This window comes from Emydura macquarii, unplaced genomic scaffold (genome assembly GCF_026122565.2).
Source record: "Emydura macquarii macquarii isolate MOO-44397 ecotype Brisbane River unplaced genomic scaffold, CSIRO-AGI_Emac_v2 contig_1253, whole genome shotgun sequence".
NCBI classification, from domain to species: domain Eukaryota; kingdom Metazoa; phylum Chordata; order Testudines; family Chelidae; genus Emydura; species Emydura macquarii.
This window is the reverse complement of record NW_027131390.1, coordinates 24,280,618-24,424,796: the sequence shown is the minus strand read 5'-3', so window position 1 is coordinate 24,424,796 and position 144,179 is coordinate 24,280,618. Positions and strand designations below refer to the sequence as shown.

The window sequence follows — 144,179 nt, the reverse complement described above, 5'->3', positions numbered from 1 at the left end:
GAATATGGACATGGACAGGGAGCGTTGCAGAGCAATGCAAGAGGTGCTGCAAATCATGTGCAACCAGGCAGACATGCTCCGGCGGCTTGTGGAGCTTCAGGAGGAGCGGAGGCCGGACAGATTCCACTGCAGCCCCTCCATAACGCTCCTCCGCTTAGGCTTTGCGGCCCTACGCCTCCGCTACTCCCCAAGAGGTCTCGGAGGAGAATGTCCAGGCTGCAGTACGTGATGCTCTCCACCCCGGTGGAGGCGAGCAGAAAGCAGCGGCGGCCCCGCTGACAGCTGGCCTGCAAGAAACCATGCTACTGCTTGAGACTGTGAATGAACACTACTCCCCACCTCCTGCCCCCACGACTTGAATGTTCATAAATAAAAGTTTGCATCATTTCAACACGTTTCTTTATTAATTCATATCTTGTTTGGGAGGGATTTGGAGAGTACTGATATTGATGATGGGGGGGGATGTTGAGCAAAGGCAAATAACATACAAGAACAGAAATCAGTCTTGCATCTCATTGCAGAACCTGGTTTTCAATGCTTCCCTAATGCAAAGCGCTCTGCGGTTAGGTCTCAGCGTATTGCTGGCATCTGGCTGCTCATAATTGGCGGCTAGTCTTTCTTCCTTCACAGCACAAACCTGGGGGAACCTCTCCCCCTTTGCTTCACACACATTATGAAGAACACAGCATGCAGATATCAGTGATGGGAGGTTCTTTTCACTCATATCCGGCCTAGTGAGCAGACTCCTCCATCTGGCCTTTAAATGCCCAAAGGCACATTCAACAACCATCTGCAAGTGCTTAACCTGTTATTAAAAAACTCCTTGTCACTGTCAAGATGCCCGGTGTACAGCTTCATTAGCCAAGGGAGCAAGGGGTAAACAGGATCCCCCAGGATCACTAATGGCATTTCCACATTCCCGATGTGAATTTTTTGGTCAGGGAAGAAAGTTCCCACCTGCATGTTAGAGAACAGCCCTGAATTCCAAAATATGCATCCGCCATGCACCTTCCCAGACCACCTCACATAGATGTCGGTGAAACGACCCCTGTGATCCACAAGGCCCTGAAGGACCATGGAAAAGTACCTTTTGCAGTTTATGTACTTGGTTGCTAGGTGGGCAGGCACTAAGATAGGGATGTGCGTCCCATCAATGGCCCCCCTGCAGTTTGGGAACCCCATCACGGCAAACCCGTCCACTATGTCCTGCACATTTCCCAAAGTCACTAGCCTTCATAGCAGAAGTCTATTGATAGCTCTGCACGCTTGAATCATGGCAGCGCCCACTGTAGATTTATCAACTCCAAATTGATTCCCAACCGAGCGGTAACTGTCGGGGGTTGCCAGCTTCCAGAGAGTGATAGCGACTCTCTCCCACTGTCAAGGCTTGTCTCAAGTGTGTATTCATGCGCTTCAGGGACGGGGACAGCTCCAAGCAAAGTTCAAGGAAAGTGGCCTTTCGTATACGAAAGTTTTGCAGCCACTGGTCATCATCCCACAGCTGCATAACGATGCGATCCCACCAGTCTGTGCTTGTTTCCCGGGACCAGAATTGGCACTCCACGGACTTCAGATGATGCATTACAGCCTGCAGCAATCGGGAATTGTTCCACTCGATGTCTTGTAGCAAGGCAGCCTCGCAGTTGCCTGTGCTTCGACTTCTTGCTCTACTTCAAAAATACTCAATGATAAGCCACAATGTATTTGTGACACTCACAATAACAGTGCAGAGTTGAGCTGGCTCCATGTCTCCACAGCAATGGTGAGCACGCGGCATAAACAAACGGCGTGAAAATCAGTTTCCTGTTTATTTGGGGGAAGAAGGAAGGGGGAAGGAGCGTTGCACCATGGGACGATGAAATTCACCCCAACAGCCACCACGGCTAGTTGCACGGTGGGATAGCAACCACGAGCCCGGCGCAAAGAGCATGGTGTGTACACGCTCCAGCGACTTCTAAAAATCGGCGGGTGAAAGTCAACTTTAAGTAAGTCAACTTCACTCTGCAGTGTAGACATACCCTTAGACAAGGCTCTATGTCAAACCCAGAAGAGCAAGGAAATTCCTAAATTAGGCTACCCCCTCTTTCCTTAACTCTTTATTGAGCCTAGTATAACAAATTGTTCAGAGATTCCTGCAGCACCTGGATGAAAATAACATTACTCAGGTAATCTCTGCTTTGAAGCTTCCTTTTGCTGGATTAAACCAAAGGTGAGTTTCATAGGGTAATTTATTATAGTTGATGTCATAGCAGAGTATATTCATACTACCACATAAAAGAAAGCAGTTATTATGGTTGAAACCTTGCCTCCATTCAAGTCAATGGAAAAACTCCCATTATTTCAATGGGGCCAGGATTTCACCCTTTGTTACACTATATGGCATGCCTGTGCTGGAAACAGCATATAGCATTCATTTAGACAATTCTTAACTGGCTGTAAGTAATGCTAAGGGTCTGTTTTCATTTTATGCAAGTGTAGGATCATGTATATGCCACTCCTGCAGCATATCTCCTATAATTTTCATATATCTAGAACTCACTTGTCTGAGCTGCCTTTTAGATCGTAGTCTAACTGCTTTTATATTATCCAACTACAGCGTGATGTTCTATGAAAGGACAATTTTCATTTATAAACACAATGGGCTGATAGCTTTCTTTGTTTTTTCATTCCCCCCGCTCCCGATAGTTGTAATTACTACCGTGGCAAGGCAGAAAACTTTATCGTTAGGATCTCTGTAAAGACAACAGCATTTAAGCTTTTGTAATGTCAATCACCACCACCTCTTTAGTCAATGTTTTATAGCCAGGGAAGGATCCCAGCAATTGATAATAATGTAGCCATGGTAACATTTATTTCATCATTTACATTTATTTACGGTGCCTCACTTATACTCTAGGTTTATATAAAAAGAGGCTTCTTTAATATAGTAACGAAGCAGGGTGCCCAAACAAGGGCTATAACCAATGGATCTTAATAATGAGAGAGATTGCCCAAAACTTCACAACTCCAAATAATATTACCCCGACCAAGCTCCACAATTAATCACCTCTTTCCCCAGAAAAGGCCAGGGAAAGGTAACGTCCTGAAGTTCATCAGATATGTTAATGGAGAAGAATGTTAAGTTTAGGAATACAGATCACCATGGCCCTGATCCAGTTCCTGTTAAAGTCAGTGGAAACCCATCCGTCCATTTATTTCAACAGGCTTTGGATCAGGCTCCAAGTTATTATTTTAAAATATCTGCTACCTAATAAATGTTTAACAGATATACAGAGTCAGATTCCCAATGAGGAGTGCCTGTTTAAATGGCACAAGTTCTGTTCTTTAAGGGGAACCATTTATCTGAAACTGGTGGGATTACACACTCACTCACTACCTTCCTAGGGTGACCGGATAGCAAGCATAAAAAATCAGGACAGGGCTGGGGGGGAAAAAGGCATCTATATAAGAAAAAGCCCCAAAAATTGGATTGTCCCTGTAAAATCGGGACATCTGGTCACCCCATACCTACCTACCCTATACCTACCTGTTGTGATGTCAACAAAAAACTTGGCAATGGCTAGACAGCTGGTGTGATGTGGCCTATACATACCTTGCTGATCAGCACTGACACATGATGTTTTTATGCTTCCCCTGTCTGTTTGTTGCACCTACCTTTCGTCGCTTTTCTTATACTTGGATTGTAAGCTTATCAGGGCAGGGAACATCTTTCTTCTGTGTTTATACAGCACCTAGCACAATGGAGTCCTGGTCCGTGGCTGGGACCCTTAAGTGCTGCTGTAATACAAGTAATAAATAATCATAATAAATAATGGCACAACAAGCAAAAAAATGCCAATAAGAAAATGTCAAATACCTCGCATATTGTTGAAGGTGATGTGTTTACTGGCAAGAGCATGGAATGTGTGGGGAAGTGGGATCACTTTCCTTTCCTCCTTCTAGGTCAGACGATAGGCATAGGAATTTCCCAGGCAATACTTACTTGTGTTACGCACTTTATCATGAAGGACTTCCTTTCTTTTAAATGAAGTTCATAAGGTTGGAAATAACAGAAAAATCCTCAGACAGCTTTGGCGTGTTTTTTTTTCCTTACTGTCCATTTGTTCTGTTGCAAGATTCAGCCAGTGTCTTTTGTATTACATAAAGCCTCTTGCTTGACATCTAGAAGTAGCATGACTTTTTAGGCACCTTGTACACTATGTATTTTTGGCCATGAACTAGTTTTCTGCTACACCAAGAAGATACATCAATTGGCTATGCAGTACTTTATTTTTTTAAAAGAACTCCCTATTGACCTGAATTTATGAGATGGATGGGTGGGTGGATGAACACTTCAGTATCTATTACAGCTTCAAGGTATTGTATAAACGTTAAGTAATGAATCCTCCTGGGGAGCATCCCCTCCGTGCTAGCTGTGGCATAGAGCCGACATGGCTTCACTTCTGTTTCCCTCTTACTCCCAACAATAGTCCTGCAACAGGCCTACCCTCCCACCAGAAAGCCCTCTCTAGTAGCAGCCTTTAATTCTAAGAGCATAAAACAAAATGGTCTCCCACCTCTCTTGAGCTACCATTCCACTGCACTCACTCGTAGTGCACTGACCTTCCAGAGTTTCTTCCTGGAGGTCCAGCTCTTACCCAGACCACTAATCTTTAGTGCTTCTTTCCCAGAGTCTTTCCCCCACATCTGGTTCTCCCTAGACTCAGTCCTTATTCCCAGTCTATGTCCAGGCTGCCTACCTGGGGGTTAGCCTCTTCCCAGGCATGACACAGGGACCTGCTACCTTTTCCCTTCAGGCCAGTCACAGGACCCAACTTGTCTCCACAACCGAGCTCTCCCAGTCCTTTATGGAAATCACCCAACTCTTCTCCAGCTGTGTCCAATAATTGAAATGAGCCACCTGATCCACAGCCGATCAGCATCAGCTGGGGATTGGGTGTCTGATCATCACAAGCCAGGCTGAACTTAACTCATCTCAAAGGGCCAGCCAGCCTGTGACAGACCCATTTGAGCTAAATGAGTAAGTATTATCCTCAATTTACAGATGGAGAATATGAGACAGGGTGGGATTTTCTAAAGCACCTGTCTTAGGAGCACAAGGCCCATGGACGTTCACTATAGAGGCTGAAATGGAATTTCAGTGGGACTTGTGCTTCTAAATCACTTAGGCACTTTTGAAACTCCCACCCTAAACGACTTGCCCAGTGCAGGGAATCAGTAACAGAGCCAGGATGAGAACCGAGGAGCTCCTGTTTTCACTGCCACACTGATTCCTCTAAACCACACTCTATGCTCCTTTTATAGGTCCTGTCTTGGCTGATGATAACCTGGCCTCTGTTAGCAACACCTTTGTCGCTGCTCAGCTGGACTATAGCAATGTAATGCACCTGGGCATAAAGCCTTCAACACTTAGGAAACTCCAACTACTACAGAAGGCTGCAGTGCGTCTCCTCAGCAACATAGGCTACCATGAACACATCATACCTGTCCCCTGCTCTCCACGTGGGTTTCCCATAAAATTTTGAATCAAGGTCAAAGTCCCAGGCCTGGCTCCACAAAGCTACTGAGGCACTAACCCTGAGACTGCTTTTAAATGGCACTGCGGATCCACAAAACTGCTGCTCGGCTGCTGCCTATCCCCATAGGCACCTAAACTCACTTGGTACCTAAGTTTTTGCAATAATAGCTCCCCAGGTGCCTACATTTCTGCATCTCAGGTGCTGAGAGGGAGGTTGCAGTGTTCATGCTATCTCCTGCCTAAGCCCCCAAGAGCAATTCCATGAACCAGGGAAGACAGACATTCATCTCCCTATCTCATGTGTAGGGCCCAATCTAGTAGGCATTCTTAGGGGCCACCTAACTCCACACAAAACAGGAGCCAGCCCTCCCTTTTAACCCAGTGGTTAGTGCACTCACCCAGGGTGCAGAAAACCACCAGTTTAAGTTCCCTTTCTGCCTGATGAGGTGTTCAACGGTGGTTTTTGTAGGTCACCCCAACATCTTGTGCATCTCCTTTTCTATTAACTTTTGTTTTTCTTAATGTTTTTACCCCTACCTACAGTTATTCTAATCCCACTCAGTATTGCTGTTTCCATTACTGTCTATGAACTACATTGTCCCCGTACAAGAAAACTTACAATAAGTGGCAGTGAAGAGACAAACCACCTCTTCATGGAAGTGCTGTGCCTCAATGAAAATTATAAATATATATCAACACATTTTAAAAAAGATCTCTCTGCCCCAACCCCAGGCCCTGCCAAAACAAGGAATTCCACTGCACATGCTTCTAGAGAACAAACACTTGACAACTACATAGTTGAGTTGCTCAATGTGAAACTGGAAGGCACTCAGATACTATGGTGAGGAGCACAGTGTAAGAACCTATATAGAACAGAACAATCTCGTATATATTGCTCTTTATTAAGGCTTAATAATGTTACATGTCCTCAGCCTGGCCTCGAATTAATTGCAGGGGCAAAAATGCAAAGATTCCCTCTGATAGTGCAAGACTTCTCAAGCTTGATTTTTAAAGGAACCTCAGCCTAACCTCCAGTTTTGTGCCCACAATTAACTGTGGATACACACCCCAGTATGTAGACAGCCAGCTACCTGATTTGCACCCGCAGTTGGGTAGCTAGATGTCTGAATAATAGCATTTATGCCTGTAATTACAGGAGGCTGGAAGCTCAGTTTTACACAGCATCAAGCCCTTCTTGGTGTAAAACAGGACTGGAAATGGAAGCACTGTACTGAAATACCATGAGAAAAACTACCTTTAACCCAACCCAAACCAGACAGCATTGGAAATTTTGGTGTACTAGTAGCTAGAAAAACACATTTTTCATAAATCCTGTATTCAGTCCTCAACTTCATTTATGCTGGATGGATCACATCCTGCTGGCTTTTGTCAAGCAACTAAGCCCAGTGGATTTGACTGTTTGTGAAATTTTGAAAATAATCTATGCTAGCTGGGATACTTAGAAGCAACCATTTTTATAAGGATTTTGCTACATATATCAATGTCTAAAAGCTGTCTGTCTTTATATTTATTTAGTGAACCACCAGGTTTCTAAAGAAGCCAATGAAAATTGTCTACAGGCTTGTTTACGGAAACATTTAGTTCGCGGCAAGCTGGGTTCTGATTTGTCCCCGCACTAACCTGCCATGGACTGTCTGTGTGTACCTTGCTGACATGCATTAGCAGATCATTAATGGAAATATTAATGGATGTCAGCAGGGTGCACATGTACAATTAGTCCATGGCAGGCTAGTGTCAGGTAAATTCACACCCCAGCTTGAAGTGAACTAAATGTTTGCATAGACAAGCTCTAAGAGTCTGCTTCCATTCCTACTGAAGTCAGTGGGAGTCTTTTCCTTGATTTTAATGGGGTTGGATCAGGGATTCAATGACCATTTAGATTTAGATTGTAAATCAGGATGGAACTAAAAATGTATTTGCCTGATACATTTAAAAATTAAAATCAAACAAATGTTACGCTACCGACAGTAATTGCACCATACTTGTTTTTACAACCCATGGGATAAACTATACACATTTTAAAAATTGTATAAATATATATTTTGACAGACGGCAGTACAATTTCCCTTAGAGCTACTGCAGGAGAGCAAATGAACAATGTGTGTTTTACCACCTCCATGATAAAGGACATTTTTCATGCATAAAGCTCAAAGCACTTTACAAAGATGGGATAGTGTCAGGGCTCCTCTACATGGCAATTTAGTGCATGGCAAGCTGGGGCATAAGTTTACAGTGCACTGACCTGCAGAATACTAAGTGGACCCTGCTGTTGCACACTAAGAGGTCGGTAGTGCACTTTGATCTGCTGCTATGGAACTTTTCATGTGTGCCAGGCTAACATTATATAGATTTACACCCCAGCTTGCCATGCACTAAATTGCTATATATCCTTGCCCTTATATGTAGAAAATAAAGGTCCTGTATTTTGGATCACATGACCATCAAACTTTGGGAAAGCTTGAATTCAGATCCGAACTCTGTGACTGGCCCCTTTCTCTAGAATTGGCCAAATCAGAATCTTCATCCAAATAGTCCTGAACTTTGGCAAGATTCAGATCTGGATCTGATCTTCGTAACTTGGGCGAAGCTCTGATTTGTAAGGGAAATGTTGAAGATTTGCAGGTGACTGAGAAGTTACTACAGCAAGGTTCATTTGCAAGTAGTGAGCCCAATGGTGTTCAGTGTATGGTAGCTCAGTGCATGGTTGTAAGTGTAACAATATATTTTGGAAATCTGTTTCTGATGGCAAACTCCTAGTTCCCGTTGTTTTAAGATCCATTAATTGATGTTAAGCGCCAACTCTCCTGGACATAACAGGAGACTGTGAGTGGATGGGTATGATGCTTGGCGGGAGGCAATGAAGTCTTTCACACGAAAAGCAAGTAGGGAAAGCAACTGTTTATCAGTAAGAATGTGACAGTGAGATTAGGATCACAGAAGAACAGGCTTAGACTGCAACATATTCTACAGGAATTGCTTATGTTTATGTACAGGAGTTGTAGCATCACTAGAATTACTTACAGGCACACAATATCCAGGCAGGTTGGGTGCCCTGCCCTCACCTGAGTATCTGGGGCATCCAGTTTTTTCATTTGCACTCCCTCACTAACATTAGAACTTCACCTGCAGAGATCAAGTGGCTTATTAGCAGAGTTCTTGGGCCAATAACTAGTCTCCACGGGACTTCTTTGCTATTTATCCAGCAGCCTTTCTCAAACTTGTAATCTGGGAGCAGTTTCCAGTGATTTTTTAACTATATCTAATAAAAATCACTCTCCCTCCGACTCTCTCCATCTCCTGTCCCATTCATTCTGGGTCCTGTCTGGGTTCTGTCAGTGATCACAGCACTTTCTGGTTTCCTGATTTCTTTCCTGGCTTCTTTCAGTATTTCTCCTCCTTCTTATTGGAAAATGTTTATTTAGTCATCTGTTCCCCATCAGCCTTTTTGGCCTCTGAGGCATAACACTCAGTTAATTATTTTAGTAATCTCTAACGTTTTTGTCAATATATTACCCAAGCCAAGTTTTGGAGGCCTGTGTTTCCTGGGCCTCATTAATTTTGTGCTCTAAATAGTTTTTGTAGTTCATCCCATATTGTACAATGTTTCCTTTATCATTTTGCTTTTCTTCATATTTTTATCCCAATCTATAATGATCCTAATTCCAATCAGTAGTTGGATTTCTGTTACTTTCTGTGAACTACATTATCCCAACAGAAGAAAGCTCACAGTAAGAGGTAGTGCAGCAACACTTCACCTCAGCATGAAAGTACTGTGCCTCAATGAGACATGCTAGAAGAGTGAACTAGCATCCGCAGTTATACTAGCTTGTATGCTCAGGACAGTGCAAGAATGGCCATTGTACTTGGCCCTTGCCTGTGTGTACAACAGGTGAGAGACTCTTTACTCAACCATCACTTGCCCACCTATATAAGGGCTAGTAAAAACCTTGCCCTATATTTTTTCCTTCTGGGGCCCTGAACCCCAGGCTTTATTATAATTTTCACTAATACTCTTTCCTACCAGTTTCTCCATTTGCTTATATGGGAGGGGGAGGAGGGCAGTTTCAAAATTTTTTGCTGGCGATGCACAATTGCCTGTATGCTTGCCCTGTCTCCTCGCAGACTGATTTACATTAGGGCTGATTGAAAAATTTCCACCTTGAACTTGTTTTTGACAGAAAATTGGGTTTTCAATTTTTTCCCCCCCAGAAAGTATCTGCTTTCCTAAAACAAATTCAGGTTTTTTTCAGTTGAAAATTTCCTGGAAAGTACCCTCTCTATTTTGTGCCTAGTTCTAGTTTATGGTCTCTCAGCCAATACTCTGGTGAGCATATTGTTCAGATGTAGGGCACCCCACCCATATGAAATTAATCTATTTCATAAAGAGTCTCAGTGCCACAGAAACTGGAAAATCCTCTACCTGCATCTTTTTTTTAGTCAGGTTCCTTATCTGCCATTGTGCTTTTTGGCCATGAGGATATATAGTGCTGATATTACTCTTAAATTTCTGATCCCACCTTATTGCCCTCAATAGGTCTGTCTGATGGAAGTGAAATTAGAGAATTTCTCTAATTTATTTCTAAATTCCACAAGCCTACAGCAGTTTCCCTCTCAGTCTAATGAGAAAAAAAAAGCACTGCAGAGTATCCTTCTCTGTTAAACTAGAGATTGGGCTAATAATGCCAACGTCTATTTTCTCACTGTGGTGGAGGGTGCCCAGAGTGTGGTGCAACATTTGGGGATGTGCTTGTGCAAAAGGCTAAATAAGATAATAATGGGATATTTGTGGTTTACATACCTAGACCTCAGAATTTTAGATGTTTTTTGAAAGATAACACCTCCTTATGATAAATGTCAACAGCAACATTCAAAAAAGAATACGTATAAAGGTAACCCACCTTGGTATAGGATCAGATCTTGTTCTTGAGTGAGGTAGTGGAGTTCCATTGGAGGGGGGACAGTATCTCAAATAATTAGACTTGCCACTCTAGAGTTGAAGGCATTCACTTGTCTTTCTCTAGCTAGCCAAGCAATGGTACAGTCTTATGACCTTATACTGCAATGTCCTTTGGGAGAGAAAAAATCGAGAAATACAAATGTTATTTTAAACATTTTCATTTCTTACTTAACTGTATAGCTATGCCACTGACCTTAGGTGCCTACATTTGAAAACATCAGTGGCTTATGTACAGACCCCATCAAATGTCATGTTATCTCCTTTGCAGTTGCAACTGGACATTAATAAGAGCTAATATTTGTAGAGTCAAAAGCAATGAGTGTGCTACTGCATATTGTATGTGTAACAACGGTGATCAAATGTCTGAAGGCAAGACAGAAAATAACCGAGTTAAATAAGAGCTACACTGAACTGCACATAGTGAAGAGGAGTCTCCATTAAACTGCACTCACAAAACACTCTAGCAGGATAACAAGGATAACACAATTGCTTGTCCCAATTTAGATATTTCCAGTAATCACTAAATTCTAAAAATCCCTTATAACATTTTCATATGGAACATACCTAGTTTTATCATGATATTCTCACATATCAAACAGGTAGCCTCTGTAACATCCAGTTGTCTGTGGCACAGGGACTAATCTGTATGGATACTTTCTGTGCATGTCTTTTGATTTCTGAAGTCAAGTTTCCTGCCAATATATTTTGCTTACAAGCCCTCTTCCCTTAAACAAATACAAGAAGCTAAGAACAGCCATACTGTGTCAGACCAATGGTCCATCTAACCCAATATCTTGTCAGTGACAGGGGCCAATGCCAGGTGCTTCAAAGGGAATGAACAGAACAGGGCAAGTTCGAGTGATCCTTCCCCTGTTGTCCAGTCCCAGCTTCTGGCAGTTGGAGACTCCCAGAGCACAGGGTTGTGTCCCTGATCATGTTGGTTAATATCCACTAATGGACTAATACATCCAAGAATTTATCTAATTCTTTTTTTAACCCAGTTATACTTTTGGCCTTCATAAGGTCCCATGGCAACTAGTTCCACAGGTTGACTGCATTGTGTGAAGAAGTACTTCTTCGTGTTTGTTTCAAACTTGCTGCCTATTAATTTCTTCGGATGACTCAAAACAAACACACAAAGCACACAGGTGAAAACAAAAAGCAGCATTAGAGAAGTTTTCTTATTAAAGTCTGAAAAAATATAAAGGGAAGTTTACAATTTCATACTATAATCCTCAAATTTGCATCACCAATAAAGGATTGATATCAACTACAGGCACTAAATATAGGTTCGAACCTAACCTTAAATCCTAACATGAATTGCAGGGCAGTTCAAATTCAGAGATGAGCTTCACTGCTAGTCCCCTCTAAATAATGGGCTTAGTCAAAACCTATAAGCTAAATATCTCTGAGCTTTGTGGCCTGGGTTTAACTCTAAGACACCCGTCAGTCATGTTTCTTCCACTATATCATATTCCAAACCTATATCTCTTGCCCATACACTGATAGCGTTTTACACCCACCTTACTCAGGTGTCAATGACCAGCAAAGGAAGTATGGGAGAAAGAGGACAGCAAAAAAGACTGTGGAGGCCTGAGGATACAATGGGACGGTCCTGTCAAGAGAGGTATGAAGAGAAAAGGACTTGAACTGGGCACGGTACTCATGGCTGGGTGGCACCCCCCTTTGGGCAGTTCTGGGGATTAGTTCTGCCCGGCCAATGCCCCTTTCCAGCAGTTGCGCTCCATCCCTCTCTGTCTGTCTCTCAGTCTTTAGCCCCTCTCTTACGCTGAGAGCTGCTGCTTCCTCTTGTGACTCGGCCCTCCTGCCAAGTCACTAAGTGGTTTCCCCTTCCAAGTCTCTCTGGACAAGCAGACACGCCCACTGCCCTGACCCCGTTACACCTGCCGTGACTCAGGCAGTCTGTTATTGCCTCTGGCAGTACCACTGGGCAGCGGTTGGTAGGGGACCCCAGTCCACGCTCTACTCTGGGTTCCAGTCCAGTCCAGTGTCCTTTATCAAGCAGTCAAGGTCTGCAGCTTCCCTAACCTTACTGCTCTCGTGTATGGATTACTTCCTATGGTGCTTCCACTCTTCCTAGTCAGACCCCTCTCTCCTAGTATCTACTAGGTCTCAGGGGTTCCTGTTCCTCCTTCCCCCTCCCTTCCCTCAGAGAGGGTGACTGTCATTCTTCACTTTGCAGCCTTTCTCCAGTGCCAGTCTCTTGAGTTTATATAAGACCCGCCTGCTCCTCACAGGTAAGCATACTTCCAATTAGCGACATCCTCATAATCTAAATCTCTCCCATTTGCTGCTTAATCGGTTGATTGGGCCTGCCCTGCCTGGCTTAATTCAACCTCTCAGGGACAGCGCAGGGAGCCCACACCCCTATAAACTCCAAGGCCTATGAGCCCACATCATGGACTGGAAGAAGTGGCGAAGAATTGTGGGCACCTCTGTACCTGTATAAATGGGAAAAGGAGTTGAGAAGTGAAGTCGCACAGGCTGTTGATGAGTGCAAGGCATGGTGCAAGGCAGTGGAGAGTCAGGCCCTGAAGGGATTTGATGTCATAGCAGAGATCATGTGAGGTGAGGGCCAAAGAAGCACATTTTCTCTCTCTTTTTTTCTTTTTCACAATTATAATTGTACATGTATTTAGCACTAAAAGAGGAAGCTGTAATTTCTCACCTGAGATTCAGTGATTTAACCTCCCTCCCTCACTCATCACTGTTCGCCCGGAATGTAATGAAAAGGCAGAACAAAGAAAGGGGCGAGGGTGGCAATATTCTGTTCCCTTTAGCTTTTGATGTCAGACTCTTAAGGTTTCCTACATGGGGGCGGAAAATGCTGTGCTGCTGCTCAGTGCTGTTAGATGGGGCTAGTACGCCTTAGCTAACGTTTTTATTGGTTAAACAGGGTGCGCAAGTAGAGCCCTCTGAATTAGGGTACTGAAGAAGTAGCGTGCTTAACAATACGCTGCTTTATGACACTGCTGGGAGAAGAAATGCAGCGATTTGGCAGACTCTCTCATTGATGCCATGTGACTAACAGATGCTATTGTCACTGTGGCAAGGAAGCCAAGGAAATGTTGAGCCAGTGGAGTCAGTTAGCTGTTGCTTGGAATTTGGTTAAAGCTTAGACTTACTCTTACGTAAGAGCACGCTGAACGTGTCTGGGCATGCTCAGAAAGGAAAATAGTCAGTCAGTGCAAAGGGGCTGCATAATTCTTTGCCTCACAGCCATATATACATGGAACTATAAGCGATAGCCTGTAGAATAGAAAGGTACCGGCTACCTGTTTGTGAGGTCATGCCTGGCAAAGGGGCTGTACTGATTACCTGTCTTTTACTATCCAAGCAAGTGATGATTATAGAGGTTTGCGTAGCTAATCAGTGTGAGAACAGTCAGCAAATCAGGGGAGTGGTAATAAAACGTTAAATGTTCCCTCTGCCTAATTTTCATTGTGTGCATTTTGAATTTAATTCGCTGTACTGTAACAAGTGTAAAGAACCATTACCTTTCCTGTAGGGTTTCCTTCCATGTAGGAGACAGGAATCTCAGTGATTTGCATAGGGGAGACTCCTTCTCATTTTTTCGTCAGGTCTGTGTAGTTTGCTCCCTGGCCACATGTCAGAAACAGGGGAGGGAAGGAGTCAACCTCCAAAACCAGCAGAGCATAGAGGTTCTGCTGGGGCCAATTATATGGCTCCCCCCCATTTCCTCTCCAATCCTTGGTAACAGGACTCTTGGAGGAGCCTGGGGCTCCCCAAAAAGCAAACAGTTGCTGCCCTCTCACTGTCCCTATCAGTGGAATTTCCACATCTCAGAGGGAAAAAGAGAGTTAGGCCCCGATTCAGCAAAACATTTACACACAGACTAAATTTTAAGTATGGAGGTCAGTGGGGCTACTCATGTGCTTAAGGTTAGACACGAGTGTAAGTGCCTTGATGAACTGAAGCAATATTGCTGAGTTGTCTCTATCTTAGATCCTGATATGGCCCCTATTACCATATCTTAGTGACTCTCAGTCTTTAATGTATTATCCTCACAGCACCCCTGAGAGATAGGGAAGTGTTGTTATCCCCATTTTACAGATGGGGAACTGAGGCAAAACAAACTAAGTGACTTGCCCAGGTTACAAAGAAAGTTTATAGCAGAGCAGCAGAACTGGTGCTAGCCCATTGGGGGCCTTAAACAGGAATATTCCCACACACACACTAAAAGAGGCAAGTTCTTATAATAAAAAGCAAACAGGAGGGCTCCTTGAGTTGCTCGGGGTCCTAAGCAATTGCTTCGTTTGCTTATGCCTAGTGCCAGCTCTGCAGAGCGGGAAAGCTGGGTTTCCCAAATCCCAGGCTAGCACTCTAACCACTAGACCATGCTTCTCTGTAGTTAGCACTAATTTCTTGTTGGGCCAGAGGGAGGCTCCCAGTTTCAACCTCTCCCACACAGTGGAAGTGAATCCCCATCTCTTGGAGGAACTTCTGAGAGATCAGGGAAGGGGTATTGCCAGAGACAGATTCCACTGGGTTTTCATCTCTTCTGCCTGCAGTGGAGGAGGGGATAATTTGATAAATAGTGATTAGGTACATTTATAGTGAATTATTACTGCAAAAAGCATTTCACCAGAGCAGCTGGTGAAGGTCACCTTACATTTCTGTTCCCAATGAGGGGTTTTGCTGTGAAAGTAGAATTTTTACTTTTTCAGTCTTGCTATTACAACAAAAAGTGAATAAGCCTGCACTGCTAGGATCACATTGGGAAAACCAAACAGCAGAAGCTCGAATAAGCAAATCTCAACAGTGCTGGTAGAACTGCCATGTCAGAGGGAAGTTTTTCTCTGACAGAATTCGTGAGGGGAGCCATAGCTACTGCAGCATTGGCTTGGAGTGGAAGAGCGTAGCTATGAGGTTGCTGATGTAAACCTAAGGGAGAGCTATGCTAAAAAAGCTGCATACAGTCTCTGTGCCTGCTTGCTCCTAATTGCAGTTGGGCCAGACCTAGAACCACCAATCAACTTATCTACCCCCAAAACTTTCAAAAAATGGGAACCGGATCTCAACTGCCCCTAGGTTTTGTTTCTGCACATAAGAGGAGTCCCTTTTAAAATCATCCTGGAAGGCCTTAGTTTGCCAAGGGACTTACATCTTTCAGTATATTGGCTTCCTGGCACAAGGCAGCTGGCTCTCTCCCTCACTAATACTGGACGTTCACTGGTCAATATATAAAGCAAATGTACATGTATTTCAATGTTTAAAGGGTTCCTTCTGCCCACAAAGAGACCTTCCACTTCCCTGAAGAAGCCTCATCATCCCCTGGTTCATCACTCATCTCAAACCCCCATTCTTCCCCTTCCCAACCCTTCATCCTTCAGGTCCACAACCACCATCCTTCCAGAGCTAGAGGGCTCCCTTCGAAGTCTGTAATTAGCTGGAACGGTTACCACTTAGGAATTGCAGACATTTCTTATCTCCAGGGGGTGAGTGGCTGCCTCCAACATAACTCCAACCTCTGCTGGCTTTGCAAGGACTAAGGAAAATGGTCACTTTTCCCATGGCAGTGTCACAAAACCAGACCACTGGGCTAGTCCAATGTTTTGCTTTTCATCTCTGACAGATTATTTAAAAAACAAATAAAATAAAACCCATGGCATCGACTACCTTGTTTGTAATGCAGAAAAGTGCTGGCACATAGCCAAAATACAGAAGACTTTAGGATCCTCAATCTCCTAAGGCTCGCAATGTTATCATATAAATACATCCTATAAAATGAGTAAATATATATTTATATATATATAAACCCACATTTACTACTTAGCAGTGACTGTTTTCTCTGATTAGCATGCTTATATTTAATGACTTATTTGAAAACAAAATAAACCCTATGTGTATCTATGTATAAATCATCCATACACTCTGTTTACATCACACACCTGTTCTGTGTGAATGTGTATATCTAGCTCTATCATCTATATCTCCTTGTGCGTTCTATGCCATTTAACCACAAACATCTGACTTTTAATTTTATGCATTTACTATCCCTTCTTCAGTCTATATTTCTTTGTAATGTTTTTTGTGTACTACAATCCCTCTCTCTCCATCCCTCAATAATGTAATAACAGTACACAAAAGCCTCAGTACTAAATGTTACAATACCAGGAAATATGGAATGAAAAGAATATATTAATGCATAATGTAAACGGTGGCAGATTTTTGGTTAGATGGGCATATCATGCATGATTTCTCTTTCAGTCAGTGAAATTGCCTGCACAGATAAACAGTGGAAGACATAGAAGCTTAAGTTGTTACCCAATTAGAGTATTTTAATCTCCATTTCACTTAAATCAAGAATTGCACTATATAACTGCAAGCTCAAGTTCATTTTAGTGATCACTTGCACCAGAAACCTTATGAGTTTCATCAAAAGCTTGGATGATTTTAGGGTCTCGGTTTTTATTCATTACAGCATTGGCTGACAGAACCCATTACATCATCCATTTGGAACAGAAATTCTCTGCAGCTGCTTGTGTTGTGTGATGGGTTTTGTTTAAAAAATAAGACAGATTTTTGTTTCTTTCTTTCAGGGCAATTTTCCTTTAAATTGCTGAAAACTGTGCTAAAAGGCTTAAAGAAGTGAAAAAGAAAAGGGCAGCACACAGCAGTTTTATCCATTCATTTTTTTTTTTTTTTTTAATTTCCCTTCCAAAAAGACCTAGGGGGGGAAAATAGCCCCATTACCCTGCATATCCAGCGAATCTAGTGAAGCATGAAAAGCAAAGCACTGTGTCATGGCAATGGCAGATGGCACAAAGAAAGTAGGGAGGGGTCAAACTCGGAAATATTTGTTCATTTCTGACCTCAGAATGGACCATGGTATTAATTGGTTGAGTAGCAGAGAGTAATTAAACTAGAGGTAAGGAAAACTATTACTTTTCCTCAATGAGCAGAGGCACCGCACTATCAGTTTTTACAGAGAAAAGCCACAGAGGACTGGAGCACCAGTGTCTCACATCCTGTTTCCTTCCTTTGAATATCTCCGGCTTTGTGCTCATGAAGCAGAGGGTTTTTTTTCGTGTGCCAGGCAGTCCAAATGCTTTTCATAGCACCTGGCTGATAGAGCTACCCATTTAATTCTGAGATCTCTTTTTAATTACAACCAAGAACTCCCGCCCTCTCGGGGAACAACAAACAGAACCAAAAAAAAAGACATTTTGTTGTTCTATAAATAAATACAAGCTCTACATTATGAAACAACACAGATTAATGCAAGGGAATTGTGATGACATGAAGACAGGCAGTATCTGTATTCTACAGCTATGACATTAAAACATGTTATGACTAATATTTTTTACAGTTCTAAATCATTTAGCATTGCTAGAGTATTTAGCTTTTTAAGGTATTTGCTTAAGTCAGTTTTACCCTATTTGCTCCCCACATCCTTTCCTGATGATCAGGCAGTCCCACTTTTGGGGTCCAATTCCCCGTTTTTGATAGGAAGCTGAATGATTTCAACTGAATTGTTTTGGTTACCTTTGAAGCGAATGGAGACCACACACAAAAAATAAATTTATAAATAGAAAGAAAAATGCTCATCTACTTCTTAGACGCAATTAATTCCTTAATATTTGGAGTTTACTGCTGTTATTTATTTATTAATTATTATTACAATAGACCTCATGGTCTTCAGTCAGAATTGCTAGGCACTGTATTAATATTTCTGATGACATGAGGCACATCCTCAGCTGGTGTGAAGTGTCTGATGACAATTGACAGCAGCTGAGGGCCTGCCCCCTAGGCCCTGCCCCTAAGAACTTTTCATATATTAAGCAGACATGCACCTCACAGTTGGTCTCCAGCAGATTGAAAAGTTATAACAGTGATTAATCCAGCCAGGAAAATCAACGTATACCTCAGCTCAAACAACTGTACCAACAGCAGGCTCACAGACTGTGCTGGTGGGCTGGTTACAGCTGTACCATACCTGATCCTGTCTACTGGAACCTACTGCAGCTGATAGCCTGACTGGGACCTTGCTCCTTTGTTGTGTTTAACCTGGCAATAGCTTTCCTTTCTTTGGACAAAGAGAAATTAAGCAAAAATCTTCAATGTTTTCCTGTGGCTGAGCAGTATGGGTGTTTCTGTGATAACACATATTGCTTCTGCCTTCCCTAGAGATTACATTTACCCTCTCTACAATGCCTCTAAGCTCTCACAAGTCAAAGCCAGCGGCTCAACTTCATTTCTGAATCTGGGTCTTTCATATCAGGGCACAACATCTTGCAGAGAAGGCATCCATCCAGCTTTTTTATTAAATGAACCATATCTCTTATAAAAAAAGATGAATTGGTCAAATAAACCCATAATTCACATATGTCACGAGTTCAGTGCTAAAATGTGTAATGCACAGAAAGGTGTTACCATGAAATTTATATTATTAATATAATAATGTAAAAAACTGTTATAAAAATGCTAAGGTTGCAAAGTCAAGCACTCAGAAGTAAAGAAATGCCAGAATTAAGGTTCCCTGCACAAGCTTAAACTCCCTTGTGCATATGCATTATGATAGGCTTTAATTACATCATCACATGATATTTTTTCTACTGGACCCCTGCCTCATTCAGGGCACAGCATGGATGGTGCTCACTTAGAAGGCAGCTAGTCAACATTTTGTTTTCTCCTTGTTGTTCAATGTGGGGCCCTAGGCCTTATTTACTACACACTGCTCCAGCCCTGCTGTGAATACAGAATTATTAATTTCCTCGTGGTCTTTTGTACAGTGTTCATCTCTGTAGTATGCATGCTTCGCAAACATCAATGAATTTATCTTCAAAACACCTCTGTGCGGTGAGTGGGTTTTATTCCCCTTTTACAGATGGGGAACTGAGGAACAGAGAGATTAATGTCAAAGATGTCCACTCACTTCAGGTGGACAATTTGAGATGCCTAGGACATGAAAGGCAGGGGGTCCTTTGGAAAAATTAATATGGGGTCATGTAATTAAAGACTGTATAGTAATGCATACATACAAGGGGGCTGAACTAAGGTTGCAAAGGCAGACTTAGTTCTGGCATCTTCTAACTTTTGAGTCCATAACTTTGCAGCCTTAATAATATTCTTTGTGTGTACTTGTATAATTTCCTGGTTTTTTTAAACCAAACTGAAATCACAGAAATTCCATCATGTGGGAATCATAATGGTGTTCCTTTGTTCTTGATGTGGTGCATCCTCCTGACCCATGGCTTAATTTCTTATTTGAATTAATTGTATGTTTTGTAGAAAGATTTTTGCCCCACAGGGTTTTCTGTGAAGGGCTGTGTGCACTTTGGAAGTATAAGTGTCTACTTTAGTCAAATAATTAATGGGCCAAATTTTACTCAAAACCTACTCAGGCAAATTTTCTTCTCCATCACACCAGTGCTACTACATTACAAACTAAAGCAGTAGCAAAAAGAGTGGGGTTGCACTGGTATAACTGAAGAATTTTGCCCACATGGATCTTTGCCTGAGTAGATAGTCTTGATCCTATTTTTCCCCATATATTATTTACAGGGTTAAATATCTCAGCATTATTAAAGTATTTAGTATTCAGTGTAACTACATTAGCTGTGATCCCCCATTAATACCAAACTAAGAAGCTCTGCTGGTTTGAAATATAGCTGCTTTTTTTTTTATTCTATTCTATATAAGTTTGATTGCATAGCACTTTGTTACTTGAGAGGTAGGCTAGATAGGTGACTTTAAGACTCACCCACTACCAACTCACACTTTGAAAATGTATTCATTGTGTATATACTGCTGCTTATGAGTTAAGGCACCTGTATGTGTGTTATGCATGCATAGCATGTAGTCAGTATCAGTGGACTGTGCAGAAGATGTTAGATAGCTTTACAACTTCCTTCTGCTGAAACATTTTGAAGTTGGCTATCAACACCACAAAGGAACTTTTTACCTTGGCTGTCCTATCTTGAGATATGAGAACTGCCAGGCTTGCCTTAAAAAAAAAACAAAAAAACAGGACCAATTGTGGAATTTCCCATTTATTCCATTGCTAATAAAAAAAGTGAGATTGTCATAAAGCATATGGCAACTCCACAGCTGGATTATATTATGCTAAACAATAGTGTAGGCTCCTGAGTGCTCTGCTACTTTGGTCTAATTCCAGTTGTTGGGTTTAGTGCAAAGGTAGCTGGATGGTGTTAGTGGCCTGTGATATAAAAGAGGTCACACTGGATGGTCTGGTGGTCCTTCCTGAGCTTAAACTTGACTCTAAACTTCACTCATGGACAGCGGGTAGAATTCGTGAAGAAGAGTTGTGCCAAGTAACTTTGTGGCTTCCTTTGAAGAACTGTCTTGCTACTGCTTTCTCTTTGGATCTGGAAGAGACGTGTAATAAGACTGAATTAATAATGTTAATATTTATATTCTAGGGGCCCAGGGCCCCTATGGTATCTGAGATCCAATTTCAGTCTTTAGGGCAGATGTTTGGTGTCTGCATAGAAGGGAGACCTATAGAATGTTACCTTATGTGCGTGAAGTCAGATGAATGCAGGAGGAAAAGATGAGATAAGCTATTTGCATCTTGTAACACAATGGCTGTAAGAAATTGGCTCTATGTGCATGTGTGAAAGAGAGAGACAGAGACACAATCTCCTTCTGTTGTTCTAGCATCACTTCAGCTTTACCAGTGCCAGCAACACTGGGAGTGTTAGACCCAGCTGATAGTGTTTTTGCCATTAGGTAACGTGCTACATATTTCCCTCCTGTTCAGACACTTGCAGCTTGAAATTGGATTCTAGCTATTTCCCCAACCTAAATACATCCCTGGCATGGAGTAAATTCTCCCCCATCCTCATCTAAGCAGACACCACCCACCAGTTATTCCCATCCACCTCACTTCCCACTTCTGTTCTTTGTAAGCAGCCACAGTTTAGCCCCCAAGGGTGCCCTGCCTTCAATTCTGTCCTCCTACAAGGCTCACAAGTGGCTGTGACTATTAGCTGGGATAACAGACCTGCTTTTGGGCCCATTGCAGCAGAATCTCAGCTTTCATTTTAAAAAATGAAGGGGAAGGGGATAGGGAAAGTTCCTAGCCCTTTTCCTTCTAAAAAGTAGCTTTAAAAATGTAAACTAATCTCTAGGGGTGAGAGGATGCAGCCGCTGGGCTATCTGTCTGCAGCGGAAGGCTGGGTGAACACCCTGAAGAGCCTCTATCCCACATTTTTAATACAATATAGTTCAGCCAAAATCACTTGATCTCACTGACCCGCTCTACAGTCCTGAGGCTGGGCCTGTGCCTAGTGCTGTGGTAATGGTGGACAGGAATGGTGTGGGTGGGGAGGGGAAATATGGCAACAAGTTGTTTCATAGGTCCCCTCCCAAAATGCTAGAGCCATGTCTGCTTGTTAAAAATGTCAGTCCTCGGCGGCTGGGACTCAGCAACTGCTTCCATACCATGAGTGTGTCCACCCCTGACAACAGTGCTGCAAAAGAAAATCTTTTCCTGAGTCCCCCACCAGCACCCTTACACGCGAAAGCCTGGAGCCCTGTTCCCCCCCCCCATTCCCAATTCCCCACTACCTTCCAAGGAAGGTTTACTCCCTCACGGGACCCCCACACCACCTCAGGGAGACTCACCCACCCCTCAGCCCTACACTCAGTACTGCCAACCCCACATGTTCGAAAACCATGAGTCAAATCCGCAAAAAATCATAACTTTGACTTAAACATCACTAAATGTTAGAAAAACATGCCAGCTTCTTTGTTTGCCCTCTGGTTTCCAAGCCCTTGGGGTGCACATTGGTCATGTTTTCAAGTTTTTCTCCTCTCTCATGAAGAATAGAAACTTACTGTTTTAAAATGAAAGCTGAGATGCTCAACTAAAATCAGCTGACTCCAGGAGCTGGGGCTTTAACACCAAAAATTATAAGAACCATGATAAAATTCTGAGAATTGGTCACATTGCACACCCACCTGACACCACCATTACCAGTGCATGCTCACATTCTGCTGCCCCCATCACTGTAGATATGAGGAACAGCTCCCAGATAGGGAAGCCACAGACACAAGTGCCATGGGTGATGGGAAAGGAGATATACACTTATATAGAATATAGAGTTAAAAGGATTGATGGATTTGGGTGCAAGAGAGGATTTATTTTTGGAGTGTGTGTGGAGGGGGGGGAACACATGGAATTAGGGCTGGAGGTGGGGAAAGGAAAGTATTGAATTGGAAGATGTCTTGGGAGAAAAGAGCATTTTACTATTTTCACCAGGGAACTGCTGACTGAGGAAGTTATATGTTGAGAGGGTCCCCCTCCCCTCCCTTTTTTTTTAAATAACACACTGCCAAAAAAAAAAAAGTAAGAAGGTCTAGACTTACACAACTGCATCTCTTACTGCTGGAAGTTGCTGCTGGGCATTGCAGCTGTTGAACTAGAATGACTGTGTACTTTATGATGAAACAGACACCCTAGACTGTCTCATAAGAATAAAAAAAACCCTTGCTTCTCTGCCCACGAGCCTTCAACACTTATTTATGCCTCTGGTTGGCATTTTGTAGCCACCAAACCCCAAGTGATTGGCTTTTACCACAGTGATTGTCCTGTTGCTTGGCTTAAACCAGAGCTGGCTCTGACTCCCAACGCCTGCAGTGCATTGTATGCATGTCTCTATCTTACTCATTTACTAAAGGATGAATCCAGTAAATTTCAGCATATCCTAGAGCATCCTTCAGCCTATCAGAATGCTCAGGAAATCAAACCCACACAGATCTCTGCCTTCCATCTGGAATACCCAGCAACTTTTGTTTAAAGAATGAATTGACTCAAATGAATGAATTGACTTATTTAGAACAGAAACTTACCAGTTTTTCCCCGCATTATACCATACCATGTTCACAAGGCATATTTTAACCACCACTATATTAAATCCCCTGAAAAAATAGGAGTACAGCTATGTAGACTAAAATAAGCTTCCGCTCTGAGCATTTGGTCCACAAGGTGCTGAATGGTCATTTCAGCACTGATCCAGCAAAGTAAGTAAGTAAGTATGTGCGTCATCCCACTGAAGTCAGTGGCAGCTTGGTGTTTGGTGTAATCAGAGCTAGTACAAGCCAACAGTGGAGCAAAGGGTAATGCTGGAGACAGTTTTTGTGGGTGGGTGAATGGTGTGTTTCAGGAACACATGAGGGTCTGAGCAGTGGTTTCAACATCAAGAAGGCCAAAGTCACTTGCCCAGCAGTTAAGGTTAGGATAAGAATGCAGAGGTTCCTAACAGCCAGTTCTCTGATTAAAATAAGGGCCTAATCCTATGAAGTTCTGACCACCCTCAACTTTCATTGATCTTACTGGGAGTGGAGGATGTTCACTACCTTGCAGGACTGGGTTGTAGGGACCATATCCTCAAAGGTAAAAATCAATGGGAGTTAGGTGCTTAAATACCTTTGGTAACCTAGGCCCATCTCTTCAAAGGTTTGCTGTGGATTTGCCCAGCTACACTCTCCTTCTGTTTAGTAACAGAGAGGAAATGAACAATTCTGGCTAATACAAAAGTGACGGTAAAACTAATTTTAGCTAAAAAGAACAAATAGAAAAAGTGGTTGGGGCCACCTGAAAGAGTTGAGTGTTCTCTCAATGTAAAACATTAGCAATGATTATTTCCCTCTTATCTATTATCAGCTGTAACTGCAGTTATTGTCTCTCTGGATCATAGATTCAAAACTTTAAAGCCAGAAGGGATCATCATGATCATGTAGTCGGACATTGCAGGTCACAAAACCTTACCCACCCACTCCTCTAGTAGATCTATAACCTCTGGCTGAGTTACTGAAGTCCTCAAATCATGATTTAAAGACCTCAAGTTACAGAGAAACCACTTCTGATCAACAAATACATGCAGGACTAAGGAAAAGAGGATTCCAACTGATAAATCCCCAGATTATGGCAAAAATTGTTAGTCCCTACGTGCATGATTTTGCACTTTTGGAGTAATAGAACTGGGATGAAATTTAATAGTGCAGTTTTCAAGATTGCTCTGATCATCTTGTATGATATTTTGGGCCTCCTTCGCATTGGCAATACCACCCAACTTTGTGTCATCTGCAAATTTTATTAGCCCACTCTCACTTTTTGTGCCAAGGTCATTAATAAAAAAGTTAAGTCCCAAAACCAGTCCCTGGAGGAACGCCACTAGTAGCCTCCCCTCCAGTTTGACAGCTCACTTTTCAGTATAACCTGCTGTAATCTCCTCTTTAACCAGCTCCTTATCCACCTTTCAATTCTCATATTAATCCCCATCTTCTCCAATTTAACTAATAATTTTCCATGTGGAATGGTATCAAATGCTTTATTGAAATCCAGGTAGATTAGATCTAATGCATTTCCTTTGTCTAAAAAAAAAGAGTTATCTTCTCAAATATGATATCAGGTTGGTCTGGCACAATCTACCTGTTGTAAAACCATGTTGTACTTTATCCCAATTACATTTCCCTTTATGTCCTTAACTACTTTCTCTTTCAATATTTTTTCTAAGACCTTTCATACAATTGAGGTTAAACTAACAGGCCTGTAATTTCCTATATCACTCCTCACCCCCTTCCTTAAAAATAGGTACTATATTAGCAATCTTCCTGTCAAAGTATGATCCCCTCCTCCCCCCGAGTTTACAGCTTCATTAAAAATTCTTGTTATTGGATGTGCAATTTCACATGCCAGTTCCTTTAATATTTTTGGATGGAGATTATCTGATTCCCCTCAGGTGGTCCCATTAAGCTGTTTGAGTTTGGCTTCCACCTCCAATGTGGTGATTTCTACTTCCAGAGTCTCGTTTCCATTAGCCATGCTGCCACTACTCATTAAAAGGAGAGGCAAAAATAGTCATGTAGGTATTGGGGCATGCCTAGATTATTTTTAATCTCAGTGTTTAGCAGTCCCACTTCTTTCCTGGTTTGCCTTTTTCTTTCTTTTTTTCAAAATATGGCTCTAGAACTTTTTACTACTGGTTTTAATTGCTTTACAAGGTCCAACTCTACTTAGCTTTGCCTATTCTCACTTTTGCCCTACGCTCCTAACATGCAAGAGGTAGATTTCCTTGTTGATCCATCCTGTCTCCCATTTCTTGTAGGCTTTCTGATTTCCCCTAATAACCTATGTGAAAGGGTGCTCTACTCGCCATTGGAGAGCAGCTCCTCCGGATGGTTCTGAGGATTAGTTTTGCCAGGCTGACACTTCTGCCTGCAGTTGCACACACTTTCTCTGTCTCTCTTTTGGGCTGCAGCCTCTCTCTCACACCAGGGACTGCTGCTGCCTTTCATGACTCAGGCCTCCGGCCAGGTCCACTAGGTGGTTTTCTTTTCTGAGATAATCTTTCAAAGTCTTTTGCCACCTGTGGCAGCAGGCAGCTCTCACACCCACTGCCCTGACTCAGCCACTCCTGTAGTGACCAGGCAGTCTTCCAGTTTACCACCCACTGGGGATACTTCCCCAGCAGCTAGTAGGGGAAACCAGGGCTGCCCTGTATTCTGAGTTCCAGCTCATAAACCCTCTAATCAGAGGCCAAGGTCTATTCCCTCTTGGAGCTTGCTACCCCTTTCCTACCTAGCTGGCTTCTCCCATCTCTGGGTTTGCCAACATCCCTCCCCCCAAAGAGGAACCGTGAGCTTCCAAACACACCTCCCTTCTCCCAGGGAGTGACTATAGCCCCTCCTCTGCTGTCAAGCCAGCCCAGCTCAGGTCAGCTCAGATAGGCTCCTTCATTCAGTCAAGGAATTACTTCAGCCAGCTGATTCTCCTCAGTTTTAGCCTGTCTGGTTAATTGGCCCTCTTCTTAGCCTACATTAACCTTTTTAAGCCAAGTGTTGGGGTAAACACCCCATCATAACTTGTTTGAGATGCTTGCTCATCCAACTTGGTCTGCAACTCTTCCCTACGAATATTTTCCCCTTCCTTGGGATGCAGGCTTCAGAGAGGTTTTGCAACTTTGACTTAAAGTAATTCCAAACCTCCTCCCCATTCAGATCCTTGAGTTCCTCAGTCCTGTCCACTTCCCTAACTAATTCCCATAATTTTTTAAAGTTTGCTCTTCTCTTCTGTGTCAGAAATAGTATTTTATTTTTAGTTACAAGTAACATATCTCTATTGTACAGTATTCTTATCATTCCATACTTAATATATTTTAAATTCTGTCCTGAACAGTATTTATAAATTCTTATTAAAAGAGAATAAAGACAAAACTGAAAAAGAATAAAGAAAAAGAGATCTATACTAGTAATAACAGTATGAACTGAATTTAATACAGCAGATGGAAGGGTAGTGTGTGGGCAAGTCTTTGGTATTTGTAAAGCAGCCTACATCTGCTGCTAATGATGTTAATAGTCTGATTTATTTCAGTTGCTAAAGTAGAGAATCTTAGTAAGTTAAGTCAGATGAGTGGGCTCTTTCTTTTCCAGCTGAATAGGACCAAAAAAACATAACAACCCTGTGATAAGCCCATTTGGTATACAAAAGGGATTTAAACACAAGATTTCGATATAATCTAAGGCTAACGCCAAACATAAAACTGTAAAAATTGTGCTCTCATCACAGCATGAAGAAAGGGGTGAGAAATGCATCGGAAATCAAAGGTAGGGGTTTTTTTTGTTTTTTTTTTTTAAACCTTAAAAATTATTTTATAACAAGAGAACAAGAAACCCAAGGTACAGCTACAGCTGTCAATGTGAAACTTACATTCAGTGTTATCCCAGGGGATGCAATGAGGTAAGATTAGCTGTACTTTATGGTGAACATGGGCAGAATCTATTATCTGAAACATCCCTGAATAAAGAAAGAAGAGAGGTTGACAGACTTGGAAGGCAGGTGAGCTGATGTGTTCTGAAACAGTCTGGTACCCCTAATGCCTTTCCTACCATTATTCTCCTTTTTCTTGATCTTACACCAGGGAAGCACAATTTTGGTCTTAATGTTTTGTGATGTAGTGTCATTACTCTCATTTCTCCATTCCTTGGTCCTAGAATTTTTAAGGCTTAAAAAGAAAGACAGCAACACCCACAGCATCAAATCCCCAATAAATATTATGGGCTAAACTGCATTTTATGCACAACCTTGTGTCACAGGCCCAGGAGACACCATGGGGGGCAGTATATAGTTTGGGGAAGTAATTTGCTAAAGCCTGTCTGAGGGTGAAGCTTACCTCTCTGCCATGTAGCCAGCAACCCATATGCTTCCCTCAGATCTGGGAAGCCCTGCTATGGCCCTTATTCCCTGCATGGATGAGTTAGGGCTAGTTGCAATCTAGCCCTATAAATACAGCAGTTGGCTGTATCACTCATCCCGCAAAACATAATGCCTGTTGTTTTGGTTATCATTTCTCAGAGGGTCAAACTGGAAAAATACCCTGCTGCAATTTGACATGCTGGTGTTTTTTCAACATCTAAAATCTAAAAGAGGGTGAGTTGCCCAAGATCAAACAACGACTCAGTGGCAGATTGAGGATCAGAATCCAGAAATCTTCATTCCCAGGCCCTTGTTATATTCACTAAGCAACACACTCACACTGAGTTTAAGGCACAAAACATCCCTTATGGGCATACCATGGATTTAGAGTCAGATGTTCAAAAGTGTGTGAAACTCAGGTGCATATGCACAAACCCTAGATTGCATGCATCAGTGTACAAATGTACGCTCACTCTGGAGTTTGTTTGAACAAAGTGCAAGTGGAAAATATGGCCCTAGTTTAATTTGTTTGTAGGGAACTCAGCTTTTGCAGTGTACTCAGCAAATAAAAACACACACCTTCTCTTTCATATTCCCTTGCTTACCATGTAACTTTGCCACCTCAGCTCAATACATAGTGTTTTATGGAAGCTCAGTCATCTCATGTTAAGCTAAGCTATCTACATTATAAAGTTACTGAATTATTACCATATGATGAAAATGTAACGTGAGAATGTAAAAAGAGCTTTTTCCTTCTTAAATTTTGTTGAGCATCCGCAGTCTATCACAAAACAATGTCTCTCCTTGTGTGGAGACAACTATACATAAGCCAGCAATAAATGAAGAATTGGGTTAGGCACAAGCAACGCAAAATGCAGTCTGGAGCAAGCAGGGCATGCAAAATGGTAAGTCCTTCAATGTGCATGTAATTAAAGATGAAATATACAAGTCTGAAGGAACTGATGTACTGTAGGACAACATGTGGGCACAAATCTTGACTTGTTAAATGAGTTCTCATGAGGAAAGTTAATCTGAATTATTAGAGACAAAAACAGGAGAACATTTACCTGTACTCTGGATACAAGGCAGGGAATCAAATGGATCTCTGTTTATTGAGATCTCAGCACATTTAAACAACATGGTTCCTTTAGCTTCAATGGAGCAATGCTGTTTTACACCAAATGAGAATCTCTATGTGGAATTTTTTTTATTGATTTTAAAAAAAAAATCCAAACCTATCCTGTCGTTTGATTTAGATTTTATTACCATACGCTGGCTGTTCAGTGGCCTCTGTGGAAAGAGTTAGTGGCCTTGATTGAGTTACTAGCGGACAAGCGTTCAGTCCACATCACAAAAGCTGCAGTAACGCTCAGCTTTGTGGGCACTGTCTGTCAGCAGAGAGACCAAGAATTGGGTGGGTGAGGGGACTAAACCATTTCATCTGAGAAATAGCCTCCTCCAGTTCAGTATTGAGGCAATTTAGTAAAGCAGTGGGATCAAGCAAGGCTATCTTTGTGCACATTTCACCAGTACCACATTCACTATGCAGATTCCCACTCTCAGCCATGTTTTTAATTATTTACTCATCTCCTTTTTTATTTATCAAATAAAATAACCACCACACTAAAGTATTTCTGTGGTTCCAGGTTGCTATTTCCAAGAATTGTACCTTTAGTCCCTACAAATTTAGTCCCTACAATTTCTTCCTGCACTTCCCCCATTCTTTGTGATGAAGTGCCCCTTCTGGCTATATATTTTCTGACGTGGATATACCTTCTGTACAGCACATGCCACGTATCAGGTACTATCCGGTAAAAGTTTGGCACTTACTTACAAAGAGTTGATGTAGGGCTGTTTGTGTACAAAGGCACCCAAACCAACTAGCGAAACCTAGAGCAAAATTAAGATCTCCATGGCAAATACCAAAGAAAACCAGAGTGTTTTTAAATAGGAGAAATATTATCGAAAGCTTGAGGAGGCTGCATTATTACTATTATTGATGCTATAGTACATTGATATCATTATTAGAAGTTATGTACTATAAGTATTGACCAAATAGGGCAGTGCTGCTTGGGGAAGGGAACTTGGCAATGGTCTAAACTAGAGGGTCCCACACTTCACTGCTTATGCAGGCCAAGTTGTACATCCAGTGAGAGAGAGTAGCATATTAAGTTGCTGGCTGTGATATGTATAGGAAGGAGCAAGGGGAGCTGAGAGATCGATCTCCCTACAGCACCAAATGGGCACTTTGGGGGCCTGATTTTCCTCTCACTTACACCAGTGAAAATCAGGCTTTTCTGGTTTTCCAATTTCACCAAAATTAATGTGATTATATCCATTGATGTCTAGAACATTCCTTGAAAATTTGGAATTGATTGGATATGCCCTTCTCTGTTAAAGAGAGACAAACAGAGAAATTCAATCAGCTGAGTGTAAGGACTCAATTCTCTCGGCCAGCTAGGCATCCACCATTGCTGAGTGCTTTTGTTAATTAATTTGTTAATTTTGTGCCAGTTCTTCCCCTTTTTCTCATTGTCTCATTGTTTGGTGAAAAAACGTAGAGGTGAATCTCACTATTGCGTAAGTTGCGTGGAGAGGTTCTCATGTCATTTTAGCTTACTTGAGACAGAATGGGCCCTGAGTGCCCTGCATAGTCCATCATTAACATTTTATTTGGCAGTCATGTGACTGCTTCATGAACTTCCATATGCTACATTTACTCCATTGTAATTAAACATTAATTGATGGAAGCTTTTTACTTGATTTTGGCCATCTTCCTAATTGGAATAATTTATTGCAATATGCAAGTTTGTTTTCTCTGATGCTCTTCTAAGCCTGACAGCTTCTGCATATTACCGGGGGTGGGGAGAATACAGGTTGATACATATGAGGTAGCCTGCACCACCAGGCTCTGCTCTACGAGATGTTTGAGGGAATGCTGTTGGTGGTTGTCTTTCCTGCCTAATACATGGAGAGCAGGATTATGGTGGTGCAGAAAGACTGCTGGGCTTCCCAAAGGAGACATCCTTCGGAGATGCATACTCCTCCATATGAGATTTCCTCTACCTCAAGCATGTCTCCCACCCTTGAGATAAAGAGGAAAACTCATTTAATCCCGGTTGTCTTCTATGGCCTTGTTGCTTCACCTTTGCTGAAGAGAAATGGCAGTTGTTTTGCTTCCCCACACACAAAGAGAGCATTCTTTAGTCTTGGTGGCTTTTATTTCAGATTAAAAAAAAGCAGGAAAGAGAATAAATATAAAGTCTCAAAGAAAATTAGAGTGGTTCACTATTTCAGTTCTGCATCTGAAGTGGAACACAGATACAGCAGTTGTCACAGAGCTGTCCCTGCACCTGATGGGTAGGTTTCTGTAGGTGTAGATTTTCATTCAGTTCAGATCTTAATAAGGACAGGTTTAAAAAAAACAAACAAACAAAAAAACTAGTCTCCATACTCTTCAATTCTACAATTCCAGACACAACAGAAGAATGGCCTTTCCTAGTCTGACTCCACTTCTACCTTCTGAAAACAACAAAAGTCCTTTCAGAAATAAATATCCACCCAACTGGAGGAGAAACTGGGAAAGCCTGACTCAGCCTGATTCACCTACCCCGCAATAAGAGGGACTCTCTTGGACTTGGTGTGAATCAGGAGTAACTCCAGTGTAGACAAGAGAGACAGCAGCAGTGGTGGCCATGGCTGGTGACAGTAAAACTCATGAGGTCAGATTTAGTTTTAAACAAATGACTTTTTGGAGTGCAGTTAGGCATGAGAATACCAATAAGCTCCAACTGCAGCGTATACATCTGCTCTAGCTGAGACGCTAATGATAACTCCGGGGTTGTGACTCAGACCCATGTAGCATAGCTAGCTATAGCTTTGTGAAAGAGAATTTCACAAGGCTTAACATTTTAGTCAAAAGGTTACACAATTAAAGGCAGCAGATGAGGGTTGAACTTGTACTGTAACTTTACACACTGTAACCAGTTTTGATTATAACTTTATAACAAAAGACATACTCTTAAAAACCACAAAGCTAAGATCCTTTGAAAGAGCACTATTTCTTTAGCAACACCATGTTTAAAGAGTCATTGAGACCATAAGCTGTCCAGAAGGAATTGAAGGTTTATGAAATATACTAGAGAAAATAAAAAAAGGACCTAGGCTCAACTGTGGGACCTGGCATGGAGTCAGACTTATGAAAAATATCTTGTCAGGTTTGTACCTGGTCCCACCATTCCAGGAAACAAATTCAGATTTTTGTTTTCTAGAAGAGATGTCATACCGAAAGGGTCCAAAGGTTCTTCACAAAGACTGGGGGCCATGAGTTGTATGTTTTGGAGTCAGGAACCAACTTTGCAACAAGAGGGCCGGACAAGAGGCAATGGATTCAAACTACAGCATAGCTGATTTAGATTAAATCTCAGGAAAGACTTCCTATTTGTAAGAACAGTAAGACCATGGAACAGCTGTCAAAAAGGAGGTCATGGAAGCTCCTTCACTACAGGTTGAAAAAGGAGGCTGGGTAGCCATCTGTCTTGGATTTGTTGTGTCTAAACCATCCTACATCTTGGCAGGTGGTTAGATTAGATGACCTTTGTTGTTCCTTCTAACCCTTTGGTTCTATGATTTTAAGAAAAAAATAAAGTCTCTTCATTATGACATAGATTTAAAAACAGCAGCAAACACTCAGTCTCCTGGGGATCAGTGCATCAGCCAGAGTGAGTACGGTGGATGGCATCACACCAGGCGTTGTGTAGTGAAGTTCCCAGATCTGGCTCAATCCTGTGAATCCACAAATCTCTAGGGAAGCCCCACAGGCAGTGGTAGGTAGGGTCAGGATGGGCACCGCTTTGTATGTTGATGGAGAGTTTGAGAGTACAGCATGCTGGGGTGCTTTTGTCCATCCTGGCGACATGGCCGAAGAGCACGCAACACCGTTTTTGATTACGGTGAGCGACTGAAGGCAGGCCAGATCTTTGTGAGATTGTGACATTTCACCCAAAGCAAATCACTTTATGCTCAGGATTTGGTGCGGACAGCAGATATGGAATGCCTCTAGTCACTCCAAGTCTGCCTGGAAGAGGGTCCAGGTTTCTGACCATATAGCAATAATTTTACATACCCACAGACCAAACTGAAGTAATAATTTGGTTGCTCTCTTTGGTCGTCTATGATGTCTCAATTCCATTTCTGCTGCAGCTGTGCCATTATCTCAAAACTACACCCACAATTGGCTGACACACTGATGGTCTCAGAAGAGAGATCAGTGATAGAATTCGCTTGAAACCTCACTTCACCTCCAACCTGGAGAAGTGGTACCTTCCTGGCTGGGATGAGAGATGGTAGGTCTGCTTCCCCACTGCCTTGTCTCTTGTGTAGTCATTTACACCTGTGCAAAGTGGGTTTAAAATACTCCTACTGATGTGAGTACAGAATTCTGATCTGGTGACCTTTTACACTCAATTTGTACTGATGGAAATGACTGCACCACGTGTAAGGAAGTGGAGAGTTAGGTCCAGTGGTAAGAAGCCAAGTGGGGAAGCTTCACCCAGGGTGTCATTCTGTTAACAAAGGGAAGGTTATTGACCCTTTGTGGAAAGGGGGTACTGGGATAAACTGACTCTGTAACTTTTGTAATAACAATTCCATTTATCTTTAAAATAGAAAGAATTTCAACCTGCCGTGCTGGCAGCTGAGCACCTTTCACCAAATGGATTGGGAACAGGGAAAATAAAATAGATACTGAGACTGTAATAATGCTGGGTGGAGTTGCAGAATCCCCTATTCACAACATCATTTGTTGAGACCACTAGTTCCTTTAAACTTGGAATGTATTTTGCAGGAAAATTCCTATACGACAAATGCAGAAGCCTCTCTCTATTGAGTGGGGTGATTTAAAATCCCTCAAGAATAAGCCAAATCTCTATAATGACATAGTGAAATATGTCTTTCTGCCAATTACAGGGACATTTACGTGCACTGCAAAAGTCAGGACCCTGCTTTCCTGCAAGCCTGTTAGAGAATAAGACTGTAAGAAGCTCTAGATTTTTCCTTTCTCCAGTATGAGAAAAGAAAATAGTTTCACCTTACTGGCTCCCATCAGATCAGGAACAAAATCCCACACCACACTAATTTTGTTTCATTATCTTAGAAGGCTAAAGTTAAAAATCTATCTTTGGGCAAACAAATGGTGTCAATAAATTCTGCCGCCCTCAGATACATTAGTGCAAATCCCAATGAATCAAAAGAAGTCGCCCTCGTAAGGACAAAACTTGGACCCGTGTAAAAACAAATACATCTTTTAGAAGACAAAATATGGCTGAAAATGGAGCTGGTGGGGAATTTTTCAACAAAATGGTTTTTGTTTGGAAAACACTGACTGTTGAAACCAAAATGTTGTGTGGGAAAAGGGTTGGTTTCAATGAATTTTTCGACAAAAAAATTTTGAAGTTCTTTTTAAATGGTCAAAACATTTTATGTTGTCGTTTTCTAAAGGAAAAATTCATTTTTTCCATTGTGAAATAATATTTTGGTGTGAAATTTAAGCTAACTATAATAAGAAAAATGGCTGAAAACAAAAATAAACTTTGGGGGGATTTTTGGTTCATGAAAAATGTTCAAGATTTTGACTTTCCGCCCTGATTCCAGATGAGAATTTTTTTTCCAAATCTCTCAAACTTTCAGAGGACAGGAACATAATTTCCCACCAGTTCTGTCTGAAAATACAACCACCCTGTAGAAACACAGGAGCATGGCTGATCTTCCTTTTGCAATTATATAACTTGAAAGATGCTGCAATTTGCTGCTGTTATGATTATATTCTTCAGTGACAACAGGGTTAGTGTTTCAAGAGCTCCTCAGTTGGCTCCCATGACCAGGTATCCAGGTGACTCAGTGCCCCTGTAGGGGACCATGCAACCCTACCACATCCTCATCCAATAGTTTTGCTAGGAGCCAGAGAGGGCATGTCTATACTGTGATATAAACCAGCGGCTCTGAGCCTGGCTCAGCTGGCTTGCGCTGTTGGGCTACAGATAGCAGTGGCTCTGAGACTCTCCCTTCATGGGGTCTCAAAGTCCTACCTCCTGCCTGAGCCCGCATGTCTATACTGCAATTTTATAGCCCCACAGCCCAAGGCCGTGAGCTTGAGTCAGCTGATTGGGACCAGCTCTGGCTATGCTGTGGGTCTTTTTTATTTGCAGTGTAGGCAAACACAGCATGACCTTGTTTGTAAGGGGAGAGGGGGGATGGCTACATCCCAGCAAGGATTCAGCACTATAAAGAGGGAGAAGGAAACAAGGCTCTTGCTAACCAGAAGCAAGCAGCGCTAGGAAAAGTGAAGAGAGCTCTTCACTAATGTGCGTATGTGTTTTATGGTTTGGAATTTACTGGCTGCAACACATCATGGCAGGAACGCAGCAGCCACAGACTTTTATCAAGTGTGTGAAGATCTTCTAAAATGAATCAAAAACCACAGAGAGAGTTTTTGTGTCTAAACCTGACTCTCCTGCAATGTGTCCATCTAACAGTGTAGACTCTCCCTGACGCACATATCTTAGAGCCAGATTTCCAAAGGTACGTAGGCAACAAGATAGGTGCCTACTTTCAAAAGTGCCTAAGCTGGTTAGGTGATTAACTCCCACTGATTTCAAGGACACAGACACCTAACCTTCTTAGCTGCTTCAGGAAATCCCACTAGGTGCCTATCTGCAGCGTTAGGCACTTAAATACTTTTGAAAATCTGGCCCTTAGTGCAAAAGTTTTGTTCCTCTTCCCTGGAATTTATACACACAACTCTTGATATTAATAATACAGATGGATGAATATTTTTACTGTCTTTTTGTTTTGTCTTTTTTTCCAAACATGGCTTTTTCATCAAAATGGGAATAGCCATTTTCCACAAAATGTTTGTTTTCATTGAAAAAATAAGATTTTTGGGGTTGAAAACTGAAAAAATTCAGCTGACAACCAAATTTCTTCTTCCCCTCCCCCCACACTTTTTGGATGCCAAAACCCAAAACATTTTGACCAGATCCCCGGAATGTTTGGGTTTTTTTAAATGAATATCCAAAAACCTTTCAAGAAAAATCTCTAAGAAAATTAAAACTTTTTTGGTCAGAAAGTTTCAATGGACAAAAAACCATTTTGTGATCAGCTCTAATCAATAATAATCAAAATACTTTAATTCAGTTATCCAGCCTCTTTGTTCCACCAGAATAAAGAGGCAGGCAGATTCCACCCGTGTCCGGGAATCCCTAGGTGGCATACAGCTGATGTAGCCAGCTCTATGCAATCTACTCCTTGTTCCCAGTATAAGGACCATTCTGGGCATGTGGTTGGGGCAATCCTGGGCTGGCAGAACTGCTTAGGTTAGAGCAATGGTTCTCAACCCTTTTCATATTACCCCATGTTACAAGACAGAAAAGTTTCAGGATTCCCACCCTCCTGGAGTTCTGGGAGCCGCCTCCTGTCTAGCTATAAAGAAAGGGAAGATGGTTTTGACGTGTCTGGACCTCTTCGCAATGTTCCCTACCTTTGGGTTCTGCAATGCCTACGCTGACAACACATGGGTTAACACATCTCTGAAACTGCTGTAATGGGGATAAATTGGCTCACTGCCAGGCCCCGGGAGAAGGGAAGCACAAAGTGGCTTTCAGCCACCTTTACTTTTCTCCTTGGGTTCTGTACCAATCAGGCTTGGTCAGGCGCTAGGATCTGGCCTGATGCCTTCTGCCTATAGAATTTCAGAGTACCTTACACACATTAATAAAGTTAGCTCACAATGTCCCTGTGACTTAGACTAGTAGTATTATGCCCATGAAAAGAGAGGTAAATCTGTGCTTAAATTCCCAGTTTCAAAAGAGTCCACTGATTCTAGCTGCCTCCATTTTCAGGTGCCCAGCGTGACAAAGCTAGGGCCTGAAATGTCTGCCATTTCAGGTGAAGTCCATGGGATTCGTGGAAGCTCAGAGAGAGGAATGGAGTGGATAGGAATGAAAACCAGCACTTTGAAAGCTGTGTGAAGAGCGAGGATCATGGGGTTTGCATTCAAGTCATGTAGAGAAATTATTTGACTGTTTGGATGCTCCTCACAATCCCAATTGCAGTTCTAAAATACTGTACAAAATGACCTGTCACATTAGAAATCCTGAAAGAAAATACCTTCATTCTTTAAGGTCACATTCCCCGGTTTCATGTGCGAAATCACCATTTTTGGAACACTGGTTGCATTATATTAAGACTTCTCTTTGCAGAGGAGCTTTTAGTTGTGTTCAGTTCACACTTAATTTGTGATAGAGAAGGTATTTTTTTTCTGAGTTAGCTTCTAGTAAATATGTCAAGAATTCAGGAATCATTTTAAAAAAACAATAGTATCTGTTTCCCTTAACATTTAGAATACTGAGTAGTTTTCCTCGCTTTGTGATACGTTTTACTTTAAGGTATTTTGTTGCCATAGTAAAATGCTCCCATCCCATCATACTGGTTTTCTTTTAAGCTACACCTGTCACAAACCGTCAATATCCCAAGTCACTTCCTGTAGATCTGTTTTAAATAATGTTGCAAATACCTTAAAACTTCAGTTTGAATTTGTATGATGCAACTCAAATGTCTTTTCTAAACACAGATTGCGAAAGCAAACGAGCTATTCACAATCAACACGACATACCAGTGCTAGGGTGACTGCTAGGGCTGAGGGTAGCTGGGGAAAAACTTCAGAAAATTCTTTCTCTGATTTGTTTATTGAGTCCTCTTTCCTCTCCCCCTTGCAGGTGTGAAGCAGGTTCCCCCTACATCCCTAGCTGCGTCCTGAGCCCATGAGCCCTGTCGCTTGTCACCCTTATCCTCTTAAAGAATGATTTGTCAATAGATCTGCAAGTTTCAGTTTAATTTTTTGACCCTTTCCCCAATTATTCCTTCACAAGAGATGATTTGGCTGACTTTAGTGGAATCACACCAATGTTGAATATAGCCCAATATGTTTAATAAGTTACATTTATTAGTTATTCTTATTATTTATTTGTATTGCTCAGAGACCCCAATCAAGGGCTCATTAGGCTAGGCACTGTACACTGAATCTGAATCCTTCCCGCCCTGTCAGATGTTGCTTAGGACACAAACAAGGTTCTGCCACCCCATCTATCATGCTGTTTGCTGGACTGGCTACCTTGTTGTTTCTATAACTAACTCTTTCATGAGAATAGACTGTTGCCCTATGGCTTAACCACCACTGGAGGACCAGTGGGCTGCTTTTCATTTGGTCCCTACCCTCTGACCTGTCCAGCTTGAGTGGCTTTACCAAGAGTTAAGACTGTTGGCAGCATAGCTCACAGGGTCAATGGAACACACAAACTCTCCCACAGTGTCAAGGTTCCCAGGGAAGGAGGTGCTGCACATACATAATAAAAAAGGCAGTCTTTGCCCCCACAGAGCTTACAATCTGAATAAATCCTGTTAATCTTAATAAGATGCCTTCCTACTGTTCTCCATGCCACTGGCTTGAGTCTAGCCGGTGTCATAAATGTATTTGGTTATTGAGAAAACTGTTCTAAAAAAAAAAAGATTTTAAAACACCTCACCACTGATTTCAATAGGAAGACACGGTAAAAGTGCAGAGAAAGATGCAGGAAAAAAGGAGCTGCTGGTTAGGAACCATGTCTGTAGTCATTTAATTGAGATGCATTATTTTAAATGATTTTTCTATACAATATTTCATTTCAGTCATTAAGGCACTTTTGACACTGATTGGAATATGAAAGGTATGTTGCATAATATTATCTTGAAAGGTTTTGTGTATGTGTCCTATTATATGATAAGACCACTGTGCACTTGTTTCACTGCATAATCAGACCTGATTAATGTAAATCAGTTTGGAAAGTCTATTTTTTAAAATTTTTATTTAGAGTAAAACCTTTTCAGATTAACAAATCAAGAGTACGTGCACATAGCAGAAGACAGGGATCCATTTAAGCCTTTCAAATATTCAGACATCTGGATAAATCCAGCCTAGATTAATCAAGTCTGACTGTATAGCTTTCATTGCCCAGACTCTTGTTGAAATGAACAGGATGCTTGTAACATTGCTTTCACTGTGAAATTATATAGTTAAGTGCAATGGATAGTAACAATGAGTAGGAAACTAATATGGAATAAGAATAATTTGGTGGTTAAAACATCAAGGCAACAGTATTGGTTTGTAAACAATTATGTTGCAAAATTTTTAAAAAAGCAAAAGGAATTACCCACAGTTCTTATGTAGTCCCTGATAGAGGACTATATAATATAAAATGCTGTGCCTAAACACAATTGGAGTCCAGAATAAAGCAGCAGTCTTAATACTGAATTTCTTTGCTTTTATAGCTGTTAGTCAAACCCTTTGTATTATTTTTAACACCCTTTTTTGTATTTTAAATGTCTAATTTCTTTGATGGGGAAAGGGTGAAAAGGGGAGCAACCAATTTAATTCCATAATCCTCCTAAGCCTCATTTAATACAGTCCCTCTATCTTGTGTCTGTGAATTTCATAATGGTGCTCGTGGAGTTGCAGCATTTCACTGGAAAATGTCCCATCATCTATTTTGCAGCCATTCAAGGCAAATGGTTTACAGTGCTAAGCATCCTATTAATACAATTCATATTGCCAAAAAACAAAACAAAATGTAAAAAACACCCACACCAGTTTGGTCAGGTCTTATTGCTGCAGTGCTGTTTATAACTAAGGAAGCTTATTTTCTACTTGCAAGTCATTATAATAAATTACAAATAGGAGCATTTCTCAGACTGGTGAACTTACACATTCAGTTGAGGTTCCTCAGTGATACGATGGGCTGGGCTTCCAGGTCAGTTGTTAAAATAATACCATGGTACTGAAGAGATGGTGAAGGAGATTTCCCTGACTCCAGTGAAGTTTACCTCTTTTTTGGATGTGGCTAAACCACCCTTGCCAGACAGGACTTATTCCTGGATCTCAAAAAATGTGGCTGAAATGCAAACTTTTTGTTTAAATAACAAATAACAAATATTTAAGAAAAAAACTCAAGGGAGAAGAAACCTCATACAAGAACTTCATCTACAGCCTCCTCTTTAAATTATGCATATTGGACACAGTCTTATGCTATCAATATACACAGTGTAGTTAGGAGTACAGAGTATGATTTTCAAAGCTGTCTGTGATTCCTGAGCACAAGTCCTATAGAAAGTCAATAGGATTTGAGGGTGGGATTTTTTAACTATCTTAGAAACTTGTGCTCCTAAATCACTTGGATGCTTCTGAAAATCCTACCCAGTGTGTGTTCAAGGAACAAGGTATGAACATTTCCTGCAAAATGCAGTTTAATATAAATGTGTTGTCTCCTTATATGGTCATGAAACTTTAAAACATTTTTGTTTAAATGGGGAAACAAATGAATTGATCCCTCAGTTAGCTAACTACTTGACAGATAATATCAACTAGACCAGGTGTGCCTAACCTATGTCCCACGGGCCATACACAGCCCACCAGAGCATTTCATAAGGCCCGCAGCCTGCTTCAACACAATATACTAATGACTGATTCCTTAGCATTTTGTCCTCATTTACATTATTTTAGTTTACAGAAGTGTTCCAATAGGTTGTTTCTATGTACAGTATTGTCTATCTAAATACATATGAAACTAGCTGAACTTAAAATATAAATCAATACAGGTGACTTTAAATCTTATTAAAATATGTAGAATCTATTTGGCCCACACGAGGTTGTGCTTAGGTATATTGGCTCTCCCATGTAATAAGGTTGGGCACCACTGAACTAGGCCCTTGGTAGTCTGTTCTGACACGATGGACACTGTCAGAGCAGGAGGAAGCAAAGAATCATCAGTGCTGTAATCCCAGGAACGGAAATGTGGCCAGGATAAGAAGTTTGGACTGAATGTGGGAGGTGGGGGCTCACTTGTCCAGATTAACGGAGGACAGTGACAAAGAGGGGAGAAGAGAGGGGTTTGGAGAACAGATCTGGAATGCAATTTTTGGCCATGTTAATTTTAAGTTGCTAGTGGGGCAGACAGATGTCAGAGAGACAATCATGTAAGAGACACTCTGGGATGCAGAATTAGATGGTGAGAGTTAAATGAGGAACAAAGAGATGGTAGCTGAAACTGTGAGCAGATGAAATCATCCAAAGGGAGAGTGTTGCAGGAGAAAAGAAAAGGGCCCCAAGGACAGAACCCTGTGGAACCCTCACAGAAAATGGGAGGAAGATGGAAGAGGCCCCTCCAAGGAGATGTTGAAGGAATGCCCAGAAGGGTAGGAGAACCTGGAGAGGAAAATGCCATGAGGAAGAAAGATTGATTGATGGGTTGAAAGCAGCAGAGACATCCAGGAGGATGAGGCTGGAGAAGAGGCACTGAGATTTGGCTAAGAGGAGGGTGTCAGAAACCTTAATTAGAGTAGTTTAGGGTGTGCAGTGTAGGAGATCTAGCATGGAGGTGGAGAACATTTATAAGCAATGCTTATTAAAGGTTCTTTCAATAAGCTTACAAGTGAATGGGAGAAAGGAGAGGGTATGGCAAGAGCATCAATTGACTTCAGTAAATAAAGGTAATACGTTTTTAGGTACCCATTATACCTTTTTAGACAGCCAGTCATGAAGGCCTCTGGGCACTTTAACAAAAGTAGCTGATTGCATCATTCTGCTACAGCTGACACACAAAAACAAAAAGATTTTTAAAAATCCCCAATACTTAATCAAATAAAGGAAAAAATTACAGGCAATATTTAGCACCACAGATAACCCTATTAGATCCATAATTCTATAAAAATTGCAGTAAGATTTGTACATACAATGACATAGCTACAGAGAAACTCTGAGTCACATATTCAGGTGGTAAGGATCCAATCCTGGAAGGAACGGAGTGCCTTCAGCTCCTATCTACTGCAGTGGAAGTTGTGGGTACACTGGATTAGGATCCACTTTTTAAAGGATCCACTTTTTAAAGATTTGTATTTGCTGAAGTACCTTAACAAGGAAATGTCATGTACTGTTTCTAGGAGTGAGCGCCCTTTTGTGCACTGTGTCAACTCCCTAGAATTGGAGCTACAGCGATAGTGGTAGCCATTTGCATGTAAAGAAATGTCTTCGCTAACTGTGGAGGATGTGTAAACATTCAGGGCCTGATCCAAAGCCCACTGCAGTCAGTGGAAAGTCTCCTGACAACGGATCAGGCCCTTAAACATGGATGTGTAAAAGGAGAATTCTAATACCAAAAATAATAAAAATTAGACTGTCAGTTAGGACCTACTCTGCTTTCTCCTACTTTGCAAAGAACTTCATAACTTGTCAGTTTTTCTATATAAATTTTGTCTCAGTAATGTCGTGATACATTTATTAATAAATGGTAAAATTATTTATCTTGGTCTTTAATATATATTTCTATATTTATGTGTACATGTATATATGGACACACATATTACCATTGCTGTTACTAGAATTACACATTTTCTTATACACTTCATTCATATTTGAACACTTGCACCTATGTGTGTATTACATATTTAGAGAGAGAGAATTATATTATATGTGACCTGTGTAAATAAAAATGATCACAATTAAATCAATGACGTACGTACCATCTAGCAGATCAACAGGACATTGAACAGCTCACACCACTTAATGGCTGCCATAACAGATATGAGATATGGATCAGTCCACAGCGTAAGATGATATTATTCCACACAAATGGCATTTTGTGTTACAGTGCACAGGTTTTAAGATTTGCAAAAGCAGTAAATAATGTATTTCTATTTTACTGAATCAGTAGTCTATAAATTGCCGCACAGATGGAATTATTATGATACAGAATTTAGAGACAAAGAAGCGTGTCTTCTTGACTAAGACTATTTCTCTGTAGTCTTCAGAATGGGATAGTATTAAATGCAATTCTTGATTATGGAGCACCACCTAGAGGAAACATTTGTATGGCACAGGACTAAAATGAAATGGTATCAAATTGAAACAAATACCAAAAATGCAAACTAAGATTCTCCAGAGTATCTAACAGCTAGTTATTTAATAGCTACCAACAAGACAGCACGTAATAAAGCAATGTAAGTTTTGAGACGGTTTTGAGAAATTTCTTTAATATGTGCCATAATATTGGTCTACATAATTCGGGCAAAATGCAAGATTGTGAGTATTTGTTAGTTGCAATAAATTAAATATGCTGCCAAACGTTCATATGAGGTTGTGATGTTTGGCACACACTTTATGCTTTTTTATATCCATGCATTGGTCACCACTACTGCATAGTACAAAGTACAAATTCAGAAAAATAACCTGTAAACATAATAGCTTTTATTCTGCGTTGACTTCAACCATATGTAACTTTTACATTCACATCAATTAAATAAAATCAGTTTTTCACTTTTAAAAAGTAAGTATACTTGTGTTGGAATTTCGCCTGCTCATTTGACTATATTTGCTAGGTATGTGATATGCAGAGTGCATGTATACAAAGGGGGATGTTGAACGTGTAAAAGCATTAAAAAACTGCTTATTGTGTATAAATTCTATAGCCTTCAAACTCCACATGGACTCATATATTTATTTGTATATATCTCAGAGTCAAGGCAAATCCAGATACGCACATATACCCATTTGTATATAATTAAGGATCAAGGCAAATAGTCTTCCTCGCATGCCTATTCAATTCTACTCTACACAACAGGATTTGTTCAAGTTTTGACTCATTTCCCCTCTCCGAGCTGACCTGGACAGGATATAGCCTTAGAACATCAGTCACATGACAAAACATGTTTTATACCTTTCAAAAATACTATTTTTGGAAAGAGGTTATCTTTAGAGCATAGTAAGGTAAGAAAGTGATGTTACTGACTAGAAAGAGATGTAGTGCATGTTGGTGCCATGCATAGCTAGGCAAATTTGTTTTGGGGAACAGTAAATTTGCCAAAAAATGCATTTTTTCCCCCCCTCTCAGAGCTGATCTGGACAGGCCTTAGACCATCAGTCACATGACAAAACATATCTAGCTAGACCATCCAGATGGGGACAGAGCTATAGGCCTCTACGTTACAAATAAGGTGGCATGGTATAACTAAGGATGGAATGTGGTCCGTTTTGAGTAAGGTGCTCCACAAACCCATTTCACTGATAATTTTGGGAAACAATTTCAGATGTCATATTTTCAACAAAGAGGGCTGGACTGAGAAACGTGAACCTCCTGAGGAATTATGCTTCAGTGTTCCGGGCCCATCCACCCCTTCCTACCTCACGTGAGGTTATTTAATTGAAAACAAGTGAACAAATTCTGCCCTCATTTAGTCCTTTGTAAATCCAGCAAACTCTGCTGAAGTCTGCAAAGCTGCTCTGGATGTGTATAGCCAAGCCATGCCTAGAGTGTAAATGTAATGATTTCTACTTTAGACTGTTTCTACCGATTGAGCTTTCCTTCATTTTGCTCCTTCTTTATGAAATTTGATCTTCGTTCTTCACTATAGGTAAAATTTTCAAAAGCACCTGAGTGATTTAGGAGCCCAAGTCCCATTGAAAGTCAGTGATAATTAGGCTCCTAAATCAGTTTTGCTTTTTGAAAAGTTTCATGTAACTCTGCTTCCTCTGTATTGCATAACCATGTGGAAAGTGCTTTCTCCATGCACAAATACCTCTCCTGACAGGCTGTTGGGTGGAGAAGAGGACAGGGGCAAGTACTTGTGCTCCACACAGGATATGCCATTCTGTAAGCTGGTATGGGGAAGTAGGCTTGGTTTCAGGAGAAAGGGGAAGTATCACCAGCTAAAACCACCTACCAGCTGCAAACTACAATAGGGACAGTACAGAATTAACAGCATTAAGTGGGACATAAATTCCACTGGGGTTTAGATGGAGGTATTTATAGTTCAGGACCAGATATGACCAGAAGCTCTCCTGCACAGCTGTGCATACATCACACTGCTGCCACTATTCCAGCTACAGAGCCATTCCCTCTTCCTCCCCCTCAGCAGTGCCATTTCAGACCACACTATCCTCTGCCATCCACACTACCATTTGCTGTCCAGCATCAACCCTATCCTTCAGCCAGCCAGACTTCCAAGCTCTCTTCTGGCTCTAGCATCCTTCTTCCTTTCCACCATCCCTGGCAGCTACAAGTAGAGCATTGCTTATATATAACAGGACTTCCATGTGTAAGTTCTGTGTGAATATAAGGCTTCAGTCTAAAGCATGTATCACTTATGAAGTACTGCTTTCCACACCATCACCCCTGATCAGTTATATGCACTACTTGCCCAAGAGGAGCACTGAACCATCTGTCTTTAACGGCAATGATTCTTACTGCCAAGCGTATTGCAATCAGAAGGGCTAAACTTTCCTTTTATTTCAAAGAATGCTAATGCATCCCTATCTTAGAAGGGTGCTGCAAAAAGGGTAGAAGGTTCTAGGGATGCTGCAAAAGAATGATTGCTATTGGGTGCAGTGTGTATCTGCTGTGGTATTTTCCTGACTACTGCTCAGACAGGCCACATAGTACACAGGATCCTGGGGGAACACAGAGATGGATACTCTTTCTCTCTATTCCTATTGGCTGCCATTTTTGCTCTGTCCCATTTTCTTGTTTCAGTTCACATTCTCTTCCTTTCCACTGGTCTTCTTGCACACCTTATCCTTTTACTATGGCAGAATGCTTCACCTTGGCCATGTTTTGGCATAACTGGGTCATTCCCTTTTTCTTCTGCTTTTTAAGTGTTTTTCTCACTGACCTGGGAAAGCTGGACCCCTTTGAAATGTTACTTTTAAATGGCCTGTATTTCAAACATTTGTAGATGTCAAAGTCGGAAGGGACCATTGTGATCATCTAGTCTGAACTCCTATATAATACAGGTCATAGAACTTCCCCAACATATTTCCTTTTGAACTACACCATATCGTCTAAAAAAAATTCAATCTTGATTTTAATATTGCCACTGACAGAGAATCCACCATGACCCTTAATTGTCCCAATTTCTTTGCTCAAATCTTTATTTTGATACTGCTGTGATTTAGAAAACTTATAGTATCTGAATCAAAGACCAGTCTTCTGTGGTTGAATTTTTAATACATACATACTCTCATTGTTAAAAGTATACACCTATTTCCAGCCTGGATTTCTTTAGCTTCAACTCACAGCCACCGGATCTTGTTATAGCTTTGGCATTCTCTTTTTAACAGGCCAGATCTACACTTGGATGCTTTGCCAATATACCAATATTGATGTTGTATACTGGCAACACATTCCTAATGTGGACTGGCTAAAATGTACTTTTGTGGCACAGCCCCCCTGAGCAAAATAAGCAATACTGGCAGAAGTGGGTTGCTGATATAACTGTATCTACACTAAGTGCTTTTGCCAACACAGCTATGTCAGTCAAAAATCATATCTCATCACACCCCTGGCCAAAATAGCTATGCTAGCACAAGTCTGTAGTGTACAGTTGGTGTTAGTATGCAACTGGCTATGTAAAAGGCTACTAATAGCTGGAGTGTGAGAGGGAACCTGATAGACAAAGACACACACAGCCATAGTGCAGTAGAATGAGGCTGGTTAATGGAGCAGAATGGCCTGTCTCTAAATACTGATGTTTGTTCCTCTTGCTAATAAATGTGAGAGAAGTTCCTGATATTATCAAATGGGAGTATGTTTGGGCAAAGGGGTGTTTTTGTGTTGCTGTCTACAGTTTCTTAGACAACGGCTTTTGACTGGTTAAGCTGTATTAAGTATGAGAAGGGACTTCCTTGTATTTTGAAGATGGGCCTGTTGAGTTTACATGGTACATGGTGTAATGAGAAAACTGAGGGAGTTTTTCTGTGTTTTTTCCAAATATTTTTTATTTGACATACCACTAATATACAGAGACAAGGTACATTGGGGAAGGATGTTTAATTACATCAGTGGGAGAGAGAGAGAGAGATCAAAGATGAAGTAAGCAAAAGCAAAGGGAACTCATTAGCGTATGGATATATGAAAAATGCACATACATATAATACATGGAAACATCATAAATCAATCCCAAACAACCTGAGACCTACATCAATATCAACAAGCTCTCCTCCTTCATATAGTAATATACTTTCAGCACATGTGTAAAGGTTTATTACCTACCAGTCCTAGACTGTGTTTATCTGGGAGATAGACCAGGAACAACTGTGTCAGGTAAAGGATCCATGCTCTCTGATCATCATCATAGAGGGATAATGACTGATACCCTGGAGTAGAGAGGTTAACTAGATATGTTAGCAGTCACTCAATGATTTTACATTGGCAGAAGGAAGTTGGCTTTAATCTGTTGTAGGGTTTGTGGAGATGTGAATCTGTATTTAAAAGGAGATGACGGAAGAGAAGCAATTGTGTATGAATGGGAGATATCCTTTATGTACAGCATTCTTGCAATTTGTAATCATAAAGAGGAGGCAAGGATGCTGGGTAGACGTCTTTGATTCAGCCTTTACAGCTAAGGCAGATAAAGATGTATAAATCCAGGGCTGTCTTCCTCTTATCGCTATTTGCCAGGTTTATTAATGTTTTTAAATAAAGTTTTCCCTATACTCCTTCCATTTGATTTCCATATTTGTTTGATCCCAGAACTGAACAGGATGAAATAACTGTTGAGGCTCCCCATCATCCCAAAAAACTGGGAATGGCGTAGTTGTTAGACTTGGTTATGTGGTGCTACGTGGCTTTCTCTGACCTTTTTCTCCCCTTGTCAAAATGATTTTGCTGATACCCCTGCACTTTTTCAATTTTCCACATCTCCTTTCAGTTGCTAAAGAACCAGTTGATTCCAACATTTCATCTCTCCTCCTTCCACGAGTGGTACCCCAAAACACCTATTTTACAACTGAAAAGCAGTAAAGAAAAATAAAGAAGAATGTAATGAAAACTGGGAGAGTCTAGCTTCAACTAGCTTCTTTCAATCTCCCCATCCTCTTTGACAATTTTGTTCTCTCTTGCTTAGTAGCAAAAATTATCATGCTAATTTAATGTTCATGTTCTTCTTTACCCTTCCATACTGCCGCCCTCATTAGTCCATTTGAATAACAAAACTCTGATGTGGAGCAATTTGCATAAGAGGACACTGGCAGGGCACCTTGTTGTGGCTAAGAGACTCTCTGATACTCTAAAAAGAGATGCTTCTTGGATGAGTAGGAGACAGAAAGACATGAGTCATGGAGCTGCAGGTAGGATCCATTAGCAGAATAGTGGTTTTAGTATGCCTGAGAAGATGGGGGGGAAATGGCGCTCCAATGGAACTAATGACAAATTTGCAAGCAGACATCACTCATCAGAAAACAAAGACCACTTAGGATGAGATCCACAGGCATGTGGGAAGCAGTACTAGTCACAGTCAAGGGCCTCATAATAACTCTAAGGGGTAGTAGAAGGTTGGTGGCAGAACGGGAGCAATGTGAAGATGTAGTGTCTTGAAACCTGCCCCATGAAAGAAAAGATTCCAAGAGTTGGAGGCTGCCCAATAGTAGTAACCACAGCAATAATCTCTTGGATTGGAGGCTGACAAGGGATGGAGTATGCAGCTGCTGGTAGGGATGTGATGAATGATCTATCTGTATTTGATTTGTACGCATTGTGCCATGTTCCAAATACCTCTGTTCTGTGAACATTAATTAACAAACAGTAATGCAATTATTAAGATGATGCTTTCTTGCTGATGTATTATTAAATCTGAACATTAGGAAATACTATAGTGTCTGTCATGTGGCATGTTTGTGAGTACAGTCACTGGGGAACCCTGTGCAGTCATGTGGCATTTGGCAAGAGACCTCCATTTTGACTGTGTGGGAAGCATATGAGCAATAGAAAGGTGTGCCTAGCCTGAGCGTTTTTTCAAACCTGCATTATGCTTTCAGTCCAAAGCCCACTGAAATTAATGGAAATATTCCCATTGACTTATGTGGGCTTTAGAATAGACCATATGAGAATAATTCTGCTATGGCTAAATATAGAAATGGCAAAGTCACTCTCTGTTATAGCGGTGCAGCTCCAGGGTATGTTACAATTGCCATAATGAAGTAAATGCAGGTCAGGCATGCAGAGATATATTAAGACTGACACGCCAAACAAATGGTCGCCAAGGAAACCTGTCACGTTCAAAATATGTTGGGTGACTTTTAACACTCAGAAGAAGGCCTGCACCATGAAAGGACATGATGCTACACAAATGCTCTTGGTGAGATGTTTGCACTTGATATGGAAATATAGTCAACTTTGGAAGACAAGGGATTTGTTATACTGCTGAGTATTCTCAAACCATATTATAAAATCACATCTGAGTTTTTATTCAATCAAATTCCTGACATCTGTGAAAGAATATGCTTATGACTAGTGATGCTGGGGGTGGGAGAAATATTACCTGTGTTCTTCACCACTGACGCATGGCTCTAGAATAACACAACATGGTTCAGTTCTTCATTGGTTTTCCTGTCCTATGTTGCCAAATAGTTTAACAGAACTGCAGTTTTGCACTCTCTGTCTCACAAGCACAGGTACAGTGACTTGCAAGGCTTTTGGGAAAATATTGACAAACGTTAGAGAGAGGAGATAATATTGGAAACACACACCAAAAGCTGATATTCACAGTTTGGCCTGTTTGTGCACAGCTTGCTTCTCTGTCAGTCATGATGCTTTATCATTTCTTCATTATTTCATATCTGCTATCAAGAGCTAACAGTCTGGAAGCTTCTTGGCTATTTTAAACACCCAGCATTGGCAATGTCTATACTACCAATATACAGAAAAAAATATGCCTACCCATCAACTAATTAACTCAAGATGCTGTCACAACATGAAACTCTACTATGTAAAAAATGTCTCATAGAAAATAAACCAGCTTTTGGAGTGTGAACTATGCAGAGCAACCAAATGCCATATGTCTGACTCCTTTCCAATGGACTATTGTTGAAACTAGGGCAGATAATACTGACATCATCTGAAAACTTGACATGAAAAAATTAATGTAGGCCAGACTGCATCTCTGTAGTAACAGCACTGAGGGCTTTGAAACTATAATTCACAAAAGTTTTTATACTATGCATAAATCTTATGAAAGCAGAAACAATTATATTGTTAAATTAAATTCTCATGTTCCGGCCATACTGAATCAGAACACTGGGATTCCACTGCTTGTGTACTAAATCCATACTCTGTTATATTTTTTCAGCTTGGATGGCAACTTCTTTAATGCCAAAGAGTCACTCAAAGCACTGTTAAACAAATACTGCTACAGAATGCCAAATATATACGATGGCAAAATACAACTTCAAAATAAAGAATTATTAATAAAGAAAAAAAGGGTTATTGACTCACTCATCGAGAAATGTGTATAGAGAAGGGAAGACTATGGAGATGCTCACACAAAAATATAGAGCATCTGTAGTGAACAGTTGTCATTTTATCTGACAGAACCATACGTTTTGGCAACGATATAAAAAATTTAAAGCTCTCAGGCTTTGACATCTTTTGGTATGGTGAAATCATTTTCTGAAGCTTAACCAAGATGTTTTCTGTGAGAAATTATTTGCTGCCCCTGAGGATCTCTAATTTGGTTGCTACTGCACCCTTCTTCCTCAGAAGGTTGTGAGCCTTTTTAAAAAAAAGACATTTACCAATAATGTCTGCTTTCTTGAAAACCGAGGGCAAACTATTTTTTTACTTGAGTGTCTAAAGTTAGCCTAAATGTAGCACCACTCCTGGAACTGGATCAGGGGAGGTGGACCCTGGCACCTATATAGAGTCTCACCGACTTCAGGAGTTGGCCCACATTGATCCAACTGCAGGACTGAGGCCTAAGTGGTCTGATTTTTAGAAATGCTGAGCACTTGCACGTCCAGGTCCTATTTACTCCAATGGAAACAATGAGCGCTCAGCACCACTGAAGATAAGACCATTTATTTAAATGCTTAGCTTTAGGCTCCCAAATTTGAACACTTTGGCTTGAATATCTTTATCTAACAGGTAAAGCAGAGAGTAAATTACTACAAATATATACTGCTAGTATTTATAAGTGTATTTAAGTCCTTTATACATGATTAAAAATACTAGCATGCACATTTTTATGAATCTTAGTTTAAGAAGACTTTGAATCATGTACAATGCACATTGGTTTTTTTAAATTAATGCTTATTTCTAAATGGCTGCTATATTCATACTATCAAATTATCAGACATTGTCTTCAAAGCCCTGCTTATCAGTAGCAACTAGTTGGTAACCAGTCAAACAACAAAAATAGGCATGACGAGGTGGATGAGGTTATATCTTTTATTGGAGCAACTTCTGGTGGCAAGAGAGGCAAATGTGTAAGCTTGAAAACTTGTCTCTCACCAACAGAAGTTGGTCCAATAAAAGATATTACCTCACCCACCTTGTCTCTCTAACAGCCTAGGACTGACACAACTACAACATTGCATACAAAACCAGGCATCCCTATTACTTTGGAACATCTGTTACAACTGCAGTTAAGCTTTACTCATTTTAGGGTTGGATAGACTAGTTGACCTAATAATTCTTTTCCACCTCTAATTTACATGATAGCAAAGTAGAATATTTGGGTCTCATGAATTTTCAATTGTAGATGTTAGGGGCTGTGTAAGGTCTGTTCCTGATCTTGCCCTTTAACTACTTGTGCGGGCAGTAGGACTGTAATGAACTTCTGTAATCACACTTCACCTGTTACATCCCCCATGCTTGAAATCTCTGCCTCTGATCCCAGGGGTGCGTAAAGCATACAAACTTTGTAAAATGCTTAGGGAGGAAGAGGTATTCATATAGATGTGTAAAACATAGCTCAAAAAGTGATCATTGTACTTTCTTAAAACTTAAGTGTGTATGTATGTGTGTCTATATATATGTAAGTGTTCAAAACAGGAAATATATATTTTTAATCACAGGGAAGGAGAAAAGCAGATCAAAACAGAAGGCTCCTTTAACTTAAATAGTTGTGGCACTAGGCATAAGCAGACTAAAAAAATTTTTAGGGCCCAGGCAGCTCCGGGGGGCTCCTGATTTAGTATTACCCCCCCCCCTCCCCCCATACCATTCATCTTACTTAATGTAGGCTTTTTAACATGTGTATGTAAGTACCGTGTTGATGGCTTGTTTGGCCTGTGGAAATAATATTTAGGTCACTCGTTGGGTTGTATGAGAATAAATGGTGGATTCTCTATAACTTTAAACCAGGATGTGAAGGTTTCAGTAACTCTGGCAGAGGCATGGTCCTACTTCAGATGGATGAACTTGATGGTCCCTTCTAGCCTTAAAGCCTATGTGTGGTCCTGCTTAAGGCCTCTAGTGGGCAGGCACCACCTCTGAAGTAAGGTGACCCCATGTCCTGATTTTATAGGGCCGGTCCTGCTATTCAGGACTCTGTCTTATGTACGTGCCTATTCTGATTTTTCACATATACCATATTCCGATCACCCTACCTTAAAGGCCAGTCCCATTGATAAGCATCCCCCCCCCAATACAGCTAGTCTCAAGGCTAACCCGGGTTCGGATTTCACAGGGGAGCTTGGTCAGGCTACGCTGGGGCCGGCTCAGCCCCCTCTGCCCAGCGGACGAGGCCCAGCCTCAGCCGGCCACCATCACGGGGACCAGCCCATGCTGCACGGCAACAGCCCTAGCCCGGAGCAGCCGGCGGGGGGCGCTGTGGGCCGGGGGTCCAATGGCGGGCCTTAGCACCACCTTCCCGGGGTGGGGGAGGGACCAAGCCACAGGGCGCAGACCCGGAAGGAAGCCGCGGAGGGCTGCGCAGCGGCTTCGTACGGCACCACCGAGTTTCCGGAAGACTAGTCGCAGAGCATCGCGCCGCTCGCTGTCCCAGCACGTCCCCTCCCGTCCCTCCTTTCGCTTGGGCTTTCCCCGGCCTGGGCGGCCGCCCCCGAGCGGCGGGCGGCGGCGCTGCACCTGGCTCGGCGGCTGCCTCCCTCGGGCCGGGATGTCTATGGGGCGAAACGCGATGCAATGAACCCGAGAGCGAGCGAGACAGCGACGAGCGCGGCGCACCCGCACCGGGGCTGCTCCATGGAGACTCGGCCACAGTAGGAGCGGCTCCCCCCCGGGTACGATCCGCCCCCGCCCCTTGGGCCTCCGGAGGAGGATGGCGACAGCGGCCGCCCCGACCCAGCTGGAAGCCGGTGGGTATCGCTGGCGGAGGGAGGCGGGCGGCGCTCCCGGCCGGGTGTCCCTCTTGTAACCGCCTCCCCTTCTCCCCCGCAGAGCTCTACTACCTGATCGCCCGGTTCCTGCAGTCCGGACCCTGCAGGAAATCCGCCCAGGTGAGCGGGCAGCGCGGGGCCGGGGTTCCGGCCGGGTCGGCCCCGGGGCCGGCCGGGGGACGGGGCCGGGCGGCTGAGCCGCCGCTCGCTCGCTCGGCGGGTGCCGGACTCACGTCCTTTGTGTCTCTCCCCAGGTGCTGGTGGAGGAGCTGGAGGCGCACCAGGTAGGCGCTGCGGGCTGGGGCGGGCGGGTGTCGGCCGGCCCCGCAGCGGGGATCCCTCCGGCTCTCGGGGACCCTTCGGGCAGCGGCGGAGAGCGGTCGAGGGCATCTCCTGCGGCGGGCGCCTCTCCAGGTGCTACCCGCCCGGGGTTGGGCAGGGCCTGCGAGCGGGGTGAGGCTCGTCCCCTCCCGGCGCCCGCGCCTCCCTCCACCGCCGGGGTCGGGCCGTGAAGCAGCCGGGTCGCGGGGCCGGGCCGGCGGGGCGCGCTGGGAAGGGGGCTGGGGCGGTGGGGCGAGGTGCGGGAGTGGCCGTGCCTGCGCTGACTGCCCCCTCCCTCCCGTGCCGCAGCTGATCCCCCGCCGCCTGGACTGGCAGGGCAAGGAGCACCGGCGGAGCTTCGAGGACCTGGTGAGTGAAGTTTGGTTCCAACTTCCCCGTAACTTCCCCCGCCCGGCCGCCGCTCCCCACCGTGGGGTGAGCGCGCTGAGCTGAGCTGAGCGGAGCGAGCCGCGGCGCGGGGACCGGGTGGGGTGGGGCGGGGCGGGCGCCTCGCTGGGCACTGGGCTGGGGGGGCGCGGGAGGTTCCTGCCCCCCCTCCCCTCCCCCGGCGCGCGTTCGCGTGTGCGGCAGCCGGGAGGCTGCGACGAGCGAGGTGCCTGTTGTGGAGGGTTATCTGAGGGCACGAGAAGGAGCTGGGGCCCTGGTGGCGAATGGCACCGCGCTTAACAAGCTGTAGTTCCGTGTTTGGGAATGGAAGCTGCCTTCTGATTGGCTGCAGCTCCAAAATACGGGAACTGAGGACAGGGCCAGCGTTTCCGCGGGGGGAGGGGGACACGACGTCGTGGCCTTGGCACCGCGGGGGGGAGGGGGGGACGGACAGCTGGAGCCCAAGGGCCACCTATTGCGGTGGAGTAATAACCCTGTGAGCCCCTTGGCAGTAATGGTGACCGTGTCAACAGCCCTCCTTTGACCTTCTAGGGTTTCAAAGCACTGAGACGTTGTCACCTTTAAATGGGGCACAAGCAGGTTTTAGCACCCCGGCCAACCGTGCAGTATTTCCAGTTTGCAAAACAATTCAGTGTAAATAGCTTTAAAAGTATAAAAGCAACAAATAAACATTCCCCTGCAGTGCTGGCATGGCAGCCAGTACTAGAAACCTGGATGTGACACTAGCAATAAGCAAAATGACATTGCGTGGATTGCTCTTCTCCCAGATGAGGAGAGGAAATGCCATATGTAAAGAAAATGTAGTGACAAGCAAATAGATTATTAGAACGGAAAGAACTTCCCCAAAATATAATGTGACTGGTAAGATAAAGAATTGTTTACAACATAAGAGAAGCACCTGCAGTTTACAGGAGGGGAACTGAAAGGCAGAGAGGCTAATTGTTTAAGTAGCACATAGCAAGTCATTGGACAGAGACAGTATTCTGATTCAAGGATTTCTGGCTTCTGCTCAATCTGTCACACCACACTGGTGCAATTGGCTGCCCTATTTAAACAATAAATCCTGTACAAGGTCACTTAAATGTTTCAGGAATATATAGTAAAGATATGAAATGTTGCAATTTACAACTATCAAACCCAGAGATTCTATGTCCACAAGGAAATCACAAAGAGTGACTAATTTCTAGAGATCTTGGCTCCACTCTGCACTGATGGTACATGTGGCCTTTAGATTCATGGAGACTCTCTGGGCCCGATTTTCAGAGGTGGTGGGCATCTACAGCTCCTGCTGAATTTGTGGTGTCTCCCAAGATGCCCAAATTATTTAGGGCCTTTGCCTTGGAAACAGCAAGGACTGGAAGATGTGAGTTGGTTTTCATGATCTTTGGAAAGTGCAAGTGCCCTCTTCCCCCCCACTTTTTTTTTTTAGTTAACCAGGAGTTACATATAATAAAACTTGGCACCAGTATAGGACTTTGCAGTTCAGAATGATGTAAAATCATTCTTTTTCATTTTCACAATACCCCTATTTTGCACACACATGATCTCGACCTGCCCTGCCCGTCTATCAGAAATTGAAGATAAGCACCTGTTTTCCCCTCCCACCCCACAAATTATAATGATGGTATGGAAGGGTGGTGTGGTATTACTCAAACTTTACTACATTGTTACTGATTGAATAAGTTTTTCATGTGACAGTGTCCCCTTTGAAGTTAAACTAGAAAATGTGAAATCTGCCTTACAGAGTGGATTTGCAGCATCCATACCTTGTGGCTTTTCTTTTCCCTAAGTTTATGGGGAGTCGGAGGTGAATAACGTGCTCCATCTAACCTCTGTCAGATGGTAGCCTGGCGTGACATTTAAATTGAAAGAAAGGGAATAAGTACTATGGTGAATAAAACTTCAGTGCAATATTTTTTTCTAGGGAACCCAAGATCTAGTTGCTAAGTTATTTCATGTTTGCTCTGCAATTATATCTGTCACCTGAGATGAATGTTAACAGTAGAGGAGACCGAATCTGATTTCAGACCTATATTGCATTTGCTTCAACAGTAACATTAATTTTTGTATTTTTGTTTTTTACATTATTAAATCCATCCATACTTTCTGGAGCATGTCAGGGCATCTCTGGATTACCTTATTTGTTTTGAGGCCACATACAATTCTTTAAAACTAACCCTGAACCAGAAAAATCAAGATAGTAAAAATCAGGTAGGGGGGGGGGGGGGAAGCTGATGAGAAACAGCAAGGTTCAGAATTGTGTGGAAGTAGTTGTGATGTCTCTATTTTAATAAATAATTAGAAGGTTTTGCTTTCTGACTTAAAATAGGCAGGAAATTTCCTTCTCATTTGCATTTTGTGTTAATATTACACAACTAGTTAAACTGGGTTACAGTAGAATAATGGAGTATAAATGAAATATTGTGTTTGTAGCTATCTGTGATGGCTGCCTTTATGTTGTTCATTTTCTTTCCTGTAAGTCTTTCTGTCCCCAGAATAAAGCTTTATCTCACCCGAGTATGTTGGAGGAATGGCTTTTCTCCAGCCATCATCATTAAGGGTTTGATACAGTTGATGTCTGGATCCTTGAATGTATACAACTGTATTTGGAGTACCTGTCTGGCCTCAAGCATTCTCAGGAGTTAGACATTTGAAAGCATTGTGCAGAACAATGCCATCATCATGAGGTGCCCAGATTACGATGAAATTCATTTTAATAGTCTTTCTTCTAAGTGTAACTGGGGGTCTTGGAGAAGCAATTTCTCATACCTACCACTCCTTACGGTTCACTTATACATTGAGTTCAAAATCTCTGTAAAATGTTGCACCATCATTGCTCCTGCATGCTGTTGCCAATATTGAGAACATAAAGGCAGATACTAATATTAAGGGTGAATTGCAATGGAAGAACTTTTATTTTTGCTTGTTCTTATGGTGTCTAAAGAGTGGCCTCTTTATTTTTTCTTTAAAAAGGTTTTACTTTATTTCATCTTTTTTAAAGCTTAAAAAAATGACTCTCAAGTTTTGATTTCCCTGTTGTTGTTGCAGGACTCTAGAGAACTTGTCCTTCATTTGAAGAGAGAAGGGGTTATTTTGAATCTTTCACAAAAAGATAGCCAGGATCTTGAATTCAATAGGTTTTAACAAACTCCGTGTTTTATACAGTCTGACTAAATATTTCTTCTTACATTTGCTCAGGTTTCAGCCCTTTTATCCAGTATTAAGAAAAACCATAAACCTCCCCGCAAAAACGGGCACACTATTGTCTTTGGTTTGTTTGCCATCCACATTTAATTATTTAGGCTGGGTAATGTTAGGGAGTTGTGTAATTGATATTTTCACAAAAATATCTGACTCACTTGTTGAGTATATCTTTATTATTTTGTGGCTTTTGGTAATTGACCAGGGATATAACAAAAACCTGCTTTGTAGGAAAGTTCTAGAGGGGTAGCCGTGTAAGTCTGTATACAGCAAACACAACGAGAGTCCTGTAGCACTTTAAAGACTAACAAATTTCTGCAGGCATAAGCTTTCGTGGGCATGCAACCCACTTCGTCAGATGCATGCATTTTGCATGCCCACGAAAGCTTATGCCTGCAGAAATTTGTTAGTCTTTAAAGTGCTACAGGACCCAATTGTTTTTGCTGCTTTGTAGGCTTTCCCTACATTTACAGTTTCATTTTTAATGGTAACTGTAAGCAATTTTTAAAAGTACATTGTAAAAACAAGCTTTTCTTTATTAAATTTTGGGGAAAAAGTTTGGGAAAAATCCCTCCAATTCTGTAGCATTAACCATCAGAAGAAAATCAAATAAAAATTTCATGTTCTTTATATGCTGTGTAATTAACAGGGACAAGAGAACTCTGGTTAATTCTTGCTTCCAATTTGCTCAAACTTCTGATTTTCTGTGAAGATTATTCTGTATTTCTATTGTTTGAGCCTGGTATTGTACTTAAATGTCAGATAATATGAGGCATAGGAAGAGTCATTTAAAATGTGTTTAATGGCAAGTAAGAATTGTAAACATACTTATAGAACAAAAAACTAGAAAATTTTAGCCCACTGTGTATATGCATTACATTTTGTTGAAAAGTTGAGTGGGGGAAACAACAAATTTGGTCACTTTTATACAAGTGCTGTGACTAATTCTGTGCATCCTCTTGCATATAGAATATGAGCAACTAAGTGAACTCAAAAGACTTGTCTTCACTAGACTTTTTTTTAACCTTGAGATATTGGTAGCCAATTAACTTTTGAGGTACTTGGCGTGTTTGTAAAGACTAGCGTGGATATGCTCCACATATTAATTTCAGCCTGTGTCCACGCTAGTCTTTATAAACATTCTAAATGCTTAGAGTTCATTGACAATTAATAATTTGAGTTTGGGGGTAGAGGCCATGGTCTAGTGAACACATCTTGTTAGTTGAAGGCTATTTAACCCACCTGGCTTACCTCATCAGTAATGACTTCAGCTGATTGCTGGTGCAGGTTTTTGTTAATTGCATTTAAAATGGTTTGGCTGTGGCCTGGTTCTGTTGTTTTGTCTTATTTGTTTGGGTCCATCTTTGCCTGTCTGATGAAGATGTGTACATGGTTTCCAGGGTTCCCTGAAACCTACTGGTTTTGGGTACTGATCCTGCAATCTGATCTATGCAGACATTGAATTCGTGGGACTTCATACCAATGAAAGGCTCTGCCAGTATGGAAAAGATTGTGGGACTGGGTCTCAAGTTCTTACCTTGTCCATCTAAGTTACTTAAAACTAGTTGGAAGATTGTGATGCCATTATTGATAGACATTGTCAATGCCAATCTCAGCAAGGGAAGGGTATTGGAAATTCTTGTACATAAGTCAGTTTCCCTCACCTCAAGAAAACATTGCTTGATAATAGGGTGCTTGCAACCCATTCTCAAACTTTTTCTTTTTAGAGGAAGTTGTTGAGTGGATGGTGGCTTTACAGGTGCATTTGAACACCAGTGATGTCCTGGGTGGGTTCCAGATTCTGGTCTTCATTTTGAGTTGACTCCACTCATCAGGGTCTTGAGTAACTTCCTACTTACCTCATATTATGGTTAGTTGGATATTTTGGTCATTCTGGACTTGGTTGCTTTTTCATATGGTTGACCATTGATGGTTGCTTTGGCAGCAGAGTGCAATTGGGTTGGGTGAAAATCATACCTGGAGGGGAGAAATCTATTGTTAATGACAAACAACTGTCCTGCCACAAGGAATTTGGTATCCAGGGTCTTTCAAGATTCTATGCTGTCTCATGTAAATCACGTATTAAATACGTGAGACTGGTGAGATCACTCAAAGAAAAAAGTAGAATCTAATCAATGTACGAATGATATGCAAATTATTAGTTCTGCACCACGACTCTGCTAAATCAGTTTCTAATATGGAGGGATGCTTGAATGAGCTTGCCAAATGGATATGTTGGAGCTATCTACTCTCCATCTTTGGGAAGAAAGAAGTATTGCTTGTTGATAGAAGCTGTCATGAAGACTCATTTTCTTTGTTTCCCATTGAGGGCCCTCTTTCACAGACAGTGAGTGATGTTAAGAATTTAGTCACTTTTGACCAGGGTGGATTCATTTAAATCACCAAGAGAAAATCATTGATTTAACTCAAGTTTCCCACTGATACATCTTCACATATTTCTTAAACAATGGTGCAAATCTGATCACTAAAACATGTTAATTTACAACTCAGTACAGCGTTTTATAACTTCTAGGCAGATATACATTGTGTAATTTTTTAGATAACTTGATTTTTATTAATTTAGGAAATAGTACATAATACTCATTACCTTTGTCAAGCTGCAGATGTAGAAGCACTACATTAGGAATGGTCTAAATCACACACACAAACACAATAGCACTTATATTTGATTAAACTAATTTTTAAATATTACATAAATGTTTCACATTTGCAATTGCAGCAGTCTACTGAGTTGCCAGCTGACGGCTGTCCTTAATCTCTCTTTTTTTAATTTTCAAATTTTATTAACTCTAACAGACAAGTCATCACAACACTAAATGCACGCTGTCCTTAAAACTTCTACAACTAACTCTCACCTTCCCCCCTCCCACTGTCATTTTTATTCATAGACTGAAACAGAAATATAAGTTTTCCTGCCTTTTCAGCTATCAGTCGATTTCTTAGCTTTGAATGAATAATACCAAATGATGAAAATATTCTCTCTGTGCTTGCAAAGGAAGCTACTGCTGTGAAAAGTTGGCTTAGCAACTGAAGGAACTTTGTTTCAAGGTGCCTGGCTAATGATTTCCACCAATTCAGGGGAGTGACTTTGTTAAAAAAATCATCAGTAAACATGTTTAAATGGTTCTGCTCCAACCCTGACATTTATTATGACTGGCATAACTGAGGAGTGATTTTGAGATGTCTGTCCATACCATGGCAGCATCATCATCTTCGGAAGTTAGGCATCTACCTTTATATCTGGGGTCGAGAATGTTTGCAAGAAAATGAGGCGGAGTTAGTGCTTGATCCATTTGCTTCTTTATTGCCTACAGTTTAACTTTCTGGTGAGGTATTTCTTTCTTCAATGTCTCCTGAAGTGCCATCCAAATTTTGACAGCATCAATGCAGCTACAATTTCTCTGAAGTTTGTTTAAGGCTGGATATAGGCTTCCGTACACTGAGCATATCCTCTACATTACTTTTTAATCCAATGTTACTTTGGATGAGATAATTCCATCTATTTTATCACGGTTTTCTTCACAAAGTTGTATGAGAATAGGCCAGTTCTTAATACATTGTTTAAAACAATCAACCACAGAATTTCACATCAAACATCTTGAGGGAGAATTAGTTTGGATCCTCCTGCTCTCTTCAGTGAAACTGAAGCAAAATGGTTGTTACGGAAGTATTTTGCGATGTCAACAACATTTTCTTTTATTCCTGGAGAAGATGTATTTAAGTCTCTGGCTAAAAGATGCATTAAATAAGCACTGCAGCCATATGTTATTAAGGAGCATCTTTCCATTTCTTCTTCTAAGTATCTTCTTATCTTTGCCATGTTTGCAGCGTTGTCTGTGACAAAACTGCACACGTGACAGTTGAATTTTTGTTCACAGTTTATTACAGCTTTCACTGCCACTTCTTTTAAATATTCTGTTGTGTGGGCATTTCCCAATGTATCTATTATTTTTGAAAGATATGCTACCTCATCTTCTATTGTCACACAGGCACATATTACTGGATCATTGTGTATATTGTTCCACCCATCAAGGCTTAAACTGGCAGATTTCCCCATAGTATTTCTTGTTCAAGTTCCTTCTCGCGCACTGTATCTAGCAATCTTCCACCAATGTCTGCTCTACCGGGTGGAGTGTGTCTGGTCGTAAGGAATCAATCATATCAATGAAGTGTTTATCGCTAACAATGCGAAAAGGAGAATTTGTGGCATAAATGAACCGAGCAATCTTTTCATCTTTGGTGTCTTGTTGGTATTTGCTGGTCCTTACTACAAACTCATCCATGGTGGTGGTTTTACTGGATGATTGAAATCTTTTGCTTGCCACTGACACTTTGTTGTCTGAAATACCTTTAATTGCAGCACTACTGCTAAAAGTACCAACAGATGACTTTGAAGTTGTTGCAGATAGTCACAGTCAAAGTCTCTTATGCTTAAATGGGCTCCTGAAACAAAATTCAATAATGATTTTTAATAGTCGTTCTTCTCACTCCATTATTCAGTTAATCATTTACATTTTTTTCAGCAAGGATGCAGATCTGATTCCAAATTACCAAAAAAGCTAAGATCGACTGCACTTAGAGAATTACAAGAAGTAATTGTCACTGTTCACACTTTCTCACCTCCTAATCAGTGGTTGTGAATAGGCCTCAACTACTCTTAACTGAATGGAATTTGCTTATATCTACCCTCCACATTGTTGTTCCTTGCCCTTGGATGTGTGTGTATATATATATATATATATGTATATATATATATATATATATCCTCCCTATCTGATTTCTATTCCTTACATCTGACGAAGTGGGTTACAGCCCACGAAAGCTTATGCCTGCAGAAATTAAATTTGTTAGTCTTTAAAGTGCTACAGGACTCTCGTTGTTGATGGTACTTGCTTGTTATTCATACTGGCTAATGAAGAAGCTCTTAGCCTATTTCCCAAAATAAGCAATCTGTATCTAAGAAAAAGGGCTGTACAGAAGAAGAATGCAGACTATTTTCTTAAGATTGGAGACTTGAACCTTACACCCCATGGGTAAGGAGTAAGCTCACTTAATGAGGTCTTAATGGCACTCATTCACAGCAGCTAAAAACTGAGGAGACAGACCTTGCAACTATTGTAATGTTTTCAGGGTCCCCTCCCCCCCATTATTTAGCTTTTAAATGGAACATGTTTGTAACTACAGTATGGGATTCAAATGTCTGGTGACTGAGGGAGGCTGAATTCTTAGCTGAATAATAGATATTTTATGCGAAAAAAATAAACTGGTGTAATAAAATAAAAGTGATTCCCCAAACTGCACTTTGCTTACTCAGAGTACTGCACTGAAAACACTGAGGTTTGGAGGATTTCTGTTTCTTCCTCTCTGGCTTTCAAAATTTCAAAGTCATCATGTAATACTTGAAACTATAATGTAAGCTACTGAGTTGGCTGTTGACATGACCTTACTGGTCCATTTTCTTAATGCCCAAGGTATTTACACGGCTCTTTTAGATATGCTGGGTATTATTTAAATGTGAGCTGAATAAATAAAACGTTAAATGAAAAAAGCTCTGATGAAGAAGAAAGAAATATCTTTTTCTCCCCCCACCTCCAAACTAAGAACAAATAAAAATGGCGTGTATGCTTCATCTGTTTAGGTGGCAGCCAATGCACACATCCCTCCAGACTATCTTCTGAAAATCTGTGAGAGAATTGGACCCCTGCTCGACAAGGAGATCCCGCAGAGTGTTCTTGGAGTGCAGACTTTACTAGGCGTGGGACGGCAGTCATTGTTGAGGGCCGCAAAAGGTAAGTTTTCTAGTCCATATAGTAGCAACTAATTTAAGCAATTAAAAACTGATTAATATTTAATGCAGAGCATCTTCTGTATTTGGTATCATGAGGCCTTTGCATACTTGTGTGGGCACTCCTCATGCTACCTACCGTGATCAGTTCCTACTTTCTAATTACAGAATTGCTGAAACACAACCGCTAGGACAAAGTATGGTCTTCTCTGGGGTCAGGTTTACACTAGAAAAGGTTTGCTGGGACAGCTATACTAGCAAACCCTCCAAGTGTAGATGCAGCTTATACTGGCAAAAAAGTGCATTCACTGCTGTAGCTTATGCTGATTCCAGAAGTGAAATAAGCTATGCTGGCAAAAACCTTTTTATGTCAGTGTAACTGCATATACACTGGAGTTCAGCCAGTACAATGTTGCAAAAAAACCATTGCCCCTAAAGAGCACTGTACTGGCAAACGTTTCTAGTGTAGTCCTGGCCTAAGTTGGTAGGCAATGTAGAAGAGTGATGTGTGCAATGCCCACACTGTGGACATAAAGGATGCTTTTAACCCATCAGCTATTGCCATCCTGAAGAATGGCAGTCTTGAGATGTTGCCAGCAGTGTGTTATATTCCAGACTCTAGGTTACTTTAGTATTTTGTGAAAAAACCCAAACCATAAACTCAGCATCCAAACCTCACCATATACCAGAAATAACCAACCAAACTGTTAACAGCAAACAACCAAAAATCCTCCTATATTTACCTCAAACCCTCCTTCCTTCCAGTCTTTCCAAGTCTCTCTAAAAAGGTGAGCTTTGCCACGTACCATAAAGTTCAACGGATTTGGATGATTTCAGATCAAGGGGGGAGCAAGTTTCAAAATTGCAGGCCTTCGCAGAGACCCTTCTAGCAGTCTTATCCCTTGTAAATTGAAGGGGCTGTAGTTCATCATACAATAACAATGTGATTGTGCTTTTCTTAGGAGGGACCTACACACTGCCACCATGCAGGTCATCCCAAACAAGGGTCAACCTTTATATCACACCAGCGTTTATCTTGTCTATGCCACATGTGGTACAGAAAACTTCATTTTAGAAATATTCAGTTCTTAAGATGTTACTGTGACAGTGTTTAGTATCCCTGTTCTTGTAAAACTAGATACCTTAGTTACTCCGAATGTAACTGTGCAACACTAAGAGGGAGAAAAAATGAATAAATATAAGACAATTGTAAAAATAACCTGTAATACCTTTTCTGTATCTAGAAATGTCATAACTTTAAAGTGCTGTATTTCAGCTCCTTCTATGGCTACATATGAGTGGTGGGTCCCACTGGGAAGCTGAAAGTCTCCTCTTTGCTTAGGATAATGTGCCTGAGGGTAGCCCTGCTAGCCTATGGGATATTACTTTAAAGTTGTGCCATTTTTAGATACAGAAAAGCTGCCGCGAGACCAGGTCTTAATCTTGCCTGACTTGGGCCCTGAACAGATGTAATTTGGTGGAGAAATTCCACCCTTGTTGTGAGAAGAAAAAAACATTTGTGTGTCAGGTTGATAAAACAAACAAAAAACAGTGTCTGTTTGAAACTGAAATGGGTTTGCAATGTTAGAATAAATCCCAGGACAGATGATTAGTGGGCAGAAGTCAGATGAGTCAGTCAAAGGTGTGTGATCACTTGAAAAGCCATGTAACAAATTCATTTATCACAGGGAGATGTCGTCCATGTATTTGACCTTTTTTTATTGAGTGGCCTTGTGCCAATTGGTGGGAATAGTATCTTCATTCTAAGAAGTAGTTGTCCTTTTCCAGAATGATAGTTTTATGGATCTTTTAAAGTTGCACTTGAGCCAACACGTTTGTTCTAGAAAGCTTAAGTTGCACTTCTATATGTAATTATTATAGTTAGAGAATGCTATAGTGGAATTTGGGTTATAATTAAATATTCTGTCAGGGTTCTACCTGGATTTGGACACTCGGTGTTCATGGATTCAAATGGTGATGCACGAGTCCATCAGTCAATGGCATTAGCCTTCTGCTCCACAGCCCTCCCTCATAGGAGCTCATTTCTCTCCTTCCAGATGGTCACACATGGAAAATGCCCAACTCTGATTTCCGAGGCACTTTGCTGCGCAGGCAGAAAATGCACTATTGTTTCTAGTAGAGGGAAGGCTGTCTGAGGCCAACTGGCAGCAAAGTAGTTGGAGAACCTTAAAAGAAAATGGCCTTAATTTTAAAAACAATGTTTTAAAAGAGAGAGAGAGAGAGAATGTGGGGAGAGAGCACATTGCCAGCAATTGAAGGAAGTCAGATTTATTAAAACAAAAAGCTTATCCACACCCACCCCAAATAGAAAGTATGTGTGTGTACTATCTCCCAAAGGTATAATACACTGGGACTTTCTCAGTGCTTAATTTGTAATGAAAAAACTGCCGGGGCTCAAGTAATTTTTTTACGTTCATAACTGATGCAGATACTGATGCATAACTAGAGGTGTCAGGACTATGAGCTGCCAACCCCTGGCACAAATTAAGCGCTGGACTTTCTTAATGCAAATTAAGATGAAAAAAATGATTGTTACCTTTTTAGTGCTCCTTCCACATGTGATGTTTATGAAGTGTTGTTGTTATGCTGGTAATTACATTTACTCTTGCTCTCTCCACATTTTTTCCCTTCATCAGATTTAGACTTCCTAAACCCGAGAAGCCAAATGAATAAAGAGAGAATTTGAAAACATTTGTAAGACTTAAAGCAAATACAAATCAGAGTTTCATCATCATTAAATAGTTTGCCTGAAACCTGACTCAAAATGACTCAACTGCATTTTATGAGAACTGTGATTCTCTGTAGCCAAGACATATGAGGAAGTCAGGGGGTGAGTTTTTGGTGTTGTCAGTATAAGGACGAATAGGTCAGTTGGATGCAGAACCCAGCTCTGCAGCTCGTTTTCTTGATCAATTGTTAATTTCACTGATCTAGACTGCAGGCATACACTATGGAAGGGATCCGCATTTGCAGCTCTTCACAGAGGCCGACCTCCCGAACTACCTGCAAATTATGGGAAGCCTCCAAATGTGGGTAAGTAATATCCCATTAAAATATAAAGTGATTTGGATTTTTCATATCTTTATCAGCGTTTTCAATTGAAATATTTATTATTAACCCAGATACTACTTTGGATTTTCATTTACATTTTTTTTAACAGTTTCAAGATGAACTCATCCCAAAAGCTTTTCATTTATTTTACAAATGTTTTGCTTCTTCCATAAGTCTTTTTAATATGCTTTCTCATTTATAAAACTGTGTGCGTGTGCACGAATGTATGTATATAAATTAATTGTTGCCCCTCTGCCAAGTGGTGGTGATGTTGGAGCCTTACTTGTCAGCATCCCTTTGGAGGAGAAATCAGTGAAATGAAATCTGGATATGTCTTGTTTATTTAACGCTACATATGCCGGTCTTTGAAAAGATGTGGTCAGAAACAGCATTCAGGCAATCCCTTCTTTCAGGAATCTCAGCCAAAACACCAGTGCCTGGTTCTCAGGGAATACTATGCCTCAAGAATTGATTAATTAGAGAGATTAAGACAGAGCAAACTACTTGCAACAACGCCCTCAAAAAGAAACTGAATCACAAAACTAAGAACGCAAATACGTACAAGCTAAAGAAAAAGAACTCAGTGATTCCCACCATTACTATAAGACATGTAGGCACTGAACTGTTTAAGCCCTTTTCTATGCAGGCATGCTTTATTAGGTATACAGGTATAGTTACACTGGTGTAATCCCCACCCCCACATGAGAACGCTCTTATTCTGATATAAATGTTACTTTTGTTGGTTTAGTTCAAACACCTTCTCAAGTGATTGAAAAAAAGCTAAAATAACAAAAAGAATACTTAGATCACAATAAGAGTGTCCACATTGGAGTTTCTACTCTCCTCCACTCCACTCAAAGCTAAGGGACTCTCCTCCCATCTGGGATTATTTTGAGTTTCTTCTTCATGTATGCTGGGATGCTTATTTTTTGTTCCTATTGTACCCATCCCATTTTTTGTGTTTCTGGTCTCCCTCTCAACCTCTTTCCTCCTTCATTCCCTGAGATCAACCTTTGCTGAGAATGAAACTGACACAACCTACTTGGTTGAACATTATGACTGAAACCTGGTCAATGTCACTCTGCACAAGATATGTGTCATATAAGTAACAAAATGACAGAATAGAAATACTAATAAGACAAGGTTGCTGAGGTGGTATATTTTATTGGACCAACTTCTTTTTGTGGAGGAGAGAGATGTTTTCAAGCTTACACCTGAAGAAGAGCTCTTTGTATGCTTGAAAGCATCTCTTTCTCCGACCAACAGAAGTTGGGCCAGTAAAAGATGCTTCCTCACCCACCTTGGCTCTCTAATACCCTGACACAGCTACAGCAACATTGCATATAGTATGATTAATGCTGTTTGTTGTATATGGAAAGTAAACAGATGGCTATTTAGAAATAACCTATTGTAAAGTATATGCAACAATATAACATTTGTAAATTTTGTTTCTGTTGGCTAAGAACTGGTGTGATCCTGATAGTTAGTGGTATTAGTATTACGTGATTACTTCTCTCTATTTATTTTTGTAAACTAGCGTAGTACTAATGATAAAGACACAGTCGTGTTAATGAGCTGTTAATGGGCCTGATCTTAATATTGCCATACAACTGTTATTTATGTAAATAGAAGTTATATATGTATCTATAAAGGCTTCTGGACCACACCCTTAATTAGGTGATTCAGCCAATCAAAATAAAGCTTGTTTTTGATCATTTGTATTACCATTAGTTAATCATTGGCTCAAAAGTTAGATCTATTAACTTCCTTCATGGCTATGTCAAAAGGCTGTATTTTACATCTAGATGTAAAATATGACTTAAAGGGGATAAGCAGCAGAACAGTTTACTCTTTTTCATGGTTAATAGTTCTGTGCATCCTTATTGCACCTTTTGTGACGACTTCTTACTTCTGATCCCACCAGAATAAAACTGTTATCATAGAGGCAGCTGTTTGTATAAATATTGATATGCATGGTTACAATATAAAAGGTCTTTTCTATTTTTCATATGTATGCATAACTGCTATTAGGTGAGACAGGAAACTTAGGCCTGGTCTATACTAGAGACTTGTCGACCACAGTCAGCTTTTTGCACCAAAAAATATTGGTGGTGTACACACTGCAATTACACCCGCCTCCCAGCTGACCTAAATTGCCTGATTTTGTGACAAAATAAAACCACCTCAACGAGAGGCATAGAGCTTTTTTTGCCAAACATTTAGTGACAAAGCATCAGTGTAGACACTGTGCTTGGTTATATTATGGTAAATGGCCTCCAGGAAGTGTCCCAGAATGCCCGTCCCTGACTGCTCTGACCATCAGTTTGAACTCCGCTGTCCTGCAGCCATCCGCCCATCCCCTTTTAAAGTTCCGGGAATTTTTGAAATTCCACTTCCTGCTTGGTCAGCATGGAGAACTCACATCACATCTTCTCAGCTGACCATGGTGCCTCGATGCATCAAACGCTTTGTCATATCTATGCACATCTATGGGTTGGAGTATAAATTCTCCATGGATCTCCATGCTCCATACACAAGGGAAGCCACATTCTGGACCTCTTTTCTGAGACAAGAATCCTCTTGTTCCTGAGGTGAGAATAACTCAGGTTATCTGTGGCATCAAGCAATTTCTGGGAGCATGGATCCCAATGTGTAAATGAATATTATGGCTGCAAATGGCAATAAATAACAAGATGATTTGCTGGCACTTATCTATCTAAGTAAAATGAAGCATTTAGGCAGCTAGACATTAAGTTCTTGCCCAAAAGGAAGGCCGTTGTGTATTCTAAGGAAGCACTTTTATTTAAAGGTGTATTGGATATGGTTTGTTCTGTCCACTATGTCATCTGTAGTTAGAGAGCTCTCATCTTATGAGGGAGGTGCTACATACAAATACAGTTAAAAAGGTCCTCAGTAGAAAATAATAATGGTCAGGTAGACTATTTTGCTGCTGTTATGCCCAGTGTAGCGTAAAGTAAAGGAATTAGTTAAATATGTTGCTAAAATTTCTTAGGGCTGGTATCTTGCTAATTCTCTGTGTGGGAATCCCAGTTTTAAAACTTTAGACATTATGAACACAATAACATCATTGTACTTAGGGAAGCCTGTTTCAGAAAGGCTTTTTGGTGTGTGTGTGTCCAATTCCCTCTTTAGACATAACTTGTTTTAATCTTCCACTGAAAGATGTGAGGGCTGGAATTGCATATTTTTTTTTGTTTGCAATTTGTCTGAAAGCAGTAAATCACTGATACATAAGAATGTAGAAAACCAGTTGCAACCCAATTTTTTAATGGTATGTGTGTGTTAATGTTGGCTGCTTTTTTTTTTAAAAAAAGTGGGAATTCAGTGTGCTGAACACTTCAATGTTTTGTTCAACATTTGCCAAAGTCAGTACCATCTTTTTTTTGTTTTAATGGTACAATAATACTTGATATTTCTATAGCACTTTCTGTTCAAAGATATCCAAGCACTCTCCAAACATAGATGTATTTAAATTTCATAACCATCCACTTGAAGTTGCAAAGTATTATTCCCATTTTACATATGGCGGAAGTGGAGGCAGAGAGAAGTTTAAGGGGCTTTCATGTGGTCATGATGTGAGCCATTCGTGAGAATAAACCTAGGATTATGAAGGGAGATAGACATCCGACTGCCATTGTCTTTCAATTGGATTTCAGCACCCTAGCGGTTGTTTGTGCCTTTGAAAATATCCCTGATATAGAGAAAATATCCCTGTTGTATAGAGCAAACCTGGAGGGGGGCAGGGAGGGAATGGTGGTAACATTTTCAAAATAAGTCACATACGTGCTTTTGAAAATTTTAACCTAAGAAACTAAGCCACGTACTAATTTTCATAAAATAGGGTTTCTGAGGTATTTAATTTTAAAATTACTAATACTCATAGTGAGAGAGGGGTTGTGGAATTTACAGGACAGGGAAGGTATTGTGATTTTTTGAGCATATTTTGACAACTTTCCTGGTTCACGCTACTCTTAAATCTTTTAAATTTTCATGTTCCAAAACAAAACTCTGGTACAAAGCCATTTGAAATTGCTAAAAGGCTAAAATTGAAATAGCTAAAAACAACATACGTTGTTGTCAGTCATATCATTTACAAAACCCAAGCACTGGTCGTGGTTAAGGGCCTGCAACTTTATACTGCTTATGACTATGTCCACACTAGGGGGTGTATTGCTTGACAGTATAGGTTTAGAAATAGATAGAGTTAAAGTGATTCAAAAACTGTGCGTAGATAAGCCCTTCTTGTGTTTAGGCAGGACCTAGTGCAGTAGAACCTCTATGCACTACTGGGAAAAAAAGATAAATGAGTAGTTAAGGACATAATTCTTACATTGCCTACAGATAACATTGTGTTTATCAGGTACAGTTAAATGGAAAATATCAGTTACTTCGTCAATTGACAGAATATTTTGGCATTGTTCTAGCTGTTTCCTGAGAAGAAAATTGAATATGTATTTTAATAGGTGAAGTGTTTGTTACTTATATTATGGACTTGTATTTAAGGCTGATTACTGTGTACAATTAATGTGCACTTACTATAGATGACTTTTTTCCAGATGAGTAGTGTTTTGACATTGGTGATGAAAAATGGTATTCATTTTATTTCAGAGTTAAGTGTGTGATATGAAATAAATATTTCTTTATACTTGTGCTATCTGGGCAGATTACCTTTATTACCTTGCTTCTGTGTGCTTGGGATTTGTAAATGATGTGATAGGTGTATATATACTGTTGTATGCAGTGTTGTTGTAGCTGTTGGTCCCAGGATATTAGTGTGACAGGGTGGGTGAGGAGTATCTTTTACAGGACCAACTTGTCAGTTAGCAACCTTAATTGGCTTCTGAAATGATGCTTTCCCCCCTAGGTTTCCTAAAAATCTTTCACAATCTTTTGTGTAGTTAAACGATGATGAAATGAAAAACAAATTATAAATGGGACAAACAGTTCATCAGATTATCAAACTGAAGGAGTGAGAGGCGCCCATAGTGGCTACCACAGAGGCCTGCATCCTTCAGCAGTCACTTGATAAGATAAGTGTAAATTCATAGGGTATATCTACACTGCAGTTAGACACCCACGACTGACCCAGGCTTGCGGGGCTCAGATTAAGAGGCGGTTTCAATGCAGTGTAGACGTTTGGGCTCAGACTGGAGGCTGGGCTCTAGGAACCTTTAACCTCATTGGGCCTTAGGGCCAGGGCTCCAGCCCGAGCCCGAACATCTACACTACAGTGAAACCACCTCTTAACCTGAGACCTGTTATCCTCAGTCAGCTGACACAAGTCAGCCATGGGTTTTTAATAGCCATGTAGACATAGCCTTAGATTCCAGGGCTGGAAGGGACCATTATGATCATCTATTCTGACCTTCTGTATAACACAGGCCTTAGAACTTCTCCAAAATAATTAGTAGAGCATATGTTTTAGAAAAACATCTAATCTTGATTTTAATAATTGTCAGGGATGGAGAATTCACCACGATTCTTGGTAAATTTGTTCCAAGGTTTAATTACCATCATGGTTAAAAATGTGTATGCCTTACTTCCAGACTGAATTTTTCTAGCTTTAACTTCCAGCCATTGGATCATGTTGTGCCTTTCTCTGCGAGTTTGAAAACCCATTGTCAAATATTTGTTCCCTATGTAGATACCATCAGACTATAATCAAGTCACCTCTTAAGCTCCTTGAATCTGTCACTGTAAGACATGTTTTTTAATCCTTTAATTATTTTCATGACTCTTCTCTGAACCCTATCCAATTTACTCATATCCTTCTTGAATTGTGAACATCAGAACTAGACACAGTATTCTAGCAGCAGTTGAACCATTACCAAGTAGAGAGGTAAAATATCTTCTCTACTTCTCCTCAAGATTGATGTGTTTATGCACCTGAGGATCACATTAGCCCTTTGAGCCACAGCATCGTGTTGGGAGCTCTTTACAAAACCGTTAGCCACATATGCACCACAAAACCTACCGATACTTTGATGACCAGACCTGTAGCTGTGTAAGTTTGCTTGTGCTGATAGACACCAATTGAGTATGTGGTCCTGAATGTTGGTTTAAAAATATACTAAAAACAATAGCAAAAAAAGCATCAAACCCAGTTAGGACTCTGATCCCTTTCTGGTTCTACAGCCAGTGCCTTTTCCATTAGGCCACAGTGCTTCCCAGCCAAGTCACTCACCCTCTTTATTCCTTAGTCATCTGAAAAAATCTTGCCTAATAATAGTGCTTTTTCACTTATTTAGCATTTTTATATAAATAGAACTTGCAGCACTCTACCAAAGTGTTATTAGTTGGCCTAAAAAAAGAGATTTGAAGTAATTTTATGTGAGAGGCACTGATCTAGGGGATAAGCTGTGGAGTTAATGCCTCTTAGATCACGGCTGTGTTCCCAGTGGCACCACAGATTTTCCATGTGTCTTTTTTTCAAGTCACTTAGGGAAACTGAGGAACAGAGAGTACGTCTAGAAAATGGCTCTGTGCTCTTTTGTACGCTTTAGGAAATGTTTGTGGAGGAGCCATTTTATTGAATCCTGGAGGTAGCTCCTTTCATTTGTAAAAAGTAGCCCAACACACTTCGGAGGGTAATCATGATAAATATTCTCTGTCACCATATGTTTTATTCTCCATCACCTATTACAATTGTGGCAAATCATACCTTATTTTTAAATAATGGCAAACACTTTGAAAATTGCTTCTTGCTCCTGTTTTGATGTTTGTTTTAAAAGAAATTTCTTGAATATGGTAATTTTAAAAATCAAAAATAGGCGTACCCAGTTCTGCTTCAACGTGGTAGCTTTTTAAAAAGTGCAACAGATAAATCATAAGTGGTGCCATCTGAAAATATATAAAGATCCTTTTTGAGCTCTTTCTTGGTCTTCAGTAATTTTTCTCTTATCTATAAAACGTAAGTTAAGGATGGAGAAATTCTCCCTGTTTGTAACTTTAGAGTAGTTCATCTTTATTGATGAATTTACATGTTGACTTGCCTACAGTTTTAAACACAGACTCTTCATTTTTACCATTGATCCTTTCTTACTCATCTCAAAAAGCCAATGGTGGTGATAAAACTAGAAATTTATCTTAAGTTCCTCCTTCCAGTTCTGCATTTTCTATTTCTCTGAGTTTGATTTTTTTTTCATTCTTGTTTCTCTTTGATATTACTCTATGATTAATTTTTTGCTTAATAACATTGCTAGACTGTTTCTTAGATGGATGGTTGAATATGAAAAGCATAGAAAGGATTGTAGTTATGATCTGTGGCTTTTTTCCCCCCGGTGGTTTGATGAAAAAGACACTGACTTTATTTTTTATTTTATTTTTTTTGCCTTAATTCTTACCAATGCGAGCTGCTGCTCTTAGTATTTGTATTGGTCTCTTGCTTGGAGGCCTCGATCAGGATTGGGATTCCATACTATTAGATGATGTAAAGATGTATGTAAGAAATGGGAGTGTCCGTCTTGAAAAGCTGTAGAATCATACTTTACTATCAAATGTGATACATTGGAATTGACTTGAATCCAGGTTTTAAGAGATGATTGTGTATTTTTCCCCCCTCCCAGTAAATATAATTTCTGCCAAGCAATTAACTGGACATGGACGTTTCAGCCATTTGTTCCCATCGTCCAACTATCAACATATGAAGATGCACAAGAGGATTCTGGGGCACTTATCGTCTGTATATTGTGTAGCATTTGACCGCAGTGGGCGACGAATTTTCACAGTGAGTTTAAGAATTGTGATATCTTGAAACACTGGATGTTTACATTTCATTCTTGTTTTTTCTTTTGATGCCCTAAACAGCTTTTTCTGGCTAACAAGGAATGAACTTGTCATCCAGGAAGAAATAAAAACAAACTTTATGAAAGGCTTGGAAATTCAACTCTTTATTGCACTACTTCTCCCAGAATTTCCACCTTCCCAAACAGAGTTTGTATAGCATACTTGTTTTGTCTTTTTTGTATTTTTTAAAACAACGCACCTCATCAGTGGACAGGAGACTGAAACTATTAGTCAATTGTCCACTTCCCCATATAAAACTACAGCAGAGTTGTTCCAGCCCAAAGCTCTGTGACTTGTATCAATAAATGTGTTTTATTTACCAGCTTTCAGTCAATGATGCCAGATTCCTGTGATATTCTGTGGGTTGGAAATACTTTGGATGTGTCTTACGTGAACAAGTCTAGTTTATTTTTAAAATCGTCCACAGAAGTCCTTCACTAACCTGCATTTTGCTAAGCTACATGCTTTGAAAAACTGGCAGTCTTTCCCTTATGCCTCAATAAAAACTGGATAGCGCATACTGTAGTGAGATCTCTTATTACTAAAGTTTCATTATTAAGATTATGTAACTTTAAAAAAATCTACTCTCACACCTTCATTATATACTATGAAGTATTAAAAAAAACTAACCTTCAATAATCAAAATAAATGAACAAAATATATTTTGTGATGTTATTCCTTGCCTTTTATTGTGTATTCTTACTAATCCACAAGAGCTGCTAATTCGCAGTGTATTTTGCTGCTGTTAATGTGAATTTGTGAGTCTTTATTGTACTTCCATGTTCAAAGGCAGCTTTGTTCCCCACTGTAAAAAAAACCCCCAAACATATAGAATCAATACAAACCCTTCTGTTTTTATTTTAATCTTCTTTCTCTTTTCTTCCTGCATTCCCAGCTACAATTCCATGCAGTCAAGTAACTAATTTATTTTTGAAATTTTATTCACTTAAGTGGAATTAAATGTAAACCCACATTATACTTCACATTCTATTTAATTACACTAGTATATTGGGTTACACTTTTAAAAATGTACTGGCAAGATTCTCTCCTGTGCTGAGCAAAACTCTGGGGAGGCAGAAGCTCAGAGCTGGATCCTACACAGTAATGCCCAGCAGAGAATTCTCCTGTACCAGGAGACTTTCCTAATGGATATTAGTGTCTAGATTATGCTGTTTGAGTGTACAGGGCCATAAATTCTGTAGAGAATTTAGTCCTAAGTATTTGGTTATATTACAGTTATTATCACAGTTGTTTTTTGAGTCTAAAGTCAAGTCTTGTGGTCGGTATAATATGTAATGGTATTTGTTTATTAGTCTGGGCAAAAAAGTGTTTAACAAGTTCAGTATACCTAGGCTTCACTGTATTTACATGTCAGAAGGAAGAAAAAGAAGAGAAATCTTAATTGCACTACCTCAATGACCAAATTCAGTCCTGATAACCAGCTTTTTTCTGCATTAGCTTTTATGGAAGCTTCACCTGCTTACTCTAGGTCTGCATTTGGGCCATTATTTTAGAGGGGTGTGTGTGTGCGTGCGTGCGTGAGGTGGTGTGGCTTGGATAAAGGCTTCATTTGCATGAGACTGGGATGGCTATGTCATTCTTGGATAGTGAGGCCGTGAGACTGTTGTGTTGTCATGATAAAACCTTTTGTAGCACACAATGCTGGTCTATATTTAACTATTTTAAAGTTTTAAAAACACCTTTTTGTGGCTGTTTTTTTTTTTTGTGGTGGTGGTGGTGTGGTATTGCATCTCTATGTCTTAGTGCCTCAGTTATCACTAGTCCAGTTATATTCAATGCACAGGGAGCCAGAGAACCATTTTAAAACCCACCAAACAAAAAACAGCCCCCCCCCCAAACTTAAAATGCTTTTCTGTATATAAAAGTGTCATGATTTTGAAGTCCACAACTTCTATCAGGACTAGAAGTGAGTGCTGGATTCTGCTGGGAATCTCTTCTAAGGGGTTGAAGCTCTTTTTCTACTGTCTGGAGGTGTGTTAAGAGCTGAGTGCCCATCGCTCTAGCTAATCAGTGAAAGTTGCAGGTGCTCCATGATGTTGTATATGGAAAAGCTAACAGTGGCTCACGGCTTAGTTTTGCTTATCCCAAAACTTTGGCTGGTGTAATTTGGTTGGAGAAATTCCACATTTGAAGTTTCATTTAAAAATATTGAGGCTGTTTGAAACTGCTCAAAGGTTAGAGTGTTAGAATAATAAATCCTGGATTGAGCAGAGATCCTCTTAGCCAAAGGTGCATGATAAACTTATTGATTACATGGCTCTGAAACCTCACATGGTTCTCCAGTCTGTCTGTTATAGATCATTTCCACAACTGTGATGTGTGTATGATTTTATTATCTAGAATAAATAAGTTTAAAATATAAGTGGTAGCTTCCTGTATGTATCTGAATTTTTGCTGACCCTAATAACATTGCAGAAGGTAATATTAATATTAGTCGTTTGTGTTCCGTATTCAGAGATTTTTGTCATTTTAAGAAATATTTAAAGTCCTGATGCTGCCTCGTGGTCCACAAGTTCAGACTCTTTGGAGCCCTATTGTAATAATTTCTTTGTGGCCCAGCGACTTGTTTTGTTTTTGATGCTCGCCTGTCTAAAGTGTATGGAAAAGTCTTTGCCTGATCTTTGTTTTTGTGTAACACTAGGGCTCAGATGATTGTTTGGTGAAAATTTGGGCTACAGATGATGGACGCCTGCTCTCAACGTTGCGAGGACACTCGGCTGAAATTTCCGACATGGCTGTTAACTATGAAAACACATTGCTGGCTGCAGGCAGCTGTGATAAGGTAGTGAGAGTATGGTGTCTTCGAACCTGTGCACCAGTTGCAGTGCTGCAGGGCCATTCAGCTTCCATTACTTCCATACAGGTAAGGGATTACACTCTCTCCAGATTCCTAAATTACTTTTAAAATGGTGGGGAAGGGAAGGGTGTGAAGTCACAAGGGGAAGCAGACCTCTTTCACGTCTAAGTTGGCAGTTCAGACCTGGACCAGGTTGATCGTGACCAAAGGTCTTTGCCAACTATCCTCTTTTCTGTGGTTTGTGTAAAATACATTTGATTGGTCTAGTTCCCAGTGATCAGGTATCTCAAAGACTGTCATCACAATTGATGCCTTTTTGGCAGTCTACACAGAGGGCTGTGATTGCATGGATGCACCTAGAGGTTTATTTACTTACTTTTTCAAAAAATATCTGTTTGCTAAAAGCTTTTATTGCAGATCGCTTGCATTTGAGTTGCATGTATGTTAATCTGAGTATCAGGGAGCTATGCTGGAAACTGTGGCATATGTACAGTGTACATATGTACAGTGTAACGGCGATGGTGTGGCACATGCAGATGTGGAGGGGTAAAACTGAAATTGAATCAGCATGGTCACTGTGTACAGACTGCTCTAGTAGTACTTACTCTGTTACATCCTCGTTACGTTACCAGCAGTTCTGTTCTATAGTGGTGACGTAGTTTACAATAGTTGGCAAAATCATTTTAGTCTGTTCTAGTTGGCATCATGTTTAAACCAAGTTCAAACACAGTTCCCTGATATAGGAGGAGGCACAGTGCAGACTGAGCCTTATGCTGGTGGGTTATAAATGGAAACAGTTACACTGATATAATTTCATGTAGGGGGATGTTGAAAGGAGCACATAAATAACATAATTTGAAAACTGGAATTCATTCAGAAGTTTATTCAATAACTGTTTGATGCTTCAGAACTTTTTGTCCAAAGAAAGTCAGTTTTACTCATGAGTTAATATTTCTGATTTAAAATATTTTATTCTTTCCCCAATGTTATAATGAATCATAAAATATTTAGTTCCTTTGGAGATTTACATACATGTACAGAATGCAAAAAACAACTTTTTGTGAAATATTTATACAAGTTTACAATTTTTAAAAGAAAATATGCTGTTTTAAATTTGGTTTTATTGTTTATAAGCAGATCTTAAACAATTTACCAAATACCTAGTTCCCAGAGGAATAAACTTCCTACCCAGACTCTGTCACTAAAGATGAACCCATAGTCACAGGGTGACAGACACGCTGGTGAAAAGTACCATTCATCCTCCACCCCCTCTAAAAAGCTGCTGGGAAGTGGGATGGTACTCAGATTCGTGCAAGAGTGCTATCCTGGATCATGCTGGGTGTGTGTCCATTTTGTATCATTCTCTCCTAATGTGTGTCTGATAAAACTCAGCTCCTGGAAAGGAGGAGCATTTTCTCACCTTGTTACTGTAAGGAAGGAAGGTCTAGGTTACTCTTGCCTTCCCCCAGCCTCCTAGCTTCTGCATGGCTGCATTTGCTACTCAAAACGTACACATGCTCCACTTCCTTTGCTTGATTTTTATGGAAGCTTAGATTCTGGAAAAATGTGTGATGTTAGTCTTTTTATTCATTCAGAGAAAGTTCATACTTTCAGTGGCAAGTAGATTCTTTTCAAGTCCCATTTATAAGATTCCTGTAGTTAAGAGGGCAGGGAAGTCAACAGATTTAACTATTATAACTCATATTTTTAGTTTTCTCCAGCGAGAAAAGGAACAACTCGATACCTCACTTCTACTGGTGCTGATGGAGCAATCTGTTTCTGGCAGTGGCATGCCAACACAATTAAATTTAAGTAAGCTCATTTTGGTGTTATCATTCAACTAAAGAACCAATGTTTTTTTTAACTTCTTGTAGAAAGTGTTGAGGTGTGTGGAGTCAGAGAGGGGGCAGAGAGATGTGGAGAGAGCATTGTCCTTTTGCTGCTTATTCCTTTGCCTGGTTGGCGTGATGCTTTCAATAAAGAACTTTCACAGGGTTCCCCTCGATCTGCAAGTGGACCCTTGGTGCCATTCCCCATGCCCGATTGCTATACTGGTCTATGGGACAGTGAGGAGTCCTGAAAAGAGGGGTGGGGGTGCCACGTAAGTCTTGGGGGGTGTGCTTTCTCTTTGTGTGCTGTGACTCCCACAGGGCTGCAGAGGATTGGCCCCTGATTTCTTTGCTGTGTGCGTCACAAGCAGTAGTTGTGGAAGGACTTCCTCACTTTTTTGCCTGTACATTTAGGCCCAAATTGTTCTCTGAAATGTGCAGGCATGCAAATTCCATAAACTTTAATTAGAGATGTACAAATCTGGAGAAAGAATTTTATCCCTAAAAAGCGTGGGTTTGATGACATGCTACAGGCTATTGACTTGTCAGTTTCTATTTTAAGAGTGTTTGAGTTGTTGAACGTGAACAAAGAAAATTGGTTAGATGACTTTTTAACTCTCAAAAGTAGGAAGCACTCTTAAAAATCAGTTTAATAAAAAAAGTATCTAGCTGATGGCAAACTTCAGGTTACAAATTCTGAAATAAAAGAACTTAAAATGGAAGTATTGACCCTTAACTTGAACCACGGAGTTACTGGTACTGCTCTTCTTAGGGGACATGAAGGTAAGGTAAAAAAATTAAAATGGTCATTTTCTTTCATTTAGGGATCGCCCAGTGAAATTTGCTGAGAGATCCAGACCTGGGGTTCAGATATCTTGTTCATCTTTCAGCTCTGGTATGTACAGAAGTCAAGAAATAGCATTTTAGATTTACTCTCTCTCTCTCTCCCTCTCTCTCTCTCTCTCTCTGTGTGTGTGTGTGTGTGTGTGTGTGTGTGTGTGTGTGTGTGTGTGTGTAGTAAAAAAAAGGTCAGCTTTAAAACTATCTCTGGTCCTCTGTAGCTACTGAAAAATAATGAAGATAGTATATCTGGGAATACATCGATATTTTATAGACGAAAGCTTGCTGTTGATTTGAGAGATATTTTGGAATCAAATTGATTTAAATTAAATGCAAAGTGGGAATTTGTACATTTAAATTGGCTAATTCTTCAATAGAAAAGATGACTAAGTTAGTTTTGCCGTCATGAGGAGCTGTGAAAGAAGGTGGGGAAATCTAAAATTGGGAAGCATTCATTTCTCATATGGTCAAATCATGAAGTCCATATTTAGATGCAACTCCTATTGACTTCAGAGGGAATTTTGCTTCAGCATGGCAGCTGATACAAAGGAGGCTCCATATCCTTTTACATTTATCTTAATATTAAACTCTTTATTACAGCATTATGTAAAGGAATTACTGTTTACTTTAGATCCTGTCTGTAATATTGGCAGTGTGGTAAAACTCTTCAGCTCTCTCTAACTCATTTTTAAGATCTGTTTCCAAATCGGGAAGTCATGTTGTTCTCCGCCTTTCTTGTTCATGGCTTTGTCCAACTTTGTGTTTCAAAAGAAAGTCTGTTGTTTATTTTTTTATATTCCTTTCCCTTTTTAAAATGTTTATGCTTTTAAAAAGTTAAAAAAGATTGTGTTCTACAAACTTAAAATAGGGTAGAAAACAATTTGATATTTAAAAGATCACAAAGATCTAATTTTATTTTTTCAGTTGCTTATAATTTTGCTAAACTTTAAATTTTTTTGTTCTTCGGTGTGTGCCTAAGGCTGATTTAAAAACAATTTTTTTTTTTAATTTAATTTAATTTAATTTTTTTAATTTCAGCCCAAATAGTTAATCTGTTTCTGAGAATGAAGTTGGGTAAAAATATATTATATTTCCCATGTTAAAAAATTCTTGTGACTTTTTTGTTGAAAAGCTCTAATGCCCCCCATTTAGACAGCAGACCTGAAATTTAGCCAGGGAGTGCAGCCTTTGTGTCAGAGCTGTTCCTTTTGTGTCCCTGTGAAAATCTGCTCAAATTGGGTAAAATTTGGGGGGAAAAAATAGTACGTGATTTGGTAACTCGACTCATCATATAGATGCACAAAGGGATGAATTATAGTTGCTTAGGTATCCTTAATTTGGGCATTTTCTAACTTTTGAGTGCTTGATTTTTCATTTTGAATGTTTTTTTGACATTTTTTTTAAGTAATAGGTTGTCATGTAACATAAAGGATATTACAGATTATAAATAACAAAACTAATCCTGAAGTGTCAAGGATTTGGTTCAATAATACTTTAATCACAGGGCCATTTTTTGTGGTAACGTATGTTTTCGTGTTGCAGTGTCTTTGATGGTATATGGTCTGTTTCCCTGATTTGATTCAACCTTGTTGTCTGCAAGAGAGAGGATACCTTATTATGGTACTTACCTACAGAGTGGAATGAAATCATTTACTTGTAATTATCTTTATCTGAAATTGCTAGCCTGTTTCAGATTCACACTAACTCTGCCATTTCCCCCCATGAAAGTTAGGCTTTCAGAAATCACTAACACATGTTCAGTGTCACAAATTAGGGATCCCGTACTGAATAATGATTCTCTGTGTGATACAATCGTCAGAGATATTGTGTGATACTATCGTCAGAGAACAATTATTACAGGAAACCAGTTTACCCGTCAGGCCGCTTATTCAACAAAGCCTGTGAAGTCACTTCAATAGGACTTAAGCAAGTTCTTAAGTGCTTTGCTGAATTTGGGCCTAGGGATTTGCAAACCATTCTTTGCCTTTTATTTCTGTTTGTTGGTCTGGCTGATAGAACTGTGGTAGACATGCAGTAACTGAATGCTGTATTTTGAAATGTTATCCTTGTTTGTTCAGAAACAGTTCCAGTAATTTCAACCTTTCTTTAGCAGTAAGGAGATATGTTGAAGTGTAAATGGTCTCAAAGATACAGATCAGAGAAACATTTAAGCCAAGATTAAATTTTTATGAACAAATTTAATTCCACTGAAAATCCTCAATTTAAAACTGAATTATGCTGCTCAAGCAGTAACACAGTGATCACAAAGTTTATAGTTCCTTTAGTGCCTTTTCTTCTCACAGAAAAAAACTGTCTTTCTCAGGTGGCATGTTCATTGCAACAGGTAGCACTGACCATGTGATAAGAATATATTATTTGGGCTCGGAATCGCCAGAGAAAATTGCTGAGTTAGAGTCCCACACGGTAAGAGCTGAAAGAGAAAATAAATCTCTTTCCATTTTTAACTCTCCCTGGGTATTTAGATTTTGTCTTGTGTATCCTGTTGGACTAATTTCTCAGATTAATTTTGATATGAAGGCTGATAGGAAAAAATAGTAATTGTTAAACCCAGAATTTAGAAGATTTCTTAATAACTGTTTTACTGAGCACTGGCAATGTGCTTAGCAGTTGGACAGCACATGTTAACGTTACAAGTTCTCTGTATGGTTACTGCTGGCTGCTTTATAGCAACATTGAAAGAGCTGTTAATCTTGAGGAATTTGGAATATTTACCAATGGAGGCTCAGTTGGCTTTATCATCCACTTTTAACGGTATTATGTGGGTTCAGGCCAGGACTTTCAAAGAATCGTAAGGAAATTGGCTGCCCAACCTCACTTAATTTCATTGGGAGTTGAGTGGTTAATTTTCTTAGGTGCCTTTGGAAATCCCAGCCTAAAAATCTAATAAAGGTATTTAACAAATGATTATGCTTAAAAATGTGACTCTAAATGACTTTGTAGAGTATCAGTGAATTCCTTTTCCATATTTGCTACTTTACAAGTTAAAAGATGATTTTTCTAACTGTAATGTCTTCAGTGTTCCCAACCTTGCTCCTCCTAACTCCACAAAATGCTGTCAGCATTTTGGATGAAATAGCAGGGACTTAATTCATGATAAATCTTCATTATTATTTCTTTTTTAATTACAGTCATCCAGTCAGGGAACAGAATCAAAACCATATGACTAAAATAACCAGTCAGGAATAATGAATAAGAACGGCATATGGCCAACATGTTATGTGAGCCGTCCATAAAGATGACACTTGTTTGCATGAAATATTAATAAAAATATATGAATAATGAACAAATTTGTAACAATGAGTGTCTGTATCTGAACAAATTAAAAATGGGAATATGGTTGGAATATGGAATATGGTTGAATATATGAATATGGAATATGGTTGAAATAGATCTCAGATACTGAAACAATCAGTCCAAAAACACAGCAGCCATGATGGTTTTGAGCTAAAATACAGTCTTCCCCAGTCTCCAGGGGGGTTGGCACTCACTGGGTCTCAATAACTGCCTCAGTAGCTGAGAGAGGCCTAGCAACTCTTCTGTTATGGTGAGTTAATAAAATGTACAGGCTCCCAGCCTTGATTCCACGTCATGCTCATGGCAGTGCAGCTATATCAACACATCTGGTAGTGTGTGCTGTGACAAATAAAGATCTGTTCCAGCACACCCCCTCACCAGAACATCTGGAAGTCTTGAGAAGAGCGATTGTGACTTCCTAAGTTAGTTTTCTTCCCAGGCTGCTTCACGGGCAGTCCACTAACTCACTACCACTTACTGATGGTATAGATCATAATGTCTAGCAATATTTGTTTGTTTCTGGAAAATTAACCCCAAATATTTTTAGTTCTGTATTCTGAAATTCTATATGAAATGTATGGAAAGATCCAATCTGAGTGGTTTAAAAAAAGCAAAACAAAACCTAATTCCAAATTTACAAAATGCTTTCTGCTGGCTATTTATTTGTTTTTTATATATTTATTTTTAGGACAAAGTAGTTGCAGTTCAGTTCTGTAACAATGGTGACAGGTAAGCATGTATTCTGGGTTTTTTCCAGCATGACATGTCGTCGTATTTAATTTTCTAAACAACTTTTTGAGAGAGAATCTTTTGTTTCATAGCAGTGGTAATACTCTACACAGGGTTCTGTCATTTTAATTGACTCGCCCAAGGTTATATAGCGAGCCAGTGGCAGAGCTGAATTTGGATTCCCCGTCTCCTAGTGTAACCACTAAAAAATACTAAGGTTTTTTTTGTATTGTTTAGAAAAAACAAATTAGATGCCAAATTCTGCATCCTTAATCCTGTTCAGTAGACTCATGCTTCACAAGTAGCCTTATTGACTACAGTGGAATTACATAAAGCAATAAGAATGGCCATGCTGGCTCAGAGCAACGGTCCATATAGCCCAGTTGCCTGTCTTCCGACAGTGACCGGTGCCAGATGCTTCCGAGGGAATGAGCAGAACGGGGTAATTATCAAGTGATCCATCCCATGTCGTCCAGTTCCAGCTTCTGGCAGTCAGAAGTTTAGGGACACCCAGAGCAAGGGTTTGTGTCCCTGACCATCTTGGCTAATAGCCATTAATGGATCTATCCTCCATAAACGTATCTAATTTTTTTTTTTGAACCCAGTTGTACTTTTGGCCTTCACAACATCTTCTGGCAGCCAGTTCCACAGGTTGGCTGTGCCTTGTGTTTGGTTTAAACCTGCTGCCTGTTAAGAACCAGGGGTCACCCAGTGAAGTTGTGTTATGTGAAGGGGTAAATAACACTTCCCTATTCACTTTCTCCACACCATTCATGATTTTATAGACCTCTATCACATCCCCCCTTAGTCATCTTTCTTCTAAGCTGAACAACATACTCATGGAGTATGGAATATTCTACATGACTAAAGGTATTGGAATCTGGCCCTAAAAGAAAGATTAACAAAAAACTGTAGAATTGTTAAGGAATCACAGATGGCACAGCAAGTAAACTTGACTTCATACTTTAGAGGGCTGCGATCCTGCAAAGTGCTTAGCACCCTCAGTCTTTGTTGATTTTAACAGGAAATGAGGGTTCTAAACATCTCATGGGAAGGTGTTCCATGCCTTGTAGGATCAGGTTCACAATGAGTAGCATGTCTGTATTTTTTTAATACTAGTAGGACAAACTGTGCCAGTAAGCCTAGGTTTTTGTATATCTCCTAACATGAATAACTTTTCAGTTGGAAATTGCATCAGGTTAAAACATGTCATCTAGATTGTCAGCTCTGTGGCTTTAGTCACATTAGAGCAAATTTTAAAAATATGCAGGTTGTTGGGTTTTTGTTTGCTTTAGTGTGGACTAGTACCCTTTGAGCCACCATGGTTTTTATGGGAAGTAGGCACAATGCCTCCTGGAACTCCAGAGGGCACAGAGAGAGTAGTTACTGTACCTCCTTTGCAGGACTCAGCCAGCATTGATGAACAGTTTCAGAGGAGGTGAGGCCATGACCACAGCCCCTATTTGGAGAAGCTACCACTGGCAGTAGTGCTTTGTTCATGTAGTTCTTGAACTCAAAGGAGCTGTATTTTTCTCATTTCCTACATGGAGACACAAAGGAGGAGGCTACTTGTGTCCTCTTCCCCCACCCATTGCACAATCCTCCTTGAGCATTTAGGCATAATGCAAAATTCTTTGATTTCAAAAGAAATGTGTGCTTGGATCAACATCCTAGTGATGCAATCTACTGTGAAGCTAGCCAAAAACAGTGTGATACTGAATGAAAAGGCTGTTTTATTTCCCCTTTTCCCCTTTGTTGATTGATGGTTTGTTTGTTTTTTTAAAGATGGGGTGGGAAGACAATTTAATTTAAACTCTGAATTTAGCATTTCATATTTAACAAAAGCAAGGAAATTAAGAACTAAGGCTCCTCTTTTTGTCCCGACCCCATCATGTGCTGATTTCACTTCTGTGAGAGAGAGATTGGGATTAAGAGAGTTATTTGATTTTTATATCTGATTTAATAGAAAAATATACCACCATTACATAGGCTTCTGGGGACATTTCCATCAGTTTAAAAAAACAAAAAACAAAAACCAACAGCTGGCATATTTGAAAACATTTTCCAAACAGCATAAAACTGCTGATATGCTACTGCAAGACAAGAACAGCAATCTCTCCTAACTCTGACCTAATTCCCAGACGTCTGATATCTTCTGATAGGCCCATCTTGGATCATGTCTTGAGTAAACAAATAGTTCTTTCCCTTGCCCTGAAGTTCAGCAAAACTAAATTCTGAAAACATGCAAGAGAAGCATGTTTTTAGTTACAAACATGCTGCCTCCAGTCCTCATGCATCCAAATGTAGGTGCTGTTAGATGAAGCACCTAAGCTGATCTCAACTTTTGGGAGGTTCTGTAGGGAAAGACATTCTGTATAGGGGTAGCCAGGACCCAACCCCATGTTTTTGGCTCTGGGCTTTGTGTTGATTTGTATAGAAAGGGGAAAACGGAGGACCAGTCTTCAGGGGAAGTGGGAGATGCAGTTTCTCTTCATGTACAAATGTTGGATTACATCTGTTTATAAAATAGACAACAGTTAATTAATTTAAAACAAAAGCATATTTCATTCCTCCCATTTCCGATATATTGAAACTTATCTAAAAGCAGCACTAAGTGAATTGTTCTTCTTCTTGTAATCAGCAGCAGAGAGCACTACAGTTCAACTTTTTCACAAGAGTGCAGATGCTCCATGTATTGCTTAGTATTCTCTTCACATTTTTTTTTGGTGGCTTATATACAGCTTTTTCCCCTATGTATTATTGTATGGAGGAACTGTCTCAATAGAGTTTAATATTATGTAGCGGGCTTAATATTTCCTAAATTGTGATACCTCTCTGGAGTGTCTGGCATGAATTATTATGAACTACTGTACTGATTTTTAGTAAGAATATTACCCTACTCTATTGTACTCTAGTGTACTCTAATGTGGATCCATATTATAATAAGCGAAGTAGTTTATATATATATATATATATATATATATATATATATATATATATATGCAACATCTGCTCTCTAAACCCCCATTCTTCGACTTGGCTCCACTTTTACAGGGCCAGGATCTAAAACCTTAATGTCTTGGCTATAATTTCTTTTGTATGTTTTATTCGCTCTGTTTGCTGATCTCTGACAATGTTGCTGGCACTCCATACAAAACTAATATATACACTGTCCCTGTCTGCAAGATCTTTTGATCTGGAAGATAAACAGTGGATTCGAGTTAGAGATTAAAACCAAAAGGCCCATGATAGAATTTTCAAAAGTTCTTAAAGCCAGCTCTGCACTAAAAATCTTTGCTGGCATAGCTGTGTTGGTCAAGGGTGTGAAGAGGTGTAATTTCTGACCAATGTAACTGTGCCAGCAAAAACTCCCACTGTCATTTATACTGGCAAAATTGCCCTTTTTGCCGTTATAAGCTTTGTAGACAATCGGAGTGCTTTACCTGTGCAGTGTGCTGGTATAGCTGTACCAGCAATGTGCCCCTCATGCAGTCCTGGTCTAAGTGATATAGGCATATAAATCCCATTGAAAATCCTAAGTCACTTAGACACTTAAATTCTCCTCTCAGCCTGTTATATTGACGCTTTTAATATAAAATCCACAATCCACCATTTAGATTTCAGGAGCAATGAAAGAAGTCTCAAAAGAAAATAAAGTCAAAGTAAAGGAAGAACCTAGCATAAGTGTATTTATAGGTGTTTTTTCCACTCTTCCTCTGTTATGGTAAAATTAAACTTTGAAAAAATGAAACTGTCACTTATCAAAATAAAATTGTGCAGGTTTGGATTTTTACATGAAAAGTTTCAGGTACATATTTTAAGAGTAAAAAATGTTAGGCATCATAGAATTATATGTACAATACTTAGAGATTTTCTCTGTTATAAGAAAAATAAATATTGTTTCATTGATGACCATGACAGTTTTATGTAGGTGAGTGTCATTTTACTAAATGCTTTACTTTTTGACCTAAGAGAGTTTGAAAAATGAAGCTGTGTACTTCACCTTCACAAACAGGACTATTCGTTTGCAGATTTGGGCATAATCCACACAAATGTTAATATGGTTTAATTTATAGTAGAACCTGGCCATATATTTTCTTCTCTGCTACTGAGAGAAGCTGGATCCGCTGATGTCATTAAAAAGAGAGAGTGCAGCTTATATGAAGTGCAACACTGAATTCACACTAAGGCCGTCTGCTAGCTGTGACTATAATTAATCATATGGCATATAAACTGTTTTGTACGGTACAGTATCTAATACAAAAAGTATAAACTCTTTGATTTCTCATTATACTCTGGAACAGAGATGTACAAACAAAATAGAAAGAAAGATTAAATATTTTCTGGCTTTGATGCTGACAAATTGTGACTCTTTTTTTCCATTTTTGTCTGCAGTTTAAGATTTGTCAGTGGGAGCAGAGATGGAACAGCAAGAATATGGCAATACCAGCAGCAGGAATGGAAGAGTATTGTCCTGGATATGGCTACTAAAATGACAGGGTAAAAGAAAAAAACAAATTTATATTGTACCATCATCTATGTGTAAGAACAGAACCTTCCAGTGACTAATTTAAAAAAATGTATTCTCTTCTATTTTTAATTCATCTGAATGCACGTAGTTTGATGTGTATTGAAAGTGCTGTGTTTTTCCATTAAATGACACAATTCTTTTGAACATTTTAATTCATCTTGAAATTAATTTATGTTAACACATCTATTCAGCTCATCGCTCCCATGGATAGCACATTTGTCCTATTTTACATAAGAAACTAGAATGGTGAATAGAGTCTCTGTCTTGGAGAGACTGAGTGGAATTTCATTTATGTGCAGTTTGAGCTACATAATGTGTGCAAAAAAGGTGTGGTATCTCCCACCTATCAGCAAAGATTTAATTGCAGTTGCTGTAGTGTGGACTTAAATTCCAAGCATATCTTTATTTTTTCCAAAATATGCTACATGATATTTATTACATACTCTGAAGTATTATAATAATAATTAAAACAAAACTAAAAATGGACACAAATAAATGAACAAAGTACATCTTGTGATTTATTATCCTTGGTGTTGAATCATGTCAGAATGTTGAATCATGTGAATTCAATAATTTTCTATGGGTCACTCTATTACTGTAAATAGAGAAGATTTTCTGCAATTACACTTAGTGCCAGTGAATTAATGCTTTTAGTAAAAGTATGTGAGATCATTCTAGAAATCTTATCTAGTTGAAAACAAATGGCAGTGAGCAGAAAAATATGGAAAAAGTCTGAACTTTTTTTTCTGAACGGAAAAAGTCTGAACTTGTTCTTTTATTTTTCCCCCTATTATGTCACTTTAAAATATATTTTGATATTTATTTATTTATTGCTTTATCTCAAGGTCTGGCATGGTTATAAGATGTTTATCTGAATGTTTTCATAATGTTTCTTAACATTTTTTTTCCGGGTTGGAGATGCAATGTGATGTAAGATTTGATATGCTGGTTGGGTTTTCAGTTTTTTGGATGTGGGTTTTATTTTATTTATTTATTTTTTGGCATGTTGTTCAAATTACTTCAATAAATGGCACAGCATTAGAAGAAACAGAGTCATAAGAAAATAGAGATGAAAAGACCTGCTGAACTATTCTGTCCATTTCCCTCTGCTGTTGCAGAAAATATATATGTATCTCATATTAGTTACATGTGTAGCACTAAACTTCTTTAAGGCCATCTAACTATAATTTAGATTTATTTAACCAGTAGGTACTCATGATGGAGTTTACTATATCACATAACGGTGGTGGATGGTAAGAAAAATTCCTTCTGAAAAGAGAAAATTGAATAATTTTCAAGAACGAGTTGAAAAATTTGGAATTATCTGTTACATAGAACAGGAAGTGAAACTGCTTCTGCTTTTCAAAGAGAGTGAAAACCCTTGAATATAAACCAACCCTTCCATAGTTTTGTAAATATGATTATGAATTTCAAGTGTTTATAAATTGTATAGATGTGCATGCATCTCACAAATGTCCACAGTTTCAAAACAAAAATTAATGTTAAGACTAAAGAGATATTCCTCCTAGCTCAATTGTAAGCTCTTTGGAGCAGGGATTGTCATTCATTATATGTTTGTACAGCACCTAACATAATGAGGCTGAAGCTGGTTGCAGCCTTTAGGTGCTGTTGCATTGTGAATGTTTAATAATAGCTGATTTATTCACATAGAGAAGTGAAGGATAAATGCATTTAATATTTTCTGTATCCTGCTTCCACCACAACAAAATACATTCAAAAACTTCATGAATCATTATTTATTTTCAAATTCAATCAAACTTCTCCATCCTGTTTTGTCCAATAGTACACAGTATAGTGGTGACAGCCAATCTCCCACTAATTTCCAATTGAATTATTACTGAGTGGTTTTGCTCTATAGTTACTGAGGTATGATTTGTATTTTTCAATTCTGAATTTCCACAGTAACTCCTTGGTATCTGGGGAGGACAAAGTAACTAAATTGAAGGTTACTATGGTGGCTTGGGATCGATATGATACCACGGTCATCACTGCGGTCAACAACTTCCTTTTGAAAGTATGGAACTCATCCACAGGACAGCTTCTTCATAGTTTATCTGTAAGTAAAATTCCAGTGTATATTTCAAAATTCTGTACTTCTGTGATTAGAACAAGATTCTGCCACCCTTCCACACGCTAAATAATACCTTATTCCTAAATTAGGTCAGCTGTATGCTTTTCCTGACTTCTGGTGTAAGGAGTGTGTATTAGGGGGAAAGAGGAAATGATAATGGTGCTGCTGTTATCCAGAAATTGCTGGCTGACCGAAGGGCCTCTAAGGGCCCATAGCCAACTAGTATAAAAGCAGCCCCAAGATTAGGAAGCTGCAACAGTCCTCTTTGTTGGCCCCCACCTCACCTGTGCCCACCTGAAGATATGGGCTATTAGATGGTAAATGGAGCTAACCGTCCTCAGAACATTGACTGAAGAGTGATGCGGTTTTAATCTGATATGCTTACACATCACTGACCTCAAAATAAATATTTAGCTGTGCATTGATTTGTTACATGGAAACATTACTTTCTTTCCCTACTTCACTTTCATCACAGGGCCATGATGATGAAGTTTTTGTTTTGGAAGCTCATCCATTTGACCAAAGGATCATGCTTTCTGCAGGTCACGATGGGAACATTTTTGTGTGGGACCTTGACAAAGGAACAAAAATTCGTAATTACTTTAACATGGTAAGAATTGTGAGGGGATATATTCACACTTGTATGAAACTATGAAGGAAGGATTTTAAGAATTTTAATTGTTTTAAGACTAATACCAAGTCTTTTGGTAATCTATCAAGTTTACATCTCTGAAAATCAATGAATGTTTTTAACCAACTTTTTCAGAATGAATCTCAAGGGAGGTGGCATTAAGATTTTAGGAGAGATGGGAAACTAACTTAAAACTTAACTGAGATTTATAAATGTTTAAAAAAAAAAAAAAAAACTAAATGGGGGGATTAGTGACATTTTATTTCATTGTTGTGAGAGGGAAGCTTATATTAAACTGGGACTCAAAGACAGAATGTGTGTGCAATTATATAGTTATATTTGAAGATTCTGTGAAGTAGGACCGATTCAATCTTATATTGAATCTAGTGTAGAAAATAAAGGATTTAAAATGGATGTGCTCTGTTTGTATATTACAGATTGAAGGCCAAGGCCATGGTGCTGTTTTTGATTGCAAATTTTCACCAGATGGACAGCATTTTGCCTGCACAGACTCACATGGGCATCTGCTATTATTTGGTTTTGGATGCAATAAATATTATGAAAAGGTGAGTTCATAGACCCTTCTGCATCCTGAGCTGATTTTGTTTGGGAAGTGTTGTTTATGTTGCTGCTTGGTACTTCTTTCATGATGAGCTCTAAATGGTAATTGGATTATGTGGCAGTCACTAGTTATCTAAATCAAAATCTGCATGTGTTTAAGTATCCCACAGCAAATCTTCTTTTGGTAGTGGGAATAGAGGGTGATTGGCAAACATGAGAGACTGTGACTTTAAAAAGAAACTAATGTAGTGTAGGCTTGTATATATTTAACTTAATGTGGCAAGGAAAAGTGTCACTTTGTGAAAAAGCAATCAAAATACCGAAGAAGGTCTCTAGGCAATTTCAGGAAAAGAGAAGGATTTTATTTCATCAAAATGTGTCACAGCTACTTTCAAATTTTTCCAAGTTCTTTTCTCCAACATCGATGGTCAGTCAGTGTCATGTTCTGTTAGATCAGATAAAAGCCTTTCTTTGATGTAAGAGCTTCCAAATGCAAACTAACAGAAAATTGACTATGTAATTATTGTTCAGTGTTGCCCCTTCCTGCATCGAAGAATATGATGAGATTAACGAGTATATATTAAATGCCCCAAATTTCTTTGCTTAGACTACTGAAAACCAAGATACACAGAGGTGTAAGGTATAGGCACTCCTGAATTTTAACTCTGCTCTCTGGAGCTAGTAATTGCCACTAGGAATGGTTCAGTAGGGTGAAGCCATAATAAGTAGATTTGAAAAAGGATTATGAGAATGTGCCATTGTTTGTGTTGTGTTTTAAGTGGGTATTGTGGCATTTATCTGCATGCACTCTGGTTGCATTCACTGTGTTAGATGTACCTATATGGACTGAAGGAGGGATCAATTGAAGCAGGTTGGAAGAGCTGTCACTGTGATATGAGGACAGGTGCACACATGTACTTGGAGAGATCAATTATGCCTCATTTGATTGCTGAGTTTTGTAGTTTTGTGCCAGTAGCAGTGCACTGGGCTCTTCTTGCTAGAGGGATTATCCGCCATTTGGCAGTGTATGTGATTTTTGGGCACCACAGGGGTAAATGAAGGCAATGTTTCAGACGTAATCCTCAGGGCAAGGATAAAGTAGTCTGGGGTAGATTGTGTGGAGTTAGGCTTCGTGTTTAAGTGTAGGCCAGGTTTAGGTAAGTCGTCTTTGCTAAAGTTGACCTAAACTCAAGGTTTGCCTTAGCAAAGAGAAGATGTTAAACTTTGTCAGAGTTGCTATATTAATTTAAACCCAAGGAGTCAAAGGTGTTAACATGGCCATCAAGCTATCCAACATGAAACAGAGTTTGGGATTTGGCCTCAGCCTGCTTTGTGCCATGGCAAACATATAATTAAAAATCCTTTTTAAGCTTTTATTAAAGATGCAGACAAGGAAAAACAGTTAGAACGTTTTACATGTGAAGTATTTGGTAAGGCTTTCATTTTAACCATAACCCTTGTTCTTGTCGCCTTTTGCTGGAGAGAGTTTTTAGAAGGAAATTCCCTTGTTTTGGCTGTCTTTTAGATGATATTAAAGATGGTGATAACTGTCCTATTGCGGAAAAGAGAATAATTTAGTTGAGATGAAGTGGAGGCCTGGTTATTGTTTCTGTTCTTAAGGTATAATCCCATTTCCTGGAAGACAAAACAAGAAAAACTCATACAAGATAGGAAAAAACCCCCAGCAAAGATTAAAAAATGCTTCTTCTGTCTTTGGTGTTGACTCTCACTTGTAACCTCACTGCTGAAGAAACATAGGCACATCACATGAGGTTATCAGCAACTCTGAGACCTGGCGAACTTGTACCAGCATCAGGCTGTTTAGCATTACTTTTAGCTGTCTTTATGGTCACAGTCTTACAGCAGTGTTGCAAAATATGCAGTCTTGGCCAACTAAGCCAGACTCTTATTAGACAGAAGGCAAAAGGAGAGGGATAGGAAAGGGAAGGAAAAGGATGTGCTCTTGCATGGGGGTGGAGGGGAGAGAGAGCAAGAGAGAGAGTGAGAGGAGTATGTGTATCTGTTCCCACGTCCCAGGTGATATTTGGAATGACACTGGTGGAGGTGGTGTTGTCACTTGGGCCCCTGGCCCAGTCTGGTCAGGACATCTCTCAGGATTAGGATGAAGACATTTTGGAACCCTAGTTCTTTGTCAAAGCTCCAACTATTAAACTAGGTTTTCAAAAACGTAGTGTTTGGACATTCCCTTACACGCATAAGGGTCATTTTCAAGGAGTGTGCTGACTCCTCAGTAGCTGTGTCAGACCACAGCACTAGGGGATGAAGGTTGACAGGCGGAGCCCCACCCTCCACTCCTCACAGCTCTTGAACTGCTCCAACAAAGCTCCACATTCCCCCCACTCTGTTCTGACACCCCCCCCCCCCCCATATTCCCTAGTTCTGTACCAAAATAGTTATAAAAATTGGAAAACGTTCTGAACAACTTGTTTTTTACTCACACTCAGTATCATTGTTCAGAAGAAGGTTGAGCCGCATAAGTGATGAGTGCATTATCCTAACTGCTTACTAGAGTCTTTCATTTTTCCTCTAATTAACCTTAATTTCCTTAACAGTGCTTCTACAGTAGAATCAGTCTGCTTGTGGATTTTAGAGTACTGTCAATTAGAAATGTTGGTCTTAGTGCCAAACTTCCTAAAGGAGCCTATGCAGAATGCAGGCAGAGAGAAGGGAATGTGTACAGGGCACACTTGGAGGCTGCCAAGTGTAGGGTTTGCTCTTGCGATACATGGGATAGCTCAGGTTCAGTAACCACAGCATGTCACCTCATGCCCACCCAGCGTCTGTAATAATAGCCTGTCTGCAAGCCCTCTGTCTTCACCAGGGCCATAATCTAGCTTCCCACATACATTTTGTTCTCTTTGGCATGTCAGTTTCTCATGCCAACCTGGAATTTTAAACTTCACCCTCAATAGCTTCTGAAATGAGCTTTCCCAAATTCTCGCAAAGCAGATGGGTACCAGACACTAGATAATTTCCTAAGGGCAATACAAGTTGGAGGAGAATCAGAGCTATAGCGTGAGCCCCAGGTGTGTGCAAAAAAAGTTAGAACCATCAGCTGATTTCGTAAACGCCATTTTTAGGGGGGCTGTATCTCAGGAACCTCTTTTACACATAACCCAGAATTTGGACCTCTAATCCTGTCCCACAAGAGGTACAGCCAGCATGTGGATTTCAAGACATTCTGAGTTAGCAAGTGGATTTTAGTGCACTTAAAATAGTTGCCTTTCAGACATTGCCTCTGAACCTTAAATAGAGCAAAACTATGGTTTTGCCATAATAAAAATGAAATGAGGCCTTTTCAGATACATTCTGGGGCATGAGTAGGTGGGACCCAGTAGTGGTTGTGGCTTTGGAGTATTTCTTTTTTTGTGTGGCCTATAACGGAATTATGTTTAGTTTACAGGAAACGTGAAACTTCATTTTCTGAGCTCCTTTTGGTGCCTGGGTCCCTCATTCTCACTCTCTTCTCCACCCACTTACCCTGTCTTCATGTACGTGTTTAATTTTTTGTTTCTCCATCTGCTCTTTGTTATGGCCAGTGGAGGATTATACACTTACCTCCAGAATCCAGCACTGTGATTCTTTAAGCTCTCCAAAGAGAATCATTAGAAAGGGCCACAAGGCACTTACTCCTCTTCTCTCCCCACCTTGCTTGGTATATCCTGTTGCTGAAGTTTGATCGTGCCATACCTTCAGAATTTTCAAGGCTTCAGTATAGAACGCATTTGTGTTCATCATGTCATTGCCTCTGCAGATCCCCAGTGTAGGAGTTGTGGGTGCAGAAACCAATCTAAAGCCATCAAACTGCTGTGAGTGGACACTCATCTATTACTAAATTGTCCTTTATGTAGATTCCAGATCAGATGTTCTTCCATACGGATTATCGGCCACTGATCCGTGATGCTAATAACTATGTGCTAGATGAACAGACCCAACAGGCTCCACATCTCATGCCTCCCCCATTCCTAGTGGATGTGGATGGAAATCCACATCCCACGAGATACCAACGTCTGGTACCAGGACGGGAAAATTGTAAGGATGAACAACTTATTCCTCAACTGGGATATGTGGCTAACGGTAGGTTATCTGAAATTCTTGTTTAACATATTTATTGCAATGTATATGAATGCTAATTAAGTAGGGCAACACTAGACAGAATAATCTATTACCACTCTTCTGAAGCTAGACAGTGATCTTTAGTCCAGTGTTAATATGTGGGAAGTGAATTACAGCATGAATGAAGCAATGGAAGTGTACAGATTGGACTGTCCTAAAACCAGGGACAGGATTTGGAATATTGTAAAGAAACTGTAGCACTCAAACATTTGTGACCCTTATTCTGCAACAAGCTGCATAGTCAACAAATAAACCCATTAATTTCAGTGGGGCAGTATGTAATGTAACGTGCTATACTGTGTGAGTAAAGCTGGCAGAATAGTGCCCTGCATTTTGTTAGTACAATAATAATAAAGTAAAGAAGTCTTTAAAAAGACGGGAGGCTTTTGGTTTTGGAATCAAATTTGTTCTTTGTAATATAAACTTTGCTATGTGAGGCTCTCTGTAAGAGATCTGACAGTTAATACTGAATGAAACATTAGGACTGTATTTGTTTTCTCTACTGCTAAAGGTGATTTTCAGTTTGAGACTTGCAGTGGGTAGAGAGAATCTTTTTAATTTTGGATGCTTTGTGAAGATAAGTTGTTCCATATATGGCAAGAGAAATTTGGGTAGCCAAATAATATGAGGTATAAGAACCAGATGGCAAGAAGACTTATCTGGGTTCTTTTATAAATATATGTATTCATACAAACTGTTCGTCTTTGGCTCTTTCTCCAGTCCATTTGAATGATAAAATAGTTTTTAATATCTGTAGCATGATAAACCACTAGAGCTGAATTTAATGGGAAAGTATTCAGAGGAGGAGCTGGGTATCTCATGGAAATCTTTGTCGTAGTCTACCATATTGTTGGTAAGCAATGTATTTTACTTAGACAGTAGTGAAAAAACAATAGAAGAGTCAACTTGGCTCTAAAATTAAAATGTAACATTATATAATGTATGTGAATTGAAGGTGGTAAGGCACTCTGCTAGGTACATGTGGTGCAGAGCAGGCTGACAATCTTATACATTACTGAGTTTGGTAGTGTTTTGGGTTGTTAGTAAAACCAAAGCTGATCGTTTGGTGCTTTTGTTCTCACTAAGGTGATGGGGAAGTGATTGAACAGGTGATTGGGCAGCAAACCAATGACCATGATGAGAGCATTCTTGATGGAATGATTAGGGAGCTCCAGAGAGAACAAGATCTGAGGCGAATGAATGAAGGAGAAGCTATTTCAAACCCTACATACAATAGATCACACTCTATTAATGGTGGTAAGTATTCCCTCCTTGTCTGATTACTCACTTAGTCAGACATCTAGGAAAGTACTCTAAACTACTGTGACCAGGTGCTTGGGTGGGCCACATTGACAATGCCACTGCTTTTGCAAATTGTTTCAGCTGGGGAAATGTTTTCCAGGGCCAGCTTCAGAAAAGCATGTGTGTTTGTTTATGTCCATCCAAATTCAGATCTCCTTTCTGTCAGAGGAGAGATTTGAATCCCTATCTCCTACCTAACAGATGAGTGCATTAAACACCAGGTTATGGAGGCATTCTCTCTCTGTCTGACCTAGTGAGTATTTACGCAAAGTGGAACAGCTTCAACAAGCAGAATAGCCCATAGCCTGGTGGTTAAGATGCTTATCTAGAAGGGGAGAGACATGAGTGCACATTCCTGCTCCAGAGTGGGAATTCAAACCTGGGTCTCCCGCATCCCAGACAAGTGCCCCAACCACTGGCTAAAGGTTATCAAGGGACACAATACACACTACTTCTCAATCGACCCCCACTCCCTGGACTTTTCAGAGGGTTTTTTTTTTTTTTTGGACAAATACCTAACATTTACAGATATTACAAATATTTTATCTGATTTTTCAGTTTGCTGATTGAACCAAAAAATCAATTATTTGTCCAGTTCTACCATGACTGTTTTGCATGTGCTTTCTTTCTGTGTCTCTCCCCATTCATTTAAGCATTAGTTACCCATCTGGAGGTCTTTGGAACTCAGGTGATGGCTGAATAGAAGGATTGAGAGTGTGATGTGCGGCTGAGGGCACTTGATGCTCTAGCTGGGCAGTGCCTGATTGCTTAAGACAGTTAGACCATAATTAATTCTCTTAAACTCTTTCTAAGAATAAACTTTTACTATTACCGTATTATCGTTTATTCACTGCAGGGACTTTCTAACTTTTCGTATTTTAATGTCACCATAACGGTATATAATTAATAAGTAGACAAAGTTATTAGAACACAATTCTATGAAAGCCTAATGCTCTCCTGTTGCTGCCTATGTGCATCAGTGTTTATAAAATAAACAAACATATTTGTTTTGTCCCAGTGTTTCATTTCAAAGCTTTTTGTTCTCCTGTCCTAGGGTTCTGTTTCAGTGACTTTTCTTCTGATATATACCATGATTTAAAACTAAAATCAAACTAAATCAGATCTGACCAGCTGGTCACAAAGCAGCTTACTGTCAGGGTTGTAACAGATGCTGTGGACTTGTGCTGTGAGTCAGCTAGTCACAGATCAGTTTATTCATAGTATCCAAAGCTCTTAAAAAGTTTATTCCACATTTGCTAGTAATCTGGTTTTAGGTTTTAAATGACTGACTTGTTTATGTTTAAACTATCTGTTACTGGTATAGATCCATGCGAGCAGTATGCTTAGAACTGCTTTTCCTGGCAAAGAAGTGATAGGAACGGATTACCAACAGAACTTTGATCTAAATCAGTGGTTCCAAGCAGGTGGCCCACAAGCCAGGTCCAGCCTGCTTGAGGCTGTTATCTGGCTCTTGCAACAGATTTAAATTTTGCACCATGCAAGCTTTAATTAAAAAAAAAAAGTCGCTAGTTGTTATGGCTGTGAAGATAACCCTCCCAACATGAACTGAGTGTAAACTGATGCCTTGTTGTATTCCAGAGTTTGCAGGCTACCTTAAACAATAGCTGTGAGACACATGAACTGCCTGGATTCACCTCAGTGAGGTGTTTGCACTTAACCTGGCTCTTAAAGCTTCAATTAGGCTTTTCATGCAACTTTGCACAACTTTGTGTATGTACCATATTTGTGCATATGGAAATTAGATAATTTCACTTCTAAATGGCCAAGTAAGCCAAAGACAGGGACAACTGTGGTGTTACTGCTCAACTTCTTCTTATCCCCACTTGACTGACCAAGGGAAAGATTCAGATTTTATGTCTGGCCTTAAGTAAGTGGCAGCATGTAGCTCTGCTGCATCAGGAGCAGCTCAGTGATGGAATTGTGTCTCAGGCACAACAGGGTAGGTTATAAAAACAGTACAGTGAATGTATTGGCACCTACAGCAATCTCATCTGCTTTTGTAGCATGACATTTTTAAGTGCTCCTAAGTCAAAGTCCTATTGAAAATCAGTGGGACTTTGGCTCCTAAATACTTTATAAAAACTTTACTCATGCTTCTTATGTTGGCCTAATCATTACTTGAAAACCCCAGGTCCCATAGGAAGTCACAGCACAGATCGATCATATTTTTTTGTGTGCGTGCAAAGTGGTGAGTAACATTCCAGTGACATATAGAAGTAGGTATTCCTACATATTCATTGAAAGCATCAAAACCCCTCAACTCGTGTTAGTCACTGATTTTCAGTTGATCAGTAATTGTGATAAAAATGCTCTCTCCTGGGCCAGTGTAACTATGCTCTGCCACTTGCAGAGGGCTGAGAAGAAACTTTCTGTCTAGCTTTAAATTTTCATGCATAGATTTTTATTAAAATAGTTGTGAAAATGAAAGGAAAAAAGATCTTTATTTTTGTGTTTTAGCTCTTAGAAGTCCAAGTTTGGATGTAACATCCCCACCAAATGTTGGTCTCAGACGTAGTGGTCAGATTGAGGGTGTCCGGCAAATGCATCACAATGCTCCTCGCAGTCAGATAGCCACAGAGAGAGATCTCATGGCATGGAGCAGAAGAGTAGTGGTGAATGAGCTGCATCCAGGGGTTAGCAGGTAAGATGAAGCTACTGATACTGAATTTCTGTTGGAACCCTCTCCATTCCTTTGCAGTACAAGAATGCTAAGACCTGTTGAGTTAATTTTTTCATATTTCTTTATGAATCCAATAGGTGTTGTCCATTTGTAATTAATTGTGCAAACATAAACTGTGTATACAAGTAAAGATCATATTATAAATTTAGGGAGTCTATTGTTTCTTTGGTGTATATGTGTAATGTTTCAAGCATGCTTGGGCGAGGAAGAATAAATCATATAGTGTTTCAATGATACCTCTTGCAAAAAATAAGAGATACTATTTATAATTTTTTTTAAAAGAAATTGATTTTTCAGTACTGTATTTTTTTCAGAGTTAGAGTTAAAAATTAGGATTATTCTATTTTGGAATTTGGAGAATGGTAATTTCTTACTTACATAGTTATTTAACTTCTTTCCTGGTTCAGATATTCCATTCTGACCGTATTGGGGCCGTTTTTATTTAGACTCTTCTCTTCCCTGAAAGGTTTTTCTTTCCTAGTGCAGTTTTTTAAAATTTTAATAGGTCTACATGCTCAGTAAGAGAGTTCTTGAGCCATTATCAAATATTCAGTTAGCCTCCCTTTTATAGGAAAATGACTAATGACATCAAAAGAGTTTTTGCTTTGTTTAAAAAAAAAATCTCTGGGTGCTGCAAGGGGGACTTACACCCACTTAGCTGGTAACAAGGAAGCAAATATTATTCTGAACACATTCTGTAACTAGATTGTCAGAGTGTTTAATGACTTAGTGAATAAGCTGAATGTTTGCCCTGTGTTCTTAGAGTTCAGGAAGAATGCAGAGCTGCCAAAGGTGATATAGAAGTTAATCTTTACACTGTTGAAAAGAAGAGAAAACCATCCTACACCTTGCAAAGGGTGAGTACTTTTCACTAGAAGAAGAGGGAACATAAGAGACTGTTTTAAGCATTATGCAAAAAAAGTCCAACAGCAATTTTTCTAGATATTTTAATATCCTTGCTACTTAATCTTTCTAATTTTGCTATATGTCATTCCATTTTTTAATTTAGTCTGTGCTGCAAAACAATTCGTTGTCAGTTATGTAAACCATTGTCATGGGGGGGTGGGGAGGAAACAGTGGATTATGTAGTTTAAGTGAGCAAGGACTCGCTTTAGATCAAAAATAATTTTGCTACCAAAGTCTAGATCCTGCAACTTCAATATATGGGCAAATCATGCATCCACAGGAACCTTGTATTCTTTAGTGGGGCTCTGTATGGATGGAGAGAGGTCTGCCTGCATGACTCTTTTTGCAGGTTGAGGGGCCTAAAATATTTTCGGGCTCACGATAATGCAGTAAATCCCTTGCTGTGTATAGACTTTGGCTATGTCTACACTGACGGCGGCAAAGTAGCCGCCCCTCAGATCGACTTATCTGCATCGACTGACCAGTCAGCTCAATCGATCAGGAAGTCGACGCTATCAATGCACCCCTGCAAGTGGCATAGTGCTGTGTCGACGGAAACACGGTTCCCGTTGGCGCAGTGCAGTGAAGACGGTGCGCAGAAGAGAAGCACAACAGTCGATGGGAGTTATGCAAGTTTTCTGCATAGTTTGCGTAACTCCCGTCGACTGCCGCCGAATCACTGGAGTAAGTGTAGACCAAAAGTTTATTTGAGGACCAAATAGACTAGATTTTAAATGGAAAAATGAAACTATAAAAAACTAAATGGCTGACTGCTTGACAAATTAAGTGTTGTATATGTGTAACTACTTCACTCATTTTTTGAAAAGCTTCAGATAATGTCTCTCTATTCTGCAACTGCTGTCATAGGCCCCTGGGTCTATGTGAAGTCCCAGTTGTTGGGCACAAAGGCCTCTAAATTGCAACAGCAGTGTTCTATCAGTTCATATTACACAGCCAGTTTGAGATACCATGTCGAAGATCTATTTTGTGCGCACACCAGATGCTACTGATATCATTCAAAGACTAATTCACACACACTGCTGTAAAGGGCTTTTTAAAAAGTGCTATTAATTAAAACATTGAACATCATTGTGAATAAGTTTTGGGTGAAATCCTGTCCCCCCTGAAGTCATTGACAAAACTCCCATTGATTTCAGCAGGCCTGGATTTCACCCATTGTGCCTAAGTATTGCAGCTGATAAGATCCTTTTTCCGGGATCTTCAGTCCTCGTCTTCTGCCTCTTTATTATTATTTAGATTCCCATAGTGCCTAGAACCAATGTGTGAGACGCTGTACAAACAGAATAAAAAGACTGTCCCTGCTTACAGTGATGGAGACCTTTACTTTTTTTTTTTTTTTTTTTTTTTAAACAAAGATACATTGTCCATATTTGTTATATCTCAGTGACTCCATATAAAATTTACTCAATTTACAAGTAAAAGAGATGGGGTTCTTTTTTCCAAGTGCCTGTCCTGTGAATTCAACCTGAGAGCTGAAAGTCAAGCTGAAATCCTTGCTGCTGATGTATAATCAGTGACATCATCTGTTCAATCCTGTTTTTCTTTGGATTCAGCCAAGTGTAATAGAGGGTAGGCTTTTCCCTCTTGAACAGGAGGGGGAAGGTTATTTGAACCTTTTGTGCTTTTATGCCAGCAACCTACATCCACACTGGTACTAAAATGGTGTCTGAAACGATATTTAGAGTCTTGTTGAAAGCAAGTCTACTCTCACAGTTAGATTTGTGGCATTTTTGTACATATATTTTATAAGTATGCTAGAGGAATCACACAGTTCTTAGAATTGTAAATTTCTCTCTTGTAGTCAAGACCACAGGGAGCAGCTGTTCAGCAAGAAAATGGTATTTATACATAACCAATTTTTTCAGGGTAGAATCACTTCTTAAAACAATGGGCAATCATTTTTCCAGCAATGCCTAGCCAAGCCAGAATAAGCTAAGGATGGCACTTCAACCCAAACTCCAGATTTTCTGATTTTCCAATGAGAGTAGGACATCATCCAGTCCTTTTAATAAGGTGTGTTTTTGTAGTATATATATTTAACTGCTAAAAGATCTAGTCTTCGTCTTTTTTTCCCCATGACAAAAGAGCGATTATCAGCCTGGCAGTGGACGATCTTTGAGAAGAAACCAACGCAAACGCCAGCATGCCTACCAAACACGCTCCACCATTGAACACAATCAACAAGGAGCAAGTCAAAATGCACGTGCACAGGAAGAATCTGAAAGCTCCTCCGAGGTATGACACCTCAAGTGATCGTTTCAATGTGTTCCTTAGTCATAGATTGTTTTGAGAACAGCTGTAGTCAAATCACACAGTGTTACCATTAAGACTCAGGATTTTCTCTTCCCTTTGGAAGAAAGATTCAATTCATGTTGCTTTTAGGACTCAAGCCATTATTTTATCAAATCAGTCTGAGAAGGAGATGAGCTATTTATCGCAGTTCCTAAATTGGCAGAAATATGAAAGGATTCAAATCCAGATCAAAACGAATTGTTTTATGGGCATCATCTGTTAGGAAATCTTGAAGTGTTTTTGGGTTAATTTAACTGGTCTGGACATTGCTTTCTAACTTTTGCTATTCTGGTATTTCATGCAAACAACAGACATTATATTGCACATGTATTGTAGATGTCACTAAGTAGGTTGTTTTCTTGTACATCTGTGGAGCAGCTTTTAAAGATACTGTGTGTTTTAGTGGTTGATATTTGTGAGAGTAAAGATTTAAGATTTCCAGATTAAATGTAATTTCCTCTCGGCAAACAAAGGGGAGCACGTAAAATAAGATGACGCTGAGTATTAAATCACATTTTACATATTCTGTATATTCATTGCTTTCTCCCACTCTATAACGTAAAATTAAATGAATGTGAATTAAATGCTCAGTTAAAAGCTTACCATAGTTATAAGAATTCTGACATTAAAGAAGAAGCTTAGTGTTAGGTCAATGGCCATACTTGGATTTTAATGGATATGTGTTTCAGATATTAGAAATTAATACCTTTTAAGCTTTTCAGAAAAAATACTTACAATGTTTCTATTTTTTTAACATCTGATAATACGAAGTTCTTCCTCACAAAACTGCCTTTGCAGCTCTCCACTGTAGAAAGTGTTTGCCTTGCGGGCCCCAAACCTTATTTAGCAGCAAGAACCATTAAAGGCTATGTGCATCACCCCCCCAAAAATCAGGCTATTCTTCTTCCACCTGTTCTGTAGAGGCAACTTCATGAAGGAGAAATGATGGTCATGTACTAGTAACTGGAATTCTCTGAATATATTTCAGGCCAGCAGATCTGCAATGACCACATCCAGCCTCTCCCTTTCCTTTGGATTTTGGGTCAAGTTTTCTGAGGTTGAAAGGACCTAAAGGACAGTTTTGTAGGGGTGTAGATTTATGTGTGTTGGTTCTAGAATGCCTTCAGGGTGGGTACGATCCCATGCCTTTAGTAGCTCATGCTGCTATCAAAGGTGCAGTGGTTTGTGAAGAGAGGCATGTCATGTAACTCCTCCTACCTCGCTCCATGGGGACTTCTTTTGAGAATTTGAGTTACTGGTAAATAACCTTTTTTGACAAATGTCATCCAAGTGTTTGCATAATAATATTTTCAGGTGAATATATATAGTGTGAAAGAGAAAATATTTTGGTGAAAATGTGGCAGCAAGAATAACAATATGACTGTGAAGATCAAACCCTCTTTTGTTTTCAATACAGGAAGATGAGACAGTTGGCACAAGTGATGCCTCTGTGGATGATGCTGTGGCTGTATGGCAAAGTGAAAGCAGTTCCAGGTAGCTTTTCCTGTCCTCCTAAATATTTCTTCTTTGTCTTGTGATTATGTAGTCTTAGAGAGCTGTAGCATGACGGTTGATATTTCTGGAGCCACAGCTACAATACTGAAACAAATATCTAGGACTTATTTCACTATAAAATAAGTAAATCTGTCTCTTCTTTGAAAGATTAAGATAAAAAGAATCACACTGTGTTTAGTAGATTTTTGTGCTCTTGACTGCTCACCATTGAAGTTCACAGGCTCCATCACTCTGGATAGAATGTTTGTGTGTCTTTATCTAGGAAACATTGTGGTGAAACTGACCAAGTAATTATAAAAGTGTTTACAAAAACACTTACCTTTGTTAAGGCAGTGTGAAAGACCTGTACTTTCAAATGGTTTTTAGTCCATAGACTTTTTTCTTTTTTTCTTATTTGCTGTACAGTTTTCGTATTCTCTGTGCAAGATTAGGAACTAGTATGAAGTAGCTATGCAAAAGGAAGCATTTTCATATTTGAGAGTCAGCTACCCAAAACACAAATGTTAGTTGGTCATTTGAGTAGTGAAGTAATAGTACTGACACAGGATGATTGCATTGTGCTAAAGTGGCCAAATCCTGTTCTGTTCTCTGAAATGAATTTGTCAAAATCTTTTCGCATAATTTTTAGAATTTAAAAAAAAAATACAATGTTTTTGTGTTTGGAGGGGACAAGAACTAACATTAAATCAGAAAGTGTCTCTCTCTTATGGAACTTATGGAAGTCAGCAGTATGTATTTAAAGACTTCACTACAATTGGCTAAAACTCTGGCAAATTCCAGTAATAAATCGGTTAAGAATTGATGTGAAAACATGAGGGCAATAAATATGTCCCACAGACTTTTAAGAATGAGTGGAATCATTACTATGACACAAATATTAAATATAATGCTAGCTCTTATGTGAATTTGCAATTGAAATAGTATGCTGAAATATCTAAATTATGCACCATTTAGGCTTTCTATAGACTTCATGTGAATACAGCTCTAATCCTGCCAGCTGTTCACACAGCCACAGGAGCCTACCTGCATGAAGCCGCTTGCAGGATCGGGCCTAGAACTGTATTGTGTGAAAGTCAATAAAACTATAACTGACATCTTTTCTTAGTTTTTTACTTTGTAATATTTACAGTGATTCGTCAAGTGAATATTCTGACTGGACAGCAGATGCTGGAATTAATCTCCAGCCTCCAAAGAGACAAACCAGACAAGCAGCTCGGAAGATCTGTAGCAGCTCTGAAGATGAAAATATGAAGGAAGCTAAAGGATTGGAAGAGAAACGAAGGAAACCCAAACAGACAAGAAAAAAGGTTAGCTTTTTGTTTTTAAGGGCTTTTTAGCTTTATAAATCTTTCGTAAATGGTTGTCTTCAAGTTAAATATATTTCATTGAGAAGTATACTTGAAAGACTCCTGACAGATAACACAGTGGTCACAGTTCACCTTAAAATAGAACAGACTAGGATTCTTGATGTGTAATTTGGTTATTCTGTTGTGATGTATGGAGTAATTTTGATATTGTAGTGATTTTTATTTAGGATGCTGAAAAGAACAGACTTCTATAAAAGAGCTAGCTTAATGAGAAAGAGAGCCCTTTGTATTTACTTAGTACAGACCAAGTTATTTTGTGTTTTCTGAATAACTATAGCCAGAACCTGGCCCACATGAAGGTCCTTTTTTGTCTGAGGATTTCCCTGGCTATTGTAAAGTCAGCATATGCATAGGAGGAGGGGTGTAGTGTTTTGAGGATTGGAAGGATAGGGCCAGAACTCACTGTGCTCCAGTGGTCCCAACTGCTGCAATGTTACTTGAAGTCATTATACAAACCAGATGTAAGTCAGAGCAGCCATTAATATACTTTAACTTGCACCAGGGGCCAATTCAGCTGCCAGCCAGCCTGAGGACCTGGGCTGGAAAGGTGACTTGGAGCCACTTTTGTCTCGCCTCAGCTGTCCCAAGACATGTTCTAGAACAGCTGAGGATTTTGTCCTTAGGTGTCAATTTTTCAGCTGTTTATTTTAATTTTAGTTCTATGCATATCTTTGGGTGGAGAGGATGGAAAAGAAAAGAAACAAGTGATTAGCACCCACTTTTTTTTTTTTCCTTTTGTACATCTTCATCTCAAAGGGCAAATGTAAAAGGTCAGATTCACCCGTGAGGTGATCTGTTGTCTTTGACTTGTGTCCCAGGTAGACAGAACTACAAACAAAGGGTTAGTAAAAGGGCTGCGACATTAAAGCAGTTATGTTAGTTCCTTATTTATAATTGTTTTCTTATATGCTTCTCTTGAATGTTTGGGGTTTATTTTTGTCAAAACAGACGCTTAGCATGCTGTTAGGCCTTTTATATATATTAAGAAATGAATTATTTCCTTAGCCTACTATTATATTGATGATGATGGATGATAAGTAAAGATCACTTGATTTTCTTGGGGACTTGGCATTTCAGGTTTTGTTCTGTTCATAATATTTAATCATCTTTGCTTATATGAGTTGTTCACATGCCTTGCCAATGGTAATTACAGCTTATTCCCTAAATTTAATGTAATTTTTTAAGAAACCAAGTGGATTACTTTCGATGGAAGGTGAACCCAGTGAAGAATGGTTTGCACCCCAGTGGATCTTGGATACCATACCACGTCGTTCACCCTTTGTCCCGCAAATGGGAGATGAGGTAATTTTATGTAGTGTTGATCATGTTATTGACAGCAGCTAAATTGTCTCAACTAGGGCCAATAAAGAAATATGTTTAGTGAATACATGCTCAAATTAGGCCCATGTTGTGCATTTGCAGAAAATGAAATGACTAAAGTGAGTGCTCCTGGGTTGCCTTTTTTCTGCGCATGTGTAACTCTCAGTAACATCAGTAGGAATTACTTGGGCATTTGAAGGAGAAAATGGAGCACCCCTGCTCCGTATGCATACATGCACATTCTCTGTAAAGATTCCTGTCTCCAAAGTACACGTCTATCACTGCTTCAGGTGTCTAGATAAATACCATGCTGTTCAGAAGCAGGAATAAGAGTGTTTACCAACAGAATAATCCTTATGGAAATGTCCTGTTCCATTTAAAAGGGATGATCTTTGTTTGTGTGTGTATGTTAAAAAATAACCCTAGGGATTAACTGTATGAGTAGAATGAAATCTACACATTCTCTTTTCTTTTCTTTAAGATTATTTATTTTAGGCAAGGCCATGAGGCTTATGTGCGGGCAGTAAGGAAGGCAAAAATTTACAACGTTAACATGCAAAAACAACCATGGAACAAAATGGAACTCAGGGTAAGTCAACTAAAAAAAGACACGTCCACGTGTCCATCATCTCATTAACTTCTGCATTAAAGTCAAATGTGAACGAATAAAGAAAAGAAAAATGCTTTTTAAAAATGTAGCTTTGCAAACCAAACTTGTAAAAATTTGTTATGACATGCACCAATAAAACTATCACTGATGATAGGAAGTCAGAAGGAGACTGAAGGAGGATGTTTACCTAATGTGGTGGTGTTCACTAACAAAAGTAAGACCACTCTAATTTAAAATGTTACCCTTTCTTGCATTCTAACTGATGTAGAACTAACAACTCTCAAGTTGTTAATACCGTCACTTCAGCATTCTTAGAATGAACTGAACATTTAGATACTGCTCATTGTTTCATAACCCGAGAGTAACAAATAGGGTCCCAATCTTGCAAAAGTTTAAGCATATGCATTAAATGCAATGGAAATACTTGTATGTAAAGTTATGCACATTCTTAAGTGCCTGCAAAATCAGGGCATTGTCTTAAACATATTTTACAATATGTTAATATACAGTGATTCAATTACTAGAGTTGTGAAGTTCTGTTAGTTTGCTGACCATTGCACACATCTGTGAATTATGGTAATAAAAATCTAAATGATCAAATAGAGAGAAAGTGGAAAATTGAATCTAATGTATCCTAATTTCCATCATTTTTGTATGGCCCGGGGTAATGTTAAAGAAATCTTGCTGTTTAAAGGAAATAAAAAGACTCGTGATTCCAACTCTCTCTCTCTGTGTGTGTGTGTGTGTGTGTGTGTGTGTGTGTGTGTGTGTGTGTGTGTGTGGGTGTGTGTGTGTGTGTGTGTGTGTGTGTGTGTGTGTGTGTGTGTGTAAAACAATAACTCACACTAATAATAGTATTATACCCACTTTGGTATGGGCTAGCCGCCCCAAGTACTGCCCATATGATCTGGGTGGGTTTGTGTTGGGGCCGGTTAGCCTGTGCCTCCTGATGTGCAAAGGTTTGAGGTCATGACTTTAGTCAGAAATGCCCCCCTGGGGCCACTAATGCTGCTGGAAGAACAAATGCACCATCCCCAAGACACTTCCCAGTGCAGTTAACCAAATTATGGCCAGCCTTGTGGAGTATGTTACAGGGAAGGAGCACCATGTATCTTTTCATCCTTTTTTGTTAGAGACCATTATGCTTTTAGATTTTTAGGAATGAATGAAGGATTTTTTTAGGACTGATAGAAGTATCTAGGATGGAAAGAGGAAGTAATTTCTAAATACATATCTTCCTTTGTACACATGTATGAGTGAGTTTAAACATGAATACACTGCTTTTAATGAGATAAAATAATATAAATATTGACCCATGCTGTATTTTGATAATTAGGAACAAGAAATTGTGAAGACTGTAGGAATTAAATATGAAGTCGGACCTCCTACACTCTGCTGCTTGAAGCTTGCGTTTCTAGATCCAATCTCAGGCAAAATGACTGGAGAGTCTTTTTCCATTAAGTGAGTAACTGACTAAATCATTTCTCCAAATAAACCAAATGTGCTTACGAATAGTGTAAAATTTTGTTTTTCTGATCTCCCTGCAGTTGAAGACTTCATGTAAGCACTTGTCATTGCAGCAATGAACTTGAAATAGCGTTTGAAGAGTAAAAAGATTACCTACGTGCTTATATTAGGATTATGGCTGTGGAAGAAGTATCTAGTTTAGAAGTAATATTTTTTCTGTTGTTTATAGGTACCATGATATGCCAGATGTTATTGATTTTCTTGTGCTGCATCAGTTTTATAATGAAGCCAAAGAAAGGAACTGGCAGATTGGTAAGTACCATTTTACCACCTGTGTGTGTTTTGGCATGCTGAATGCTAGTTTTGGACAGGATGCCATTCATTTCTCTCTTTATAATGTAAATATTTGCCCAATTTTAATGAAACAGGCATTTTTAAGTCATTAGTTGTTCACTTTTAAATGTATTGGTTATCTTTCAAGTGCAGTCTTCTCTTTGAGAGCATTCCAATACACCTCTTGATGTAAATTAGTCCAAGAAGACCTTATGTCTTATTTTCTAGTATTTAAACTCACTTTAAAAAAAATCAGTCTGTCAATTCTACAATTTGCATATTATTAATAAATCAGATCTGATCATGACTGGTATATTTTAAAGCCAGAACACTTAGATATGCTGGTGATAAGAGCCATGTAAATATCCACACAGAATACAGTTGTGACTTTCAGAGAGGCAGTCTGTATTTGTGATCCACAGTCACCAAGTTAGTGGAGGCTGGTGTACTGGCAAAATCATGTACTTGGTCTATATCAAATTATGTGAATTACACTGAGTTGTCTAACTTCTGCTAAATTACAATGATTGAATCTTTATGGCAACTGTTGGAAACTGTGCTTTTTGTCTGCCCAACAGTAAGGTGACTAACACAGCAGCAGCAGTAGTGGGAGAGAAAGAAAAATGTATATAATATTGGAAGAGACAATCAATAGGTCCCTAGAGACCAGAAAAATCTTCTGCTAGGTTGTGGTCTGAGGCTAGGGGGAAATCCACTGTCAGTCTCCAGAAGTGTAAAGTTGCTCTCCTTGGGGTTTTTTGGCCCGTTCGCTGCTGTGGTAGACATACAGATTCCTGTAAATTATTTACTTTATTATATAAGTAAGGTATTTTAACTGTTACATAAGAAATGGTTAGATTTATTATCTGCATTATTCAATTGCTAAATTTAACTCTTTTTTATTATAGGGGATAGGTTTCGCAGTATAATAGATGATGCTTGGTGGTTTGGAATGGTGGAGAGTCAGCAGCCTTTCCAGGCAGAATATCCTGATAGTTCCTTCCAGTGCTACAGTGTTCAGTAAGGTTTACTGTAGTTGCAATATATCAAACATATCTAAGGACTTACGGATGGCTCTCTTCTCTGCTGCGTGTTTATATGTAACTTACATGTGTCCATCAAGGAAAAAAAATTAAATGAAAAAACAGCCCACCTTTCTTTGTGACCTACCAAATCTCAAAACTATAATTTTGGGTTTGTAGTGCAATTTGATATGAATTAAAATCCCAGATAATGACACTGAGTTCCTGGTTCTTGTTACGTAGGAATTACTGTCGTCTTTCTAGTCCAGTATCCTATTTCTGACAGTGGCACCAGATGCTTCAGAAGAACATGCAAGCAGCTCTGTAGTGGGAGTTATGAAATAACCAGCCCATAGGGAAGGCTTCATTCTCATCCTGGCCAGTGGTTGTCTTTTAGGCTGTGGACCATAGGGTCAAATGTTTTTTAAAAATTAATCTTCTCTAACGTAACATGATGTTCTCATTGTCTACATAAATGTTGAATTCCTTTTCTGAATCCTGCTCAGCTTTAGCCTCACTGATCATGTGGCAGTGAGTTCCACATTTTCTTTTTTTTAGATTTTAACTTCATGCCTTTCAATTTCATTGGCTGTCCCTCGTTAGTTTTATTATGAGGGTAAATAGGAACACCTGATTCCCTCTGTATACCATTTGTTATTTTCTATATATCTATGTCTCTTTTTTACTAGTCTCCTTTCTAATGAGTCCCAATATTTGTAATTGCTTCTCAGATGGAAGTCTTTCCGTGCATCTAATAATTTTCGTAACTTGTCTCTGAATCCCTTCTTTTTCTGTTCTCTCTTTTGAGATGAATTGACCAAAACTGACTCAGTATTCCAAGAGAGAACTTACTATTGATTTATATTGTGGCATGATAATACTGAGGGTATTATTGTCTATTCCATTCTTTTATGCATGACGTTTTGTTTGCTGCACATGCAGCAGATGAATGTCAGTATTTTTAAAGATGTAAAATAATTAACATTGAAAATAATAATTTGAACTACTCATACACATTGTTGAGTTCAGTAAGAACTCGGGCCTTTAATCTGAATAGTTACAGTTAATTTGGAATCCAGCGATGTGTGTGAATAGTTAGATTTGTTCTTCAGTGAGCATTACCTTGCATTTGCGAACACTGAATTTCACTTAATGTTGTGCTGGCCTGGTTCTATTGGCTCTTTCAGTGTTTCTCAGCCTTCTTTAGTTTTAACTAACATAATTTTGAGTCATCTGAAATTTTTGCCTCCTCACTGTTTACCCCTCTTTTTCAGTTCATTGCTAAATATATTTGTAAAATACTTGTCTTAGTGTGGTTCTTTGGGCCATCTTACTGTTAATTTGTTGTCAGGTTGAAAAACAAGGATTTGTCCCTAGGGTGGTTTTTTTTGGGTTGTGGATGTGGGTTTTTTTGGTGTTTGCTAGTTGCTAATGTGTGGCAGGACTGTGCCTTATCCCATGACAAAATAGTTTCCTTAATAACCTCCTGTTTTTTCAAAGGATTTTTTTAAAGTCCAAATAAATAAAATCAACCATTTTGCCATTATCCGTTCTCTAGTTGACTTGCTCAAAGTGTGCTACCAAATTGGAGAATCACAATTTTCTATTACAGAAGCTGTGCAGATTTCTCCCTGGTGTATCATTGTTCATGTAGTACTGTAGTAGTAACCAAAGTACTGTGGTGTTCTGGAGTGCTACTGGGATCCCCAAAAGTGATTTGTAGCTATTGTATTATAGCCTTTTCTGGCATATATCATCTGACAAAAGCATTTGTTAAAAATAATCTGTCAGTCACTGGTTACAAAAATGTTTTGACTTTTTTCTCTAGTCATGTAGTTATTGATTGCCATAAAACCAATCTTCCCAAACACTAGGTTTTATTAATTGTTGTCATTGCTAAGGCAAATACATTGCTGAGATTTGACCACTACTCTGTATAGGAGAGATGGGCTTGAAGAAAACCCCTGGGTCTAAATACATCCAACCATAAGGGAAGCTGAGATCCACTTGTGACTCTGGACCCTCTCTAACATATTTCTCTTTTGGAAGAAATTTTGCACCCTTCATGCATCAGTGAAAATAGGTGAAAATAAATATTTGCATGTATGTAATATGGTTTTCATTTGTTTTAAATAGCTGGGACAATAATGAAAGAGAAAAGATGAGTCCATGGGACATGGAACCAGTTCCAGAAGGAAGTAAATATGCTTTTGGATTCATTATCATTTCAGTGTCAGTACAATTATACTGGCATGGCGTTAATGGCTCACTGTTCTTGAATTCTTCACATTTCATTTAGCTGCTTATCCAGAGGAGGTTGGTGCTGGAGTTCCTGTGTCCCCAGAGGAACTGACATCTCTGCTGTATAAACCCCAAGAAGGAGAATGGGGAGCCCATTCCAGAGATGAAGAGTGTGAACGAGTTATTAGGGGGATTGATTATCTTCTGACCCTTGGTATGTTGGGCATGAAATAATTACAGGAGTTTCAAGAAAATCAACACTCTTGGGAGGGGGCGGAATTTACTTTAAAAATAGTTGGAAATAGCATTTTATTCCTTTAAACAGGAAAGGAATCTGATTTACAATTTCAATTTACAATTACAATTTACAATATTGGACACCAATATTTCAAGATTTTTATGGGATGGCAGTTTCGGCAACAGCTGCTGGCATGGAAGTATCAAATGCAGTTTTTAACTAAAAATGCATTTTTAAATATAGTAGTTCATACAAGGGGAAACTCATTTTCATCCTGTGGGCATTCAGAATGCCTCACCAAGCAACATGAATGTAGATATATTTATAGTTGGGCAAATGATAACTGGATTTTCCTTTTTATCAGGGATCTAATTCTGTTATTACCATACTGCCAGTGTTGTCAACTGCGGAGTCTAACTGATTTTGATCTTTTTGATTTTAGATATTTCTAACCCCTTTGCTGTTCCAGTGGACCTTAGTGCCTATCCTATGTATTGCACTGTAGTTGCTTACCCAACTGACCTCACCACAATCAGAAGGAGACTTGAAAACAGATTTTATAGGTCAGTTTGATTTGTATCTAATTTAAATTACTGTGAATTTTATCATGTATCCCACTAGAATGATCATCTGAATTGAATGTACTGCAACTCAACAAATAACTTTAGTGAATACTGTCATTTACTGTAATAAATGTCCTGAGCAGATCCATAGCACAAGGTTAGACTCTATACCCCATTTTCAAAGAATAAGTCTTGATTTAAAAAAAAAATAAAAAATTTTTTTGGTCAATTCATTTGGTAAAAACAAAACCAGATTTTTGGATCTTGATCTCTTTCCCTATCCTAGACATCTGTCTTGCACCTTTTATCCTGCAAACATGGGAGGCAGTTCAGAATTGCTTGATCACACCTTTTCTGCTTTTGCGTCTGATTCTTTTTCTCCAGTGCATCAAATAGAGAGGAAGTTCAATATTCTTGCCTTCATTCAGTAACATCTCAACTTTTCGAGCTTAATTTTTGGGCAGCAGAAAACAATATCTGCTTTAGCCCCATCTCCTTTCGCTCGGAGGACCAAAATTTACCATTGCGACCACTCAGCCAAGTCCCTTCACTGCATTTGTTTCCACCTGGGGCAAGTTCCTTCATTGTTGATAGTGATGTGAGTTTCCTTACCATATAATAGGCCCTGGAGCCTGCCACTGCCGACCTGGCAGGTGCCAGACATCCAGGTCATCTGAACAGAGGCCTTGTGTCTTGCTGCTGGGCTGCCAAGTTTTATTTGGCACCCAGGAAAGTGAAATTTTTCTGTCCTCCCCCTCAGGAGAATCTCAGCATTGATGTGGGAGGTTCGATACATTGAGCATAATGCTAGGACTTTCAATGAGCCAGACAGTCCTATCGTTAAAGCAGCCAAAATTATAACGGATGTCTTACTTCACTATATTGGGTGAGTACTTTGTGTTTCCTTCGGCCAGCATTTCTGGGTTTCTAAGCCAGTTTTGAGATGTATTTTGACTTGTCCTCTTGCTCGGCAGGGATCAGAGTTGTACTGATATATTGGATATATATAATAAAGTGAAAGCCGAAGATCTAAGCAGTACTGATGAAGAGGAGAAGGTAAGAGCAGCAAGCATGGTCACCAGAAGCATAATTAGCTCTTTTTATTCAGTAGATGGAAGGAATTTAAAAATGTTTGTGGACTTTTTACATATAATCGCTTTGGGTTTTGATACAAGAGAGGTTATTCTGTAACTTGTGTGACATGGTCTTGGACAGTAAACTCTTGTTTAGTAAGATTGATTCTTTGTGGCTAGCTAGCCATCTGAATCTTCCCTGGGTTACCTGAGTTTCACCCTCATGTGGAGAGGAAATGCCAAAAGTGCAGGAGGGGAATCCATGAGGTAATGTTGTAATGTATTATTGAGTCCAAAGAAACCAAGCGAGCAGTCATCTCCCTGCATCCTGTCCATCTGCAAAGTGGCACCACAGTGGATTTTGTCTATTACGACTTTCTTTTCATTTCTTGATTTTTGCATTGTATAGATGACTGACAAACAGAAATGGTTCCAAAGTTTAACACAACGTCCTTTTTAATTTATTTTAAAAATGCAGTTTTCACGAATATTACAGTGTTGCAGTTTCCATTGTGATGTGGTAACTGATCATATCTAAAACTTCTTAGTTTTGCCTGAGTTCTTTAAGGCTCTGACGTATGAGCCATTGACAAGGGACACATTTATGATGGTCATTTCCATCCACCCTCTCCCTAACTAATCTATTATTCAAATCTTTGAATGAAAACTGATTGCTGGATGAACGTCTGTACCAAATGAATAAACATCACACATCATTCATAGCTTTTTATAACAGACCAGAATGAATACAGTGGAACGATTGTGTATGAGGGTAAGAAATAGGAGTGGTTGTTACTTTCATCCTAACCACTATTGTGGTGAATGCAAATCTTTTTTCCCTTTAACGAATTTTTTAAAAAAAAGAAAGAAATAGAAATCTAACCCTGTTTCAGGGGCTGTTCCAAACCCCACTGAGATCAATGGAAAGTCTCCCCAGGGGATAGCGGTGGGCCCTTTGGTCCAAGTAATTAACATAATACTCTGATCCTGCAAAGGGCTCTGGATGGGAGGACACCAGTGTCCACACAGAGCCCCGTTGACGTAAGTGGGGCAGTGTGCAGTGTACCTTGCAGGTTCTGGGCCTGAGGCATTCAAAGTTGGTACCATAATAATGAAAATCAGTCCCTTCTTCAATTAGATGCCAAGACTGACTTTAGGGGTCTTTGTTTCCCTTCTGATTTTCCTGATCTCATGAACACCTACAGTAGTGTAAGGAATGGGTGTCCCCAGAGCTGGTCTAAGGAACGTGTGACCTTGCAGTAGCACTTAGTGCCCCTTACGCTGTGGTTCCTCTTCCACGTGCCAGTGATCTCATGCCAGGTAGCCAGCAAATGGTCCCATTGCTGCCATACCAAGAAGTAGAGGCACTACAGCTTCCCAAAAGAACATGGTGAAGGAGGGTGATGACTGAGACTGCTGTTAAACAAGCCCAGGCCTGGCAGTTTCCTAAAAAGAGAAACCAAGGAACCTGGCATGGGAAGAGGCTGGAAGAGGGGTAACTGGCAACTCTCAACCATTCTTGCACACATGAAAATGTGTCTGACAAATGCTACAGTTTCCTGCCCTGTTTTAGTTATTAGTCCTGCCCTCAGTGGGTTTGAAAGAAACTCCTAACCTAAAAGATTTCCTTCCCCTTTGATTCTGGTATTAAAGGAGAAATCTTGTGTGAAATTACTAAGATTTAATATAGTAAAATGCTGCTGTTATAAAAGGATTGAAGGTAGATTAACTCTTTGCTAGACTCTATAAAACCGATGCATATGTTGTTGTAGCCCAAACTTGAAGAAGAGATGTGTGTAGCTCGAAAGCTTCTCTCTCATCAATGGAAATCGGTCCAAAGAAAGATATTACTTCTCCCACCTTGTGTCTCAGAATAAATGCAGTTGTTATTTTTATTTTTTTTTAAAAAGGGTGTCTGTAACTTAAAATCCTGAGGCTTCCCTTCACAAATCCACTTGAATCACGTGGGAGGACTTTCCTTCTCTGTGTGTGGATCATCCCATCCCACGTGGTTTGTTGATCAGTGCTGCCATACTCCATTCCCTTTTCTCAGATCCTTCAAAGGGTGAACAGGTTGGGGGAAGAAGTTGACAGGCCTGCTGAGGGAAATGCACAGCTTTTCCCACCCTCTGGCACCACACTGCTCACCCAGAAAAGATAATGCAGCATAGACCTGTATTAGCTTTCCATGAAGCCCTTTCTGCAGTGAGGATTTTCCTTTGAGGGGGATCCCTGGGCACAGCTGCAGCTACGGTGAGTCCCTGACAGTGATGCTGTTCAGTGGAATCACTGGGACTGGTGCCAGAGCCAGATGCTGCTGGCTTCCTGCAGATGCCCTGGCATCCAAACATTTACTTGGCAAACCCAGTGGCTTATTCAAGTCAGCAAACCCTGCCTCTCCCGAGTAGAACAATGTGGGATCTCCACAGGGGATCATCATGGAGTTTTCCACCCCTGAGTTTCCTCCCATAAGTTTTTCAGTGGAAAGAAGGGGATAGACAATCAGGACCTTAGTGTTTAAATGTGTAACTTCATTGAAAAAGCCCAGTGTAAGTGTCCTGTGCTAGACATGTTTGATGAGATTAGTAATGTAAAAAGCACAAAATATCTCTGCATTTTCTTTCCTCCCAAATGTGGGATAAATAATTTTAATAAAATATGATTTGTTTCATATTTTTGTAGGATAATAGCCCTTGCATTTTATCTGTCAAGTAAGGTGTTTTTCTGTTTGAATGCCTGTGCTATTTCTTGTTCTGTTTTAAAATTAACCTGCATGTAACTAAATGAATAGAGACTTCTTTAAAAATAAAAGAGAACTGATCATAAATTGTATATTCTCTTTGGGATCTTACAAGATTCCATCTCATCCATCCATCCATTAAATTTTTTTTATATCTATCCATCCATCTATCTATATAGATACAGAATATACACACACACATCAGAAACAAACTCAGAGTTGAAGCAGCTTTTCTGTTTAAAGATACCTAAAATAAAAGGTGAAAGTTCTAGTTAAAAAAAAAAAATCCCTCTAATTTTGCTTGAATCTTCCTTATTTATATATTTATTTTAAATTGCAGTAATCGTACCCAGCATATTTATTCTCACTCTGGTTTTATTTTTCTTGTTTGAGTGTAATCATTACCCTTTCCTTTAGGTGGCAGAAGTAGATGTAGATTCAGATGGGCCTGGAACTTCATCCGGGAAAAGAAGAGTGAGTAAATAACTTATCTGGGGCTAATGCTGCAGCAGTTCCGTTGGTCCAGGGAATTAACTACACTCACTTAGTGCCTGATCCTGCAAAGGGTTAACTTTGCACAGGCTATTGTCAGTCAGAGTGTAAGTGTTGGTGGGGTCAGGACCTTATATTACTATGGAAAGTAATTTGATGATTGTTTAATGGCTGTTACTGTCCTGATCCTTGGGATATCTGTACAAGAGCATTAACCAACAGTAGACTACCTTCTTGTGCTCCAATCATGGAAAGGGACCCAAAAAAATTGAATTTGTTTACTTAATAAATACATATTATTACTAAACTAACGGCCAAGGAATGTTAGTTTCACTTTCAACAAGTAATTAATTACTATGGGAAAATAATTGGAACTTTCCTTTAAGCCAGTGGTCCCCAAAGTTTTTAAGCCGTGTCCCCCCCAGCCCATGCCCTCTTCCCTGCCGCCGCCACCGCCCCCCCCTCCCCCCCCAGCCTCCCCGGGCTGGGGGTGGGGCCACAGTTGGAGCTGGGAGTGGGGCTGTAGTCAGGGCTGGAGCTGTGTCTGGGCCAGGGGATAAGCCTGGGGGTGGGTCTGGGACTGGAAGCAGAATCACGGCCGAGGCTGGGGACAGGACAGAGGTGGGGGCCAAGGCCAGGCCTGCATCTGGGGGTGGAGCCGGAGCAGAGCTGGGGGCAGAGTGGGGCTGGGTGGTGCTTCCTCCCTGGGGGCTGGCCTGGGCCCCACCGTGCCCCCTTAATATTCTAGCGAAGTACCCCACAGTTTGGGGCTTTTACCTTAAGCCAGTGAGGCATTGTGGCCTTCATGAAATATACAAAGCTCTGGACCACAGCTCTTGGATCTAAAACGTTGTATGGCTATTGAATTGGGTATTTTTATATTATTAAAAGAGAAAATGCATTCTTCAGTAAATTGCCTACTCCATATTGATATACCATTCTACTTTTGTTGCATGTTTTTAGTTATGGACTTCAATTATGAACCATTATCTGAGCACATTGATAGTAATTTAAAGCGAAGACAAGTAGATTTAAAAAAAAAAAAACCTATATACTTCAAAAGTTATTCATATACAATTTTTATTTTATTTCCCTTGAAATCTTCAGGGAAGACGACCAATAAAAAAGCAGCCCTTCAAAGCAAGCCCTGATGCTTGGAAAGAACAGTGCAAGCAGCTGTTAAGCCTAATATATGAACGTGAGGACTCGGAGCCTTTTAGACAGCCAGTTGATCTCTTCTCTTATCCTGTAAATATATTTCTCCTTTCTGTAATTTAAAAAAAAATTCTTATAATTATATTTGTCTTTTAAAAATTCATATATTCCTCATGCTGCTGGATAAGTTGACTGGCAAAGAGGAACTCAGTACCGTGTGTCTTCTTTCATGGATGCTAAATTAATTCTAAGAAAATGAGGGACCCATAACCCTGGATCGAGCAAGGGATAGGGCAGGCAGGAAATAGACACTTTCTTTAGAGAGCTCAGTCAGCGCATTTCTATCTCACTTCAGACTTTATTCCCACATCTCAACATCTCTTGAGTAGAGTCTGTTAGTGCTTTTGAATGGGGGAACCTGGATTAGCCCATCAAACTCATTTTCACCTCTGATGGAATGTGAAGCCTGGCGTGCCAGCAAAGCCCCTTGGAATCTGTAAATATGAGTCTTGTAGCTAGAAGATTAAGGTTTAGTCTAAAACAGTGTTTGTGGAACAGTTTGATTATTTTGTGGGTTAGGACAAATTTGAGAAGGATTGGACTGTGCAGGAACATGAAGCAAAACACATGTAATGTTTACTTAACCAGTTCATGTCAGCTAGTGATAGCTTTACCTCGTTGTTAATATAACACACATTATTTTTGTAGGATTACCGAGATATTGTAGACACTCCAATGGATTTCAGCACTGTGAAAGAAACTTTGGAAGCAGGGAACTACACCAATCCTCTGGAATTTTATAAGGATGTTCGCTTAATATTCTGCAACTCTAAAGCTTACACACCTAATAAAAAGTCACGGGTGAGTGATAACAACATGGCAATGTGACATCTCATGCCATTTCTGCTAAGATCCTCAATCACACTTTCATATAAGGAATGAATGGCACTTTGAATGTATAGCATTACATTTTTAAATCTAAATGAACAGGCTTTTCATTTTAAGGACCTAGGATTATAAATCTCCTTTGTAAAGCCCTTCCAGAACATACTTCAGGTGACTGTGTCTCACTTTCTCGAGAACTTTCAGGCACAAAATTCAGAAATACTATAGTTATTGTTTAGATACTATGGGTATGTTGATACAGCAGGAAAAACCCATGGCAGCGAGTTTGGGAGACTTCATCAATTGACTTGGGCTCACACTGCAGGGCTAAAAATGGCAGTGTTTATACTATTTATATTTGGAATGTTGTTGTTGTAAAATCACACAGACTGGCAGAGGGACACGGGCAGTGTAGTTACTAAAACTACTTTCAATTCATCTGTTGACACTGTTTAAAGTTGGAGCTGTTTGTATTCTCGTGATATATGAGAGAGAGCTGAAACTCAGTAATGTTACTGTGATTCCAGCAGCCAAACAAAAACAACATAGGAATGACCTTAAATAATGCAGGAAAACAATGCATATTGTTCTGGCACACTCGTTCAGCACCACCATTTAACGTACATAGAAGGCCGGTTACCATTTCAGGTACTGCTGCCATGCATGGAATGTGCATCAGATATTAAAAATGAAACATGTTTGGGGCTAGATTGGGCTGTAAGGCTCCGCTCTGAGATGGGGTGGCAGGTAACTGCACTGTCCCGGGCTGAGCATGTGGAAGGGGTTGTGACTCAGGGCTGTCTACACAGAGAAAAAGCCCACAGTAGCTAGTGCCATAAATATAGCGTCCTTGCGTGCATTAGCTTAATGCACTTTGGAAATGCATTAAGGTAAACCTCCCAAGGGCACACTCAGTGTGAAGTAAAAGTGCACACCATGTGGGGGTTAGTGTGGAGTATCTAGTGCACTTTGAATTCACACCCTACCTTAACTTGCCCTAAGTTCCCCATGCTGGCAAGCCCTGAGAATCTCAAGTGTTCTCTTGTTCTGGTGTGAAGGAAATTACTTCATCCTCTTTTGGGGTAAAACTTCCCCTAACCTTCATGTACCTGGACACAATCTGCTAATTGTTGTATGTGGAGGTAAAGCCATGGCTTCTCCCACTCTCATCCTCTTCCCCTCCGCTCGCTTACAGCAGGAGAGTGTGGGATGCATGGTCCCTGCCCTTCCCTCTTGGTCCCTGAAGCATGACCCAGGTAGCTGTAGCTTGGCTGTGCAGAAGGTGAGATGCCTTTGTTGTGTTTACACCAGGGGTTCTCAAACTGGGGGTTGCAACCCCTCGGGGCACAAGGTGGTTATGGGGGGTTACAAGCGGTCAGCCCCGAGCCTCCGTCAAATTAAAATTAAATTAAAATCCTCCATTTTTAATTTATAAGGGGGGGTCGCATTCAGGCTTGCTGTTTTGGAAGAGGCATCAATTCAAAAAGTTTGAGAACCACTGGCTTATATTGTACATACCCTGCTTCACTTCAGCTGCATTAGGGCTAGTCAGAAATCTAGACTTTAATTAATAGGCTAAACTCGATTTCTTGGGGGGCGGGAGGGGAAGGAGGGAAGTGATGTTTAACTGCTGTTGTCAAGAGACCTCAAGAGGTTTAATATATTGTTCTTCTTTGAGTGCTTGCTCATGTCCATTCCACTATAGGTGTGTGCACGCCTCCATGCACAGCTACCGGAATTTTTTTCCCCTTAGCAGATCCCGTAGGGCCGGCTCCGGTGCCTCCTGGAGTCCCACGCACATGCTGCGGTATATGAGGCGCTGCCGGTCCTACGCCCCCTCAGTTCCTTCTTTCCGCTCGTGACGGTTACTGGAACTGCCTGCGCTTGCATTGCAAGCGCTTAATTCCCCATGTTTTAAACTTTAAACAGGATTAAGTTAGCTAGATTAATAACTGTTGTAGTGGTAGTTAGAGACTTAGAGATAGTCTAGCTCAGACTTTACCGGGAGCAGGTATGCTCCGGTGTCATGGCTTCAAGCCACGCGCTTTCAGCGGGAAGGCTTTCCTGCTAACTGACCCCCACTACCTGAAGCATGGGGGGGAAGCCCTCCATGAGAAAAGAGAGGCTTTCAGACCCCTGGAAAATCCACCTAGAAGCCTGGCTCATGGAGCCCCGAGTCGGCTTCGAGCCATCCCGCTTCACCGCAGTATCCAGTGTGCCGCTGGTGCAGAGGGCACTGTCGACACTGACCCGACTCGGCACCGTGAAGACGGAGCGTGGATGCTCCCCTGCGCCATCGGAGTAGGTGGGGTGGAGCACTTACTGGCACTGTCGACTTTGGTGGCCGAAGGTGGCAAGAGCCTTGTTGGCCTTGCATACGCCACCGCCGCCGATGCCTCCACGAAAGAGAAGGGGCTGACGTTAAGGGGAAGCCCGCGTTGGGACCTCCTGAATGCCTCAGGAGATCCCCAGTATGGGAAGGAAGATCTCCTGCAGACCGGTTTCTTAGGGTAGAGCAGGAACGCTACCATAGAAGTCATCCCATGTCACGGTCGCCAGACTGACCTGCATCAAGGCAGAGAGCGAAGTCGCCTGCCCGACACCGGTCTTGATCCCCCGGCACCGGGTGAGGTCCATCCCACTGCTCCGGCAACTAAGAGTTTGCCCACAAGAACGCAACGCCAATCTTGGTCACCGCAGACAGTCTCAGTGCCGAGGAATTCGCCGGGCGGTGCAGAACTCGGATGCCGGAGATGGACTCGGCACTGAGGAGTTCGCCGGGCAGTGCAGAACCCAGTAGCCAGAGACGGACTTGGCACCGAGGTTTCCCCCCCCATTCCCCTCCGCCCTGTACTGAGGCTGCACCAAACTCGGTAGTGGGAAACGGTCTCGGCACTGAGGAGTTCGCCCTGCACTGAGGCCGGGCAGAGTGGGTCGTCAGAGCTTGACTCGACGCTGAGATGCATGCAGAGTGCAAAAAGTCCTCGATGCAGAGATGATGCTCGGGTCAGCCCAGCACTCCGGAGCGTTGTCTGTACGCCTGCTCCAGCCACAGCACCCACAACGAACCTGGTAGTCAAGGTCATTGTCACTGAGGAGTCGCTATCTGGAGCGATGGTACCACACAGTAAGAGGCTTTTCGGCCCCGGCAGTGGTCTGTCAATGGTGCCTCAGTGTCCCCTTGGGGATGCAGTACCTGGGGGAGCAACCATCAATGAAAGGTGCCAGATCCCTGGGCAGATGGCCTAAGAGGCAGTGGTCACCCCGATGGCTGTATGGGGGCCTATGGGGTTTCCGGGGGGGGATGGGACCATGGTTTGTCAACCCCTCAGGGATGCAGTCAGTGCCTCAAGTACAGGGAAAGGGCCACCATGTGCCCTCGGACGACGACTCGGCCCCACGGGCAGGGACTTCTGTTGGGGACCTCCTGTCGGCGGGATGAGGAACTGCGGCCTGCATGGAGGCGAAGGAGCAAAAGGGGCATCAGACACCTTTAATATGCTACCTAGGGGCTCCACAGTGTGGTAGCCTTCCTGGCCTACAGAGAGACACTCAACATAATAAGGGTCTCATGGTAAACCCCGTCCTCCGTAGCCTGATGCCTAAATGAGCTGAGAAAAGTATTACACCCAGCCAAGGGGTTTGAATACTGTTCACCACCCCACCCTGGGTCCCTGATGGTGGTTGCCGCCAGCCACAGAGATGGGCAGGGCAGACGGGCTCTAATCCAAAGAACAAGGGCAACTGCAAGCCAGACTTGTTTGGAGAAAACTTTATTCAGTAGCACTACCAGCAAGTGGAAGGTGAGCCCCTCGGGGAACTCAGCGAGCCACTTTGCTGAGGCTCTGCCCGGCAGCAGATGCTGAACCTATATGCCATTACAGAAGAGAGTACCATGGGAGCTAGAGCAGCTCTTCTGGCACCCTCAGCTGCTGCTGATTCAGTGGGCAGAGCCATACCCCCTGCCATCGGCATGCCCAGAGGTTAGCGGCTGCAATCCTGGGCTATCCTGAAAAAGTCCAGCAGCCCATCCGGGGCCCTTCCTTGGATGGGTCAGCCTTCTTTTTGGTTTAGATAGAGGCGAAGCTGCATGGTCTCAGGAACTCCTAGACCATGCTTTGTTCCCTGGGCCGCTACATGCCACAGTCAGGCAGGTCTCCAGGGACAACAGCAGCAGAGGTGCCATCCATGGCCGTCTCGTGACCTATGGGCAATGGGACAGAGTCAGGGGTCTAGGAGACACCATCCGCCCTGACTGGCTCTTTAGGCCCTCAGTAAGGGTCCTCTCGGTAATAGGGCAATCCGAAAAGGTCCTTATGCTGGTGAGCGCAAGGGCAACGCCCTAGCCTATACCCTCCTTCAGGCTTGGGTGAGCCAGAAGGCCTTCGGACCATTGGGTCCTTGGGATAGTTTGGTGAGCTAGGGCCCCCGGTCATCTCCTCCCCCCGGCCCCATGACACCTCCCCCTTCCTCCCTCTCCGTGGCAATTCCACATCCAAGAGGTCAAGGCCGCCTCAGCCAGGAGCAGCAGGAGAGGTCCCGCAGGCAATGGCAGAAGAGGTCTTACTCGAGGTACTTCCTCGTCCCCGGAGGGGGTGAGGGGGGAGGATTTGAGAATGGTGACAGACCTATGTTGTCTCACAAATACCGAACAAGGGGCTCAAGTCTCGCATGGTCCTCCCAGCTCCAGTGGTGGAAACGGGAACCTGGTATGCTGCCCTGGATGTCAGAGATGCACATCCTCAAAGGTTCCTTCCCTTCATAGGGGTTGATTCCCTCTAACGCTTATGGCTTACCCCGCGGTCTGCAACTTGGCCGACGGTATTTACTGAAGGCCTGGCATGGTAGCTGCGCGCTTGATGGTGCATGATCCGCCCAGGCAGGCCCAGATCCCAAGCCCGGAGCAGGGTGAGCCGGTCAGGCGTCTCTTGCGGCTGGCGGGTCCTGCTGGTAAACGCACAAAGTTCACGTTAACTCAGGTGCAGCCTGCGGAATGCATCGGCGTGACTGGTTGCTTCCCGGATCAGACCTTCTTGCCCCAGCTGTGCTGTGGGACAGAGTCCCTCAAGATGGGCCACATGCATACAGTCCGAGCAGACACAACAGCAGCAAGCCCTAGTCTCCTGAGACTGGTGAACGACTCCTCAGGATGTGTAAAGGGGTGTTCCGTTCATGGAACAGGCTCCTTCAGCTACCCTGATAGTGGCCGCCTCGAGCAGAGGGTAATAGGCCGTATCAGCACTCACCTTGGCTCACAAGGCACCTGGCCAAGGGAGGAGAGGTGTCAGCACACCGATGTGAAGGCCCACGAAATGCTCGCAGGGCTTGTGGAATGTCGCTCCACTTTATCAAGGGCAGGGAGGTACAGGTGCTGACAGACAGTGTAGCGACCATGTAATACACTGACCGGCAGCGGGAGCCCATTCATCAGCCTTGTGAAGGGAAGCTATCGGTCCTTAGAACCTGGCAGTGATCACCTCTCGAGGGTGAGGAATGGCGAGGCGGACCACGTCAAAGCATCGTTCTTCCTCACCATGAGGGGTCGCGGCGCCCACTGCTGCTCTCTCCATGGCCAAAGAGTGGGGCATTCGTCTGTAGCGGTCAGAGACCTTCATATTCACTTTCCTGCTTTTCCCCTCCTGCATACAGTCCTGCTCAAAATGAGGAGGGGCTAAACAGATGTCATCTCGATTGTTCCAGCTTGGCCATGCCAGCACAGGTTCAGCATGCTGCTGGATTTCTCGATCGCCTGCCTCGAGAGCCTCCGAGCCAGCGTGATCCCAGCTCCAAGGATCATGGTCATCTATGGTGCCCAGACCTGGACCATCGACACCTCAGGGAGTGATAGATTGGTGGCCGAGAGGTGATGAGCGAGGCGCTCAAAACAAGCCCAGTGAGTACCTCTGGGTAGCACGAAACCCTCCGCATAGGCCATGTACCGGGTTAAATGGAAGTGCCCGTTGCCTGCCAGGAGCAGTCCCGGGATACTCTGCCCGGCCTCTCGCCCATATAGGCGATCCGGGAAATACTTGTCGCAGTTAAAGCTCCAGGGACTGACTGTGGCCTCCCTGAAGGCCCACCTAGCAGCCATATCAGCCTTCCATCAACCGCTTGAAGGGGGATTGCAGTCCTCCCATCAGATGGCGGTTTGGTCCCTGAAGGGGGTGGGAGGCTCTATCTGTAGGCCCGCGACCCAGTGCCTCCCTGGGATCTTGACCTGGTTCTTCCCTCCCCATGTTCCCCCGGATCCCACAACGTCATACTCTCTACTCTGGCCTTCTGGGAAGGTGGCCTTCCTGGGGGTATTTACCTCGGCAAGAAAGGTCTCCAGGATTAGAGCTTTGACTTCAGAGCTCCTCCTCCATACTGTAGTCTATAAAATAAGGTTCAGTTGAGACCGCACTGGGCCTTCCGGCCCAAGGTGGTCACCCAGTCTCATTGGACCAATCATATATTCTCCCCAGGTTTCCCCGAAACACACGTTCAGAGGGGAGGAGAAGGCAGCACTTGCTAAAACGCGAGTGTGGCCCTGGCTTCTACATCACATGTACGAAGCTGTTCCGGAGAGTGACGCAGCTCTTTCTTGCAGCATCCGGCCGGATTAAAGGTTCACCGGTCTCCGCCTGGCGCAGTTTCCTTGGAAATAATTTCCTGCATCACGTTCGGCTGTGGGTAAGTGAAGGTGCCACTTCTGGACACCACAGCTCACCCAACAGAGCTCAAGCTCTATCTCCAGCCTCCCTAGCAGAGGTGCCAGGGCAGGGCAGCTGCAAAGCAGCTGCCAGGCTGGCGGTGCAACCTTCATGTCCCACCACGCCTCTGTCCAAGGTGTGGGAAGATGCAGGCTTCAGCAGAGCTGGGCTGCAGGCAGCTCACCACTAACTCTGGCCCACTTCCAAGGTACTGCTTGTTAATCACCTATAGTGGAATGGACATGAGCAATCACTCGAAGAAGAAAACAAGGTTACTTACCAGTAACTGATGTTCTTTGAGATGTGTTGCTCATGTCCATTCCACAACCCACCCCCGTCCCCGCCGCCGGAGTTGGCGAAAAGAAGGGACTGAGGGGGCGTAGGGCCGGCAGCGCCTCATGTACCGCAGCATGTGCACAGGACTCCAGAGGGCGCCGGAGCTGGCCCTACAGGATCTGCTAAGGGGAAAAAAGTTCCAGTAGCTGTGCACGGAGGCGTGCACACACCTATAGTGGAATGGACATGAGCAACACATCTCGAAGAACATTAGTTACTGGTAAGTAACCTTGTTTTTTCATCCATTCTTCTTAAGGGAATGTCATTAATAATCTGTTTATCTAGTTTGTCACCTAATTAATTTGTACAGTAAATAAGATTAATTATATTTTCAGACCATAAACTCTGAAGTACTTCATTATTGTTTTCTATAGCTAGACTACAGATGATTTCTTTATACCAGAACATGCATTAAGATCTTCACAGTTGTCTGTCAGTATGGATTTTGCTTTTGGAAATTGATGTTGATATATTTCTGTGCATCTTTGTAACATTATTTTTCATGGAATTGATCTCCACAGTTATGGAGCAATGGGTAAATATGGCCATAATTTCTTTCTCCAGATCTATAGTATGACGCTTAGACTATCTGCCTTATTTGAAAATCATATTAAAAACATCATCTCTGAATACAAATCGGCAATGCAGTGTCAGAAGAGGAAGAGGCCACGATACCGAAAACGACTAAGGAGCAGTAGTAGTTCACCATCTAGCAGCAGAGCATCCAGGTAACTTAATAATAATGAAACTCACTGTCTCCATATTTTGAAATTTTCTGCTTTAGGAGGAAATAAACATTCGGCTAAGAAGGCAGTAACAATATGGCTTATTTTATAGTACAGTCTCTTTTGTGGGTGACCAGACTGAGAGTTTAAATCCCACGCTAACAATGGAGCTTGTATGTAATTCTGGAAAGGGGATAAAAGCCATATTAATTTTTGTAACACATTAACATAGCAAACTGTATGTTCCCTTTAGGAAAGCAAGATAAAATCTTGTTCTTGAACAGTTGTATTCTTTTAATAAATTCACCAATATTTTTACTTCTTTATCTTATAATTTGTTATTACAACTACGTAAGCTTTGAGACTGAGAATCAAACACTCCATATCTCCATGGCTGCTCCTCACTCAGAGGGAGTCAGCCCAGCTATGGCTACCCCCCTGTCCTGGTGCAGGGCTCTGCGCGCACACACCTACACCCCACTCACGAGGAGCCAGCCCAGCTGCAGTTTCTCTCCCCTCCACCCCCGGCGCTGAGCCCCTGCGCCAGCCCAGCTGCGGCTACCCCCTCTACCCCCTGGCGCGCTGAGCTCTGCGCTTCTGTGCCAGCGGGAGCTGCCCAGCTTAGTTGCTGCTCCCTTTTGCCCCTCAGTTTAAACGGTAATCAGCGTTTAAAACATTTAAACTGCTGATTACCGGTTAAACGGTTAACTTTTTACATCCCTGGTTTAAATATCAAACTTACCACTGAAAACCTGCCTACAGTGTGTGTGTGTGGGTTTTGTTTTTTTAAATCATTTTGTATTAACATTTGTATGTTTTTGGGGATGTTTCATATCTTCAGCCCTAAAGGGAAACAGAAACAAGTGAAGATGCAACCTAAAATCAACCAGAATACCTCATTGCCTTTGACTAGGACTAGTTCTTCAGTTTCATCTCATGGTAAGTAGAATAAAAAATGGCAGAATCAAACTCTGAAAACAAGTATGTCTAAAGTACTTCCACTGCTGCTTCCTAATAACTGCAGTATGAAGAAAACCTCAGGGGCTATTTACTGTTGATCTTAAACAAGCGTGTTGTATTCATTTATCAAAGGCTAGAATCTAATTCCTGTACAAGCACAGATTGTAGTTATGTAATTATGTTTGGAATAGATTACATGCAAACTAGATATATCCCTGAAGTTCATAGTAAATTACTGGTGTAACAGATTTGGTTTTCCCTGCATTTATTAAAGCAAAGATTGACCACTCTGCACTGGTGTAATCTGATTGTTTGCACAGTGCCCTAGCATGTCACTCACTATAAGGAGAGAGAAAGGAAATTGTTTGAGTTTGTGATGTCCTATTTTAAGTTTCAGATACTACCGAGGAGGCTCTGGGTTCAGCTATTGGTGAAGAAACGGAGGGCCAACCATCCTCATCTGGGTTAAATACACAGAACCGAAGTGGAAATAACATTGATCCAGGGAAAAATAGACTAGTCAGGAGTAAATCCACACCAGTTAAACAAGGTCAGAAGTTTTATTCTTCTTTGGATGACTAGTTTTACTAAAAAGGAAATCTTCTTCTGGTATCTATAGGCTACCATAGACAAATACATTTCGCTGCAAGCAAAGGTATAAATCTACAGTGCTGCTATGTGCTAAAAAAGTTTCCTATTGGGCGTACGTACTGCTGTTTTCAAACAGCAAAATGTGCTTGTAACCTCTCCACCTGAGTGCAGTATTAAATTGAACTTATGCCACTGCTTTGTCACGTTTCTGGGACACATTTTTTACAGTTCTGAAATCTGTTATCTAAGCTATGGGATAAATATTCTCCAAAGATTCAACAAATGCCCTTAAAATTTGGCCAAGATGGGAAAACATGATAATTCTCAAAGAAAGTTAGGAGTTTCCCAAAGGAAATAGCTGACATTGTATTTGGCATGTTAAAACTGAAGAGAAGGGAAAAAATGTTTTAAAAGTTGTCATATTTATGGCATAAAGAAAATTAAGTGGGTTTGGCAAAGAACACAAATGTCCTGACTAACTCATGGCTTTTTTTGACTGGAGTTACACAGTGGTTAGAATTTTTACCAACCTGTGGGTATAACAGATGTAAGTGTTTCACTCCTGTGAAACTGTCAATGGGTACACACACCTTTGTCAGCATATGAATATTTTTGTAAATAAAATTGCTATCATGTTAACATGTTACTTGTTGTGTGATAGCTCTTGATTTTTCCAGGATTAATGTGATTTTTCAAGCTTTGCAAGCAGCACATGTTAACTGTGGAAGGAGAAACATTTTAAGCCCCACTCCACAAAGCACTAAAACGTGCTGTTTTCAGTACCTAGTAATCCCCCTGATTTCAGTTGGACTACTCACATGCTTACTATTAAGTATGTTTTGAAGTGCTGATTGGGGCCTTAGAGAACAGATGTTTGATGAGGGCTGATAGCACAAGCTATGTGAAATAAATTTAAATTTGAATAGAAAATCCTTTTTATATTTGAAAATAATTTTTTCCTTGAATTGCTGCAGTTCAGGTTTGACTCTATTATCATACTGTTGTTTTTTGTGTTTGTTTAGATCAATCTCTTGATGGACCACTTACAAATGGCGATGGCAGAGAGCCTCGGGTAGCAGTCAAGAGAAAGTTAGTAAGTGCTTCAGAAGAGGAGGATCACCTAGGGGAAGAGGAGAAGACGAGAGAATTAAAAGGAAAACCGGGTTTATCTTCATCAGAAAGTGGGGACTCAGGATCCAGCTCAAGTTCTGAAAGCAGATGTGGCTCTGATTCAGATTCTGAATCAACGTCTAGAACAGATCAGGATTACATTGATGGAGACCATGACTACAGTAAAGTTGTGCAAACCAAACCCAAAAGAAAAATTAAAAGGAAAATGGCTGGTGGGAAAAGAAATTGGCAGGGCAGAGGGACAGGAAGGAGAGGCAGATGGGGCAGATGGGGTAGATGGAGCAGAGGGGGAAGAGGTGGTAGAGGAGGAAGAGGAGGCTGCGGCAGAGGAAGAAGAGGAGGCAGGGGAGGAAGAAGAGGCAGAGGAGGTAGAGGAGCTTCACGAGGAGCAACCAGAGCCAAACGTGCACGAATTGCAGATGATGAATTTGAGAATCTGTTTGGAGGCCGATTTGGCGAGAATATGCTTGGAGGGCGATTCAGTAGGCCACCACGAATTAAAACAAGGAACGAGGGCAGGAGAACTGTTTTATATAATGACGATTCAGATAACGACAACTTTGTGCACACCGAGGATCCTCTGAACCTTGGTACTTCCAGATCGGGCAGGGTGCGGAAAATGACAGAAAAAGCCAGGGTCAGCCATCTCATGGGATGGAATTATTGACAGTTAAAAATCTTGGAAAAATTTCAGATGAACTTCAATGGCCTTTTACTGCAGGGATTTTACCAGAAAATCTACCAAGCAAGTTGTGGGGGGACTCCACTCACTTTCTACAGTGGTGCTTTTCCATTATGCCAGTATGCATTTGTTTTAAGACTTCAGATTACCACACTTCATTGGTCAAAACAAGCCTTACTCATTAGGCCTTAAATTACAGAAATTCTTCCCCACACACTACAAGTTCATTATGTTTCAAGGAGCTTCCAGCTTCTCAATAATAGCATGACATTTTGAATCATGATTATGAAATCTCTCCCTTCTTTTGTTTTTTGTATTATAGAAATAGCACCTTCTTTCAGAGTTTTTATATGGTTTCTATCATAAATCCTTATACACAGTAATAATTATAACTTTTGCACAATACACCAATCCTAAAGGCAGCTATAAAATGTTTACAGTTTCTATATTGTAAGAAGGATCTGGATTATTTTAATCTTCCCAGGCCAAACTTTCATGAATTGTGCTGAACTGAAGTATGTTTATACTACAGTTTAGGGGGTTTTGAAATGCTTTCTGTTGGTTCGTAATTCATGTAAAAAAAGTGAGAAAGGGTTGGTGCCTTGTAAATATGTAGCAAACCTTTGATGTGGTGTGTCCTAATGTGTGCATTAACTTTATTAAAAAGAGACTACTTGAGAAGTATAAATATCTAGACAGAAGGTGCCAAATGCAAAAGTTACTATTTTCTTTTTGTCCTCATATTTTTATAGCATTAATAGAAATTGTGCAGCAAAGGATTAATTTCAGCATTTGAAAGGTTCCTCCTCTTCAAAGCATTACTTGTCTTAACAGTAGCTCAGCTACCTCTATTTACAACTACTGGAAACTTAAAAAAAAAAATAGATGCTATTCTGCAGTGCTTATTGAAGAAGAGGCAAGAATGAGTGTAGTAGGGATGGAATTGCTCAGATTGTGAAATAACCCTTTCTTCATCATATTGACACTCTGAAACAAACCTTAGTAATGATCAAAGTTTTCACAAGCCTAATATGCTTTTAGCAGATGGTAATTTGTTGGGCAAACAGCCAATGGGCTCTCACACATTTCTGGTATCAGTTATTCAATGAAAATCTGTGTTTCTGTTTTTCATTTGATCATTGAATAGTCAAGAAATCTAAATTGAACTATTATGTCCTTGCTGGCTACTCATATTTTGTATCATTACTGATAAGCTTCCATTCATATGCTTGAAAAGAGTCCTTGCGGCTCAAGCTTCCAGAAGAAAATTCACATTGTACTGTACTCTTACCTTTGAAATGTTACATTGAAAAAGAATAACTTGCACACCAAGGTCATTATGACAGTAATAATACAGTGTGCAATGCTATGAGGGAAATGTAGGGTTAGGAGATTACTCTGTATCTTGCTCCTCAGATAGAATGACTGGCTGTTTGTATAATTGGAACATGCTTGTTCTTTCGGGGTGAGATGGAGAGTTGCAGCCTTCTAATTTATAGGGTCCAGTTAAAGATTTGTGGGACTCTGTCATGTTAGATCAAGGAAGAGACACTTACATGACACCTCTAGCTGAGTTGAGAGAGTGAATCATTGATTGTACGTGGAGAAAAAGGGATGAGAGAGGAGGTTTGGAAGCCAAAATTAATGATAGATGAAATTCTGAAATGGTTTTTTTGACCCTTATGCAGCAACCCAAAATTTCTTCCTTAATGTGCAACTTTTATTACTTGGTCAATAATTCTGGAAAACCTAGAGGGGAGGAATAGTGAAGTGTATATTCTCACACATAAATGGATTTGGTTCTGGCCTTTGGTTCTGGCTGATCTCTTTGCAACAGTTCTAGTTAGGCGCAAGATAACTTGAACAAATGCTGTGAGGGTCATCAGGCTCGGGAGTGGGGAGAAGAAAGTGTTCTAAGTAGCGTATGGTATTGATCTGAATTTATGGTAAAGTAAAAATCTAACAAACCTTTTGTTACAATTGTCCCAATTAAGCCAAAACCAATTTTCTGGGCATGACTCAGATGCTCCCTTTAACTAAGAATGGACACAGAGGATCTCCTAGCTCTGTATTGTGTTTTAAAATACAAATGCCTGTCCTATTATCTCTTACAATATGTATTCAGAAGCAAATGTATTCTTCCCTAGAGTTATTGGTCCTCTCATCTATGTAACCAGAAAAAACATGGTTATGTCTGCTCCTAGACATAATCATACATATTTTAGATCAGAGTTCTTTTCAACCAATATAAATGCTGAGATTCCTATTCTAAAGTCCTGAAATCTTGAGATTCCGAAGAAATGCTGTCCATGAGTTTCTTGCTGGCTGAAGCTCTAATTATTAATTTATTTGGGGGCGGGGGAAGGAAAAACATGGATTCCTGAAAAAATCATGATTTCTTAAGTCTTTAAATGTATTTTTAGCAACAATTAGAGTAAGATTAAATATGTTCTTAAATGTATCTTTTATATGTAATGAAGTACTGTGAAGATAACAGTAAAACAGCACTCTGCTGTGGTGTAAGTATTAATCTAAAATGTGTTATGTGATTAAGAGCCAGACAGCAGGGTGTGCTAGAACAACAGAGCTATGCTTATTGTAAAGAATCTCATAATTTTATTTTATTTTATTTTGTGCATGAAAACCCTTTTTATAAGCATGAAAGAAATAACTTATATTTTTATTGCTATTTTTACTTGGTTTTGTATCTGGATTTCTTTTTTCCAATTTAGACATTGGATTTCTCTCAGCCTCATTCTGTAGATGAATTATAATTTCGTAATAAGTTGGACACTTTTTTTTTTTTTTTAACTCAGATGTTAAATTCAACTAAAAGCCACTTACTTAAAGCTGCATGACACTTGATTTTAGCCTGACAGCTGCAGCAGAAGCATTGAAACAAGATAGCCCTTGCACCAACCGGATTGCAATCTAGCCCTTCAGGTCCCCATCCAAAACCTCCGTGCTCATGTAATGCCTCATTGAAGTCAGTGGGGTTCCATGCCAGCACAGAGCTCTGCCCACCCAGAGTTCATCGCAGGGTCATCAGCATCATCTTTACTCATACAGTTTTAGCAAAATGTGACTTCTCTTTGGGCCCACTCTTTAACACACGTGCATGAAGGTGTTGTAATCGTATGTTTAAGATGCTAATGGTTAACAACAAAATCCCTAATTGGATTGCAGACTCTGCCGATATTTAGTTAAAACCCAAATACCAGCGCTTCAAGGCTTTCTCCAGAAATGAGAATGAATGTTCACGGAAGTTTTGAATGGCCTCACTCCTTAATATCAGCAGTTGGAGGGCATCCCATTACCAGCATTAGGAAACAGGATTGCAAATAGAGCCACCAGCCAGCAGCTACATTTGATTTGTGGGTGTTGGAGGGTTCCTTGGCCCCAAACCTCTTTCAAGTGAAGGGGGCTGAACGTTTGAGAGTGTGTTTGATTCTTGTGCGTCTTGAATACCAACTTACTACCTCTGCAGCGCACCCAGCCTCCTGCTGGCACAGGGCACATGGGCCCACTCTTGGTTCTGAACACCGATATGCTGTCACTAGGCCTTTGGCCCAGCCCCAGACTTCCATTTTGCCTCCCCTTATCTTGTGTCTCGGCTCCATTTCCTTCTGTTTTTTGTGGCTTTGTTCCAGCCTCACCTCTTTCCTTTTTCCTCCCATTCTTTTGTTTCTCTGTCCTCCCCTAATAGCCTGCCTGTGTTGCAGCTACTGCACACCATGGTATTCCCTCCATATGTGTCAGCAGGATCAGCTGAAATTTAAACTCTGATGCTCTTGCTGGGCCATTAGGAATTACATTAGGTTGTTTCTCAGCCACCTGTCTGCCTAACGTCACTTGCCCGTAAATTCAAATAACTTATTTTCTTGCCATATTTTGCTTATTAAGAAACCAAATTGTTTGTAGTAAATTAATAGAAACTTAGAAAGTTTGTGGACCTGATTATCCATTGTCCTGCACCTTAGGCCTTCATTTACACCAATGTTACACTGAAACCAGTGTCTGCACTCACTCTGCTCTGAGGTAAAGGGACAGAGCAACAGATAATCGGGTGTCGCCACTTCTGACTGAATTAAAAATTTAAGTCTCCTCTATAAATTGCTTCATGCTATTATCTGAATTACCACGTTTTCTTTACATGACCTGAACATGAGTTAATGTAAGAACTGTACATCTCATGTGCTTCCTTTCCCGTGGTGAGATAGTGGGATTAGCATACAATTTTGCCTGCATTTTGGAATATTCAGTTACAACTCAGCATCACAAACAACAATCAGCATGGCATGTCTTGAAGGAGTAGGTTATCTTTCTGTTTAGTTTGAGGAGGGAAATAGTTTTTGAATATTAATAAAATACTTTATGGTACATGAAGCATTCTGAAATCCTGAAAATAGCTGAATAGTATTAGGCAATTAATGTAAAAGTGTTTTCTCCATTACTTTCAGTGTTTTGTGTTTTTGAAAAGGTAGTAAATCTTGGGTTTTCAAGAGATCTTTCCATTAGAAGCAACCTATACTACTTTATTCAGGTTTTTACATGGCACACATCATTGTGGTATCTGATTCAAGTTTCTCACTCCTTTTTTTTTTTTATTTTTTTTTTAAGAGGATTCATGCCTTTTTACTTGTCATACTTACAGAGAGTGAGGTGTGCTTAAGCTTCCCAGTGAAGCGCCCCTCTTCAATCTCAATATCACTTCTTTTCTGGTGTCATCTTTATCCCCACTTGTACTCTTTTTAAAAAAACCAAAAAACTACAAAATGCAGCAATATCCTGAATGACCGACCATCTCCACTCAGTAGATGTTCAGGATTAAGGGCTCAGTTTTGCAAAGACTCATTCAAAAAGGAAGCAATGGGACTCTTATGCATGTAAAATTGCTGATATGCTACAGTCTCTGCAGGCTTGAGCCGTACAAGAGCAAGATCTTGTGAGGACAAAAGTAAAAGTGTATTAAATGAACTGTGGGGAAGTTCGCGCAGACCTATGTGTATTTATATCTGATTCAGGTCTGCAGCAATCCCTCACTTTCAAACCTGCTAACGTCACAAACCGAAAAGCAAAGATTAAAAAGGAGAGAAAAGATGGTTTGTTTTCTTTACAAACGAGCATTAGAGGAGTAATTCACTTGAAAAGAAAGCCATGTAGGAAAATTATTGGTGATATTTATAATATGAGAGTTGTGATATGTAAAAGTAAGAGGAGGCAAAAATATGGTTAGGAAACCAACTGTGGGTGATATCAGTTTGAGTTCTTTATGCTGTTGCTGATTTTAATCAACTTCCCTTATGATTAAAAAATAAATGTAGATCTAGCTGCTTCTACTGCACATAAATATAAAAACTGTATAGTATATAAAGTACTGAAGAGAATTGAAGTCAGGGGTGTGGTGGGTAAAATATCCATGTACAGTAATTAAAAATTACGGAAAGACCAGCAAAAATGTATTGCCTTTGACAATGTTTTTGAGGAGCTAACTGCTAAAAGTGAGATGAATCTTGGCAAATGTTTGAAAATACGGCTTCTTAATGTCTATAGAATGTGTCTGATGAACATTCCAAATCATGCAGTATTAAAATGAGAAAATGCATTTAACTAATAACTAACTCAAGACTAATAATTTACCTTTACCCTGTGCAGAAGATGACAGAGTAAACAAACCAGTTTTAGGTTAAGGATGTTGTCAGCCTTATCTTAGTGTGTCCTACTGTTGTTGGTCTGTATCACAAGTTTAATATTTTTAAATGTATTTTTGTGTTTACTTTTGGGTTTTTTTAAACTGTCATGGAAAGTTTTATAAAATGTTAATTATTTACCTGATAGATTGAAGGAGCAATTAACAATCTAAGGATAAATCTATATTTAGGAACGTAGGAAGCTGTCGTGTTCTTACAAGTATATATTATAGAAAATTACTGCTCATGTGCGGTAGTTAACTTTCAAATATTAGTATATCGGATGTTTACACATTTTTAAAAAAACTCCTTTATGTACAGTAAGTAATAGCCTGCAAAATTTTGGTCTAAAAAGTTATCAATTTTTTTTAGTAATAGAAACACAAAGACCTGATGGAAGCTTGTACATTTTTACTGTTATGTTTCAGCCCACAGCAAATTTCTGCAACTGTGCTATGAATCCCTGAAAAACTAGATTTCCAGTGGAATTGCTGTCACAGCCTTAACTCCTAGTATGAAAACGGTGCTTAAATACATTTATATGCATGGATGTGGGTACCTCAGATCTGATGTGTTTAAATGAGAACTTAGTAAAGTTCAGTGTTTGTGTGCTGAAAATGCAAACAAACTAATGCTCCTGTTAGATAACTACAACCCATGTTTGTGAATTCATCATAAAATATTTAAACTTACAAATTAGAATAATTTCCCAGTCTCTTATAAATAAGAACATAGTGCATACCTTCCTGGTTTCTGTGAGCATTAAACATTTGTGAAGCAAAGGGCAGGACAAGAGGAGAGTACTTGAAGTGTTAGGGAATGAGAGGGTCTGTTTGAATACAAGATATGTTAGTGTTTCTCTGCTGTATCATAGTGGTTTTACAGGTTTCTTTTGACAGACAAACAAATGCCCCACTTAATGTTTTTCAAAATGCTTTCTCAGTAAGTGGCGTTCACCCAAAATACTCATATAGCTAAGGCTGATTTAATTTTCCCTAGGAATATTAATAGAGGTTATTCATTCTTTACATAAGAATCATTACAGCAGATTTCATTTAGAAATATCAGTTTTTACAGTTGAGGAGCTTGGAACAATGAAATGGTGCTGTCTAGTCTTGCACATTTTGGTGTTCTTGACAGTTTAAAATACTCCACCAAAAATGCACACAACTGATTTGAACTGATATGTCTAGTTTCTGTATTGATTTTTCAAGGGGATATTTATGCCCATATCTTCACATCCACTATCTCAGGTCCCTTTAAATGAATACTTCAGGGATTTTTAATGCCACTTGATGATGGCAGACCAAATGTAATATTTATATGCAATGAGCTGTTAGTTTTTGTATTGTAAAAATGTAAATTTGTAAAGATTTTTTTCTAGAGTTTTGAAAGTCACTTATGTAATTTAGGATGTTTCATTTTTCCAGCTGTGGGATTGTCTTAATAAAAAACATAAATTTTACTTTGATTTTGCATTACTTATTAAACAGTTTAGACATAAAGACAAGTGAAATTGTTAGAGCTTTAACTAAGCATACCAAAAATTCACCTTTTGATTTTGCTCTGGATAATTCATTGAGGTTAGAGAAAATTATTCTTTTTGTACTATAGCAATCATTGGAACATCAGTAGACTGGTTGATGGAAAGCTTCTATATTCCTTATTTAAGATCTTTGGGCCATAGAGGATAAGCCAGGATAAGGGAAAGGGAACACAATCAGTTCCTACTCATGGAATTTTGTCAGCAGGAGGGAAGCGGACCAGGGCACAGAATACCATGGAAATCCATGCTTCCACACGTTTTCGACCCAGGTTTTAGTGGCAACTGCTTTCTCTAAGTCACTGCTGTGAAAGTTTTCCACTGTGGCAGATCTCATGGTACTGACCTTCTCAGCAGCTTACAGTCTTAACCAGCTAGTCTCCCTCATTTAGGAGTGGAGACGAGTGCTGCACAGCTTGTTCCCTGGGGAGCACTTGCCTAGTGGCATCTCTCAGGTGAGAGAAAGAGGGAACGATGCTGTGGAGCTGACACCCATTCATGCTCTCCCAACCCAGCTCGGAAACATTAGTTCTGGGTCCCTGCTGCTTATGGGAATGGAAAGGATCATCTAGCACTTCATTAGCGAGTTAATTTGAAAATTGCTCATTTAGGGTGAAATTTGCTGTGTAAAGCTTGAGTTACTTGGCTTCATATGGGGGGAACGTGAGAGGAGTTGGGAATTCACCTGCATCTACAAAGCAGGAGTGGGTTGGGAGGCTGCATTACAGTCCACACCCCAAGACAGTTACTTCAGCCTCAGAGGGCAGCCACAACCCCTCTGCGCACTTCCCCAGTGTGTTGAGAATCACAGAATCCATGCAAATAGAGCTGACGATTCCCCAGTCACTCCCACCACTGCCTTCTATGCCAGGTTATGGCAGGCAGACCTGAGACCTGGAGGAAGAGCAGGGAACTAATTAGAAGCAGGTTCAGCTGTGCAGGAGCAGGTGGGGCCTGTATAAAGCCAGGTAGTTGGCAACAGATGGGCTGCTGGGAAAGGCTGTAGGAAAGCAGGCAGCAGTTACTCCCCGGGAAGAGGGAGGAGGGTTTGGGGGATGTTACAGCCAGAGAGAGAAGGGGAAGCAGGTGTGGTAGCAGTCCAGGGAAGGAGTGACAGCTGAGAAGAAAACCCAGGACTGCTGAGCTAAGGGTCCCTGGAATCCAGAGTAGAGGGCTGGCCCAGATTCCCCTACCAGCCACTGAGGGATTGGCACCACAGCAGTGGAAGGGAAGATTGCCTAGACCTGCTGGGGAGAAGGGACTTTGCTGTCCCATAAGAGGGGACACGGAGTGACCTAGCTGGAGAGCTGAGTCACAAAGAGGACACTGGTTCCTGGGGCTGAGAGAGGGGCTGCAGACTGGAGGGGGGCAGACAGAGTGATGGCATGCAGGGTCTCAACCTCAGGAGCTAATCCCCAGGCACCAGACTAGCAGTGAGTGGATGGAGGGATGAAGGGAGAATTTGGAGGGAAGACGAGAGGGGGGAACTTTAAAATAGGGAAGAAGTGATTTGAGGAAGAAAGCATGGAGTGAGCAGAAAGGAAAGTGGCAAAAAGAGAGAACACCAGCCCTTAATTTGTTTTGTTTGGAATAAGGCAACTCACAGGGGAACAGAAGATTGAAAAAATGAAAATATTGTAAGTATAAAGGAAAAGAAATGCAAAGTGAAAAGGTCTGATGGAATGAAACTGAAACTAAAATGGGAAAAACTCAGAGAATCTCAATTTATTGCAAGATTTTTTTTAAAAGGCAGGGGGTGGGAGGAAAATCTACAGAGGAAAAGATTTAAAAGAGGGGAGCTAGGTGTTTTGAACAATTTAGTTATTTTTATTATTATAGTTTGCTAAGAAAGGTGTCAATTTATGTACTTGGAATAAGGGGGTGGCACGTGTTTCCTTGAGATTTTTTTTTTTTGATGTGGTCACATGTTGCTAGGCTTGACCCAGAGGAAGATGCTACTTGGACTCCACAGTGTCCTCTTATCCTATAGAAAACATCAGTATTTCTTGCCATGTACATACTGGTTTATGATGAACCCGAAGTTTAGGGCAATAGGGTATTTCCATATTTTTCCCCCAAGATTTTAGCACAATAAATCCTACTGTGCAGTGCAAATGCATGTAATTGCTGCTTGTATTTCAAAAAGATGATGATGCCTAAGTCATCATATAATAGCCTCGCTTTGTTGCTACTGTAAAGAGTGTGCAACAAATCATATGCACAATTCTGAGTAGAATTCAAGATGATTATAAACTTTTAATTATATGCCTATAAAAGTCAGCAAAATAAAAGTTAAAGATGCACAACAACAACTCTGTTTCCCTGGGCAGAACCAGTGGGGAATGTGAAGATTTCATGTGAAAAGGTTGCATCAGAGACAAATATGATAATTAGTAGCTGACCTGAAATTGTTACAGCAGCATCACTCTTCACCACTGGTGTGTTGTGTGACTGTAGTGAAGAGGCTGAAACCTGAAAGTATCAGTAACTGTTTGGAGCTGTTCTGAGGACCACAACTGGATGCAACTCCTGCCCTTCAAGAAACTTGACCGTAGCAATAGTTGTGTGAATGTTAAAGTGAATTCCCAGGCATGGCTAGTTATTCTACTCTCTAGACTGTAATGTGGTCCCTGTACATACATAAACACCCTTGATATTTAAATAAATCTTCAAGGGAAATGCTCAGAACTGCTCTTAGTAGAGTGCCGCTTTCAACTATATGCCAAATACCTGGCCATTTGGTAGCCTGCAGCACATGGCCCAATGTTCTAGTCTGCTATTGAGAGGTAAAGATGCCCGAAGAGAGCTGGAGAGACTGATCCTTCTGTAAACTTGAAAAGCTGTAGATTCCAACATAGCGTGGAAAGCAACTTCTACCTCTCGTCTTCCTGGGGCCCAGCAGAGCCAGGAGGAGGCCTGTGGTACTGGCATTTGAAGGAGCAGAAGGGAACCTGAGTTCTCAAACACCTTGCCAAACCAGAGATGTTTCACTGCATCACTCACTCCATATTTATTGGTATTACTGGGGTGCCTAGGAATGCTAGTCTTGGACCAGGGCTCCACGCTGTACACATACACAGCAAAAAGATGGGCCCTGCCCCTGACATATGGAGTGATTGGTTATTGCCATCTGAATATACTATATCTGGGTGCTTAACCCTGCACTTCGATAACTGAATGCCAGGAAAGCCTTATGGTGCTTTGTAAAAGTCCCTAATGCCCCAGCAAGATTTCCTTTAAAGAGGCCACTCTGAATGCTAAGTAGACTCCATGGCACTTAATTGTTGCTTTTATTTCCTCATGTTCTTCCTACTGAATCTCTTTCACTTTGATTTTGGTCTAGCTACTGTCTAGAGTCATAACAAGGATGCTCACAGCAGCATTTCCTGTATATTTGTAGTTCTTCTTGTGTTGGGATCAAGTCTCGCCTCTTTCTGAGTGGAAATTTGTTTCAATAGAAGAAATTTCAGAAGAGGGAGAGCATTCCTGGGTCTAGCATGGGCTCTGTTTATCATCTCTGGCTGGTTATTAAGCTGTCTTTACAATGGCCAAATGTGTATCAGTAATGTACAATGGCCAGTAATGTATCAGTGTTGTAGTTCTGTGTTCGTGCAGCACCTAGCATAAGGGGATCCTGGTCCATAACTAGACCACTTAGGTGCTACCATAATAAACAAGAATAGTAATACAGGATGTAGGGGCCGTGTGCACAGCAAAAGGTGAACTTCCGAGCAGGGCAGTCAGAGGGAGAGGAAGACAGCCAAACCTCATGTGGGAAGTGGGACGGGACTTCCATAGAAGTGTTTGGGGTCAGAGCAGAACCCCAGGGAGAAGCACGCTGTATCTGAGCCAAGAGGACTTCTGCGTACACAGCCTAAGAACGACTGGCGTCGCGAGTGAGAGACTCTGTATTTGGTCTGTGGACTCGCCATTGGTTACTGTGGATACCCTGGAGAACCAGAGTTTGGGCTGTGAGCTAAGGGTTCTGGAATATAACCCTGCCTAATATCTAACCAGGGGTTCTCACACCTTTTTTGCTGGGGCCCCATTTGAAAATATTTCTGGCTGTGACAATCCCCTTCCAAAAAGTGACGACCGTGTGTGTGTCGTCCCCCCCACCACCATGCCACCCTTACTTCTGCGCTGCTGCTGGCAACAGTGCTGCCTTCAGAGCTTGGTGCCCCGCCAGCAGCTGCTGTTCTTGTGACCTCCCCCCCACCCCATAATAGTCTTGGGACCCCATTTTAGGTCAGGACACCCAGTTTGAAAAACATTGATCTAAACTGTTGCACCTCACCAGAGGCAACGAATCGGGGGTGGGGGTGGGGGACGTGGGGTCATGTGTTCCCCAGATTTGCTGCTTGGCTTGCACTGAGCATGCTCAGTAACACTGCTGAAGCTGGCTTCCTTCACCCCGCGACTCTACTATCGTCAGGCATGGGTCATCTCTGCACTTCAATGTGTGAACTCCAAAGTCCCCAGCTCCTGGTTATCTTGCTAGGGATGCCACAAGCTGATTCTAAACCACTGCAAACCAACAAGTCAACGTACAGCCCCGAGATAGAGGAGAATTATCATAGACACCGAATTCTTGAGGAAGAAGCCAGAAACGCAAGGACCATAGACTGTCAGTAACAGAAATAAATGACAAATCATATTGTCATCTGGAACATTTTATAAAAGTTTTATAGATTAAATACTGCAGAAATAGCTAATATTTAGTTCTGTGAGAACAAGTGGTTGTGGGTTTTGTTGAATTGTTTTAGATTACCATCTCCTTACTTCATTTAAATAGTATAGTGCAGAAAAGTGATCCATAATCTGGAACATTTAGGAAAGAGGATTCACCTAGTAGATTAGAACAGGCTCCTATATAACAGTGTTGTAAACATTATATGCTTATCCAGTTTGTTCCCATCTATTTCTAGATTAGATGATTAGGTGACTTCAACACAGAGTGAAAGTAAATTGCAACTAAATAGTTACAATAAATGAAATTAGCCACCAATTTCTGTAACATGACAGTTTCAAGGCGCATAGAAATGTCTCCAAAGACATATTGTTGGTTTGGATGCAAAAAGCAGAAAGGGGTTTCGATGATGATGTTAAAGACTCAGTCATGAGACACTCTGACGGAGGCTGAGTCCAATGAACGGTGACATGGTCCTGACTTATCTCAAGCTTTTGGACATGTTTATTGTGTAGGGTTGAGAGACTTTGAAAGGAGCCAAGTTGCAACTTTTGAGCAGGGTCCCCATGTCCATAAAGACGTTATCTGTGGAGGAGAGAGGAAACCCTGTGAAGTTCTAATACTTTCCTGTCTGACTGCGGCTTGTTTTGTAAAGTTTTCACCTAACAAAAATCAGGAAATGAGCTGCTTGCTGCCTTTCTGCAGAGGTCTAGTGACTTGTCACTGCAATGCTGTGTGTGGGTCTGAGTCCCAATCTTTGCATTTGGTTCTCTGGGCTGGTGGAAAGGACATGAAGATGATAATGTGAACTCCTGAGTGGAGAGGGGGTGCTTTATGATATTCCCTTGGTTGTCCCTTTCAGGTAGTTTGGGTGGCCTTTTGCTTTGTGCATATGAGGGTGGGAATGACTATGCTATGGATGTTACTGTGCTAATGAGGTGTTATATTAGATGGGCTGCCTTACACTTCTGAATGTGACAATGTGAACTGGGCCCAATTTTCCTATTATTTTGACTGTGGACATCATCAGAACTTGTTGGACTCATGCACCAGGGTATCTATTTTTGCAAATTGATGCCTACGCTGGCTGACATTAGGTACGTCTTCTGTAACCCACACCAACACAGTTTGGTCTGTGTCATCCCGCAGCAGCTAGCCCATATGAAGAGGGTATATAGACTCTGCTATTACTTCTCTGCTAAAAGAGCTCATATAATAGAGACTTTATGCTTTAACATGCGAAGATCCCAGGCTCATTCCCCACCCGTGACCCAAACAGGAGCATTATTACATTGTTACACAGTAGTGCCTGTGATGTCTGTAACCACTAGACCTTAATCTGCCCCCAGAGCTAGGAATATAAACCAAGAATCCTGATGTCCAGCATTCCACTGTTCCCTCACAAATACATGTGTTGTAACCCACTAGCCTGTGTGATTTGTGGCTTCTTGTGTGGGCTGGACCACACAGGGGATAATAGCATGCTTTGTCCCACCAGTTACTCCCAGAGCTGAAGGGCAAGAGGTCTGTGCAGTGGCTCTTACAGTTCAAATCCTGCTGATGACCCCCATGGGAAGGAATAAATATACACCCCTAGATATAAAGTTAGTGTAGAGCATGAAGCAATTGTTGGGTTGATTTTGTGTGGCAGAACATTGTACTTAGAAATGAATACTGTTAATATTTGTTTTATTGTTTCATTTGTACCATTTACACTTTTGATTAATGGTTGTCGTCCATTTAAGAAGAGGCTGACAGGCGGAATGTGTGTCTGGGACTCAGAGAGGTGCGTGGGAGATTTTGCCTGTGTTTACCTGCCTGAGGTAAGCTCCGAAAAGGTCAGAACTTTATTTTACAAACGTACATTTCCAGGAAGCAGCTTCCTTCTCTAAAGTGCTGCATTAG

At 40.6% G+C, this 144,179-nt stretch overlaps 1 protein-coding gene and 1 long non-coding RNA gene across 3 annotated transcripts; both read left to right on the top strand.

Moving 5' to 3' along the window:
* The first annotated feature begins 27,019 nt into the window (after positions 1 to 27,019).
* On the top strand, positions 27,020 to 37,573 carry LOC137153973 (uncharacterized). Its single transcript, XR_010919984.1, has 3 exons — positions 27,020 to 27,113; positions 36,600 to 36,745; positions 37,476 to 37,573. It is a non-coding gene; the product is annotated as an uncharacterized lncRNA (long non-coding RNA).
* Positions 37,574 to 52,656: 15,083 nt separating this feature from the next.
* BRWD3 (bromodomain and WD repeat domain containing 3) lies at positions 52,657 to 137,506 on the top strand. 2 transcript variants are annotated; one of them, XM_067548360.1, is made up of 40 exons: positions 52,657 to 52,873; positions 52,956 to 53,014; positions 53,149 to 53,178; positions 53,525 to 53,584; positions 62,484 to 62,634; positions 65,586 to 65,684; positions 73,289 to 73,449; positions 76,171 to 76,392; positions 78,038 to 78,138; positions 78,980 to 79,050; positions 81,319 to 81,419; positions 82,999 to 83,039; positions 87,435 to 87,539; positions 89,494 to 89,647; positions 90,138 to 90,272; positions 90,731 to 90,859; positions 94,727 to 94,952; positions 96,078 to 96,248; positions 98,772 to 98,955; positions 99,758 to 99,851; positions 102,007 to 102,156; positions 103,631 to 103,707; positions 104,858 to 105,035; positions 106,281 to 106,397; positions 106,897 to 107,004; positions 108,362 to 108,486; positions 108,722 to 108,804; positions 109,734 to 109,845; positions 111,984 to 112,045; positions 112,147 to 112,302; positions 112,769 to 112,889; positions 113,650 to 113,775; positions 113,864 to 113,945; positions 117,120 to 117,176; positions 118,302 to 118,442; positions 119,058 to 119,210; positions 126,827 to 126,990; positions 127,829 to 127,926; positions 128,339 to 128,497; positions 129,561 to 137,506. In XM_067548360.1, exons 1-40 carry the CDS (start codon positions 52,837 to 52,839, stop codon positions 130,334 to 130,336), a joined length of 5,376 nt encoding a protein of 1,791 aa, XP_067404461.1. In that variant the 5' UTR covers positions 52,657 to 52,836; the 3' UTR covers positions 130,337 to 137,506. The 2 variants fall into 2 exon arrangements, 1 of the variants encoding a protein (XP_067404461.1); XR_010919724.1 differs by lacking the exons at positions 81,319 to 81,419; positions 90,138 to 90,272; positions 90,731 to 90,859; ... (22 more) ...; positions 128,339 to 128,497; positions 129,561 to 137,506 and having other exon boundaries at positions 89,494 to 89,506.
* The last annotated feature ends 6,673 nt before the right edge of the window (positions 137,507 to 144,179 follow it).

Coding starts and splice junctions, on each gene's coding strand:
- BRWD3 (XM_067548360.1), top strand. CDS start 52,837: ATGGCGACAGCGGCCGCCCCGACCCAGCTGGAAGCCG. Junction 62,635..65,585: donor ATTGTTGAGGGCCGCAAAAG/GTAAGTTTTCTA, acceptor TCACTGATCTAG/ACTGCAGGCATACACTATGG. Junction 113,946..117,119: donor GTACTGATGAAGAGGAGAAG/GTAAGAGCAGCA, acceptor CCTTTCCTTTAG/GTGGCAGAAGTAGATGTAGA.